At 43.2% G+C, this 122462-nt stretch overlaps 5 protein-coding genes, 3 non-coding genes and 1 pseudogene across 8 annotated transcripts; 7 read left to right on the plus strand and 2 right to left on the minus strand.

Moving 5' to 3' along the window:
• The first annotated feature begins 3726 nt into the window (after positions 1 to 3726).
• On the plus strand, positions 3727 to 3833 carry LOC112442476 (U6 spliceosomal RNA). Its single transcript, XR_003030565.1, has one exon. It is a non-coding gene; the product is annotated as a U6 spliceosomal RNA (small nuclear RNA).
• Positions 3834 to 9275: 5442 nt separating this feature from the next.
• LOC100141128 (zinc finger and SCAN domain-containing protein 4) lies at positions 9276 to 11504 on the plus strand. The gene is made up of 3 exons (XM_024979494.1): positions 9276 to 9671; positions 10558 to 10714; positions 10807 to 11504. The coding sequence occupies exons 1-3, from the start codon at positions 9276 to 9278 to the stop codon at positions 11502 to 11504; spliced, it is 1251 nt and encodes a 416-aa protein (XP_024835262.1).
• A 5205-nt stretch (positions 11505 to 16709) lies between these two features.
• On the plus strand, positions 16710 to 38362 carry ZNF134 (zinc finger protein 134). The gene is made up of 3 exons (XM_015458468.3): positions 16710 to 17194; positions 17664 to 17790; positions 36419 to 38362. The coding sequence occupies exons 1-3, from the start codon at positions 16796 to 16798 to the stop codon at positions 37657 to 37659; spliced, it is 1767 nt and encodes a 588-aa protein (XP_015313954.2). The 5' UTR covers positions 16710 to 16795; the 3' UTR covers positions 37660 to 38362.
• On the plus strand, positions 19876 to 22840 carry LOC132342743 (zinc finger protein 551-like; annotated as a pseudogene).
• Positions 38363 to 41485: 3123 nt separating the features above from the next.
• Positions 41486 to 41592, plus strand: LOC112442459 (U6 spliceosomal RNA). Its single transcript, XR_003030549.1, has one exon. It is a non-coding gene; the product is annotated as a U6 spliceosomal RNA (small nuclear RNA).
• Positions 41593 to 53635: 12043 nt separating this feature from the next.
• On the plus strand, positions 53636 to 84207 carry VN1R1 (vomeronasal 1 receptor 1). The gene has a single exon (XM_059877279.1). The coding sequence runs from the start codon at positions 66079 to 66081 to the stop codon at positions 67021 to 67023; it is 945 nt and encodes a 314-aa protein (XP_059733262.1). The 5' UTR covers positions 53636 to 66078; the 3' UTR covers positions 67024 to 84207.
• Positions 84208 to 88287: 4080 nt separating this feature from the next.
• On the plus strand, positions 88288 to 110182 carry LOC112442392 (protein LLP homolog; the record flags this gene model as incomplete). Its single annotated transcript, XM_059877280.1, has 1 exon — positions 88288 to 110182. A coding segment is annotated over one exon (360 nt), but the record flags the coding sequence as incomplete, so codon positions are not given.
• Positions 91338 to 91409, minus strand: TRNAW-CCA (transfer RNA tryptophan (anticodon CCA)). Its single transcript has one exon. It is a non-coding gene; the product is annotated as a tRNA-Trp (tRNA).
• Positions 109227 to 117002, minus strand: LOC132342742 (zinc finger protein OZF-like). The gene has a single exon (XM_059877275.1). The coding sequence runs from the start codon at positions 112995 to 112997 to the stop codon at positions 111300 to 111302; it is 1698 nt and encodes a 565-aa protein (XP_059733258.1). The 5' UTR covers positions 112998 to 117002; the 3' UTR covers positions 109227 to 111299.
• Positions 117003 to 122462: the final 5460 nt, after the last annotated feature.

Raw genomic sequence — 122462 nt, forward strand, 5'->3', positions numbered from 1 at the left:
AAAATTAAAACCTAGTAGATTTAATATATAAAAGTACAGGCTTTTAAAACACGGATCATGGCACAGACCTATTAACAATAAAAAAAATGGGAATGATTCAATGTTTTAAGCAGATTTACAGCTTGCAACGTTGTTTAAGTCATAGATGGTGCTTTAGAGAACAAAAGAATAAAACTGTAGGAGAAAACAGTCAACATCTGGTAATTACTGAAATATTTTAAATGTTATGGAATCTACCAAACATCTGCAAAATTGCAAAGGATGGAGTAACTGTGTGAATCCATCACAACCATAGACAGAACCAATTCACAGAGAAACTCATTTTATGTATAATCCTACCCTGTCACCCTTGCAAACCTTCTCCTGTTAAAACTAATCCCAGAAGTCGTACCACTGCACCCCTAAATACTTCAGTGACTATCTCTGGAAGACAAAGACACTTTAAAAACATGTATATTTTTGGTTCCACTGGGTCTTTGTTACTGCGCAGGCTTTCTCTAGTTGTGGCCAGTTGGGGCTATTATTCGCTGCGGTGAGCAGGAAATGAGAGAAGCCACCGGAATGAGAAGCCACCAGAATGAGAAGCCCCACCCTGATCCCCGCACTGCAACTAGAGAAAGCACTGGGCAGCAACGGAAGTCCCAGCACAGCCAAAAATAAATAAATCAATCAGCTCAGTTCAGTCGCTCAGTCGTGTCTGACTCTTTGCGATCCCATGGACGGCAGCACACCATGCTTCCCTGTCCATCACCAACTCCCAGAGCTTGCTCAAACTCATGTCCATTGAGTCGGTGATGCCATCCACTCATCTCATCCTCTGTTGTCCCCTTCTCCTCCCACCTTCAATCTTTCCCAGCATCAGGGTCTTTTCAAATGAGTCAGCTCTGCATCAGGTGGCCAAAATATTGGATTTTCAGCTTCAGCATCAGTCCTTCCAATGAATATTCAGAACTGATTTCCTTTAGGATGGACTGGTTGGATCTCCTTGCAGTCCAAGGGACTCTCAAGAGTCTTCTCCAACATCCCAGTTCAAAAGCATCCATTCTTCGGTGCTCAGCTTTCTTTATGGTCCAACTCTCACATCCATACATGACTACTGGAAAAACCATAGCTTAGACTAGACAGACCTTTGTCGTCAAAGAGATGTCTCTGCTTTTTAATATGCTCTCTAGGTTGGTTACAGCTTTTCTTCCAAGGAGTAAGAGTCTTTTAATTTCATGGCTGCAGTCACTATCTGCAGTCGTTTTGGAGACCAAGAAAATGAAGTCTGTCACTAGTTCCGTTGTTTCCCTATCTAGAATTACTAGAAGTTGCCAAGCCTACCCAGAGTGGGTGTCAGCGATGGCTCTGATTCTCTTTCTCAATGATTATCTGAGGTTACTTACCCTTTAAAGAAAAAAAAGAAGAAGAAGAAAGTGTGTTCAGGCAGGCGGGAAGGAGGGTTGGGATGGGATGTGGGTGGCAGGTCCTTGCCCTCCCAGTTTGGGAAGTTCTGCTAAATCAAGGTGGAGCCGCACCAGGACTAGAGGACTGTAGAACAGGCTCCCTCTAGTGGCCACTTTAAGAATAGACTGAAGCCTGGCGAAAAGAAGAGGCCGGTCAGGAGCTGACCTCAGCAAGCCAAGAGACAGAGGATGGACTGATGACACAAATTTATATTTGAGGGTAAGACAAGGCAACTTAAGCATAAAATTCTCTGTGTGTTTGTTTGGGCCTCGCCTCTCCCCCTTTTGTGAGCATCTGTGTTATTCATTAACCAGATTTCCTCACAGGAGGGAATTCCTGATGAACCATAAAAAGATTTTTTTTTCTTTCTTCTGACACTAGCGACATAACCTTTTTTTGGTTTGGCCACGCGGCCTATGGGCTCTTAGATCCCTGACCAGAGATCGAACTCATGCCCTCTGCAGTGGAAGCGCAGTATCTTAACCACCAGATGGCCAAGGAAGTTGCACAATATATAAAATTTATTTGGTTGTGCTGAGTTTTAGTTGTGGGATGTGGGATCTAGTTCCCTGACCAGGAATTGAACCTAGACCCCCCTGCATTTGGAGCATAAAGTCGCAGTCACTGGCCCACCAGGGAAGTCCCCACAGTTATTTCTTAAACATCAGTCCACAACCTTTCTGGCAGCAGGGACAAGTTTTTTGTTTTTGTTTTTTTTTAATTTTTTTGGCCACGTTGCACAGCATATGGGATCTTAATTCTCCAGCCAGGGATTGAACCTGGGCCCCCTGCATTGGGAGCACAGAGTCGTAGCCACTGGAAAACCAGGGAAGTCCTCCAGGGACAAGTTTTGTGGAAAACTATTTTTTCCATGGAATGGGGTACAGGGGGTGGTTGCAGGATGATTCAAGTACATTATATTTATTGTGCACTTTATTTCTATTATTATTACATCAGCTCCACCTCAGATCACCAAGCATTAGATCCTGGAGCCTGGGGACTCCCGTCTTAAAGGATCAGCGTTGTTTCCCAACTCTGTAGGAGTCTTAGGAACTTGTTGCTTGCCTTGTACATGCGCTGACCTGGACCCTGTAGCATTGGTGAAGTTTATGTAAAATGTCTGTATGTCACTTTAATGTACGGTCATTTGTCTCAAAAATGTATATGACTGTGCCTTCTACTTCTAACAGGTGCAACAGTTCTCAGAGATTCTGAAAGCCTGTCTTCTGGGTTATAACCTTCAGTTTGACTTGAATAAAAGTTTCCACTGTCTTCTTGATTGTTAATTGAATTTTAGTTGACAGGATTGAGGGTCCTGGCAGTGGAAGGGTGAAAAGTGGTTTGATCCTGGATCCAACTGAAAGAAGAGAACAGATAATGACCAGGCTGCTGCACTGGGCCCTTTCTTGTCAAATACAATCCTCTTGTTTTGTTTTCCACACTCTTACTCTCCCTCGTCTTATATGGGGTGGTCACTCGCTCCACCTGAGTTGGGAAATGGAGGTGGGGAGTTCCAAAGAATCTCCTCCTGTTGCCTTTCTTTTCTTTCTTTTTTAAAGGCTATTTATTTGGCTGACCAGGTCATGGTCATGTCACATGAGATCTTCAGTCTTCATTGAGGTGTGTGGGATCTTTAGTTGCAGCATGAGAACTCTTGGTTGAAGCACGTGGGACCTGGGGGAGCCCTTTCTTCCTACTCAGTACACAACCCTGCCAACAGCCAATTTTTAAACCAGGAGCCTTAAAACATTAAAACTCCAACTTCACACTCAGTCCTCACATTCAGTCTCTTAAATGATGTACTTTGTCAATGTAAAATAATCAATGCTCTCTCTCTTCCCACTGAAATGATCTTAGTATCAGCCCCTGCAACTTTGGTGGACTAGGAACCTCTCCTGTTGGGTCCTGGGGCAACCCTCTGACTCACAAGCCCCAGACTAGCACTGGAGGAAAGAATATTAACCTTGTTCTCTGGCTCGCTCACGATCCACAAGCCCTGGAAAATTAGCAAGTGGTACCAAAGGGGTTTCCCTGGTGGCACAATGGGTAGCACACCTGCCAATGCTGGAGACACCAGTTTGCTCCCTGATCCGGGAAGATCCCACGTGCCACGGAGCAACTAAGCCCGCATGCTGCAGCTACTGAGGTCTGTGGGGCACAAGAAAAGCCACCACAGTGAGAAGCCAGGGCATCGCAATAAAGACCCAGCAGAGCCAAAAATAAATAGATGCATTTTTAAAAAAAGTTTCTATTACACCCACTTAGAACAAGACCTGATCAGTACTCACTGAGGCAACACAGGTACTAAAATTGGAATGATACAGAGATGGGTAGCATGGCCCCTGAGTAAGGACTACAGGCGTATTTATGAAATATTCTATATTAAAAAAAGAAAACTTGATCAGAACACGAGACTAAGCTTTGTACCTCCAATTAGTGTGTGTGTTGTTACACTTCACTGCAGAAATATTAGTTGGTTTAACTATAGAAAGCTGGAGCTGGGTGAAAATTCCAAAGATTGAATCAGCAGGCAAGTTTTATCCAATCATGTCTTTGAATGCATTACTGTCCCAGGCCCTATAAAAGGGAGGAGCTTTGGGAGGGCAGACCAGGTGAACCCAGTTCAGAGAGCAGGTCACACGGCAAAGAGTCCTCAGCTGTCAGCCCAGGATCACCCAGCTTGAGGTTCAGTCTTCTGGAGGAGGTGAGTTTCCTGGACAAAGGGAAAACTTTAAACTTTGTACTCTAGCCAAAGCTCAGTGCATTCGTATGTGGGGAAAATTCATAGGTACCAGCTTTTCCAAGCTTTCAGGTACAGGCACTCAGTCGTGTACAGCTCTTTGTGACCCCATGGACTGCAGCCAGACTCTCCTGACCGTGGGATTCTCCAGGCAAGAATACTGGAGTGGGTTGCCATTTCCTCCTCCAGGGGATCTTCCTCACCCTGGGGTGGAACCTGCATTGCCTGTAGTTCCTGCATTGGCCAGCAGATTCTTTACCACTGAGCCACATGGGAAGCCCACTTTTCCAAGTTTAGAGGATGTTTTTTTTGACAACTTCTCTGGCCTCAGAGGGTTTAATGTTATGAACTCTGTTTAAAGACCTAGCCTGATTGAAGCCACTTCTTTCTTTCTTTTTCTTCCCTTCCCCACTCTGGCACACTTTGGGGCATGCAGGATCTTACTTCCCGGAGCAGGGATTGATCCTGTGTCCCCTTCACTGCAAGGCAGATTCTTAACTGGACCACCAGAGAAGTCCCAAATTCCAAGGTCTTAACCTCAATGCCCCACAGTGTCCCTGTGGGATTGAGTGCATGTCTGCAAGTGGGACCAGATTGTCCGTATGTGCCTGGGGTTGTGCTGAAAGAACTTGTGGGCAGACCCAGATGGAGAAACCATGGGATCTACATAAAAATAATAAAAGGCCAATGTACTTGGATATGGAGAACCACCCAGAGCACCTAAGATGTGGGTCAGGGGAATGCATGCTCCAGCGAGGCCCTGTGCTGCTAGGAAGGATTTGATATTTTCCCGTGAGGGAAAAGAATGGTAAAACGGGGTGTCCTTAGAGGATTAGCATTATATAGGGCCATCTGCCAGTATGTGATAAATGCATTAAGAAAAGGAAAGAATGTATTAAATTTTCTCCTATGGGGTCCTTCTGGATTTATCTTTGCTTTTTTATTGATGAGATCAAGGCAGTTGATCTGATCAGACTGCTTGATGAGGTTGACACCAAATGTGAAATATCATCAACTAACAGAAACCAGGGCTTCCCAGGTGGCATTAGTGGCAAAGAATCTGCCTGCCAATGCAGGAGATGTAAGAGATTTGATCCCTGGGTGGGGAAGATGCCCTGGAGGAGGAAATGGAAACCCATTCCAGTATTCTCACCTGGAAAATCCCATGGACAGAGGAGCCTATCGGGCTACAATCTATGGGGTCAAAAAAAGTTGGACACAAAACGACTTAGCACGCAGGTATGCAACAGAAAACAATTTGTTTTCTGTGCGCCTATCATACTCAGAGAAGGCAATGGCACCCCACTCCAGTACTCTTGCCTGGAAAATCCCATGGACGGAGAAGCCTGGTAGGCTGCAGTCCATGGGGTCGCTGAGGGTCGGACATGATTGAACGACTTCACTTTCACTTTTCACTTTCATGCACTGGAGAAGGAAATGGCAGCCCACTCCAGTGTTCTTGCCTGGAGAATCCCAGGGACGGGGGAGCCTGGTGGGCTGCCATCCATGGGGTCACACAGAGTCGGACATGACTGAAGCGACTTAGCTATCATACTCCCACCAAGCCCTTTTGTTTTATGGTATAAAATTGGAAAAAAATATATATATGTATATATATATGAATCCTTGAATTACTGACCATATAGAAAATTGAAAAGGACGCAAAAATAGGCAAATTATATACAAGATGGACTTAATCATTTTTTAATGAGGTATAATTGATATATGACATTATATTAGTTTCAAATGGGGAATTCCCTGGAAGTTCAGTGGTTAGGACTCCACGCTTTTACTTCCAAGGGCCCAGCAGTGCAAAAAAAATACAAGCAAAACATCAAACAAATAAACTTTCAGATGTACAATATAATGATTTGATATTTATAATATTGTGAAATAATCATTAAAATCAGTTCAGTTCAGTTGCTCAGCTGTGTCCTACTCTGTAACCCATAGACTATAGGATGCCAGACTTCCCTGTCCATGACCAATTCCAAGAGTTTGCTCAGATTCATGTCCGTCAAGTCAGTGATGCCATCCAACCATCTCATCCTCTGTCATCCCCTTATCCTCCTGCCTTCAACCTTTCCCAGCATCAGGGTCTTTTCAATAAGTCAGTTCACATTAAGTGGCCAAAGTATTGAAGCTTCAGCTTCAGCATCAGTCCTTCCAATGAATATTCAGAACTGATTTCCTTTAGGATTGATTGGTTGGATCTCCTTGCAGTCCAAGGGACTCTCCAAGAGTCTTTTCCAACACCACAGTTCAAAAGCATCAATTATTTGGTGGTCAGCTTTCTTTATGGTCCAACTCTCAAATCCATGTGTGACTACTGGAAAAACCATAGCCTTGACTAGATGGACCTTTGTTGGCAAAGTAATGTCTCTGCTTTTTAATATGCTGTCTAGGTTGGTCATAGCTTTTCTTCCAAGGGGCAAGCATCTTTTAATTTCATGACTTTTTAAATAAAAAGCTTATTTTCATGGCTAATTAAAATCACTAAAATAAGTCATTAATATCATTACCATATATAGTTGTGAAAATTTTTCTTATGATGAGAACATTTAAGATTTACTCTTAAAAATTAAAAATTACAAATATTTACTTTCTTAGCAACTTTCAAATATGTAATTCTGTATTATTAACTATAGTGCCGTCTGTACTTGCTTCCACACACAAGTGGGAAAGGGCAGGGATTAGAAACACAGATAGACCATAATAAAGCTGTAACTTTGATAAACACAGTGAAGCAGAGACAAATGCTGTTCACGAGGAAGAGTAATTTCGGAGGGAAAAACAAAACAGGAAATGTGATGAGGGAGATTTTCCTAAGTGCTGTATCATTGAACTGTGTCGCAGTGATGTAGCTGGGGTAGCCAGACAGATGTCTGTGCCTGATGTAGTTTTCAGCATAGAGAAATAAAGTGTATGGATTCCATCCTATTGCTTCTATTTGGTTCACTTTTCTCTATTTTTTCCTAGTATTTTACCTTCCTACAGTAATTAAAAGAACATACTTTATACAGATCATTGCCTTTTTTAACTGGTGGCTTCCCTGGTGGCTCAGATGGTTAAGAATCTGCATACAATGCAGGAGACCAGTTTCAATCCCCTGGGAAGATCCCCTGGACAAGGAGATGGCTACCCACTCTAGTGTTCTTGCCTGGAGAATTCCATGGACAGAGGAGCCTGACTGGTTACAGTCCATGGAGTTGCAAAGAGTCAGATGGGACTGAGCAACTGACACTGTAATTACATTGAGCCGGTCTTATGTCTTCCATAAGTCAAGTGACTGAATATATGTCACTCTGTATTGGGACACTATTCTGTTATGTTGCTCTATTTTCTATTTTTGTGGCACTATGACACCATCTTTATTATAATTTCAATAGCATTTTATTATCTGTGTAAATCCTCCAAGCTTATTTTTTAATATTTATTTTTATTTGTTTATTATGTGTTTGGCTGCACTGGGTCTTATTTGCAGCATGTGGGATCTAAGTTTCCTGACCAGGGATTGAACCCAGGCCCCCTACATTGGGAGCTCCGAGTCTTGGCCACTGGACCACCAGGAAGTCTCCCTCCAAATTTATTCTTCAGAAATACCCTGTCTATTATTTGGCCTTTTGCTACATGTCATTTAGAATTGCTCTGTCAATTTTCTCTCTCTCTCACACACACACATCTTCTGGATTTTCCTTGAAAATGCATTGACTATACAATCCATCCAGAGAGAACTTCCATTTCCAATAATATTGAGCCTTTTGATTAATTCATAAACATGGCTTTTCTCTTCATACCTTTATTATCTTGTAGTTATCTACAGATAACTTGCATACCTTACATTAGATTTGTTCATAGGTATTTAATGTTGGAAATTATGATAAAGTTATTACTTTAATTTTGTTTCTCTTATAAAAATTGCTTTTGGAATATTGACCTTGTAAAAGGCACCTTGTTAAATTCATCTAGTCTAATATTTGTAGATATTTAGGGTTTTTTCCCAAACAAAATCCTGCTGTCTATAAATAATAGTTGATACATTTTCTTTTTTACATTTTTAAAATGTTAACTGTTTTTGGCCATGCCATGCGGCATATGCAATCTTAGCTCTCTGACCAGGGATGGAGTCCACGTCCCTGCAGTGGAAGCACAGAGTCCTAACTACTGGACCACCAGGGAAGTCCTTGATACATTTTCAGGTCTTATTTAAGTGGCTGGGTACCAGCCATATGTTGTATAGAGTTGACAATGGACTTCCATCTCTCAATCCCAAGAATAAAACTTTTAAGAACAATTTTTGTTGTACTTTTAAGAGTAATTTTTGTTGTATTTATTTTGTAATTATTTTATCACAATGAAAGTTTCCTTCTATTCCTAGCTTAGCAAGTGTCTTTCTTAGGATTGAGTACTGACTTTTATTAAACATATTCAATGTATCTGCTTATGTGGTAGTATGTTCTTTCAGTTCTATTAATGTGGCAAATTATGTGGCTTTTTGAAATTTAACCCAAAATGCATGCAGAACATAGACTTCACCCACACATAATATGCTTTCTTTACACATGACTTGGTTTCGTTTGCAGACATTTAGCTGAGGGTTTTCACATCTATACTCGTACGAGTTGCTAGACAGCAGTCACCCTTACTTTAATGAGTTTGTAAAGTTTCATGATCAGGAAGGGTTGTTAATTAAAATAGGAATGTCTCCTCTTTCCCTATGCTCTGTGAGAATTTGTGTATTATTAGAGTTATTACTTTCTTAAGTTTCTCAAAATTTACCTATGAAGTTATCTGAGCCTGAAATGTATGCTCTCTCTTTCTTTTTTCATTATACTGGTGATGTATATAATTAGATACAAATCTCCTGTTTCTATTGTGTGATCTTTAAGCATCCAACAGTATCAACGTATGCAGCATTCATGCAACATTTGATTGTTACCTAAATAGTGAGATAAGAAAATAAGAAATAAGAAAACTTATAAAATATTATTTATACATGTCCTGATGTTGTTTTAAAGCAGATCTCCAGAAACAAAAGATGTCATGAACTAAATCCTGGCAGCTGAATCTATAAGAAACATTGCCAAGAATGGATTTAGGTTTCAGAGCATCATTTCAGCATGAACCATCCAATGAGGACCCAAAGTCAGCAAATACAGGCTTTATCCCCAGTCGAGGACCCACTCTGCAAACAGCAGAGGATATCTCTCAGTTGCAAAACACTCAGCCCGGCTTATTGCAAAATGGTAATAACTCACGTGCAAGGCAGGAACTGCAAAGACTCTATAAGTCATTTCACTTATGGCTGCAGCCAGAAAAACACAGCAAGCATGAAATTATTTTTCAACTTGCCCTGGAACAATTTATGATCAATAAGCACTGCAGTGAAAAGTCTACTTTGAAAGAGAAATGGAAAGCAAGTGGTGGAGACCTGGAGAAATTCACAGAAGACCTGCATGATGACTGCATAAAGCTACCTGATTTGGTATGTAGAGTGTTCTGACCTCTGGGATGAGGGGCAGAAAGGAGTAAGGAATAAATAATACATTCAGTTGTTGATGCCTGGAAGAAGAGAAAGAAGGGTTACTGTAGACCAATTATTAGTCAGATCACTCTTCCTCAGACAAATACTTACTATTCCAAGTAAGCAAGAATCAACATTTTATATGTTTATTCAGTGAGGCATATGGGAGCCAACATATTAATTAGAGTAATTGATTTTCATAGGTGAAGTGCTAAGAGGACCCCACTGAGAAAATGTCAATTGGGCAGAAACCTCAGGATGAGAAATGCCTTGACAAGAGCTGGTTCTTCCTTCAGAAAGCCTTGTTATGGTTCACTCAGTTGTGTCCGACTCTTTGTGACCCCATGGGCTGCAGCACGCCAGGCTTCCCTCCCTCCACTATCCCCTGGAGTTTGCTCAAATCCATGTCCACTGAGTCGGTGATGCCATGCAACCATCTTATCCTCCGTCACCCCCTTTTCCGTTTGCCCTCAATCTTCTCCAGCATCAAGGTCTTTCCTAATGAGTTAGCTCTTTGCATCAAGTGGCCAAAGTACTGGAGTTTCAGCTTCAGCTTTAATCTTTCCAATGAATATTCAGGGTTGATTTCCTTTAGGATTGACTACTTTGATCTCCTTTCTCCTTGAAGTCCAAGGGACTCGCAGTATTCATCTTTTTTCATCATGGAACACACACTAAAAAAGAAATTACCATGAAATTTGATACAGGCAGAAATAAGGGCAGGACAAAGAGGTATGGGAGCCCACAGTACAAAGATATTGGGAAAGCCTGACTGAGGTGGGTTTTCCAAAACCGGTTTTATCACATAGTAGATAAATAATCATGCCTTTTTTTTTTTTTTTAATAGGTCCATGTCCACATGCAGGGGCAGGAAGCCCTCTTTTCAGAAAATATGTCCTTAAAAGAAATCATCTTTCATCTAACCAATCAGTTGTCAACAGGAGGGGTGAACATGGGAACTCCGTCCTGGACCATGCAAGATACATCCCTGGAAACAGGACAAAGTGAGTGGGCAGAGCCCAGGTCCCAGAGGGGTGGCCCATGTGGGCTCTTTCTTGGGTGCAACTTCACTGAGTCACTTTTTCGCCTCCTACAGGAAATGAAGGTAAAGAAAATGATGGCAACATTTCTGTGAAAAGTGACAGTATTACTAGTCCAAGCAATCAGATACCTTCCCTAATCATTGTCCAAGAAGAGAATCACCTGAGGCTGGAAGAAGGAGGTGTTTCTCTGGAGAATCCACGGAACTCCAGAAGAGGAGCAGGCCCAGGCCCCTCCAGGCCTCAGGATGGATCCCTGAAAGGACCCTCCTCTCAAGATGTCCTCATGGAAGTGGAACGAGACCAGGTCACCCCTGGGCCTGTTTCTACCCTCCAGAGCTCTGAGGGGACTTCTGCACGTGGGAAACACCAGGAAAGATCCCTCAGAGCCCCAGAAGTATACAGATGTGAGAGATGTCCCAAGACCTTCAGGTATTCCTCTCGGTTCAGAGTTCACCAGAAAAGACACGATAATGAGAGAACATATATTTGTGCCGAGTGTGGCAAAGGCTTCTTTCAGGCCTCAGACCTCCATGTGCATCAGAGGATTCATACAGGAGAGAAGCCCTTTGTGTGCAGCACATGTGAAATGGCCTTCACCCACAAAACCAACCTTCGGGCTCACGAGAGAACCCACACGGGAGAGAAGCCCTATGAGTGTTCCCTCTGCCAGAGACGCTTCCGCCAGTCCTCCACCTACCACCGCCATCTTAGGTTTCACCAGAAAACTACCCTCAAAAGTGCTCCACACTAAATTAAGCTTCCTCGGCTACAGCCCCAATGTAATGCACACAAATATGCATGTGAATATGTGTATTTCCATAGTATTTCTCCATTTGGAATATACTTTATAATTTTCTCATGTTATTCCCATTGTCTCACACCACCCGAATGTAAGTTTAAGAAAGACAAGTATTTTCTCAGTTTTTTTTCACTAACTTATCTCAGGTGCTTTGAAATAGCTGACACATTTCCAACAACTAGTAAATATCTGCTGGGTACATGAATTTATCTTTAAGATTGGTGTTATTTTTAAAATTTAGCCCCACACGAGAAGACAGTGAGTTCCCATGCCAGAACACGCGACCACCAGCTCAGAGTGGTCCACTGAGGCTTCTGCTGCCTGCTACCCTGTTCTCTGTCCACACCCTTCATCTTGTGGGCTTCAGCTTTTCAGCAACTGTGAACCTGGGGAGATCTGGGTCCCGCTCAGGACATCAGATCTTATTGCCCTCCCAGGCCTCGACCTTCCCCTGAAGCTCAATAAAATGGCTTTGTTACCAACCAGGGTTCTTGGCTTCCTTTCTTAATCAACAGAAACTGATCAGAGGCCAGAAAAGAAATTCAGGTAAGGCTTTTTTGAGGTCCCTGCTGCAGCAGAGGGGAGCGAAAACAAATTATAGGTTCCCTTGTTTGCTTGCTCCCCAAGGTGGGGCTCAGCACCCTACTTTTGCTCCTGACCCTCTGCTTTTGCTCCAGGCTCTTCAAAAATGGCAGTTGGGGACTTCTCTGGTGGTTCCGTGGTGGAAAGTGAGCCTGCCAATGCAGGAGACACAGGTCGGATTCCTGATACAGGAGGATCCCACACGCTGCAGGGCAACAAAGTCCCTGTGCCACAACTATTCGCCTGTATTATAAGCCCTGGAGCTGCAAGTACTGGACTGGCGTGCTGGGACTACTGAAGCCTGAGTGCCCTCGAGGCTACGCTCCACAGCGGGAGAGGCAATCACAGTTAGAAATCCGTGCACCACAGCTAGCGTGGCCCCCAGTCACTGCAACTGTGGAAAAAGCCCATGGAGCAATGAAGATTCAGCACAGTCAAATCAGTAAAAAATCCAAATGCAAAAGAATGAAATTGGACCCCCAACCTAACCCCAGATACAAAAATTAACTTGAAATGGATCAAAGACCTAAATGTAAGAGCTTAACTCTAAAGCTCTTAAAAGAAAATAAATAAATGTTCATGACCTTGGATTAGGTCATGGTATTTTAGATAAGACGCCAAAAGCAAAAACAATAGAAAAAATAAACTGGACTTCATAAAAAAAATTTTTTTTAAGTGGCAATTGGGTTTTTTGGACTGGAGAGAATCCCAGCCTGTGCAACCTTGAGTGACTTACCCCAGGTGACACGAAATGTGGTCCATAGCTCTGGACATTTCTCTGCTCCAAACAGTCTCATCCCTTGAGTGGCTGGTACCTGGCAGGGAGAATCCCTCCCAGTTCCCTGGAGCAATTTCTGGGAACTTGGGAAGGGGCTGTCCCTGGCCCGGATCAATCTACCATGGGCACAGAGGTCTTATCTGGGGTGCCATAAATTGTTACCAAAATAGCAAGTCCATGTGCCTGACACAGAGTGAGGCCCATCAGTACTAAACAGAGTCTGAAACAGAGAAAGGTTTATTACAGATTCATACAGAGATGGGTGGCTCATGCCCTAAAAACCCCAAAGTTACTAAAAGCTTTCAGTTGGCTGTTGAAGACTTCTCAGTGTCAGATCCTTTGTTCTTGAGGTCCGGTCATGGTCAGGTAACGATGTTCCTGTAAGTCTCTACCAAATGGATGTTATTATCTGTCCTGGCAAAGTCCCAAGGCACAACTTTCACCCTCCAATGCCCCAGTCCTAGCTAAGAGGAGGCAGATCTCACTTGGCAGCTCCTTCAGGACCAGGTTTCCATATCCTGCCCAGCTGTCATCCCTGAAGAAGCCAGGCATCCAACCCAACTGGCCCTCTGTCTCCTCAGGCTGCCCAAAGTGGAAGACCAGGTCTTACAGACAGCAACTCACACAGACAGCAACTCACACAGACAGCCACTGCTATTAGGTTACAGAGAAAGGGATGGGGGAGAGGTTCACCGCTGCTTCAAGGGCTGGGCCTCGGCTAGTGGAGGGCCTTAGTAAGGGCTCTGGTGCTCTCAGGATGTAGATCTCAGTCTGTTCCCTGGGCTCTCCAGCTCACCCACTGGCCCAATGTGGGTGAGCTGGAGGGCCTCCAGGAGAAGGTCTGAATCTGCTTCTTACCTCACTCTCGACTTAATGACCACCACATCATGGACCTTTGACTGAATCATTTCCCCAGTGGTCCTTCATTGACAGTTACCTGTGGGCAGGGCCCACTGAGGTGCTGACCAATAGCTGAGCAGGACAACTACCAGGCTGCTCATTGACAGTTGGTTGCTTGTGGGCAGGGCCCACTGAGGCACTGGGCAATGGCTGAGCAAGACCTGTTGCCTAGTAGCAGGGTGCAGAGTAATGAAGCACAACAACAGCTACTGCTAAGGGCTGTACCCTTCCTGCTCTGTGAGGCTTACCCTATCTGTGCAGGCAAGCAGTTATTTTTAGTCCCAAACAGAAGTAGCTGCGCTTGATGGAGGCTGAAGTGATTTCTTTCTCAACATTCTGGTGATCTACAGACAAGATTCCCAGAAATCAGCCTTTGGCCTCTTTTAAAAGGAGTTAAGTTCTTCCTCCTAAAGGAGATCAGTCCTGGGTGTTCATTGGAAGGACTGATGCTGAAGCTGAAACTCCAATACTTTGGCCACCTCATGCGAAGAGTTGACTCATTGGAAAATACCCCGATGCTAAGAGGGATTGGGGGCAGGAGGAGAAGGGGACGACAGAGGATGAGATGGCTGGATGGCATCACTGACTCGATGGACGTGAGTCTGAGTGAACTCCGGGAGTTGGTGATGGACAGGGAGGCCTGGCGTGCTGCGATTCATGGGGTCGCAAAGAGTCGGACACGACGAGCGACTGCACTGAACTGAACTGAAGCTCTTCCTCTGCTCCCGGAAGTTGGCAGCACCACTTCCCGTTGTCCCTATTGTCATCGCTCAGTGGTGCCTGACTCTTGGCAACCCCACGGACTGCAGCACGCCAGGTTTCCCTGTCCTTCACTGTCTCCCCGAGTTTCTCAAACTCATGCCCATTGTCCCTAGTGGGGCCGGTGTACACTTGTTCCCTGTGACTGACGCAGCGCGCCCCTTGCCAAAGCCTATAGAGCAGTGGGAACTCTGGGTAATCCGGAGTGTCTGGACCATAGGCTTGGGGCAGAACATCCGGCATCACACAGGTGGCGGTCATTGTCTGTTGCTGGGTCTGTACACTCCATCACAGCTTCAAGAATGTGGTGTCTGGCCCCAGGAAGGCTCGAATGCAAATGTCACCCCCACCCCAACTTCACAGCGACATATCTGAAGGTCAACGATGGTGAATAACAAATGTGCTTGGATCCTGTACTTCTCCTCCTCCCCTTAGGGATCCCACTCAATGCACACCTGGGATGGCAGTCACTGTGTTGAGCGACCCTCTTCATGTAATTCAGGGTTCTCCATGTCCTCACCCTACCTTACCCCCATCTGTGTCCTAAGAATAAGAAACGCCTCATCAGGGCACTTCTTTCTGGCCACAGAGACGTTCTTGATCATCATATTAGAGTCTGCACTGGGAAAAGGCTTTACAAGTCTAGCAAATGTAAGAAAGCTTTTACAGCAAGTGCTCAGGTGTTCAGCTCTAGGCAGTACACACTGGGAAAGACCTTATTTGTAGGGTAGTGAATAGGGTAAATCTGATAGCCAAACTCCCACCTCAGTGACCACTCGGAAGTTCACACTGGAGAAAGGCTTTACGGCTGTGTGGAATGTGGCAAAATCTTTATGTAAATACAAAACTACAATAGAGCTTGAAAATCAGTAGATACTCACTGAACATTTAATTTTTTGTTAAACGTTTACTTTATTAAAGAATCGAATAAACATGACCCCAGTTTCCTATCCATTTTAAGTTTTTACTGTTTAAAGGCTACTTTAAAGGTCTTAAAACTGTACTTCAAAGTATTAATGTTTTAAAGAAAGGAAAAATAATCAAATTTCTAAGACAAAATCCTGAGTGGCAAAAATTTCCACATAGCCACTGCTCAGATAACTGTCTGTTCTCATCCTGTTCAGTTTTCTTTGAGATCTTAACTTTTGTTTTTAATCCTCTGCAGATATGTTGCCAGAGCTATCCAGCCACTATTTCTGAAAAAACTACATTAACAGCTTTCAGTGACTTGCATTTCACAACCTTTTCTGGAATCATCTCCACTCCCCACGCAGATGCAATCTTTGCAGTGACAGTAAGAATGATAATTGTTTTGACCCAAGGACGAAAGAGCAGATAAAACCAAGGAGGGTCTTGGAATGCAGGAATGGAAAAACCAGACCCGTATCGTCCACCCTCCCCCATGTTGTAACTGTTAACAGAACAGTATAACCTGTCTCCCCTCCTACCCCATAAAGAGAAGGTATTTGCCCTACTCTTCCCCCACATATACACGCCTCACCCAATCAGCAAATGACCTGCAAGACCCCTATCCCACTCCTTGTACCCTGGACATAAAAGTGGACTAAGAACCCCTGTTCAACGTCAGTTTTCCCTTGAGCTGGCCTGCTGTTGTAACAGTCTCACATTCTAATAAACGTTATTTCCCGCTCATTCTGTCTCCTGTTTGGAAATTCTTTTCCAACCCGCACCCAGACCATGACAGTAATCACTTCTCATCAAAGAGATCAGATTCTGATGACCCCAATTTTTTTTCTTTTTGGTTGTTCTTTCCACACTTTTATTTATTTAAGTTTGAATAGATTTAAATCCTTGAGGCGTATAGTATCACACAGATTCTATGTCCACTGGTGTTAACAAGAAGGTTGCTTAGGAATTTGGAACAAATCATACCACTGTCTCTGTGAACACGAGATATTTTCCCCCAGATTACTCTGGTTTTGTTGTTTTCCATCAGGTGTTGCGTTGTTGTTCTTTGCTCTGTACACATGAGCACATCTTTTGCCTAGATACTTAGAATTCATTTCAAGCACACATTTTTAAGAAGCCGGAGACTTGGCTTATTTATATTCAGCAAAAACGGCCTTGGATCACAGCCTTCCAGATATATGTGTCCTTTCAGAAGTCTTTTTCCCAGCAGAACTCCACAGCTTCAAGACTATTTAAAGAGAAAGGCTGATGTCCCAAACCTTTATCTCGGGGTTCCGGAATCTTCTTTGCACTTATGGCCCTCACCTTGAGAGTTTACCTGGAGGTCCTGGTAAACTGCGCTCCTAGGTCAGGCATAAAGCCGGAAGAACTACATTACCCAGAGCATTCTGCCCCGCTCGCCTTCGGCGTTAAGCCAATCAGAACTCAGGAGAAGTGCACTTCCTATGTGAGCATCGCGTTGGGGCGGGACTTCCGGCATTTTCCAGGTGGCGGTCGTTTTGTAGGCTCTTGGGTGCGATCGCCCAGTCTCAGGTTCCGGAGCGGCGAGTGCAGATCGAGACAGTTCGAGGGCAGACTCCTGCCACCCGAGGCCCAGGAGAGGAACCGCTCTTCCCGCGTCCGCCCGCCTCTCCTGCCCCCGCTCCGCCCACAGAGTCCGATGGCGGCGGCGGCGCTGAGAGGCCCGCCTCAGGTAAACGCTGGTACTCAGGGCCCGCACCGCCCTCATCCCACCAGCCACTAAAGCCCCGAGTGTTCACGTGCCGGCAGCTCAGGCGCCGGGGGCCAGAACGGTGAGGTGGCTGTGGGGGGGATCTTGTGACTGACTGATGGCTCCTGGGAGAGGGTGACAGGTGGAGGGACCCCACCTGTTAGTGGGAAGTTTGGAGTTAAAATACTTTCATTTCTGGAAGCTGAAAGTCCCTGCATGCCAGACCCAGAGCTTAGGGATCATCTGTCTGCCCACCTGCCTGTTGCTGTGGGTGGACAAAGTAATCAAAGGGACCGTGAGAAGAATGTGCACATCAGAGCCACCAGGCCTGGTATCTCCTCTGAGATGGGGAAATAGGGAGGTGGGTGAGCAGGGTTTGATTGGTGGGTGGATGAACTTGCGGTCCTGTGAAAGAAGCTGATCATGGAACGAATTGTCCCCATCATGGCAGGCCTGTGTGACCTTTGAAGATGTGGCCATTTACTTCTCCCAGGATGAGTGGAGGCTCCTTAATGAGACACAGAGGTTCCTGTATTGTGATGTGATGCTGGAGAACTTTGCACTTACAACGTCCCTGGGTAAGGCCTTCATATTCCTCCCAGTGTCCTCAACTGACCTCTGTCTTTTTCCATCTTTCCCTCTCTCCAGGAGACAGCTCTGTCCATTCCACAGCTGGACCATGGTCTCTGCTTCCTTCCCCCCTTCCTGGCATATGTGCTGTGGGTGTCAGTGCTGAGCTGTGTGCACTGCCCCAAGCACGTGCTCCGGAAGCAGCCCCAACATCTGCTACCCCGAGGCATGCAGGGAAGTGTCTGGGAGTCAGTCTGGCAGTCAGCCTAATAGAGCTCACATTTCCTGCCTTCTCCTTGACTGGATGACTGTCCATATCTATGACACCCTGTGACCCAGATTCTTCTCTTTTCCTCTTTTTTTTTTTTTTAATTAAGATATAACTGACATAGGGCATATTAGTTTCAGGTATATGACATAAAGATTTGATGTTTGTGTATACTGCAGAATGCTCTCAACAGCAAGTCTGGTTAACATCCATCACCATACAGATTTGCATTTTTTTCCCCCCTTATGATGAGAACTTTTAATTTTAAGACTTCCTTGTGACTGTCTATATCAGGAATTCTAGACCTTGTCATGGTCGCTATCTATATGGAGGTTTTTCTTGAAAGACCCTGTTTTGAGATTTTGTTGTAATATTCTTTCCTCTCCTGTGGTCTTTTGTTTCTTGAGTTGCTCTGGACCAGTGCTGACATTTCCTGTCTTTCCCTAAGGCCTTGTTTCATTCAGGTCTCGTGTAGTTACGGAAATGGGGAATGTTGGGGGAGCCCTGATTGCTTTACAGTGTGAACAGGGCAAGATGATCTCAAAGAAGGCCTGGCCCTAGTGAGTGTCAAAGGAGGTGAGGGCATGAAAATGAGATTGTGTTTAAATCATACTAGGAACCTACTGTGTGTCCACCAGTGTTTTGTTGCGAGTGACACTGGACACAGATCATCTCAACACTTTCTTCTGCATCTTGACACTTTCTTGATTTGTCATTTCAGTTTCTGACTGGCCCTGCCTTTCTGATCTGCATGCATCACTTTTGTCTCCACTGCACCCTCTGTAGTTCTCCCACAGTGACTTACACTTAATAGACATATTTCAGAGATATTGTGGATTCGTTTCCAGATCACTGCAATAAAGTGAATCACACATTATTTTTTGTTTCCCAGTGCATATAGAAGTTATACCATCCCTTAGTATATTGTGTGCAATAAAATAATGTCTAAAAAACAATACACCTACCTTAATTAAAAAGTACTTTTTTGCCAAAAAATCCTAACCATTGTTTGAGCCTTCAGTGACTCATAGTTGTCACATCAAAGATCATTGATTCACAGAGCACCATAACAACTATAATAATATTGAAATAGTTTGAAAGACTGTGAGAATTACCAGAATGTGACACAGAGACACGAAGTGAGCAAATGCTATAGGAAAATTGGCACCCATAGACTTGCTGAACTTAGCATTGCTACAGATCTCCAATTGGTAAAAAAAAGTATCTACAAAAGGCAATAGAGCAAAGTGCAGTGATAATGAGGTATGTCTGTAAAATGAGGTGTGTGCATATTCTTAAATAGTCCTTGAACCCAGTTGCTCAGTTCCAGTTGTATTTCCATGGGCCTGGACACTGCCATCCTTCTTCATAGAATGGACATGTTCTCAGCTGACAATATCTTGCTGAAGGTTGTTGGCAGAGGAGTGATTCATTGATCCTGCCTCTCCTCCTCATGTGGCATTCATATTTATGCCCTTTGTTCTGGAAAGTCTCCCTTCTGTGATCTTTAGAGGCATGTCCCTGCAGAGCAGCCCTCCCTTCAAATCAGTACCTCATCCTGAAAACACTTACATGGCTTCATTCTCTGGCTTGAATGTATGTGTGTGACATGCCTTTTTGTGGGACTTCCATTTCCCACTGAAGCTCGCATGCACATTATTAGTGTTACTCTGCTTTCAGGTTGTTGGTGTGAAATGGAGGAGGATGAGGTGATGCCTTCTGAGCAGAGCCTTTCTGTAGGAGAGTCACAGGTCAGGACTTCTCAGTCCATCCACCCGGAAGATTAATCTCTGTGAGAAATGTATCCCAGTCTTGAAAGGTATTTTGCAGCTGACTGAGTTTCAGGCAGCATATCCTGGGCAGACACCATACTTTGGTGGGTGGTCCAAAGGCTTCTGGTTGAACCCAAACCTTCCCCAGTACCAAGAGCATGGCAGTGGAGAGAAAGTCTTTAAAATGGACATGAACAGGGCCTCGATTGTGACGAGCTGCATATTCTATGTGTTAGGGAAGCCTGTCCCTAGTGAGGAGAGTGGAAAGGACTTCCTAGCTACCTTGGGCCTTCCTCAGCACGAGGCCACTCTCAATGGTGAGAAGCCACCCAGCAGCATTGAGTGTGAGGAGGCCTTGAACAATGGAGAAAGTCATCTGAAGTGGATTGAATACAAGAAAGTTTTTGGCAACACTCATACACTTCACCACCAGAGAGTTTGCACTGGAGAGGGTCTTGATGAGTGTGACAAATGCAGATACAGATCTGTTCAGCACCGTCAAATTCACATTGGAGAGAGGCCTAATGAGTGTAGTAAATGTGGAAAAATCTTTAGCCGTAAAACCCACCTCATTTGACACTGGAGAGTTCACACTGGAGCAAAGCCTTATGAGTGCAGTGACTGTGGGAGATCATTTGGCCAGAAATCTGATCTCATTCAACACCAAAGAGTTCATACTGGAGAAAGGCCTTATGAGTGCAGTGAATGTGGGAATATCCAGAAATCCATCCTCATTAAACACCAGAGAGTTCACACTAATGAAAGGCCTTATAAATGCAGTGAATGTGGGAAGATGTTTAACCAAAGTTCTGGCCTCCTTCGACACAAAAGAGCTCACACTGGAGCAAGGCCTTATGAGTGTGGTGAATGTGGGAAATCATTTATCTGTAAAACCCATCTCATTTGACACTGGAGAGTTCACACTGGTTAGACCTTACGAATGACTTGAATGTGGAAAATCTATTAGTGAGAAATCTCTCCTTGTTCCACACCAAAGAGTTCACACTGGAGAAAAGCCTTATGAGTGCAGTGGGTGTGGGAAATTCTTTAGTCAGAAATCTGTCCTCATTCAACACCAAAGGGTTCACATTGGAGAAAAGCCTTATGAATGCAGTGAATGTGGAAAATCCTTTAGCCGCAAAACCCATCTCATTTGACACCAAACTGCACACTGAAGCAAGGCCTTATAAGTGCAGTGAATGTAAGAAATCTTTTACTCAGTACTCTAGTCTCCTTCGACACAGGAGAGCTCATGTGCCGTGAATGTAGAAAATCCTTTAGCTGCAAATCTAATGTCAGTCAACACCAAAGAATTCACACTGGGGAAAGGCCTTGTATACACATTGAATGTATGCTTTCTCCTTCCTTAGTATAGATGTGGTGGAGGTAAGTGTCTGAGGAACCATCCACCTAAGTTAAATCTCGTCTTGGGATGCCCACAGACTGGAGATTGATTCACTGGAAATTTCATGGTTGTGTGGGAAGCACGTGTGACCTGCCAGGTTCACTGCCAGTTTCTTGGCCAGAAACCATCTCACCTGTAGCATCTGGCGTGTCCTGATGGTTGGCATCAGTCACCACCCTGGTGTGTTCAGAGCAACTGGCCTCTGTACTCTCCCGTGTGTTGGAGGAGGTGATGACTCTCGTCAGCCCTTAAGGAGTCTTCTTTCCCTTTCTTCTGACAAGGCAGGGCCTGGCCCTGAGCGTGTGTTGGCTCAGACTGCTGTCTGGGTCCTGGCAGAGAACTAGCTTTTCTAGGACACGGTTGGCCTCAGGTACTGCTTGTGATGGGGTTTTCCGGCTTTCCAGTCACTGACCCAGAAATTGCCTATTGCATGTTACTCTGATCGGTATGATAATAAAGGCCTTATTGTTTCAGCACCTTAGTCTTGGAAATGCTCTTCACTGTGTGGAATAGTTTGAAAGCACAATAGCACTGTCAACCTGACGGATAAATTACTTTTGTAGTGGAGATCCAAACTTCAGGTGCCTGAGATGGCTGAATATGGCATTCTTGTTTTGTAGTAGTTTGCATTGCTGCCAAGGCCTCCTAGGAAAGACTACTTTGTATTATAATTTTCTGCCTGGATGCCAGAGGTCTGTGGATTCTATTACTGGAGACAACATGAATTTGTTTTTCCTTACTTAAAAGGGATAATGCACAATGTCGAGCTCTGCTGAGGGGAATCTTAATCCCAGTTCTCCTACAAAGGAGCCACGTACCCTGATACCAAGAATTCTGTAGGCTAGTGTCCATGGTTGGAAGACTGCAGGGGCAGGGGAGACCACAGTTGGTATGGAAACATTGGTTACTAGAGAGGGGAGGAGACTGCAGCAAGCTGTGTGGAAGAAGGTACCTCTTCTAAAGATACAGCCACAAATGTTCCAGTGAGTGACTACAGGATGAGTATGTCCAGAAGTCTCAGGACCTCAGGTACGTTTATGTTGTGAAGTCATTGGCAGACGAAATAAGGGGTTGGGGGGATTCTGCTAGGCTTTCTGAGCTGTTCACCTCAAGGCCATTGCTATACAGGCAACAGAAGCAGTGTGGAGACGTACTGTGTCCAGAATGTGGTTTTGTGATCCAGTCAGCAGTCCTCTTGACTCAGTAGGCGATGGCCTTCATTGTTTGCCAGTATTTCCTGCCACTGAGAAGAGATGACACCTCAAGTCTTGAGAATCGAGATAGTGGAGTCATTTTCTGAAGAATCGGGCATTCAGATTTTTATTTGGATTTTTATTATGGAACCAGTTTTTAAACCTCTGTGAAGGTATGGAATAACTTGTACATATTCAGAGTGTACAGTTTGAGAAGTTTTTACCTGTATGCACTTGTGAAACCACTATTATGATAATGAGTATACCTGTCACCTGCATGTTTTCCTCATGCTGTTTTATAGTCTCCTGACTCGCCCTGGCTGTACAGACAACCATTTATGTACATTCCTTTACAATAGATTGTATTTTTAGAATTTTATGATTGATCACGAAATGTTTACATCTTTTTCTGATTTCATCGATCCTATATAGTTACTTTGTGATTCATTAATCATTCATTAAATGTTCATTTAATGAATTAATTGTTCATTAAATATAAATTAATTGTTCATTAATTCATTAAATGTTCCTTATAGGAACATTCTTATTTTTCAGTACTTTTCTCTTCCACGTATAATTGACTGTTCATTCATCTATTTTATTGATATTTGAGTTATTTCTAGTGTTTTCTTGTTGTACAGTCACTCAGTCATGTCCAAATCTTTGCGACCCCATGGACTGCAATGCCAGGCTTCCCTGCCCTTCACCATCTCCTGGAGCTTGCTCAAACTTACGTCCATTGAGTCAGTGATGGCATCCGACCATCTCATCGTCTGTCGTCCCCTTCTCCTCCTGCCTTCTATCTTTCCCAGCATCAGGGTCTTTTCCAATGAGTAGGCTTTTCACATCAGGTGGCCAAAATATTGGCACTTCAGCTTCAGGAACAGTCTTTGCAATGCATAGTCAGGGTTGATTTCCTTTAGGATTGACTGCTTTGATTTTGCAGTCCCAGGGACTCTCAAGAGACTTCTCCAACACCACAGTTCAAAAGCATCCATTCTTCAGCTCTCAGCCTTCTTTGTGATCCAACTCACATCCATACCTGACTCCTGGAAAAACCACAGCTCTGACTATAAGGGCCTTTGTTGGCAAAGTGATGCCTCTGCTTTTTAACATGCTGTCTGGGTTTGTCAGAGCTTTTCTTCCAGGGAGCAAGCGTCTTTTCATTTCATGGCGGCAGTCCCTGCCCGCAGTGATTTTGGAGCCCAAGAAAGTAAAGTCTTTCACTGTTTCCATTGTTTCCCCATCTGCTTGCCATGAAGGAATGGGACTGGATACCATGATCTTAGTTTTTTGAATGTTGAGTTTTAAGCCAGCTTTTTCACTCTCCTCTTTCACTTTCATCAAGAGGCTCTTCAGTTCCTCTTTAGTCCAAGGCGCCTGCTCATGTGCCCGCAGCCCAAGAAGTGGGGTCCAGGACGTGAGGTGGTTGTGTGTGGACTAACGGACTGCAAGGCGTGGGACGGACTGATGGGCTGCGTCTGATGGACTGTGATGGCTAGTGGGAAAGGGACCCACAGGCGAAGAGGCTTGGAGGTTGGACTGTGGTGGGAGAATTCGAAAAAACTGGGATCTGTCTTGTACCTGCCTAGAGCAGAAAGTGTGAGGTGGAGTCTCGCCTAGACTGTCAAGCTGAGAGTTTTGTGGGCTCAGACAGTAAAGAATCCGCCTGCAATGTGGGAGACCTGGGTTCAATTCCTGGGTGGGAAAGATTCATCAGATAAGGGAATGGCAACCCACTCTAGTATTCTTGCCTGGAGAATTCCATGGAGGGGGAGCCTGGCAGGCTACAGTCTGTGGGGTCACAAAGAGTTGTACAGGACTGAGCAGTTAACAATTTCACTTTCACTTCTGAGAACCCATTGAGCCATGGAGAGTTGTGAAGAGAAGAAAGACACAGTCTGACTTAGGATTTTGAAAGTTTTCCAAGAGCTACTCAGAGAACAGACTGAAATGGGAGTGATGCCGGCAGTGAGGTGCAGGGAAGGTGAGTCCTTGTCCAGCAAAGCTGCAAAGAGGCAGCTCTGCTGACTGAAGCACACAGTTTAGTCTTTTAACCCGAGGTTATCTGGTCTCCAGGGTTGGTGAGAGGTATAGGGGAGGTTTGAATCCCTTGGAATGCACCTCTATGGCTTGCTTCTACTCACAGATCCCCATGGCTGAAGAATCACTTAATGGAACCTACACAGAGAAGTGGAGGGTATCCCAGGCCCTCACTGGTTTGGATCTCATTCATAGAACCTGAGATTGTGGTGTCCTAGGACTCTTCGCCTGCCATTTTCCAAGCCCTTGGGTCTGGGACCTGGGAGAAATCATCTAGACTCATTCTGAGTTCAGGCCAAAGGATTTTCTGGAGGAATTGCTCTTTCTGCCACCAATGGGAAAAGGTGTACAAGACTATCTCGGGAACACCTACCAGCACGTGCAAGTGCTTGGTTGGGTGGCCACAGCTGTGAACAGGGCACAGATCTTTCTTTTAGGAACAGAGAGCAGGGGGAGAGGAGTCAGTCTTGTAATGTGGTTGCCTGTGAAGTTGGGCATCTGCTGTGGAAGTAACACAGATTTGGAACAGAGGAGGGAGATAACCTTACTTCCAGGCTTCATCGGGTTACAGAGTGGAAAACAGACTTTGGGGGGAGGAAGGCTGACCAGGGAGGAGGCTACTGCAGAAGTCTTGATGCATGGTCATGGGCCAGAGTAGTGGCTGTGGAGGTGGAATAAGTGGTTGGATTCTGGATTCATTATTTGAGATAGGCTGCCCAGATTTTATGATTTTGAGGGTGAGAGAGAGAAAGCTAAGAGTCAGGGTTGATGGTAAAGCTTTGGTCTTGCGACTGAAAGCCTGGAAGCTTCACTAACTTTGAGATACAGATGTTCAGTAGTAAGAGTGATTTTCCTTGGAGATATCAGGAGTTTTTGTTTTTGGCTGGGTTTCCATTCTGAGTTTTTTTTTTTCAGAGAACAAATGAGTGGTGGCCTCAGGTAGGCAGCTGGACAGAAAAGTCTGGGAATCTGGGGTGCAGTTCAGCATGCGTGTGTGAACTCAATTGCTTCTGACTCTTTGCAACCCCATGAACCGTAGCCCTCCAGGCTCCTCTGTCCATGGAATTTTCCAGGCAGGTGTACTGGGGCAGTTGCTATTTTCTACTCCAGGGTCTCTTCAACAAAGGACTGAACCTGTGTCTCGTTCTTGGCAGGTGGATTCTTTACCACTGAACCACCTGGTAAGCCTGGTAGAGAGTTCAGTTCAGTTCAGTCGCTCAGTCGTGTCCAAGTCTTTGCGACCCCATGAATCGCAGCACGCCAGGCCTCCCTGTCCATCACCAACTCCCGGAGTTCACTCAAACTCATGTCCATCGAGTCGGTGATGCCATCCAGCCATCTCATCCTCTGTTGTCCCCTTTTCCTCCTGCCCTCAATCCCTCCCAGCATCAGAGTCGTTTCCAATGAGTCAACTCTTCACATGAGGTGGCCAAAGTACTGGAGTTTCAGCTTTAGCATCATTCCTTCCAAAGAAATCCCAGGGCTGAGCTCCTTCAGAATGGACTGGTTGGATCTCCTTGAGGTCCAAGGGACTCTCAAGAGTCTTCTCCAACACCGCAGTTCAAAAGCATCAATTCTTTGGCACTGAGCCTTCTTCACAGTCCGACTCTCACATCCATACATGACTACTGGAAAAACCATAGGCTTGACTAGACGGACCTTTGTTGGCAAAGTAATGTCTCTGCTTTCGAATATGCTATCTAGGTAGAGAGTGATAGGTATCTAAAATTCACATATGATTCAGTATGACTAATGTTAAAGCAAGAATTAGGGACAGGTAAGAGGTTTTCAAATGGTTTTGGGATCCATGAGAGGTCATGGGTAGAACTGGATACTGTTTGGTTTTGCCCTATTCTCTGGGGTGAGTCCAGGGAGATGACTGTGGTGTGGGACAAGGAGTTGGCAGTGGCTGCAGGGATGCAGCTGTGGGGGTCTGGAGATGTGAGAGAGGTACATGTGGAGGTAGGAAGCATGAATTGATGGCTCCTGGGCCCTAGGATATATAAGGGTTGGGTGTTGTGAGGCATGATATGGAAGATCCCACGGGAATTGCCTGGCAGGAAGGGATGTTTAGTTGCTCAGTCACGTCTGACTCTTTGCAACCCCATGGTCTGTAGCCTGCCAGGCTCCTCTGTCCATGGGATTTTCCAGGCAAGAATATTGGAGAGGGTTACCATTTCCCTCTCTAGGCAGTGTTCCTGACCCAGGGATCAAACCTGGGTCTCCTGCATTGTAGGGGGATTCTTTGCCAGCTGAGCCACCAGGGAAGCCCTGGCAGGAAGGGATTGAGTCCTGCAGTTCTGTGTCTGAGCATCTCTGATGGCATCTCTTTGCCTTCCTGTGTGTAGTTGTTGAGGGCGGGGCACAGTGATGAGTGGAACCATGAGTGGAGGGCAGTACCGGTGGCTTCAGGTTCTGGTGTCTCATCTGAGGTGGAGAGCCCAAGAGAAACCTGGGTGTGCAGTAGATGTGTGTGGGATGGATTGTGGATCCTCAGGAGAGAGGACCGGCAGTTTCATCTGTCCCCATCGTGACAGGGCAATGTGACTCTGGAGGACGTGACTGTGTATTTTCCTGGGAGGAATGGAGCCTCCTTAATGAGGCTCAGAGGCGCCAGTACCGTGACGTGATGCTGCAGGTCTTTGCACTTATATCCTCACTGGGTAAGGCCTGCACAATCACCCTCTGTGACCTGGGCTAGACTTTGCCTTTCTGCTTTTCCTTAGGGGCTGCTCTGCCCTTCCTGCATGCAAACCATGGGGATTACTCTTTTTCCCTAGTTCCTTGGGTAGATACTCAGCCAGGGCTGAGTTGTTTGCTCTACCCTTTTCTCTCCTTGGAGCGTCAATACCTGCTGTCCTGAAGCCTAGTAGGAAGCTGAATGGATCCCATCTTGTTTGTCCTTTCCGTGGTTGGATCACTTTGCAGACCCATGATTGCTTGGTTTGGCTCCCTTCTTCTCACAGTTCTTTCATACTTGCCTGTGCTGAGAATTGCCATCACTGAGGTGGGCACTACTTAGGTGCACTGCTAAGTCGCTTCAGTCATGCCCGACTCTGTGCGACCCCATAGACGGCAGCCCACGAGGCTCCCCCGTCCCTGAGGTTCTCCAGGCAAGAACACTGGAGTGGGTTGCCATTGGCTTCTCCGATGCAGGAAAGTGAAAAGTGAAAGCAAAGTCGCTGAGTCTTGTCCAACTCTTAGCGACCCCATGGACTGCGGCCCACCAAGCTCCTCCATCCATGGGATTTTCCAGGCAAGAGGACTGGAGTGGGGTGCCATTGCCTTCTCCGACTTAGGTGCACAATGAGCTATTTTCCTGATACCCTCGTCTGAGGTTCTTTAGTAACATTTAGCTTTCTTTTCTATGATCGGTCATGTGATAAGTTTCTCTGGACGGGTACTGGCCACTTATCTGTCTTGCCTTTCCCTCAGGACTTTAGTTTTCTAGGTTCCATGTAGTTGCTCAGCATGGGTTGCAGGGGAGACCTGGATGTCTCACAGAATGGATATCAGTCCTACCATGGCAAGATGGAATACAGAGGCCTGGGCTGGGCGGGGTGAGAACATGACATCAGAGTTCACATCTTACCAGGAACCTGTTTAGACTAGTGTTTTGGAACCATTGCTGGGTACCTCACCTCGTTTACATCTTTTCCCTCATTCTTTATACTTGGCCAACTTGTCATTTTAACTCTGACTTTTAGTTCCTGGCTTCACCCAACTTTTCTGCCTCCATCTGTTACCCCTTCCTCTTTACTGCTGGCTTTGTAGATAGACAGACATCTATCTTCTCTGAGGATGCTGTAGTGACTGATACTCTATGAGGATCTGTCTGGTGGCAAAGGTGAGATGACTTCTGCCATAAAACCTGGCAGTGACTTAATTATGGCAAGGGTCCTGAGCAGGTAAAATATAAAACACAGCTCCTGAAGATTCTTCACATACCTGGAACCCATGGCAGATGTATCCTCATAGAGGCTCTCTAGTGCTATCACACTGAGCAGAGAACACATTCCTTGAAGGTCAAAGGCCATTACCTCATGTAGATTTTGTCATGCAGAAAGCTTTTTTTTCCCCACATAAGCAGAATTCCCAAAACTTAAGGTCTGAATTGAGATTTTGGTGTTCAGTCAGAGCATATTGTTAACTGAAGGCTTTCTCATGTTGGCTGTACTCTTGAGGCCTTCATCTAATGTGAAGTTTACGGTGCTGAATGAGGTTGTAGTTTTGGCTAAATGATTTTCCACATTCAACTGCATTGATAAGGTTTTTCTATAGTGTGAATTCTCCAATATAGAGTGAATCTAAATCTTTTTCTAAAGGATTTCCCACATTCCATGCACTCATAAGGCCTTGCTCCTGTGTGAACTCTTTGGTGTTGAATGAGGCTGGAGCTTTGGTTAAAAGATTTCTCACATTCGGAGAAGTGGAAGAAAGTCACATAATTTTTTGGTCTCCCAGCTAAAATAAAAGTTATGTTTATACTGTAGCCTATTGTGTGCAATAGCACTATAATAATTAAAAAAAAAAAGGACTGCTTTATTTAAAGTATTGGCATACTTTTTATTTAAAAGATACTTTATTTTTTATAAAAATGCTAACCATCATCTGAGCCTTCAGTGATAAGTCTCTCTTATCCCTAACACAGCTGAAACTCACAAAAACCACTTAAGGCTTCCATCTGTGTTTTTGAAAAAAGGAAATATGAATGGAGTGTGACTGGACTCAGTGACATTTGGCTGGATCATTGAAAAAGCAAGAGTTCCAGAAAAACATCTATTTCTGCTTTATTGACTATGCCAAAGCCTTTTGACTGTGTGGATCACAATAAACTGTGGAAAATTCTGAAAGAGATGGGAATACCAGACCACCTGACCTGCCTCTTGAGAAACCTGAATGCAGGTCAGGAAGCAACAGTTAGAACTGGACATGAAACAACAGACCGGTTCCAAGTTGGGAAAGGAGTATGTCAAGGCTGTATATTGTCACCCTGCTTATTTAACTTATAAGCAGAGTACATCGTGAGAAACGCTGGGCGGGAAGAAGTACACGCTGGAATCAAGATTGCTGGGAGAAATATCAATAACCTCAGATATGCAGATGACACCACCCTTATGGCAGAAAGTGAAGAGGAACTAAAAAGCCTCTTGATGAAAGTGAAAGAGGAGGGTGAAAAAGTTGGCTTAAAGCTCAACATTCAGAAAACGAAGATCATGGCATCTGGTCCCATCACTTCATGGGAAATAGATGGGGAAACAATGGAAACAGTGTCAGACTTTATTTTTGGGAGCTCCAAAATCACTGCAGATGGTGATTGCAGCCATGAAATTCAAAGACGCTTACTCCTTGGAAGGAAAGTTATGACCAACCTAGATTGCATATTGAAAAGCAGAGACATTACTTTGTCAACAAAGGTCCATCTAGTCAAGGCTATGGTTTTTCCAGTGGTCATGTATGGATGTGAGAGTTGGACTGTGAAGAGAGCTGAGCGCCGAAGAATGGATGCTTTTGAACTGTGGCGTTGGAGAAGACTCTTGAGAGTCCCTTGGACTGCAAGGAGATCCAACCAGTCCATCCTAAAGGAGATCAGTCCTGGGTGTTCATTGGCAGGACTGATGCTAAAGCTGAAACTCCAATAATTTGGCCACCTCATGCGACGAGATGACTGATTGGAAAAGACCCTGATGCTGGGAGGGATTGGGGGCAGGAGGAGATGGGGAAGACAGAGGATGAGATGGTTGGATGGCATCACTAACTCGATGGACATGAGTTTGAGTGAACTCGGGGAGTTGGTGGTGATGGACAGGGAGGCCTGGCCTGCTGTGATTCATGGGGTCGCAAAGAGTCGGACATGACTGAGGGACTGAACTGAACTGAATTTAGAGCTTTGGGGAAAATCTGAGAAGACATTTCTAAACGTTTCTTCCATCCCTACAGATGGTAGGTATCCCTACATGGTAGCTGTGTGCGGGCTTCTAAAGAGTGAAGCCCCTCCCCATCCTCGGAGCCAAGGCCGCAAGGGCGTCTTCGAATTGCTGCAACGGTTGTCTCAGCGGAAACTACATTAACCAGATGCCTCTGCGCCACAGAGCGGCACTGCTAAACGGTGTTTCTGTACGTGCGAGGTCGTCTGGGAGGGACTTCCGGCGTCTTTCTCGCGGCGGACATCTTATCGGTCCTAGGTCGACCTGTCTGAGTAGAGCCTCGGCATCTGTGGTCCAGTTTAGAAGTGACAGAAAGCGAGAAGGCGCGGGAGGAGACACTGTTCTCGCTGCAAAGAGGCTCGGCGGTGGCAACTCTCGCGAGGCTTCCGCCACCACGCCGACCGACAGCGGTGCGCGGTCCGACGTGAGATCCCTCCGGACTCTGTGGTCCTGACTGACGGCGAAGGCAGCAGTGGACCCGTGTAGGTGGGTGCTGCGTTCCCCGGATCTTGGCGCGTGGCGACCCCCACCTCAGAATCGTGGGACCCTGAATGAGTGGTGTTTATCGAGGTCTTTGTGATCTAGGGTCCGGGGCGTTTGTGGGTGGAGCCACCATTTCTGACGGCTTTTGTGTTGGGGCGTGGAAGAGTGTTACCCGCCCAGCAGGAGCAACGCCTTGGGACTGCGACTGAGCCGGGAGCCTTCGGGGAGCGTGGGTGTTCACATCCTCGGGGAGCAGAGGGGGTGAGTGGTAGTCGTTCCTGGAATGGAGGTGAGGCGAGTACAAGTACAACGTCCTCAGCCCTGCAGGGATATGATCTGATCAGAAGTTTTTAAAAGGATGCCAAAGCTTAGGGGAAGACAAACTAGGGTGGGATGGAGGTGACGAGGATGGAGGCAGGCACACCGGTAAGGAGACTGTAAACTCCAGGAATGTGTGGACGCTGTTCCAGAACAGTGGCAGGAAGGGTTGGGAGTGGCTAAGTCGTTACATTCTGGAGAGATTTTAAAGATAGAACTAAGATTTTTCTGCTGCGTCAAATATGACTAAGTGAAAAAAGAGTGTGAAAGACTACCCAAGTTTTGTTTTGTTTTTCTCCTGAATATCTGAAAGAATCAAAGTGGGTAGATTGGAACAGGGAGTACCATTCGTGGGGGCAGATAAGAACATGGCAGGGACACGGACATGATAAATCCATAGTGTCTCACAGTGGAGGCGTCACAGGGGCATCTGGTAGTGCTGGTCCAGAGTTATGCAGAGCAAGCTAGGCTGGAGACCTCTGAGGAATGAGGTCTCAGGTCAAAGCCTGGCTATGAGATTTAGCGGGAGAATGTTAAGGATGTTACTTTATGTGGTCCCTGAGGCGAGAGATTAGAGTACAGGGAAGAAGAGGGGGGCATCCCTGAGGTTTCCTCCAGAAAGGAGAAGTCTTGGAACGGGTTCTGGCTGGTGTAAGCAGAAGGAGAGGGCCATAGGGTGTTAGGACCTGACCTGAGTTGGAGAGCAAGGTGTGAGGTGCTATAAATTTGCCACCCTGTGGACTCAGCATGCCCCTCCGTGGCACAGAGGAGAAGTCAGCCAGGCTAGTGGATCAGCCTCACCCTATTTCAGGGCACTGGTACATCAGTTCCCCAGCTCCTCAGGTGAGAAGAGGTGAAGAGCCAACAGCATGCTCACCGATACATACCTGGCAGATTGGTTTGGTGAGAGGACCTAGTGTATACTTGGCAAGTATACGTAAGTAGACAGTTATAAATTAAAGGTTTTAAAAACTCAGAACCTATTACTTCATTTGCACTGAAAATATGCAAACTGTTAAGCATATGCAGTAAAAGTTAATTCCAAGGTTGATGTCTACTAAATTGGTGTGTACTAACACATCTGAGGGAGAAGGCAATGGCACCCCACTCCAGTTCTGTTGCCTGGAAAATCCCATGGACGGAGGAGCCTGGTAGGCTGCAGTCCATGGGGTCACTAAGAGTCGGAGACGACTGAGCGACTTCACTTTCACTTTCCGATTTCATGCATTGGAGAAGGAAATGGCAACCCACTCCAGTGTTCTTGCCTGGAGAATCCCATGGACGGAGAAGCCTGGTAGGCTGCAGTCCATGGGGTCGCACAGAGTCGGACATGACTGAAGCGACTTAGCAGCAGCAGCAACAACACATCTGATACAAACAGCCCTATTAGGTGGATATCGTCATTATCCCTTGCTTTATACATGAGAATACAGAGAGCTTGGGTTATGGTCACATAGCTGGTAGGAGGCAGCACTAAGGTCTGAGTATATAAAGTTAGACAACTTGAAATCATTCTCACCAAAGGGCAGAGCAGGGATGAGGCAAACAGTTAAGTCTGTGAGACCCCAGTGGAGTAACCTAGCATTCCCAGATCCTTCTTCCTACCAGGCTGCTGTAGTGACAGAAATGATTATTATCGTTGCATAAATGAGTGCAAAGTGTGCCAGTCCTGTCAGCCTAGCCCACCCCTCCGTGTTCTTGGTGACCTATATGGCAAATAGTGGGGTCTTGGGAAGTCTAACCTACCCTTCTGCCTGCCATTGGGTTTGCAGACCCTTGTAGCCCCAGAGGTCTTGTGCTCTGAAAACTGGTCTGGAATTATGTCAAAGGGTTTCCATTTCCAGCAAGCAATGTGGTGAACTGTGGAGCAGTATCCCAGGCATGGGAATCAGCCTGTGCAGATACATCACTTAAGACTGAACAGGTTGTGTTCAGGGAACTTAAGGTCTCCATTATGTTTGGTGATCAGAAAACAGGGGACAGGATTCAGCTCTGGACTGGGAACCTTTGGAGCTGGGCTTCTTTTTTGAAAGTGGTGGGAGCTATGAAAAGTTTGGAGCAGAGAAGAGAGTGATCCGATTTTGTTCTTAACAGGATATCTCTGGCTGTACAGTGAAGAAAAGACTATGGGGGTATAGGAAAGGGGACTGTTGATGATGGCTGGGCCAGAGTGGTGACTACAGAGATGAGAGACAAGTGCTTGGATTCTGGTGGGTTTTGTTTTGTTTTTTAAAGTAGAACCAACCAGATTTTCTGATGTGGAAGGTGTGAGAAAGAAGGGGAAGAGTCACAGATGACTCCACAATTTTTTTTGCCTGAGAAGATGTAAGGGGGAAAAAAAGCCTCAATTGAATTTGTGAAGTTGCTGGTGAGAGTAACTTTCAGAGGTAGTATCAGGGGTTAGGTTTTAATCATGTTGAATCTGTGATGTTCCAAAGACATCTGAATTGAGGTATCAAGTGGACAGCTGGACCCATGGGTATGGAGTTCAGAGGTGGGATTCAAGTTGGAGACATTCACAAGATGACAGCCAGTAACTGACTAGGGTAGAGTCGTGTATCAGGTTTAGAGAGAGAACCTTTATGTCATGAGGGTCTGGAAAGGAGGTGGGGACAGTGGAGTGGAAGGAAGAGTTACCTTCAAGGCAAGAAAAGGGAGACTAGTGTCCATGGTGAGTAAGGAAAATGGGATGTGGCAGTTGAGGGAGTTTTCTAGGGAGAAAGTGGACATGAGATGAATGCTGGGGTAAAGCAGTAAAGGAGATGAGGTGAAAGTGAGACCAAAGTCAGTGCTTCTTCCCCTGTCCCTGTGCTTCTCAGGTTTTTGTGACCTTTGTGGGCACTGGCAAGTTTCAGTCAAGCTGATGGGTTAGTTCAGGGCTAAATTGGGTCAGCTGACAGAGCCACTGTACTTGGGTGGAAGGCCAGCGGGTGTGGGCTTTGAAGGAGGACTTAGTGTAAGTGTGAACCCTGTGATTGATGAGGGTATAGTATCCCAAACATGCTGTAGCAAGGTGGGAAAGGGCTGGCTTTATCTGATAATCTGCACATGGCTCTGGACTGCTGAAGGTGAATTTAGGAAGGAAGAATTTAAAGCTGTGTTTGGATATACCTATGGCAGTCGGGGCCAGAGGTGATCCTGGATGCAGTGACCAAGCATTCTCTGGATGCTGTGTGCAGGTTTACACAAGGGAGGTACTTGTGTTGTAAGCCTTCTTAGGTAACATGGAAGTGTGGTCTAAAGAGTGACATGCCCTTTGAGGTGCAATCTGAAGTCACGGCCTGGGGGCTTTGGTACTGAGGGCTCTAGAAGGAATGCGAGGCTCAGATTTGTGTATGAGGGGCATCATCCCTGGATTCCATGGGAACTAGCTGGCAGTGAAGGGTTGGTCCCTTCTTGCTAGGCCCAGACTATACAGTGCCTGTCCGCTTACTTGCTCTAGGCTGGACAGGGTGGTTGATGGGAAATGAGAGAGGAGGTGTCAGTTACCCAGGGCCTGCTGTCTTGCTTTGAGTTGGGGAGCCTGGGAGGAAAGTGAATGGCAGGTAGGCCAGGAACCCTGGGAGAGGCTGCCCTTTTACTCAGTTGTCCACTTCATGCAGGAGCACTTGACCTTGAGGATCTGTGTATTTTTCCTGGGAGCAATGGGGCTTCTTGATAAGGCTCTGAGACACTCACATCATGGTGCAGTGCCTTCTGCGCTTTGCTCTTACGGTTTTCCTGGGTAAGGCCTTGCATCACCCAGTTTTACATGTTCTCCCCTTCCCCTTTTCCCCCTAGAGGTTGTGATTTCCTTCCTGTAACTGGACCAGGGGCGCTCCCTCACATAGATCGTCTGGGTGCCAGGGCTCGACTGTGTGTGCTGCCTTCTCCATTCCCTGTGCTAACCTGCGCCCTCTGGCACTGAGACTGTGGACTTCTAACCACTTGACCACCAGGGAATTCCCTATTTCTTCCCAGCTTCTGTTGCCCAAAATTGCCGGGAAGGTTGAGAGTCCCGTGGTCAACCTAGTGGATACTACCCCACCCGGCCTCTCCCTGGGCGGTGGCTCTGTTTTCATTTAGGGCACCTCTGTGCTTCCCTGGTGGCCCAGCTAGTAAAGAACCCACCTGCGATATGGGAGTCCTAGGTTCGATCCCTGGGTGGGGAAGATCCCTTGAGAAGGGAACAGCTATCCATTTCACTACTCCGGCTTAGAGAATTCCACGGATTGTATAGTCCATGGGGTTGCAAAGAGTTGGACGCGACTGAGCGACTTTCACGTTCACGTGCTCCAGATTATGTTCACTTCCTTTGATTGTCATTCCTTTGGGCACACCTCTGTCATGAAATATAGTCAGTCACTGCTTGTGGGGCCCACTGGGTTGTTGCTTTAAGACATTCATTTTGTAATATTTAGTTTTCTTTTTCTCACCCATGGGTGGACTCCCCTGGCCAGTGCTTTCCTTCTCACTTGCCTTGTCTTTCCTCTGTGACTAGTGTGTTCTAGATCCTCTGTAGAACTGAGAGGTTGTGACTCAGCTCTGAGAGGTAATAACTCAAGTCACAACAGAAGGAGCTTGGACAGGTCCTGGTGGGTGGGAGCCTGGAAGGAGTGTAACTTCAAGGATGGGTTCACATAGCACTAGAAACCTGTCCTGTGCCCACTACTCTTTGGTGCCCAGGCTACAGGCCATACCTTATTTCTCTTTTCCTCCCCATTCTGGACACTTTACTTGTCATTTCTATTCTGATCTGTGGCCCAGGGCTGCCCACCCCACTCACCAGTGTTCTCTACTGCTTCCTCTGTGGTACTTTCTCTTTTGGACAGTGTTCATGTGTCTTGAGACACAAGCATATCCTTAGAATAGTTTTTGAATACCAATTACTTATTTTAGGTCAGATTTTCTGGGCTTAGACACATATTTCTGGACAGTGGTCCCCTCTCAGTCGTGCCAAGACCCTTCTGAAAGTCATTTGCTTGTTGTGAGTTGGAGATCTTGCCTGCCTCGTCTCCCTGAGCCACACCCCATCCCTACGTCTTTGCTGTTGTGAAGCCTTCCCTATCCTGTGACCCATAGAGAGTCCATTACTGCACAGCAGCTTTCTTTAACCTGACCCTAAATCTATTGTCCTGGCAACAACTCTATGGACTCAGTCATGGCTATGCTGGGGACACATTTGTGATGAGGGTGTCCACTCCCACTGAAGTCAACATGCTGTTCAGTGACAATTTTCTGCTTTCAGGTTGTTGGCACGGAGTGGACAAGGAAGAGGCAGCTTCTGAGCAGAGTGTTACTGTAGCAGTGTCACACGTTCATGCTTCCAGGGCAGATTCATTGACTCAGATGGCTCATCCTTGTAACCTATGTGGCCCAATCTTGAAAGATGTTTTGCACCTGGACGAACACAGAGAAACACGCCATGGACTGAAACCTTACACATGTGGGGCGTGTGGGAGGCAATTCTGGTTCAGTGCGAACTTTGACCAGCCTCAGAAGCTGTACGATGTAGAGAAACTCCTAAGAGGTGACAAAGGCAAGACATCATTTGTTACTAACTATAGAGCTTGTGAAGAACCTCTGCTGTCAGAGAAGCCCTTTGCATATAAGGAGGAGCAGAAGAAATTCCAGGCCAGTTTGGGTAGTCACCAGCAAAAGGCTACCCCCAGCAACAGGAAGACACGGAGTCCTGAGAGTGGGCTGGCTTTGCACATTGGACAGATGCATTACAAGTGCATTGAATGTGGGAAAGCTTTCAGCCGCAAGGACACGCTCGTTCAGCACCAGAGAATCCACACTGGAGAAAAGCCTTACGAGTGCAGTGAATGTGGGAAAGCTTTCAGCCGCAAAGCCACACTTGTCCAGCACCAGAGAATCCATACAGGAGAAAAGCCTTACGAGTGCAGTGAATGTGGAAAAGCCTTTAGCCGCAAAGACAACCTTACTCAGCACAAAAGAGTTCACACCGGAGAGATGCCTTATAAGTGTGGTGAGTGTGGCAAATACTTTAGCCATCACTCCAACCTAATTGTACACCAGAGAGTTCACAATGGAGCAAGGCCTTACAAGTGCAATGATTGTGGGAAAGTCTTCAGACACAAATCCACACTTGTTCAGCATGAGAGTATCCATACTGGAGAAAATCCTTATGTTTGCAGTGACTGTGGAAAATCCTTTGGCCACAAATATACCCTCATTAAACACCAGAGAATTCATACTGAGGCAAGGCCTTTTGAGTGCATTGAATGTGGGAAATTCTTTAGTCGAAGCTCTGACTTTATTGCACACCAGAGAGTTCACACAGGTGAAAGGCCTTTTGTGTGCAGCAAATGCGGGAAAGATTTCATCAGAACCTCCCACCTTGTTCGGCACCAAAAAGTTCACACTGGAGAGAGGCCATATGAATGCAATGAGTGTGGGAAATCATATAGCTTAAGCTCCCACCTCATTAGGCACCAGAAAGTTCATGCTGCAGGAAGGCTTTAGGAGTGCTTTTAACACAGCAGGACTCACGGGAAGAGCTCTGTGACTTCCTGTAGAGAGGGAGACGTCAAATCATGTGTTGAACCGTGTATGTCTAGACACTGCCAGTTGAGAGAGAGTTTATGAACGCCATGTACAGGGGAAGCTTTCAGAAGCTATGTTGCACTTTCAGACCTGCTCGGGTCCCTTGCTGAATTTTTTAGGATCGATGCCTGTGGCTGAAAACATCTCAACTCTACCAGCTTAGTTACTCTAATATCCTCAGGGGAGGCAGAACTTTGTAGTCTCTCTCTAGTCCCTGGAGGGAATTGTAAGAAACCTGAGTTCCAGAATTCCCTGGTGGTCCAATGGTTAGAACTCTATGCTCCTTCTGAGGGCCTGGGTTCAATCACTTGTTGAGGAAATAAAATCCCACAAGCTGTGTGGCCATAAATAAGTAAATGGAAACCTGAGTTAAATGGGGGTCCTTGTTTGCTCCCCTCTGACTGGCAAAGGTGTGGGCATGACCCATCTTGAGCCAAGAGGATCTGAGCTGTGTTCTGGTAACAGAGAAGGTTTACTTTCTTCATGGACATTGTTGGTTTCACTCTCATGTGATTCTTGTAACATTTTTCCAGCTCCAAGTCACCCAACCTGGATAATTATTTGCCTCATGTTGCTCTGGTTTGTGTGATAATAAATACCTTATTATTTAAACCACGTTTAACCATGGAGGTTCTTTTTATTGGAGTGGTTTGGAAACTATTAGGCTCTGCCAAACTGAGGAGGTAAACAGTGTTTGTAGGGGCTTTCAACTTTGGGTGCCTCAAGTGGAACAGCAGGTTGGCAAAGAACACTTCGCATTGCTGACAAAAGCTTAACAGGTGAAAATTCAGGGCTTTGTGGGCCTGATTTTATCTGGATTTCAGAGTTATTAGAAGGTCCAGACGTTAACTTGAGGAGGGTGCTGTTGTTGGAACAGTCTGCAGTGTATTTTGGAGTAGCGTGGCTTGCGTGCTTTGCTTCCACCATCTCACCTAATGGCTCCACACGCTCTGCCTACACCCAACTCTCCTGCAGAATCAAGGGTTCTGACCCCTCTGCCCTGGTGGCCAAGATTACTTCTCACACCCACTACTCTGCCTTGGGCCCCAGCTGGCATCTCCCTGCTTCTGCAGGCCCCTATGCCCAAGTCTCCAGTGCCTCAAATCCTGGCCCTGCTGCAAAGTCACTCCATCATCCTGTGTCATAGAGGAAACACTGAAATAAGTGTAGCTATATTAAGTCTAGAGTGAGAGAAGGTAGTCCAGTTGAACCTAGAATTTGTGGACATCCTCAGGTGGTGATATATGGGGGTGTTTGTGAGAGACAGGTGTGTGTAGTACCAATGTATACCTAATTCAGGGTGAATTCTAGGGAAGACATTTTCTTTTCTGGGCATTTTGAATGATTCCCTAGGAACAAGAGGCCCATACTTGGGCAAATGCTGAAGTTTTCTCATCAGAAAAAAAGCTCTGACGTGACAGTTTGTGACAGTTTCATTCTCTAGCTTTCCTTTTTTTCCGCACCTGGCAAAGACCCTTGTTTATTTGTTTCCTGTTTTCTGGCCAGTTTTCTTTATCTTTGTTTCCAACTGTTCAGTGAGTCTTAGGAAAATCAGAAGTAGCTCCTGGGACACTTGGCTTTCCAGAAGGGAAACAGGAGTAGAGCAGTGTGATTTGTCCATTTAGAGACACAGCTCAGGGTACATGAGGCCAGTGTGACTAGGATTCAGGTGGCATAGTAAGGAGAGGAGGGAGCTAGAGATGAGGGGTACAGAGAAAGGGGAGGAGCAAAGAACTGAGCAAAGACGACGCTGATTCCCTGGTGGCCAGTGGTTAGGATTCCGGGCTTTCACTGCAGTCCCTGGTGGAACTGACATCTCGCATGCTGCAGGGCACAGCCAGAAAGTAGAAAAGTGCTGTGTAATATGAAAAGCAGATGAGATAATATGGAAGGAAAAAAATCAGTGAATTTAAAGACATAGAAATTATGCACAATAAATCACATAGTGAAAAAATAACAGCAATAGTGACTTGTAGGAAAACGCCACATGATCTAGCATACATGTGTTTGGAAGGCCAGAAGCAAGAGCATAACAAGAAAGAAAGAAGGAAGGAAGGAAAGGAGAAGAGCTGAGACATTTCCCTATTTGTTTAAAAAGCAGACAGCAACCATCAGAAGATAGGAAGGTCAAGGAATCCTCTAGATCAGAAGAAACATGGCCTTACTAACATCTTAATTTCAGACCTCTAGCTTCCACAGTTACGAGAGCATAAAATAGTGTTTAAGCCACTCAGTTTGTGGGGCCTAATCTAGCTGCCACCTTTTGCCTTATTAACATTTAGAGAACTTTAAGGGCCACAAAGAATTTTCACAAAAATAAACAATATTCTAGGCCATAAAAATATCAATAAATATAAAATTAAAACCATTAAGATAGATACTCTAAGCACAGGAGAATTAAACTAGAATTCATGAAAGAACACTGCTAGAAAAACTCCCTGGTTTAACATATTTGGAAGTTAAAACAATTTTTTTCTTTTTTTTTGGCTATGCCATGTACCATGCAAGATTTTAGTTCCCTGACCAGGGATTGAACCTATGCCCTCTTGCATTGGGAATGCAGGATCTTAACTACTGGACCATCAGGGAAGACCCTGAGAAATTAGATAATATTTTGAACCAAGTGGAGTGAAACCTAATATATCAAGATTTGTTATTGCTGAGATTAGAAGAAAAGGTATAGATTTAAGTATTTTGAAAGTAAGGGAAGAACTAAAATATTTAATATCCAAGTTAAGACACTATTAGAAATAAACATAATTAAAACCAAAGTAGGCAAGAGGAAAGAATAAAGAACAGAAATTAATAAAATAATTAAAATATAGAAAAACAGTGAACTCCGAAGCTGTCTTCTGACTGGATCAATATAATTGATGGATCTCTAGGTAGATTGATCAGGGAAAAAAAATTACCAATATAAGGAATGAAAGATGGGATAGCACTAGATGGAGTAAAAACATTCAAAGAATTATAAAGATTTCCCATGCTGCATGGTGTGGCCAAAAAAGAATTAAATGTGATTTTTGGCTGCCCCGCGTGAAATCTTAGTTCCTTGACCAGGGATTGAACCCATGTCCCTTGCACTGGAAGTGCAGTCTTAACCAATGGACTACCAGGGAAGTCCAGGTTATATGTGATATTTCCATTTTTATTTAAAATGAAACAAAACCTTGATTTATATAGCAGCTGCGCCACTCCAGTCATCTCACAGCAGTGGGTTTCCTCTCTCTCAGGGTTGGCCCAATAAAAAGTTGGGCAAAACAAACTATGTTTGGGTTGAAAAAGAAATCAAAACAAAAATTAGTTAATTTTGCAGGGGCGGGGCAGACTTGCCACGCAGCACGCAGGATCTTAATTCCCTGACCAGGGATGAACAGGGGCCTACCTCAGGCCAGTGTTGGTAACGCAGAAAAGTGAGTCCACAGGATACAGGAAAGAAGGGTAGAGCCTCTGATGCCCTTTGACACGTCCCCTCCTGGCCCCTTGTGCCCTGGGCCCTGACCTCAAATCTGCTATAGGAGCTGCGTCCTTCAGCCTGAGTTCTAGCAAGGAAGACAGTTCCCAGGCAGGGCTCCAGGGAGTATACGATATTAGCAACTCTTTCCAACAACTCTACAAAAACTAGAAACTGACCAAAAAATTTCTTGAAATACTCAACAACTCAGGTTCACTGAGGAAGAATGAGTACTCTGAAGTGGCCTCTATTACAGACACTAAATTGGCAGTTTAAAATTTTCCCATTAAAGTACTCGCTTCGGCAGCACATATACTAAAATTGGAACGATACAGAGAAGATTAGCATGGCCCCTGCGCAAGGATGACACGCAAATTCGTGAAGCGTTCCATATTTAAAAAAAAAATAAATAAATAAAATTTTCCCATTATGATTTTGTGCCAAGATGACTTCACTAGTGAATTCTTCTAGACATTTAAGGAAGAAGTAATTCCAATTCTACTCAAATCATTTTTTTTTTTTTAAAGGATGGAACTCGTCTCAACTAGTTTTAGGAGATATAACTTGATACCAAAATTAGAACTGAAGACCAACACCTACATGAACATGGACACAGAATATCCTAAACAAAATTTTAGGAAATTAAAAACCCTGTCATAATTTGAAATAGAGATGAAGATGCCCCTTTTTAGAGGGTGTGGGGGATGTCGCGCTAGCGACATTGGATCTTCCCCAACCAGGGATCGAACCGGGCCCCCTGCATTGGGAGCGTGGAGTCTCCTTTAACCTTTACCACTGGACCGCCAGAGAAGTCCCCTCAATATATAATATAATCTTACAAGTGAAGATGTGAGATGGGAATGTAGTTAATGTAAGGCCCAGCGACACAGGGAGAATCCATTCCAGCGGGAAACTTAGTTTCCAGGCAGAAGCGGATTCCGGGAGCCGCAGGCCCCACCCCACCCCACCTCAAGCCGGGATTCGCTACGTTCCGTGGTGGGAGGGCTCACATCCTCCGCGAGACCTTGTCATCTCGCGAGACAAGCTGTCACGGAGCGCGTCGTTTCCTATATCAGCGGTGCGTGCAGGCGGTAGTTGTCATACTGTCCTGTTCTCTTTCTCATTCCTGGGAATTTAACACGCTAAGTGCGTTGTAAATACGTGTACAAGGACTTTTGCACAAGAAAGTTCACCGGAAAGCCTTTGTATCCGTGAATTCTGGATGTAGTCACGGATATGCGGAGATGGATTGGGGCCTGACGCTTCCTTTGCATATTTAGGATTTTTACAGGACATGATGTCCAGCAGGATCTGACAGGCATTTAATGCGTCAGGGAAATCTGTCAAGAATTTATTTCTCCTGGAAACTCCAAGCATATTGGCAATGCAGGGGTGGGAGGGGAGAGGTCTGTATTAATCCCTAGTCTTGCTTGCTCACTCCAATAAACCTTTGCCAAGGTTTGGGAATTAAAGTGGACAGGATGCCGCACTGAGTGTTGCAGAAGACGTGGACATTCAGGGGTCTTGCCGTTACTTACTGATGGTGTGATAATTAGTAAAACCACTCTGAAAGATACATTCCCACCTCAGATTTTTCTAAAAAGAAGCTCGTGTACAAGATGACATGTACAGCAATATTCACAGTAGCAAAGCACCTGGGTATAATTGTTAAAAACCCAGCCTGCACAGTAAGTAAAGCAAAGAAGAAAGATAAGTTTATTGCTGAGTTTCAGTCTGCAAGTCAGGAAACTCACAGATATCGGAGTAACGAGTTCTGAGTTGCTTACAGACTAAGGGATTCTTGCAGGATAAATGCGGGAGTTAAAACTTCAGCTGATTGATTGCCTAGTCATCTCTTATATTTGGACGAGGGTAGCTGAGAAAGGGAAACAGGGAGATCCAGAGATGGTGTGACCAGACTTGGGAGGTTGAAGATTGGCCGACATTCTCCGCTGATTTCTGAGAACCGGAAAGTCCTGCAGCTGTGTTACGTTAAGTTTCGTTTTCGTTAATGCCCCTGTGTTGGCCAATTTACATTTTGTCCCTGATGTCCGTGACTCAAGTTTTGGTGCGACACAGTCCAGGAAAGAGGATGGGTAATAGGCTTCTTCTCACAGCGGATGTTATGCTTAGTCCGATAGTTCTCCCTTCTGTAGCTAAATGTATAACAGAGGGCGGCCCAGTCAGCCCTTTAGCTGGGGCAGTTGCTGTGCAGCGTTATTGCCGCACCCTATGCCAGGCAACTGTTACTAGGAGACTGTTAGCGGTCCTGCTCAGCCATTAGTTGATGTCTCCATGGAGCCGCCCACAAGCAACCAACTGTCGATGAGCCACCATCAGTGAGCCATTTTCAGCCAACTGCCAGCGGAATGGTGGGCCTCTGGTGGAGTAAGGTAAGAAGTGGGCGCTGGCCTTCTACCCCGGGCCCTCCAGCTCAACTGGGCTTGAGCCATCCGGAGAGCTGAGGGGCCCAGGTCACCTCTGAGACCTAACAGCAATGGCTGTCTGCCTGAGTTGCAGTCTGTGGGACCTGCCGCACCCCTCCCCCACCCCCCGCAAAGGGCGTCTTGGGAAGCCTGAGGGCCGGTTGAGGCCTGGGTGCCTGGCTCCCTCGGTGGTGACAGCTGGGCAGGATCTGGGTACCTTGTCATGAGGGAGCCACCAGCTGCGATCTGCCTCTTAGCCGGACTGGGACCTCGGAGGGTGAAACTTGTGCCTTGGGACCTTGCCCTTTCTTGTCAAAATAGAGAATAACGTTCGTTTGGTAGAGATTTACAGGAAAATTGTTTCCTGGCCATGACCTAACCTCAGAAACAAAGGAGCTGAGGCCAAGAAGTTTGTAACAACTAACCACACCCCTCCCTCACCTTTCCTAGAAGAGGGCTTTGCTGAGAGCTTTTGGGGTTTTAAGGTATGAGCCACATATCTCCTTGCATGGCTCTGCAGTAAACTTTCCTCTGTTCCATGGTCCAAAGTTTTGATATTATTTGGCCTCACTGTGTGGGAGGCACACAGACTTGCATTTCAGCAATTTCAGATGCAGTGAGGAAATCAGAGAAGCGTCACAATTTATGCTACAGAATTTCCCCTTCCAAGATTTGGACCTGTTCTGCATGGCAAACAGCGGGTTCTGTGTGACTGAGCACCGGTTTTCCAGGTGGAAACCCGCTCACTAATGCATGTTGGGTGATTTACCAACACGCTGGCTTTTGCCTCAACTGTGCACAGAACTTTTTATCCACACTGTCCTTTCAAACCAGTGCAGGAAATAATCACCCCAGCCCTCACCTTCTTTAGATAAAATTAATGAAACATGCTTGGTTTTTCTGTTATCTGTTTGCAAACAAAATTTCATCATGTGGATTTCAGTCACCAATGCTATTCAACTTATAAAGTTTAAAGATATGTGACTTCTTTTACATTGAGGCATAATTCACATAATATTATTTTTGTTTCAGGTGTACACGATTCTATATTTGAATATATTGCACAGTGATCACAGTGTGACTAGTTAACATCTATCACTGTACATAGTTACAATTTTTTTCTTGTGATGAAAATTTTAAGACCTACTTAATAACTTTCATATATACAATACAGTATTATAAGTTATATTCTCTCTTTGGTTTATGTCACTTAGCATAATGCCCTCAAGGTTCACGTTGAAAATGGCCAGATTTTCATCTTTTTATGACTAATATTCCATTTATATGTATTATATACACTTCCTTTTCTTTAATACTCATCCAGATGGACCTTTTGGTTGCTTTCTTGACTGTTGTAAATAATGCCACAGTGAGCATGGAGGTGCATATCTTTTTGAGTTAAATGTTTTGTTTCCTTCAGATAAATACGCAGAAGTGGAATTGCTGCATCAAAATTTTGTTTTTGTGGTAGATGTTTAGCTCAAATGGGTCCCCTATCAAATGAGTAGCTGGTGAGTCCATGTGATAATCTATGGATAAAGGGTCTCAGGATTGTATGCACCCACCGTCTTACCTCCAGCCCTTGTCGAATGGGGGCAGGACCAAAATTTATAAGAGACATAATTAAAGGGCCTCATGTACTTGAAGGTGAGACACACCTCCCTTTAAATGTAGGAGAAGACAATGGAAAAATTGCTAAGGTTGGTGTGAGGTGTAAGCCACCCGAAGGGCCTGGAGCAAAGTAGAGACTCTCAGAGGTGTGTTCGCTAGACTAGAATTTTAAAAGGGGCTGCTTGAGGAGACCACTGAGTCTGTCAGTTAAAACAGCTGTTTGGGGTCTATAGGAACATGAGAGTTTTATTGATGTCTTTCCCAAGAGCCCGCACTGTGTTATTGTGCGACGTGAAATGTACGTGCTGGTTACTATCAATAATGTCTGTAACTCCAAAAGATATAAGGAGTATTATGGCGAGGCTTAGTATATGTAGAGACGGGAGTGGGTTTTTGTTTTTCCACACTGTGCAGCGTGTGGGATCTTAGTTCCCTGACCAGGGACCAAACCTGCACCCACAGCAGAACTGCCAGGGAGTTCCTCATGAGTGATTTTTGATGTATGTATGCTTGGATGTGTGAGTCAGGAGATTCCCAGAGTCCTTTAGCTTGAAGGGGACAGTTTTTTCTGATAACGTGAAGGTGCGCCAGGGCATCCAGTGCTGAGATAACTGCCTGAAGTGTGGTCGGCTGTATTGACCTTTCTGTCCCATCCTTTACCAGGGGCATCCTGGCTAAGGGATGGAAAACAGTGACCGTGCACTGATGGTCAGCCATGCCACCGACGCAGCCTAGGAATTGTCTATCGCTTAGTAAATCCCAAGGGGCTCTCCAGGTAGCCTTGCGTCCAGAGCATGTCGTGACCTCTCCAGCACCAAGTTCTGGGAAGAGGCTGAGCACAGGGTAAAGCACTCCTCCTGCAGGGGTTGTAATAGTTTGCTAGGAGTCCCAGGCTTGTCTTCACCCTGTTTTATGGAGGCCTAGGTATCCATTCTGAGCAGGTGGGGTGCTATTTCCTTGACTAAAAGCATAATGGGTACTGCGGTATGGAGGGTCATGAACTCAGGGTTATGAGAGCCTCTATTTTCAAGATCACAATTTCTGTAACCAGTCATTCAGTCAGTTCAGTTCAGTCACTCAGGCATGTCTGACTCTTTGCAACCCCATGGACTGCAGCACACCAGACTTCCCTGTCCATCACCAACTACTGGAGCTTGCTCAAACCCACGTCCATTGAGTCGGTGATACCATCCAACCAGCTCATCCTCTGTTGTCCCTTCTCCTCCCATCTTCAATCTTTCCCAGCATCAGGGTCTTTTCCAATGAGTCCATTCTTTGCATCAGGTGGCCAACGTATTGGGAGTTTCAGCTTCAGCATCAGTCCTTCCAATGAATATTCAGGACTGATTTCCTTTAGGATGGACTGGTTGGATCTCCTTGCAGTCGAAGGGACTTTCAAGAGTTTTCTCCAACACCACAGTTCAAATGCATCAATCATTAGTCATCAACCAGTCATTAGTTGTTTCTTCTTCTTCTTTTTTTTTAATAGTGTAGAGCATGGAACCAAGAGGGGGCAGTTCCTTGCATTAGAAGCCTTTGAGCAACTTCTAGTCATCACGAGTTGTTCAGAAAGTTCCAGGATATGTGAGAAGAGGTTGCCAAAACTTTTACAGTGGAAGAGTTGCTGAGGGTGCTAATGAGGGGTGCCAGCTGATTTTCATTTGAAAGTAAAATTTGCAAATGAGGAGTAAGTTGCCACCAGAACCAAAAAAGTACTAAAAGCAATGTTATACCTCTGCTCCCAGAGAAAGGTGGATACAGAGAAGGTCTTGTCTAAGATTATGTGTGGTGACGGAGCTGTTGAGGTATTCTGTGGGTGTTTGTTTTTAAAGTTTACTTATTCATTTGGCTCTGCCAAGTCTTCATAGTGGCATGAGGGATCTTCAACCTTTGTTGCAGCATGCGAGATGTTTAGTTCAGATATCAAACATAGGGATTCAGTGTTTACATATATTACAAGATGGTCACCATCAGCTAGTCACCATCTGTCACATACAAGGGTGTTGCAGTATTATTGACTCCGTTCCGTATTTTGTGTATTACATCCCTGTGACTTACTTATGTTAAAACGGAAGTGTGTTCCTCTTAGTGCCCTTTACCTACTGTGCCCATCCCTGCCATTCTCCTTTGTGGTTACACTTATTGCTATGTGTTTTATTCTTTTTGAAGCTATTGTAAGTGGAATTGTTTTTATAATTTCTTTTTCAGATTTCCGATGTCTGGAAATATAATATTTGTGTATTGGTCTTATATCCTACAATTCCATTAATTCATTTATTGTTCTAATTATGTGTGTATATGTTCTTTGACCTTGTATACCTGTAAGATTATGTCATCTGCAAAGAGAGTTTTGCTTCTCCTATACAATTTGGTTGCCTCTTATTTCTTTTTCTTGCTTAAGTAGTTGCTCCAGTTAGATGTTTCAGTACAATGTGGAATAGAAGTGGTCAAAGTTTTAGGTTTCTTCTTGTAGTATTCTTGGTTAAGGGGAAAATCTTTTAGTCTTTCATCATTGAGTATGGTTATCTATGAGATTTTCATAATGCACTTTATGAGGTAATCCTAGCATGTTGAGTATTTTTATCATTATGAAAGGATGTTGAATTCATCAAAACTTTTCTGCATCAATTGCCTTGATTTGTTTTTTTTTCCCCTCCATTCTATCAACATGTGTTATGTTGATTGATTTCTGTAAGTTGAACCACACTGATGGATTTGGTTTATTAGCATTTTGTATTTTTATTCATAAAGGATATTGTTCTGAAGTATTCTTTTCTTGTGATGTCTTTGTTTTTGGTATAAGGTATTACTGGCCTTGTAGACTGAGTTATGAAGTGTCCTATCCATCTCTTTTCTTTTTCTTTGAACAATTTGAGAGAGATTAGTGTTATTTCCTCTTCAAATGTTTGTTAGAATTCACCAGAGAAGCCATTTGACCCTGGGATTTTCTTTGTAGTAGTTTTTGTATTACTATTTTAGTGTCTTTTTTTTTTTTTTTAGTGTCTTTGTTACAGATTTATTCAGATTTTCTACTTCTTGAGTTGGTTTTGATATTTTATGTGTTTCTAGAAATCTGTTCATTTAATCTCTTATCTGACTTGTTGGAGTGTACTTATTCATAGTGTTGCCTTCTGATCCTGATTATTTCTGCCAGATTAGTAATAACAACCCTCTTTCATCTGTGATTTTAGTAATTTGAGCCTGCACTCTTTTTTTCCTAATCAGTCTCAGTTCAGTCACTCAGTCGTGTCTGACTCTTTGCGAAACCATGGACTGCAGCACGCCAGGCCTCCCTGTCCATTACCAACTCCTCAAACTGAGTCGGTGATACCACCCAACCATCTCATCCTCTATCGTCCCCTTCTCTTCCTGCCTTCAGTCTTTCCCAGCATCAGGGTCTTTTCAAATTAATTAGTTCTCTGCATCAGGTGGCCAAAGTATTGGAGATTCAGCTTCAGCATTAGTCCTTCCAATGAATATTCAGGACTAATTTCCTTTAGGATGGACTGGTTGGATCTCCTTGCTGTTCAAGTGACTCTCAAGAGGCTTTTCCAACACCACAGTTCAAAAGCATCAATTCTTTGGCGCTCAGCTTTCTTTATGGTCCAACTCACATCCATACATGACCACTGGAAAAACCAAAGCTTTGACTAGATGGACCTTTGTTGGCAAAGTAATGTCTCTGCTTTTTAATATGCTGTCTAGGTTGGTCATAACTTTCCTTCCAAGGAGTAAGCATCTTTTGATTTGATGGCTGCAGTCACCATCTGCAGTGATTTTGGAGCCCAGAAAAATAAAGCAGCCACTGTTTTCATTGTTTCCCCATCTATTTGCCATGAAGTGATGGGACCAGATACCATTATCTTTCTAGTTAGAGGTTTATCAATTTTGTTATCTTTTCAAAGAAACAACTGAGATATTTATCTCTAGTGCTTTTGACTGATGTCCCTCAGGAAGCCACTGCAGCTCTGGGAACTAATGTGAGGTGGACAGAACAGAGACAGGTCCCTTAGCTGATCGCCCATGCCACCATCAGACATGCTAAAGCTCAAGACTATAAGTCTTTGAGAATAAGATCCATAAGGCCCACTAATACACAACCAAGCCCATGAGGTGGTAGGGGAGTTGGGGATGGTAGGCAGTAAGTTAACAGGCTGCAATATTTTCCATCATTTGGCAACTTCTTTGTTCATTTAATACTCCTTTGGTGATTGTAAGTTTTAAAATTAGATTTCAGATTCCTGAGAAAGCTGATTCTGAGAGTTTTCATAGGTGTAATCTTTGCTTAAGTGGCAGGATAGAGATTTCAAATTTCCTACTCCACCATTTTCACTAAGGTCACTTTTGTTGGTGAGTGTTTTTTTGCTAAGTGTAAAGATTTTTAAACCAGCATTATATGAAAGATATGGACTCCTTTCCTCGTGGTAAATCTGGAAAGAACTGGGTTGATAAAAATGAAAAAAACACTTAAAGCATAAGTTAGGGCACAAAAACTCATAGATATTATGTGCACTTTAATAAAAATTAGATTAATTGTTCACAAAATAATTCCTTGGACTAGTATCATAGTATGCTCTGTAAATTTTATTAGAAATGTAAATTCTTCTGTACTCAGTCAGAAACACTAGAGTTGGGAGCCCAGAATATGGGTTTCATAGACATTCACAAACTTTTTTTCCTGATACATATTCAATTTTGAAGACCACTGTGATTTAATAAAAAATTATAAGATAGCTGTGTAATAAGGAGATGACTTAAGCTCACAGTGTTGGTACGAAAGATTATAGGTTGTGTATTTCCAGGAAATGAAATGCAAGACGTTATGTAACTAATTTCAAAACACTTATATGAGATATCTGATCTATCACAAAAATGACACAGGCATTTTGGTTTTTACAGAGACATATGAAAAGCCTCAGAAAAACTTGCCTTAAATAACAAGCAGATAATAATTAGATAATTGCAAAGAAGATAGTTTTTGCTTTAATACTAGAAAAAAGAGGGCCTTCCCTGGCAATCTGGTGGTTAAGACTATGTGCTTCCACTGCTAGGGGCATGGGTTTGATCCCTAGTCTGGAAAATAAGATCCTACAAGCCACATAGCCAAAAAACAAAAACAAAGAGAGAGAGAAAATCTAGAAAAAAGAAGAAATGTAATGTGTTATGCTAAACATTTTACCATTAATTTGCATTACCTGATCATAAAAAAAAAGATTCTAAGTAACAAAATTTGATCTTACAAAAATTAGTGATTCACTTTTTCAGAACAATTAAGACAAAATATCAACTGAAATTAAAGATGGTAAAAATGTAACTCTTATGATAGATATATTAAATTGAATTAAAGGGAAAATGAAAGTTGCTCAGTCATGTCCAACTCTGAGACCCGCTATAGTCCATGGAATTCTTCAGGCCAGAATACTGGAGTGGGTAGCCTTTTCCTTCTCCAGGGGATCTTCCGAATATTTTACTAAAGTGATTTCTAATAATCAGAGCTGCTAATGTGGGCCATCTAATTAAACCTAAATTGTACTGTCATTATTTGTACAAGAAAGATTAGAATTCATGACTAGTTTTATAGTATGTGTCAGAACCAGTCATAATGTATATTTATTGTTTCACATTCCAACATGGTCCTCCTCACTGTATATCAACACCAGACATGGCCGATTTCATGAGATCTCTGAGGGCTACTGTGACTTGCAGTTAAAGGGTCTTTTCAGGTGATTTTTCTCTATCTGAAACTACTGGATACAAATATGCTTTAAAAAATTCATTTTGTAAAGATACAAAAAAAAATCATAAATTTTCAGGTTAACTATATGAAAAATAAGCACGTAATATCAGTCTTTATCACAAAATTTGCTAATTTGCTCCTTTGTACTTCCTCAAAACTTTCCCAAGAGTCTCCATTCATGACAAAGAAGCATCAGTAAATGAAGTAAGTTCAGTATAACTGAGTATATGATTTCAGTTTCTGGTAATACTAGAAATTCTAGGAAAGCAGAAATGTATTTGGTTTTATTCACCAGATTCCTAGCAGGATTCTTAGCATCTAACAATAACGTTTATTCATTAAATTTTTTCAAAACTAATTATGTATCCAACTGCAAAAATCAACATAGTTATAGCTGTTTAACCAGATTAGCAATAAATGAAATTTTGGCCCAGAAATCAGAGAAGAGTTGACAGATCTGGCTATCACTGGTCATAAGGAAAAAGGGACTGAATGTTGGAAAGCATGAAGCCAGGAACACAGAAATGCTCACCAGCCACTGGCTAGGTGACACAGTAAGGTTAATGGGAAGAGCTGAAATGCAAGAGAGAGAATAAAACAAGACAAAGAAGCTTACCAGGACCAGGAGGGTACGTGTGGCTCTGGCCTCGTTGGAAGGTCTGGGGGAAAGTCTGCTGCTGTGAATGTGCTAAGCTCATTGCTTGTGCCTGATCAGGACAATGACCATGGAGCCACCAGTCCATACAAAGAGGCCCAGACATGTAACATCAAAGGAAAAAACTAGGATGGCATGTTGTGTGACCATAAATCTTTCTGATCTGAGTGACAAACAATATCTGTAACTTTTTTTTTTTGCACTAATGTTTTTGCTGTTTCTTGGTCTGATGACTCTCTTTAGAATAAAGACCTTTACCAAGATATACAGGAGCCAGCAGAGTACACAGCAGAAATGAAGGTACTTCCGGGATCTCACTTTATGCTTCATCCACCTTGAGGTCCTGGAACACAGCTTAATGGCCTGGAAAACGTTGAGGAGGCAGGTGGTGCTAAGTGACACCCCTCTAGCCACTCTGTACATAAATGACAAGCTTACATCCAGCCACATCCAAGAAATATTTTAACCCCAAATCTGCCATGGTTTGTGAGATCCCTCTGGAGAAAAGGACCAAGTTGTTGGCTAAGAACAGCCAATGGAGAATCAGGTCTGTGAGTCTCAGCTTGTTTCCACTGAGTAAAGTGAAGTTATAAAAACAGAGCCAGGAAGAGTTTCTCAGGATCCCAGCTCCAGTCTGAGTGAGGAAGGTAATCCCCATTTTCAAACTGGAAGAGCCCATTACATCAGTACCTAGGAGATGCCGAGTATGAGTCCCAAAACGGTAGAAAAACAAGCAACAATGTGTTACTTTCATCTGCCCAGCCTAAACCTAACACATTTTTCTCTTCTCTTAGCAATACACTATGGCACCCACTCCAGTACTCTTGCCTGGAAAATCCCATGGATGGAGGGGCCTGGTGGGCTGCCGTCCATGGGGCCGCTAGGAGTCGGACACGACTGAGCGACTTCACTTTCACTTTTCACTTTCACTTTTCACTTTCATGCATTGGAGAAGGAAATGGCACCCCACTCCAGTGTTCTTGCCTGGAGAATCCCAGGGACGGGGGAGCCTGGTGGGCTGCCGTCTATGGGGTCGCACAGAGTCGGACATGACTGAAGTGACTTAGCAGCAGCAGCAGCAGCAATACACTTTTCTGACTTTAAACAGGCATTCATATGTGTTTATGGATTAAAAGCCTATTAATTAGAGTCCCATGTTGTAAACAAATATCCAACTAAAAAAGGATGTTTAAATAAATAATGCACCATTCACACAATAGAATACTGACATCTCTAAAACTGAATGAGGAGCCTCTCTATACATGTATGTGAAATTATTTCCAGAATATAGTTTTTAAGTAAAAGAAGAGATGGGGAAGAGAAGGCATAGTATGCTGCAACTTTCTTAGGCTTCCAAATGAATATGAACACTCACATGTATGTGTATTAAACTGCTTTCAAAATCCACGGAAGAACAAACCCCAAACCCATATTAAGTTGAATGACATAGCAATGCATAGGAAGAAGAAGCTGGAAGGGCAGAAATGAAAGCTAGATATATATGAATTGATCTTGTGTTACAGTTTTAAAAACTAAAATTTGTTTCACCTAAAATGGATTTAAAACATTCCTAAAATTCAAAGGCAAATCTATAATAAAACATATGTGGCTCATTATATTATGTAATAGGTATGTGTCCTATCTGTACAAGGTAAGACTTTAACTTAAAGAATGTTTGAGGGCTCTTCTCCGGTAGCCAAGTGGCTAAAGACTCCATGCCCCCAGTGCAGGAGGCCCAGGCTCAAGTCCTGGTCAGGGAACTAGATCCACATACTGCAACTAAGAGTTCACAGGCTGCAACGAAAGATCTTGTGTGCTGCAGCTAAGACCTGGTTCAGTCAAATAAATACTTAAAGAAAAGCTTGGGGGCCTTCGAACTGAAGGCTGAGGAACTTTCTATGACTGAATTCTTCCTTGAAGCAGCTTCACTTAGCCCACATCTGTGTCATGTCCAGTCTGAGATAGCCAAGGGAGTCCTAGAAAGGCTTCCCTCATACTCTAACGCGGGCTGCAGGGGTGGGGCTGGGTTGGGGTGGGGGTCCAGCGGGGACACCCTGACTATGCTAAAAAACCACAGCAAATACAGCAATAAAAACATGTCATTAAAAAAGTTGGTGGAGAATTCCGTGGTGGTCCAGCAGTTAGGACTCAGTGCTTTCACTGCTGGGACCCCAGTTCAAGCCCCGGTCAGAAAACTAAGAACCTGCAAGCTCTCGGTGCAGCAAAAAGAAGAAGAAGTTTGGTCTGTATATTTCACACTACAGAGTACTAACCACTGTAGGGTCACGGCTGGACTATATGTTTCAACTGAACTATATATCAAAGTAAAAATACCTTCAAAGATGTTAAAATTTCCTATGACCATATTAATAAAAACAGGTATATAAATATTTTGAAATTAGTATTTTATGATAGTTGGAAAATGTGGCTTCCTCTAAACTAAGAAATTTCCAACTATCTTAAAATACTAATTGCAAAATCTGCTTTATTGACCATGCCAAAGCCTTTGACGTGTGGATCACAACAAACTGTGGAAAATTCTGAAAGAGATGGGAATACCAGACCACCTGACCTGCCTCTTGAGAAATCTGTATGCAGGTCAGGAAGCAACAGTTAGAACTGGACATGGAACAACAGACTGGTTCCAAATAGGAAAAGGAGTACGTCAAGGCTGTATATTGTCACCCTGCTTATTTAACTTATATGCAGAGTACATCATGAGAAACGCTGGACTGGATGAAGCACAGGCTGGAATCAAGATTGCTGGGGAAAATATGAATAACCTCAGATATGCAGATGACACCACCCTTATGGCAGAAAGTGAAGAGGAACTAAGAGCCTCTTGATGAAAGTGAAAATGGAGAGTGAAAAAGTTGGCTTAAAGCTCAACATTCAGAAAACTAAGATCATGGCATCCAGTCCCATCACTTCATGGCAAAGAGATGGGGAAACAGTGGAAATAGTGGCAGACTTTATTTTGGGGAGGGAGGGGGGCTCCAAAATCACTGCAGATGGTGACTGCAGCCATGCAATTAAAAGACGCTTACTCCTTGGAAGGAAAGTTATGACCAACCTAGACAGCATATTAAAAAGCAGAGACGTTATTTTGCCAAAAAGGTCCATCTAGTCAAGGCTATGGTTTTTCCAGTGGTCATGTATGGATGTGAGAGTTGGACTATAAAGAAAGCTGAGTGCCAAAGAATGGATGCTTTTGAACTGTAGTGTTGGAGAAGACTCTTGAAAGTCCCTTGGGCTCCAAGGAGATCCAACCAGTCCGTCCTAGAGGAAATCAGTCCTGAATATTCATTGGATGGACTGATGTTGAAGCTGAAACTCCAATACTTTGGCCACCTGATGCGGAGAACTGACTCATTTGAAAAGACCCTGATGCTGGGAAAGATTGAAGGTGTGAGGAAAAGGGGATGACAGAGGATGAGATGGTTGGATGGCATCACCGACTCAATGGACATGAATTTGAGTAAACTCCGGGGGTTGGTGATGAACAGGGAGGCCTGGTGTGCTGCAGTCCATGGGGTTCGCAAAGCGTCAGACAAGACTGAACGACTGAACTCAACTGAAATGAAACTAAGAAAAAACAAAACTGCAAAGAGTTTAAGAGAAAATTTTATACTTTTACATTTGTTTGAAAGAATTATCATTAACTTGAGCTGTATTTTATCTGAAGCATAAATATATATTGTATACCATTCCATTTAACATATCTACAGACTTTGACCAACTCCAATTCCCATTATACAACTGTGTTCACAAAAACAGTTCCTTACTGAAAGAAAACATGTATCTTAAAAAAAAAGAAAGAAAAAAAGTAAAATAAAAGGTGCCTGGAACATTTTCTCAGACCATCAAGCAAGGAAATTTTCCCAAACATCTGGGATTACTTTAGCTTAAGTAAGTGGTTAAGTTTTCAGGAAGTTAAGGAAGAGAGTATTTATTCTATAAATTGATAAAGGGATATTGAAACAAAAGTAGGGACTAATTTTATATATTGACTTCAGGACAAAATGAACATCAGTAGAGGTACACTGTAGACTAAAAGAGTTAAAATATTGCAAATCATTTCATTTATGTAAAGGTAGTGCTAAGTCGTGTCTGACTCTTTTGCAATCCCATTGAACTGTAGCCTGCCAGGCTCCTCTGTCGATGGAATTCTCCAGGCAAGAATACTGGAGTGGGTTGCCATTTCCTTCTGCAGGTGAACTTCCCAACCCAGGAAATGAACCCCGGTCTCCCGCATTGCGGGCAGATGCTTTACTGACTAAGCTACGTGGGAACCTTCATTTATGTAAATATATGGTTTAATATCATTCAAACAAAAATCTTTCTAAATTTTCCCTGCAACTTAAAAATAGTTAAAAAAATTAATAAGATTTGAAACTTGCAATGAAAAGAATTTTTCCTTAACAAAGGCAAAGTCTTCCCTGGTGGTCCAGTGGTTGAGACTTCACCTTCCAATGCAGAGGCTATGAATCTGATCCATGGTCAGGAAGCTAAGGTCCACACGTGCCTGCCAAATTGCTTCCGTATGTCTGACTCTTTGCAGCCCTATGACTGCAGTATCTTTAATTAGTTGGGGAATTAAGTATTTCACTTTGTCACACAGTATTAGAAGAATAGAGGTTGAAATTAGAGGTAAATTTTTATCTCACACCTTAGAGAGCTTTCAAAACAGGACCTAAAGAAATAATAAATTACAGGACCTAAAATGATGAATAACCAATCTCATAGATAAAATACTGACTATAGTTTTATAATCTTTGATAGAGTACATCAATACTGTATATGCCACAGACAAAAGACTATTTCATTAAAATGTAATAATGAAGGCAGAAGGAACAGGCCATGCATTAAAATTAGTCTAACTAAAATATTTATTAAAATATTAATTAGAATAGAATATAGTAGGACATAAAAAAGTATCAGTAATCACCTCAGTGTTGACACTATACAGTTAAAAAAACGACCAAGAAATGCTGCTAATATGTATGAAGGGGCAGTCCTTAGAAAAAGTAAAACTTAAAAAAAAAAAAGAAAAAGTAAAACTTTTAACATACGGCTCACAAATCATCAGAAAAACACAAATGAATTTGAGGTGACATTCTATTATTTTCAACTATAACATACATTATTTTGGATCAAATTCCTCTGAAAGAAGTTTTACCTTTCACTTGCCATGACAAACCATAATAAATTAAGCATGTTTACAACTAACAGTTCTTTGTGTAAATTGACATAACTGACATGTGGCATCACACTAGTTTCAGGTGTACAGCGTGATTCATTCACATGTATAGGGAAATGATCACCACAGTGAGTCTAGTTAACATCCATCAACACACATAATCACAATTTTCTTGTGATAAGAACTTTTACGATCTACTGTTCAGTTCAGTTCAATCGCTCAGTCGTGTCCAACTCTTTGCGACCCCATGAATTGCAGCACGCCAGGCCTCCCTGTCCATCACCAACTCCCGGAGTTCACTCAGGCTTGCGTCCATCGAGTCAGTGATGCCATCCAGCCATCTCATCCTCTGTTGTCCCCTTCTCCTCCTGCCCCCAATCCCTCCCAGCATCAGAGTCTTTTCCAATGAGTCAACTCTTGGCATGAGGTGGCCAAAATATTGGAGTTTCAGCTTTAGCATCATTCCTTCCAAAGAAATCCCAGGGCTGATCTCCTTCAGAATGGACTGGTTGGATCTCCTTGCAGTCCAAGGGACTTTTTTTTTTTTTTTTTTTAATTTTTTAACTTTACAATATTGTATTGGTTTTGCCATATATCAAAATGAATCCTGCCACAGGTGTACATGTGTTCCCCATTCTGAACCCTCCTCCCTCCTCCCTCCCCATACCATCCCTCTGGGTCATCCCAGTGCACCAGCCCCAAGCATCCAGTATTGTGCACCGAACCTGGACTGGCGACTCGTTTTATATATGATATTATACATATTTCAATGCCATTCTCCCAAATCATCCCACCCTCTCTCTCTCCCACAGAGTCCAAAAGACTGTTCTATACATCAGTGTCTCTTTTGCTGTCTCGTATACAGGGTTATTGTTACCATCTTTATAAATTCCATATATATGCGTTAGTATACTGTATTGGTGTTTTTCTTTCTGGCTTACTTCACTCTGTATAATAGGCTCCAGTTTCATCCACCTCATTAGAACTGATTCAAATGTATTCTTTTTAATGGCTGAGTAATACTCCATTGTGTATATGTACCACAGCTTTCTCATCCATTCATCTGCTGATGGACATCTAAGTTGCTAGAGTCTTCTCCAGCACCACAGTTCAAAAGCATCAATTCTTCGGTGCTCAGCTTTCTTCACAGTCCAACTCTCACATCCATACATGACCACTGGAAAAACCATAGCATAGCCTTGGTCAACACTGAAATCAGACTGATTATATTCTTTTGCAGCCAAAGATGGAGAAGATCTATACAGTCAGCAAAAACAAGACTGGGAGCTGACTGTGGCTCAGATCATGAACTCCTTATTGCCAAATTGAGACTTAAATTGAAGAAAGTAGGGAAAACTACTAGACCATTAGGGTATGACCTAAATCAAATCCCTTATGATTATACAGTGGAAGTGAGAAATAGATTTAAGGGCCTAGATCTGATAGATAGAGTGCCTGATGAACTATGGACTGAGGATCTACTGTTAGCAACTTTCAAATATAGTATCATTATTAACTATTTGAGAAGGAAATGTCAACCCACTCCAGTATTCTTGCTGGGAGAACGCCACGGACAGTGGAGCCTGACAGACTACAGTCCATGGGGTTGCAGAGTTGGACGTGACTTAGCGACTGAAAAACTATAGTCATCATGCTGTATATTACATCCCCAGGACTTATTAATTTGACAACTGGTAATTCTTTATGCTAGCCTAAACTCTGAAAGATGTTGAAAACCTGAATACTCTGAGATTTACATATGTATATATGTATGGTCTCCTCACCCACTTTTACCTCTTTTACAAAACCCCTCCAATTTGGGGTGTATTTCATATAAGATTTATAGAAATAAGACTTTATGGTATAACTTTCCCCCCTCATATTTCAGTTAGTGAAATCTCGCTGAGGGAGAGATGACTTCAGAGCAGGCTCAAATTGGGAGGGGAGAGGTGGATAATGGTGGTAATATACTTCATTTTCTCAGCAAACAAACTTTCAACATACATGAATATAAAAATACTTTTGTTTCAAACTCAGAAGACATAAATATTTTAGCCCAAATAGGCATTGTTAGATTTCCTGAGATATTTTCCTTCTAAGAATGTGAAAGTTATCTGAAGACAAGTGTTACTTGCTTGATGGGAATTTGCTGTCAGGACTCTGCATTGCAGGGGTAGCATCTGTGCAGAAGTGGGAAGTGGATATTTTAGCCCGAGGGAAAAGATTTTGATTTCATGATGTCATCCCCCTGATGGGGAGTGATTATCACTTCACCTGTAATTGCAGTGACAGTACCTGCAAGGGGAGTGGACACTGTGGAAAGCATTTGTGACTTGTGTGTATTACTGGAAACTATTAATTTCCAACTAAAAATTTCCAGTGGGAGTTACAGAAGTAGCTGGGGAACACCTTAACTAGGAAAAATGAAAGTGGAAAACAATCTCAAGGGCAGCTAAGCAGAGGACACGGAGATCCAAGTAAGGTAATGGAGGTGAACACGTGACTCCAATGGATGTCGAACCATCAGGAGAGTTTTGACACAAAAATCGTTTGATTGTTTCCCAAAGTGCAGGAAGTTTTCTGAAGTTGAAAGCAGAAATAGTGTTAGTAGAGCAAAGGGAGTTTCCAGGTTGGTATAAGTCAATGGGAATACTGTGTTTCAGCAAATATTTATTGTATCTCTTCTGTGGATCAAGGACTTTTTTTTTTTTTTTTGCCATATATCAGTATCCAAAACTTCAAATTCTCCTCATGGAACTTAAACTGTAGTTGCTAGAAACATACAATCAACAGAGCACCTCAGTTACTAGCTTGCATTGTATTTCTATTTATGGAAAACAGAACAGGAGTAGGACAGTGGACTAGGGTGGGTTGAAATAGTAAAGAGTGTCCCCAGCAGAACTCACAGCCAAGATGACATCTGTGGGAAGAGCTGGAGTTTTGAGGGCTCTTACGTATTTGTCGTCTTGCTTTACTGTGTGAGGCAAGACCTCCAGTAGGACCTCCAGCACCATGTGGTATCAGTGCAGAGAGTGGCCGTCTTCTTTTGATTTCTGATCTCAAGGGAATAATTTTACAGTCAAGTTTGAGATAGATTTTCTAAGGAATTAGTTCATATTCTTTATGAGTGAAGATTCCTTTATCTTGGTTTTATAAATATTTTCTCTCCATGTGTACACATTTTCTTTTTAATGTTTTGAGACTAAATTGGGAACATTAAACCCTTGGACCAATGAATACTTTGGTTATGGTTCCTGAATGAACAGTAATTCACATATTCTGAGTACAATGAACAAATCATGAAATTTTATGTTGAAGCAAGTGCATTATATGTTTCACACACAATGTTCAAGTGTTTTCACTCTATCAGTCATAAGGGAAATGAAAATTAAAACCTTAATGACAGATCATTCCAAGTGCAGAGGAAAGCATAAAATAAACACTGATGACACCAAACATTGGCAGAATCCACAGTCGCTGATTTGGGAATGCAGAATGGCAAGGGCACTTGGGGAAGATTATCACTGACAACAATGGATAATACGTGAACAGCAGTACGTGAACCGTGAACTTCCATGTTCAAGCTCGATTAGAAAAGGCAGACGAACCTGAGACCAAATTGCCAACATCCGCTGGGTCATCGAAAATGCAAGAGTGCCATAATAACATCAATTTCTGCTTTATGGACTATGCCAAAGCCTTTGACTGTGTGGATCACAACAAACTTTGAAAAATTCTGAAAGAGATGGGAATACCAGACCACCTGACCTGCCTCCTGAGAAATCTGTATGCAGGTCAGGACGCAACAGTTAGAATGGGACATGGAACAACAGACTGGTTCCAAATCGGGAAAGGAATACGTCAAGGCTGTATATTGTCACCCTGCTTATTTCACTTATATGCAGAGTACATCATGGGAAATGCCAGGCTGGATGAAGCACAAGCTGGAATCAAGATTGCTGGGAGAAATATCAATAACCTCAGATATGCAGATGACAACATCCTTATGGCAGAAAGAGAAGAACTAAAGAGCCTCTCAATGAAAGGGAAAGAGGAGAGTGGAAAAAGTTGGCTTAAAACTCAACATTCAGAAAACTAAGATCATGGCATCTGGTACCATCATTTCATGGCAAATAGATGGGGAAGCAATGGAAACAGTGAGAGACTTTATTTTGGGGGCCTCCAAAATCACTGCAGATGGTGAGTGCAGCCATGAAATTAAAAGATGTTTGCTCCTTGGAAGAAAAGTTATGACCAGCCTAGACAGCATATTCAAAAGCAGAGACATTGCCAACAAAGGCGCATCTAGTCAGGGCTACGCTTTTTCCATAGTCACGTATGGATGTGAGAGTTGGACTATAAAGAAAGCTGAGCGCCGAAGAATGGATGCTTCTGAACTGTGGCATTGGAGAAGACTCTTGAGAGTCCCTTGGACTCCAAGGAGATCCAACCAGTCCATCCTAAAGGAAATCAGTCCTGAATGTTCATTGGAAGGACTGATGCTAAAGCTGAAACTGCAATATTTTGGCCAAATATTGGAGTTGATGTGAAGCTCTTCTGATGTGAAGAGCTGAATCATTGGAAAAGACCCTGATGCTGGGGAAGACTGAAGGCAGGAGGAGAAGGGGACGACAGGATGAGATGGTTAGATGGCATCACCGACTCAATGGATATGAGTTTGAGTAAACTCCCAAGAGTTGATGATGGACAGGGAGGACTGGTGTGCTGCAGTCCACGGGGTTGCAAAGAGTTAGACATGACTGAGTGACTGCACTGTACTGACTGGACAATAAGAAATTGTCCTAAAGGAGCAATGAGAAAAAAAATTAAATATTTAAGAATCCACAAATTCATGTGTCTGTGAATAAATGAATGAAACTTTATGAATGATTAGTAGAGGAAATGGGAGGTCAGTTAGGGTCAGGTAAAATATATAGACTGAGAGTTAGAAAGTACTCAGTTGTTTTTAAAACTAGTGATAGAAAATTGTCATTGATCAGGATATTTATATGTTTTCAAAATATCTCCTAATTAATTATTAAATATAATGGGGAAAGTATTATGTTTAAAGTCTAGAAGCCTGACAAAATTTAAGTGACAAAAATAATCAGTTTTGAAAAATACGAACATCTTTCTCCTATACAAAACTGTGAGAGACATTTTCCCTGCAAAATATCTAGAAACTTATTCAGATAAGTTGAAAACATTAGAGAAATAGAGGGGAAAGTTTCAAACTAGTGGGCCTGTCATGTAAAAAACGACAAGTCCAAGAAACTCAGTTGAAGGCTGAGGAACTGTTTTGTGAAAGGACTTTTATAAAGAAACATGGAAACTAAATGTAATGCATTAATTTCATTTGGTCCTACAGAAAGAAAAATATGAAGAGGAATATTGGAACAAATGATAATGTAATATGTATGTTGTTTAAATAATAGTATTGTGTCAATATTGAAATTCCTGATTTTATTACAGAACTCTGATTATGTATAAGAAGTTCTCTAAGTCTAAAGGAATTATGCACTGAAGTACTCATTGGTATATAGGAAAAATTTAAATTATATGCTAGTTGTTCAGAAGATATATATATGTATATATAAACATATACATATACGATGTGTGTTTGGTGAAAGAAAAAAGAAGTAAATGCAGCAAAAGATAATTATTAAATTTGGAAAAAGTGTTCACAAGTATATATTTTTAAAATTCTTGTGGCTTTCCTGTAAGTTGGAAATTGTGTCAAAATTTTTTAAATGGAAAAATTGTTTCATGTGTTTCACTGCTTAGTAAGAAATGAGATCTTTTATATAATCAACCTAAGTGAATTAAATACTTATGCAATTTCAACCTTTCTTGAAATTTTTAAAACAAACTAGAATTAGAAGGAAACTTCCTTAAACTTCTAAAAAGTATTAAGAACAAAACCCTACCACAGACATCAAAAATAAAGGTCCATTATTAAAATATTTCACCCAAGTTCAGGGATGAAAGAATTATCCCTGTATCACATAGAGGGTTCGCCAGTGGTTCAGCAGTAGGTAAAGAATCTAGCTGCAATGCAGGAGATGCAGATTCCATCCCTGGGTCGGGAATATCCCCTGGAGGAGGGCATGGCAAGCTGCTCCAGTATTCTTGCCTGGAGAATCCCATGGACAGAGAAGCCTGGCAGGCTACAGTCCATAGGGTTGCAGAGTTGGGCATGACTGAAGCGACTGAGTACATGCACATATGTACAGAGAGAGAACGGCAAAGGAAGAAGCTACCCTGTTTTTTCTCATCTTGCTCTGTCACTCATCTGTGTCCAACTCTTTGCGACCCCGTGGACTGCAGCACGCCAGGCCCCCCTGTCCTTCACCATCTCCCGGAGTTTACTCAAACTCATGTCCATTGAGTCGGTGATGCCATCCAACCATCTCATCCTCTGTCACCACCTTCTCCTCCTGCCTTCAATCTTTCCCAGCATCAGGGTCTTTTCCAGTGAGTTGGCTCTTCACATCAGGTGGCCAAAGTATTGGAGCTTCAATTTCAGCATCAGTCATTCCAATGAATATTTCGGGTTGACTTCCATTACTAAAGCATTTTCTAAAATAGCATCATCAGTCTGAGTCCTACTACAAACATCCGTTTCAGTTTTGTGACCCACGCCTATTCTTGTGTTTTACTATGCTCCTGTCCTTTTCTCTTTTGCATACAACCCATCAGCATATAATAATGTACAGCGTAATAACTTGAGTGCCTCACTTATGGTCTGTTTCCCTCAACCAGGATAAAAATTTCAAGGTGGCAAAATCATTGTAATGGTTTGTGTGCTGACCTATCCTCTGCACCCCAGGAATGGGTGTGACCCACATAAGCTATAGAATGAATGTTTCTTGAAGCACTCGGTGTCTCTGTAATATTCCTGTCTGTTAGAACCACTCTCTGTCTTCCCTTCATTTTGACTACCCTAGAGTCTCAGGCATAAAAACAACAATTGTATTTTGAAGACAAGACTAAAACAGGGACTACAAATTTCACACAGCCATGTGTACAACTTCTCCCACTTACGGGACCTTGATGTCCTCCATTTAACTTCCACTGGGATTATTGTTCATTTTGAACAAGTGGTTTCACTCCTCTGTTTCTGCCATTTCTGTTAGATGCCTCTCTCACCTTAATCGCTTTGCTTATGTGCACACTTCACAGATGGTTTTCACAGAGACTCACCATTCCCTTTGCAGACCTTGTCACCGCTATTACAGGTGGCATGATAATCACTTCCCAACAAGGAGATGAGGTCATAGAAACACAAAGCCTTATTTCAGAGTTGAGATGCCCCTTTTCACACCTGCACAGCTGCTGCCCAGGCACCTACTGTGCTGATGGGAAATACCAGTCAGGTAAGTAGCAATGTGTTTCAGGTAAGTGTCAGATTTTGAGACCAGCTTCATTAGAAAATTCAGTCGTCCATATGGAAAAAAAATTCTGTTTCAGGGGGTTGGAATATAAAAGTATACACACACCCGTAATGCATACACACTCAGGACAGATTTTTAAATGTTTTTATTTCATATTGAAGTATAGTTAATTTACAGTGTGTTAGTTTCAAGTGTACGGCAAAGTGATTCGGTTATACATATACATAGACTTTTCACATTCTTCCCCATTTCATTTATTACAGAACACTGAGTTCCCTGTGCTATACAGCAGGCAGGACAGGGTTTTTTCAGGATACCCTCAGCATAGTGCTACCCTCATTCACCTGTGTTGAGACCGCCTGACATCTCTCTTTCTCCTTTGTCTCTGACTCAACACAGTTTTCACTGTCAAGGTTTCATGCTACAGGCAAACGGCCAAAAATAAGATAGAGATGAGCTCCCAGCAGCTGAGCTGACATCTGGTGTCTGTGTTTTGTTTTGGGGTCGGGGGAGAGAGTATGTTGGGTTAAATGCAATCTGTCTTAATATGCCTTTAAAGTTCTGTTCTTGGATGAAAGTTAACTTTTATTTAGAGAAAAGTAAGGTTCATTTCATCTCCAGTGTCAGGGACAATGATTTAAAGAAACATATGGCTAACTATTGTGTTTGACAAGACGTTATAGGGACAGGTTGGGTGTTTTCTGCCCCACACCAGAAGCATTATGTATCTCCAAGATATTTCACTATTAGCAAGAAACGGCTTTAGATATCATAATCTTGGTATTTTAGATGGTTGTTACCATAGACTTTTTTAAAGTTGAAGTATAGTTGATTTACAATGCTAATCACTGCTGTACTGCAAATATATATATTTATTTATTTATTCTTTTCCATTATGATTTATCATAGGATACTGAATATAGTTCTTTTTGCTATACAGTAGGACCTTGTTTATCCATTCAAAAGCTTACATTTGCTAACCATAGACTTGTTCAGTGTCTAGACAGACTCAGTTGGGGAGGGGGGTGGTTGGAACATGTCTTAAAATTATGTACTATTAATACATGCCTTATTTCTTTGAAAATGTGTAGAATTTTGAGTTTTCATTTAAAATATTTGTATATTCTTTTGCCTTATGATGAAAGTCTTATTTGCCAATTATATTAATACACTTTGCATGTGTTTCTAATAATTAATGCCAAATAACTGGCAAAATGTGAGTATGGACAAATGTTTAATATACCTTATAGATACTTTTATTTTCATATATGCCTCTGTGTAACTTCTGATGTTTTTTACAAGTACATATAGAACATCATGTTGATGGACAACCAGGGAAAATTTTTTATTTGAATCTTGATATCTAATTTTGATTAATATTTTTCAACAATTATGTGACATATTTATATGTGTAAAACTACTTCATGAAGCCTAGTTTATCCTTCTATCCTGTGAAATCTTTGCCTCGATTCATATTCCTCTACTTTCTTAAAAAGAAAAAATTGGAAACATACACGTGTTTTATATCTTACATTTTTCTTCTCAGAGTGTATTGTGGCGGAAGATCTGTATCAGTGCGCAGATAACTCCCTCACACATCTCTGCAGCCTCAGAGTTTCCTGTTGTGCGTTTGGCCACTTCCACTCATCAGCAGATGACTTCATGATCGTAGTCTTCATTTCCATTGCCTTTGCACACATGAGCAAAAATTCTAAGTGCCCACTTAACGTGAGATTATATGAGATGCAGGCTTAATATTGAAAATTGAGGGACATGGTGATTATGACACACTTCTTTTCATCCTTTTCACTCTTCATTCCTCTAACTTCAGTAAAACCAGCGCCCTCTAGGCACTGATGTGATGTTTTCTGCCAGCTTGGAAATGGGGACTATATTCCTCATTCAGACAGGAATTGGCCTCATGGGAAACATCTCCCTCTTTTGTCTTTATAACTTCACTTTGCTCACTGGACATAATTTGAGGCCCATAGACCCAATCCTCATGCAACTGGTCATCGCCAATGCCACAGTTCTTTTCTCTAAAGGCATACCACAGACACTGGCAGCTTTCGGATGGAGGTATTTCCTGGATGACACTGGATGTAAACTTGTCTTCTATTTCCACAGAGTAGCCACGGGAGTTTCCTTTAGCACCACCTGCCTCTTCAATGGCTTCCAGGCCCTTAAGCTCAAGCCCAGTATCTGGAGGTGGATGGAACTCCAGATGAGAGCTCTAAGATTCATTGCCTTCTGCTGTTTCCTCTGCTGGATTGGGCATATCTTGATAAATTCTTGTATTCTTATCATAGTAAAGGGTCCACTGAATGAGAAGAACTTCAGTACGAGAAATAATTACGGGTACTGTTCTTGGTATATGACAGAGGGTTCTCTGGGCTCACTATACACAGTCATGTACTTTTTCCTTGATATTCTGAGTTTAGGTTTTATGGTCTGGGCCAGTAGCTCTATAGTTCTTTTCCTGGGCAGACACAAACGGCGAATCCAACGCATTTGCAGCCACCGAGTCTCCCCCAGACCTTCCTGTGAGGGCAGAGCCACACGCACTGTCCTGGTCCTGGTAAGCTCCTTTGTTACATTCTATACAGTCTACATCATTTTGACAATTTGGATGACTCTAGTTGCAAACCCAGGGCAGTGGATGGTGAACACCTCTGTCCTTTTGGCCACATGTTTTCCAGCATTCAGCCCCTTTGTGCTCATTATCAAGGACACGCGTATCTCTCAGTTCTGCTTTGCCTGTATGGCAAGGAAAACACTGTTTGCTAATGTGCTTGTTGTTCTATGAGTCTGTTCTCAGTGGCATTCAAATATTTATCTCAACATTTGTGAATATTTTGGGGACTTCTTAAGTGTTGGGTATTAATTAACCCTAAAAGGAAATATATTATCCGTTTCTAATGGCCAACATTAAGTATTTAAATAATTAAAACTTATTTTTATCAGCTGTTTTCACTCAAATAATTTCAAAATATTCTGACTTTAAATACTAATAGCTTATTTTTTTAAAAGGTCTTTATCTCTGGATAATTGAGTGTGCTCTATTTTTTAAAGTCTTACTCAATCTTTTGTAATTGGAAATCCCAGCAATTTTAATGAAGTCTAGATATAATGTACATACATGTGTAAATATCTACATTCAACTGCCAATAGCATTTATTACATACCAAAATTATGAGTCTTTAATCTTACTTAATTCCAAAATTATCAAATCTATTTTACTGTTGTTTTATAAAGTTAATATACACATGTTCAATGATTTCCTTTGTTTATTTTAAAGTTTGTGAGAAAACTATCATTTATTTTATAGTACTTTTTTAACATTTAAAAGCAATATGCTGTGCTCAGTCACTTCAGTCGTGTCCAACTCTTTGCAACCTATGGACTGTAGCCAGCCAGGCTCCTCTGTCCATGTGATTCTCCAGACAAGAATACTGGAGTGGGTTGCCATGCCCTCCTCCAGGGGATCTTCCCAACCAAGGAATAGAACCAATGTCTCTGGGGTCCCCTGCATTGTAGGCAGTTTCTTTACCCACTGAGCCACCTGGGAAGCCCATTAGCACACTAAGACCCCCTAGACCTTATTCCCATTAGCTCACAGTATCAGAGTGTGGAGAAGCAAACCTACAGATCTGTCTCCCGACTACCTTCATAAGGCATGTAACTGGTCTGTTACCAACTGCACAGGCCTCCTGAACGCATGGTTTTTCCAGCCCTGCAGAGCCCGTTTGATTGCTGATGTAAGCGATATATGCAGTAGGCAAGGGCACCAGTATAAAGACAAACACTCACTGGAGTATCAGAGCAGCATTTCACATGCTCTCCTCAAGCACAGGATATGGAGTAAGTGAAGAACAGAAGCAGGAGAAGTCATGTCCTAGAGCAGGCCTGGCGGGCACTGCCAGTGGGCTGTGCAGTAGTGTCTTTGTGTGTGTGTGTTAGTCACTCAGTTGTGTCCCACTCTTTTGCAACCCCATTGAACTGTAGCCCGCCAGGCTCCTCTGTCCATGGAATTCTCCAGGCAAGAATACTGGAGTGGATTGCCATTTCCTTCTCCAGAGTGTCTTATACAGGAATTGTTAATTTGCATGTCATAGGTCAAATTTATAAACAATGATGTTCAGTTACTTAGTCATGTCTGACTCTTTGCAACCCCATGGACTGCAGCATGCCAAGCCTCCCTGTCCTTCACTATCTCCCAGAGTCTGTCGAAACTCATGTCCATTGAGTCGGTGATGCCATCCAACAATCATCCTCTGTAGCCCCCTTTCCTTTTCCAGTCAGTTATAAACAGTAATCTCTATTAAATGTTAACCTGAAAAAAATGATACCGATTTTTGTTTTTATGTTAACCATTCTTCTATATTTTTTCATTCTTTTATTTTTAATACAACTTTCTTGAACCTTGTATTGATAACTCAGAAGAGAGTCCACCTCTTGTCAATTGGCTTGCAATAGGAATCTTTACTGTCTTAAATTAGGCTAATAGTTTTTTTAAATATAAGCTTTCTCACAAATCCCATTAACATCGACATACTTAATCCTCCTTTGTATCAGTTTATGCAGTTTTCAGAAAGTTTGAAGAATTCACGCATTCTTGACACTTGTGCAATTACTAATATTGTGTCCATAACACATTAAGTTTGGCCCATCATTTCTATTCATTTGGTCCATTCCGTTTCTAATAACATATCCCCATATTTGGTGACCAGGGTAATTGGGAGGGAGAAACAGGGGAAAGACTGGGAATTCCTAGAACACAGGCTTTGTTGGGGTTTCTGCAGGCAAGGCAAGGCAGGGCTGGGTGAAAAGCTTAAGCTTGGCTGGTTTGAATGATTTCCACAGGTTTTAGGGTAAATAGCCCTTTCCCTAGTCATCTAGTTCCTGGCCCTGGGTTGATTTAGGACAGGAGAAACATTCCCTTGTGTGTAAGTGGCAGGTGGCAGAGCCCTGAATCTACACTTGAATGGTGTGCTCCAGGGAGGCTATTTGCAATAGGAACACAACTCTAGCTCTGAGGTTGGCCCTGTGATTAGTCTCTGCCAAACTGACAGATACAGAATCTAAGAAAGTACCCATTAGAGAGTCAGTGAGTCACTCAGTCATGTCTGACTCTTTGTGACCCCATAGACTGTAGCCTAGCAGGCTCCTCTGTCCATGGGATTTTCCAGGCAATAGTACTGGAGTGGGTTGCCATTTCCTTCTCCAGGGGATCTTCCCAACCCAGGGCTCAAACCCTGGTCTCCCTCATTGTAGACAGACGCTTTACCATCTGAGCCACCAGGGAAGTCCAGAGAAGGACCCTAAGTCCAGATAAAAGGAGTTTTTACAGGTCGGCCCATAATTAGGTGTGCTGTTTTTTTATGGCATTAGCCAAGAAAACATCTGTAATTTGGGGGATCAGTGATATTATCTTGGTAGAGTTGTAAAGTACATTAAAATTGTGAGATCTACAATTAGTCTTGTTTTATGTCTCAGGGGAAGTTTGTGGGCCTAGCAGTGGTGTTGTGGGAGGGTGAAAGATGATGATTTAGTAAAGTTCATGTAAAGATTCTTGATATTTGCGTGTAACTAAGGGGAAGAAGGGAGAAGGCAATGGCGACCCACTCCAGTACTCTTGCCTGGAAACTCCCATGGACAGAGGAGCCTGGTAGGCTGCAGTCCATGGGGTCGCAAACAGTCAGACCCAACTGGGCGACTTCACTTTCACTTTTCACTTTCATGCATTGGAGAAGGAACTGGCAACGCACTCCAGTGTTCTTGCCTGGAGAATCCCAGGGACGGGGGAGCCTGGTGGGCTACCGTCCACGGGGTCGCACACAGTCAGACACGACTGAAGTGACTTAGCAGTAGCAGCAGCAAGGGGAAGTGGTCATGGTCAGAGATACAGGGCAAGAAATTGTGGTGTAAATGGAGGGGCTGGCAGGAGAAGGCACTGGGAGCTGAGGATTCCTCTGCCCAAGAAGTAAAGGGGTTGGTTGATCTGAGTCAGGTGCCCCCTGGAGAAATCATTAATCTCCACTAATATTTAGAATGGCACTGGGACTTCCCTGGCTGACTAGTGGTTAGGCCACTGTGCTTCCACTGCAGGGGACCGGTTTCCAATTCTAGACCTAGATCCCACATGACACAACTAAGATTCAGTGCAGTTAAAAGTTCTCTCCAAGATTTTCACAGAGGTAGTCATATAGACAAAACATGTAATAGAACAAAAACTAAGCACTGTGCCAGCGCTCTTTTAACATTTTGACTGTAATCATGTCTCCGCTTTTATGTTGAGAATCCTGAGTTTAAGGCCTCTTCTTTTACTCCATTAACCATAGGCTTTGCTCTTATCTTTAATGTATTTCATCCTTGCCTGCCCACAATACCACTTAGCTAATTTCCGGATATCAGAATGGGCCAACCATCCCTGCAGATGCCGCCAAGATGGAAACATTTCCCAGAATGACGGGTTCAGTAGGTCACAGACCTACTGTTAGGGGATGAGCTAACAACCAGAAGAGTCGCTCCGAGAGCGTGCAACGTGTCGGGGTGGGACTTCCGGCATCTGGCACATAGCGGTTATTACGACTGTTTTTGATACCATTCGCTGGATCGGAGGTTCGAGGTCCCCACTGCACAGTGGTGGGTCTGACATTCAGTGTGGGCGCTGCCGTAGTGTCTCCACCGTGTCCTGCTCAGGGCTACCTCTCATCTCCCGCGTAGCCCTGGCACTGCTCCGCCCACACCTTCCCATGGCCACGCTGAAGGCCCAGGCCCAGGTGAATGTCGGTTCTCCAGACTCTCAACCTTAACCCTACTTAAAAACGAAGGGTCTCCAGCTCTGGCTATAGCAGTGCATGCTCCTATTTCCAGAACAGCGGGGCAGTTATAGACATAGGGTCCCCAGTTCTGACAGGGAATGATGAAATGTGGAAGAGTGTTACAGGCAGACGGACACACATATTCAAAGCCTTGGAGGCACACCCCAGTCAAGACCATTCTGGAAACCTGGGTTCCCTCTCGTGTCCGCAGGAAGCAGTGTGAAAGGATGCACACTTTGGCAGTCCAAGCAGCTGGGTCTTCAGTCGGGGGCTCCTGGGAATCATGGACGTTGGAAGAGAGCAGGGACTCTGAGCCGTGGTTTTCAAAGTATTTGAGATGTTGCTCAGGGCGAGCAGACTGGGTGGGACAAGGCATGATGAAAGTGGAGGGGGGAAAACCCGTGAGGAGGCACAGGAGGACAGTTCTGGCGGTGGACAGTTCTAGAAGTGGCGGTAGCCTGGAGATTAATGCAGGTTCTTGATGGATCTTAATGATCGAAGTAAATAACCACTCAGATTTTTTGCCCAAACATCTAGGAGAATGGAGATGGGGAATTTGGTGGGAGAAACAGGATTCAGGGCAGATTATCAGTTGGATTTTGGATACGGGGATTTTGAGATGCCCCAAAGGGGAGGTGGCACATAAGCAACTGGATTCCAGGTCTGGAGTTTGAGGAGGGACCCTGAGGCCTGGACCAGAATCAAGCCTTGTGCTCAGATCACGAGAGCAGGTTTTACTGTCAGATGAATCCTGAAGAGGGATGTGCTGAAGGGCAGAACTAAATTGAGCGTGTAGTGGGGAGGAGTACTCTGTTTGGTACAAGAAGAATCTGCCAGAGGGGAAAGCGGGAGGAAGTAAAGAGCCATGGCTGGAATGGAAATATTGGTGGAAAATGTAGATGCTCCTTTTTAAAGTCTCAGCAGACTCACATACACTCCCTGTAAACAGGGGAAAGGCCAGCCAGGCTCGTGCAGCAGCCTGGACCCAATCATGAACAGAGGGGTCTCAGCTTTCTCAGGAAATTTCAAATTTATAAATGGATGGACTTAAGGCTACCCAGGCACTTAATAATTGATTGAAATTGGTTCCAAAATCCATAGAGGATACCAGTCTTGCTTTCTGGAACTTTCTGGGATTTTTTTAATATTTTTGATCCATGGTTGCTTGACTCTGCAGATGCAAAACTGGTAGATATGCAAAGGACCAAGCATTTTTATTAAATATCACATTTTCTTAAATGCTTAAAAGGCAGGTAAGAAGCAACCAAATTTTAAAAAACTCATCACTTTATTTACACCAATATCGTTTCCTGAAGTGTTGATCCTGTGGGCAGAATTAGCTCAGCTTTACTACTTTTGCTATTCAAATCCTGAAAGATGATGCTGTGAAAGTGCTGCACTCAATAGGCCAGCAAATTTGGAAAACTCAGCAGTGGCCACAGGACTGGAAAAGGTCAGTTTTCATTCCAATCCCAAAGAAAGGCAATGCCAAAGAATGCTCAAACTACTGCACAATTGCACTCATCTCACACGCTAGTAAAGTAATGCTCAAAATTCTCCAGGCAAGCTTCAGCAATATGTGAACCGTGAACTTCCTGATGTTCAAGCTGGTTTTAGAAAAGGCAGAGGAACCAGAGACCAAATTGCCAACATCCACTGGATCATGGAAAAAGCAAGAGAGTTCCAGAAAAACATCTATTTCTGCTTTATTGACTATGCCAAAGCCTTTGACTGTGTGGAACACAATAAACTGTGGAAAATTCTGAAAGAGATGGGAATACCAGAACACCTGACCTGCCTCTTGAGAAATCTGTATGCAGGTCAGGAAGCAACAATTAGAACTGGACATGGAACAACAGACTGGTTCCAAATAGGAAAGGGAGTACGTCAAGGCTGTATATTGTCATCCTGCTTATTTAATTTATATGCAGAGTACATCATGAGAAACGCTGGACTGGAAGAAACACAAGCTGGAATCAAGATTGCCGGGGGAAATATCAATAACCTCAGATATTCAGATGACCCCACCGTTATGGCAGAAAGTGAAGAGGAACTAAAAAGCCTCTTGATGAAAGTGAAAGTGGAGAGTGAAAAAGTTGGCTTACAGCTCAACATTCAGAAAATGAAGATCATGGCATCTGGTCCCATCACTTCATGGGAAATAGATGGGGAAACAGTGGAAACAGTGTCAGACTTTATCTTTTGGGACTCCAAAATCACTGCAGATGGTGACTACAGCCATGAAATTAAAAGACGCTTACTCCTTGGAAGGAAAGTTATATCCAACCTAGATAGCATATTAAAAAGCAGAGACATTACTTTGCCAAGAAAGGTCTGGCTAGTCAAGGCTATTGTTTTTCCAGTGGTCATGTATGGGTGTGATAAACAGTGAAGAAGGCTGAGCGCCAAAGAATTCATGCTTTTGAAGTGTGGTGTTGGAGAAGACTCTTGAGAGTCCCTTGGACTGCAAGGAGATCCAACCAGTCCATTCTGAAGGAGATCAGCCCTGGGATTTCTTTGGAAGGACTGATGCTAAAGCTGAAACTCCAGTGCTTTGGCCACCTCACGCGAAGAGTTGACTCATTGGAAAAGACTCTGATGCTGGGAGGGATTGGGGGCAGGAGGAGAAGGGGACGACAGAGGATGAGATGGCTGGATGGCATCACTGACTCGATGGATGTGAGTCTGAGTGAACTCTGGGAGTTGGTGATGAACAGGGAGGCCTGGTGTGCTGCGATTCATGGGGTTGCAAAGAGTCGGACACGACTGAGCGACTGAACTGAACCAACTGAACTTACTATTTTTTAAAAACATCCATAAATTTGCTGCTTTAGCCATCTCTAAGTACATTCTTTAAAAGTATAGAGTACATTTATGTTGTTCACAGGATTCACCCATGTTGTGGCAGGTATCAAAATTTCCTTCCTTTTTAAAGTTGAATAATATTCCAGTGTATGTATACAACACCTGTTTATCCATTCAGTGGTTGATGGACATTTGGGTTGTTTTGACCTGTGGCTATGGTGAATAACGCTGCCATGAACATGGCTGTACTAATGTATCTTCATGTCCTTGCTTTAAAATGTTTGGAGTATATGCTTAAAAGTGAAATTGCTGAGTTATATGTTAAATCTATGTTTAATTTTTTAAGATTTTGTCATACCATTTTCCATAGCAGCTCCACCATTTTACATTTCCACCAGCAATACCACAAGGGTTCCAAATCTTCCACAGCCTAGCCAACTTCTACTTAGAAACTTCTAAATATACAATTCAGTTTTGTTAACTAAAGTCATTAAGCTGTGAATTACATCCACAAGTCTTAATCATCTTTCAACTAGAAGTCTGTAACTTCTGATATCCTTCACTCATTTTATCTACCTATCTTCTCTTCTGGCAATCACTAATCTGTTGTCTGCATCTGAGTTTGGTGGTGGTGTTGATTTTTTTATTTTATTTTTTTTACGATTCTTGAACACCATGGTTAGAACTGCTTGGATTCACTCATACAGGGATATTTTTCAGTAAATAGAACACTAAATGATCTTTAGTTGAATGAATCCACAACTGGGAAACTTCAGAAAGGACCTAAGCATCCACAGATTTCAGCATATGCATGGGATCCTGGAGCCAATCCTCTGTGGAAACTGAGGATTGACCACTGGATTTGTCTTTCTCTCTCTGACTTATTTCACTTTAGCACACTGCCCTCAAAATCCAGTCACATTGTTGTAAATGGGAAATTTTCCTTCTATTTTTATGGTTGAATAAAACTGAATAGTATTCCATATATATGACACGATTGTCATCCAGTCATCTATCAATGGACATGTAGGTTGTTTCTAAGTCTTGGAGATTATAAATAATGCAGCAGTAAACATGGGGTACATCTTTTTGAGATGATGATGATTTCAATCCCTTTGGATAAATACACAGTGATGGAACTGCTGATTATATGATAGTACTGTTTTTAGTTTTATAAGGATTCTTCATGCTCCTTTCCACAGGGGCTGCAACAATATACAGTCCCACCACCAGTGCACAAGGGGTCCCGTTTTTCCACATCTTCACCAATATGTATTTCTTGTCTTTTTCATAACAGATATAATAACAGGTGTGAGGTGGTATCTCATTGTGATATTGACTTGCATTTCCACGACCATTATTGATACTGAGCATCTTTTCATGCAGAAGATTCCCATTTTTGTATCTATTCCAAAAAGCTGTGTATTCCAATTTAACAGATAACAGTTTATACAAACCAAAACAAAACAAAAACCCAGCAACAATGTACTCCATCATGCATTTTCAAACACACTCATATATGTATGTTTATATAAAACTGAAACAAATGAGAACAACAATATAATGGAGAGAAAACAATTAGTATTTTTTAAAATTATAAGCTATTTAAACTACCCATGAAGCCATAAAGTGTCACCTGAAAGTGGACTTGAATTAGTTTTAAATAAATATTGGAAACTCTAGTGCAAATACATTAAAAATGAAAAGGAACAAGGATAGCTGATATGCTAACAAAGGAGAGAGAAAGGATCATACAAAATGCTTCATTAAAACTACAAAAAGCAGACTGGAAGATTAAATAGGAAGAACAAGGGCAATGAAAAGAAAATGGTAACAAATATGTTAGATGTTTATCCAATTATATCAATATATTAAACATTGATAGGCTCAATGCACCAATTAAAAGAAAGATTATCAGACTGGATCAAAAAACAGGACTCAGTTATACGCTGTCTCCAAGAAACCCACTTTAAATGCCACAAACAGGCGTACAGATTAATAGTAGGGACTTCCCTGGTGGTCCAGTGGTTAAGACAGCCCGCCCCCATTGCAGGGAACATGTGTTTGACCCCACATCAAATTCCTGCATACTGAGTCCCACAGTCCCACATACTGAACAGTCAAAAATAATAACTGTATTAGTATCAAAACAGAGTTCATGTAAGCAAAGTTACCAAGAATAGATGGTTTGAATGAGTCTACCTCTATTAAAGAAACTGACTCAATGATGAATACACTTCCAAATCTTCTGGGAATGCCATTTGCCCGGATTGCTTCACTAGTCAAATCTGACAAACATTAAAAAAGAGATTATTCAATTCTCTAATTGTTTTCAGAAAACAAAAACCCGGAAATAGTTCCACACCAATTTCATGAGAAAATACCAAAACAAAGACATTACAAGAAAACTATTGATCAATACCTCTCAAGAACATAGTTGCAACAATCCCAACATAGTTACCAGTAAACTGTTTCAAAAACTGTTGGAAAAGAATTATACGCTGTGACCACCTGAAAAGGATCCAAGGAATGCAATGCTGATTTAACATTTAAAAACTAATTAATATAATCCATGTCATCAGCAGGTTAAAAACCAACTCTTGGGGACTTCCCTGGTGGCCCAGTAGCTAAGACTCCATACTCCCAGGCAGGGGCCTTGGGTGCAATCTCTGGTCCAGGAACTAAATCCAACAAGCCTCAACTAAGTTTGAAGCTGCAACTAAAGATCCCACATACCACAACTAAGACCCAGTGCAGTGAAATAAATGAAAAAACAAACAAACAAAAACTCATCATCTCACCTATTCTGACAAAATACAACAGTCATTCATGATAAAAATCTCATAATAACCTAAAAACAGAAAAATATATTCAAACTGATGATCTAAATAACATCCTCTACCTGCTATCACAATTACAAGAGAAAAACTAGAAACTCTCCCTCTACAATGAAGAAGGCAAGGATGTTCCCTTTTACAACTCCCTTTCAATTTTATACTGGAAGTCAAAACAAAGGCAATGAGAGAAGGTTATACTGATCAGGAAGGAATAAATGTCTCTTCATTCTCAGATGACATGACTAGTTACATAAAAAAACAAAAAAGTAGATTAAAAAAAAAAAATCCTGGACCAAAGAAGCAATTTATAGCAAGGTGTCAGGATACAAGGTTAATATACAAAAACCAATCATGTCAATACCATCAATGAACAAATGAATTTGAAATTAAAAACCATGTACATAGCACCCCGTCAAAGGGGGGGGGGGAGAGAAATACTAAGTTATAAATCTACCAAGATATGCACGACAAGATATACATGAGGGGAAACAATAAAACTCTGATAAAGAAATCAGAAATTCCTTGGTGGTTCGTGGTTACCACTCCATGCTTTCACTGAAGTAGTTGGCCTGGGTTGGATACCAGGTCAGGGAACTAAAATCCCTCAAGCTGAGCAGTGTGGACAAAAAACAAACACTAATAAAGAAATCAAAGAACTAAATAAATAGATATTTTATGTTCATAAATAGGAAGACCCACTATCAAGATGTCAGTTCTGCCCAACTTCATCTATAAATTCAATGCAATCAAAATCAAAATCCCAGCAAGTTATTTTGTGGATTTAAATAAATTGATCCCAAAGTTTATACAGAGACACAAAAGTCCCAGAATAAACAGCACACTACTGAAGAACAAGGCTGGCAGACTGATCCCACTCAACTTCAAGACTTAGTATCTAAAGTAATCAAGCCAATATGGGATTGTTTACAGGATAGAGAAATTGATTAATGAACTGTATTGAGAGCCCAGAAATAAACCCAAAATACACTCAACTGACCTTTGACAGATGAGCAAGCACAATATAATGGAGAAAAAGGAAGTTTTTGTAATACGTGGTACTAGGACAACTAAACACATGTCAAAAAATCAACCTCGACACAAACCTTATACCCTTCACAACAAAATTAACTCAAAATGGACATAAATGTTAAAAAAAAACACACTTAAAATTTACTAAGGAAACAAAAACCCAAATACTAAATGAGAAAACTCCCTTAACAGACACTACGTTAAAAGAAGATATACAGATGAAAAATAACTAAATATACAAAGAAGCAAGGAAATGCAAATTCAACTGAAAAAATACACACTGTTACATACTGGTAAGAATGGCCAAAATCCAAACATTCACAACACCAAATGCTGGGAAAGGTGCGGAGCAATAGGAATTTTACTCACTGCTGACTGCAGTGCTTGACAGGTGCCACCGTGGATACAGAGACATTGGAATCTTGGGAAAGGGCCTTGGGGTTGTAAGACTACTGAAACTGGAATGGTTCCCCGCAAGACTTTGGGGCTTCAGGTGTCATGGCACTGAGGAGTAGGGATGCACTCTGCCTAACCGTAGTGACTGCGGCACATGACCAAGGAATTTAAGAAAGTAGTGCCCATAGTCCACACGTGAGGAGGACACAGCTGCCCTTGGGGAAAAGGAGAAAGGCAGAGCCTAGCTAAGAGGATAGGGTTGGGTGTGAGGGTCTTACCCAGCATGCATACAAGTGTAAAGTTCTCTAGCATGACATCAAGGTACAGGTGTTTCTGAGCCTTTTCAAGAAGACATCATTCCTCCTGGGAGAAGTACACAGCCACATCCTCAGAGGTCACACTGCCCTGGTAGAACAGGGACGAATAAAACCATGAACAGTCTCACTCCTAAGAACCCACCATCTAACCTGCCACACATCTGCACTACTGCCCAATCAGGTGGAGCCACCTTAGACCTGGGAAGAAAACCTTTTCTTCTCCCACAACAGTAAAATAGATGTTTATCAGTTTTCATAATCAATAGACAAAAATAAAAGACAATGACAAGCCTAACCTGATTAACCCAACAATATAAAATAATTACATACAATTGGGGGGGTGGGTAGTTCAAGCAGAGTAACAGCAGGGAGATCCAACCAGTCAATCCTAAAGGAAATCAGTCCTGAATGTTCATTGGAAGGACTGATGCTGAAGCTGAAACTCCAAAACTTTGGCCACCTGATGCGAAAAACTGACTCACTGGAAAAGACCCGGATGCTGGGAAAGATTGAAGGTGGGAGAAGGGGCTGACAGAGGATGAGATGGTTGGATGACATCACCGACTCAATGGACATGAGTTTGAGTAAACTCCAGCAGTTGGTGATGAACAGGGAGGCCTGGTGTGCTGAGGTCCATGGGATTGCAAAGAGCTGGACACAACTGAGCAACTGCACTGAACTGAAGCAGAGTGATGTGGTTACGTGGAAGTGCATACATGCACATGTTTTCATCTGCTCAGCCAGCCTATGTCTTTTGGGAAAGCTTCTGTTTTCTGATGTGAACCTCTCATTGCTTCCAAGATACACAGGCAGTCATTTCAAGCCTAAATCCTGCTCTTCCCTGCTCTTTATTCCCACTGAAAAGGAAGGATACCTGCACTTAACCTAAACCAGCTAGTCCTCACCTTACAGAACATCCACATACTGGTATGGGATCCAAGACCATGGGTGGAAGGAAATGGGAACCCCCTTCTGAGAACCTGACTTGCGCTCAGGTCCCTGAGTATGGGGTTCTCCTGGGTCCCAAAAACAAAGGGTTGGGAGAATGTCAGGTGAAGAGCCCCAAGACCCTCCTCAAAAACAGAGAATGTGTGCATGAGGGTGAGAATAAGTGAGGGATTGGAACGACCTCCACTCGCCCAAAGTGCTTCTTCAGCCTCGAATGTGTAAGAAAAGGCAGGCTGCGGAGGGCAGCGACCATGGCAGTGTGTCAGAGCCTCACGCACTTTCCCGCACGCTGGATAAGGCCTGCCCGCCCGCCCCTATCCTCTGAGCCAGGCTCCTCTCCTTTTCCCTGAGGACAGCTCAGTTCTTCTCACAACTGGACCTCTGCCAGGTACCAGAAGCCAGGGAACCTCGGGCGGACTGGCAAGCCACTCCTCTGTGCCTCTGTTCCCAGTTCTGTCTATCTATTACGAGTAGTGACAGGAACAGTCACGTCTTCCCTCTGCCTCAGTGACCTCATCATCCCCTGAAGTCCGTGCTTCCACTGAACAAGCTCTGGAGTACTTTTTAAATTTACTTTTAATGGGAGGATAATTGCTTCAACATCCTGCTGGCTTCTGCCATGGAGTGTTCTTAAAAGCCTAATTCAGGTGACGTCCATCCTGTGCTCAAACCCTCCACCTCCCAGCGCCATAAGAAGGAAGGTACAACCTCTCACCCACCCCTCCAGGTGCGGCCTGGCCTCAAGCTTTCTTCCTGGCAGAAATAAGCTGGACTCCGGTTCCCTGAATGGTTCAGCTTCAGTTGCATCTCCAAGCCTCACTCACATGGAAAAAGAGAAACGACCCCTGAAGGTCTCACCGGGCCAAGGGTCTGGGGGTAGAGTGACGTGCACAGGCGCCTCTCACCCCTGGCATTCTTAACTCTGTGGAAACAGGCCGGGGAGACCCCGGAGCACGCCCCGCTTACCTGAGGCGACGGGTCCCTCAGCGCGGGCGCCGCCATCGTAACTTCTGGGCGGAGTGAGGCGGTGACGGTCGAGCTACCAGGTCTCACTCTGCACGGAAACTCCCCGCAGGCGGCGGTATCCCTGACCCCCAGAGAGAAAGACCCTCCTCTTGTCCCGCAAGCCCGCACCCAACACCACAAGCCAGACCTTCCGACCAGCTCCACAAACCTCACCGTAACCAAAACGGCCGCTACTTAGAAACCGGAATTCCCTCTCCAGAGGGTTTGCAATCAGGGAAAAACCCCTGACTCAATTTTCAGTGGGTGAACATCTCTGCCCTTGATCAGAAATCCTTCTGGAAAATGAAGTGCAAAAGTCTCAAGGAAGGATGCCCCACACAAGAAGCAACTGCGAAAAAGCTAAGCAGCACCCCCAGGAGCACTGGGAAACGACCTTAGTGCTGGGGAGGGACTCTAGCCTTCTCAGGGGGGCGGGGACCCACGGGGACAAGGCGTATTCAGAACACTTAAGAATCTAAGAATCTGTGTTTTCCAGTGGTCATGTATGGATGTGAGAGTTGGACTGTGAAGAAGGCTGAGCGCCAAAGAATTGATACTTTAAAAAAAAAAAAAAAAAAGAATTGATACTTTTGAACTGTGGTGTTGGAGAAGACTCTTGAGAGTCCCTTGGACTGCAAGGAGATCCGACCAGTCCATTCTGAAGGAGATCAGCCCTGGGATTTCTTTGGAAGGAATGATGCTGAAGCTGAAACTCCAGTACTTTGGCCACCTCATGCGAGAGTTGACTCATTGGAAGACTCTGATGCTGGGAGGGATTGGGGGCAGGAGGAGAAGGGGATGACAGAGGATGAGATGGCTGGATCGCATCACCGACTCGATGGACATTAGTTTGAGTGAACTCCGGGAGTTGGTGATGGACAGGGAGGCCTGGCGTGCTGCAGTTCATGGGGTCGCAAAGATTCAGATACGACTGAGCGACTGAACTGACTGAAGAATCTAACGTTACTTATTGAAGACTTTGGACATGATCTCAGACGCCTTGAAGCCAACCTACGTGTAAATCCACTGGTGGCAGGAAACAAATAACATTATCCCACTTCTTCTGAAATGGAGAGTTAAAGTCATTTTGTCAGTTTTCGTCAGGGACCAAAATAAGTCAGAACCCTCACTGGGAATGTGGAGATTTTGCACAGGCCTGAAGCAATTGCACAAGAGGGAAACGTTCCCCTAGAAAAGGCTCTTCCTGTGGTTACCAAACCTCTTTGCACTGCAAGAGACACAGGTTGCATCCCTAGTCTGGGACGAAACTAAGCCCTTGCACCACAACTACTGATCCAGCAGCGCTCTAGAGCCAGAGGGATGCAACTACTGAGCCTATCTGCAGCAATTCCTGAAGCCCACGTGCCTAGAGCCTGTGCTCCACAAGAGAAGCCTCCAAAAGGAGAAGCACAAGCACTTCAACTAGAGAGTCTGCTCTCTGTGCCACAACTAAAAAAAGCCCATGATAGAGTGCTGCGATGAACATTGGGGTACACGTGTCTCTTTCCCTTCTGGTTTCCTCAGTGTGTATGCCCAGCAGCGGGATTGCTGGATCATAAGGCAGTTCTATTTCCAGTTTTTTAAGGAATCTCCACACTGTTCTCCATAGTGGCTGTAGTAGGTTTGCATTCCCACCAACAGTGTAAGAGAGTTCCCTTTTCTCCACACCCTCTCCAGCATTTATTGCTTGTAGACTTTTGGATTGCAGCCATTCTGACTGGCGTGAAATGGTACCTCATAGTGGTTTTGATCTGCATTTCTCTGATAATGAGTGATGTTGAGCATCTTTTCATGTGTTTGTTAGCCCTCTGTATGTCTTCTTTGGAGAAATGTCTATTTAGTTCTTTGGCCCATTTTTTGATTGGGTCATTTATTTTTCTGGAGTTGAGCTGTAGGAGTTGCTTGTATATTTTTGAGATTAGTTGTTTGTCCATTGCTTCATTTGCTATTATTTTCTCCCATTCTGAAGGCTGTCTTTTCACCTTGCTAATAGTTTCCTTTGTTGTGCAGAAACCAGAAGGGAAAGAGACACGTGTACCCCAATGTTCATCGCAGCACTGTTTATAATAGCCAGGACATGGAAGCAACCTAGATGCCCATCAGCAGATGAATGGATAAGAAAGCTGTGGTGCATATACACAATGGAGTATTACTCAGCCATTAAAAAGAATACATTTGAATCAGTTCTAATGAGATGGATGAAACTGGAACCTATTATACAGAGTGAAGTAAGCCAGAAAGAAAAACACCAATACAGTATACTAACGCATATATATGGAATTTAGAAAGATGGTAACAATAACCCTGTGTACGAGATTGCAAAAGAAACACCGATGTATAGATCAGTCTTATGGGCTCTGTGGGAGAGGGAAAGGGTGGGGAGATTGGGAGAATAGCATTGAAACATGTATAATATCATGTATGAAACGAGTCACCAGTCCAGGTTCAATGCACAGTACTGGATGCTTGGGGCTGGTGCACTGGGACGACCCAGAGGGAGGGTAGGGGAGGGAGGAGGGAGGAGGATTCAGGATGGGGAACGCGGGTATACCTGTGGCGGATTCATTTCGATATTAGGCAAAACTAATACAATATTGTAAAGTTTAAAAATAAAATAAAATTTGAAACCTGTTTAAAAAAAAAAAAAAGCCCATGAGCAGCAAAAAAGACCAACTACAGCCAAAAAAATTTTTTTTAATGAAAAATGTATTCTAAGAAGTTATTTAATGACATATCTAGAATTATACATCACACAAATACAAAAAAAATGTTGTACACTTTAAATACATGCAATTTATTGTAAGTCAACTCCACATCCATGACACCATTTTAAAATCAAATATACAAAACTTTTCTTTTTATAATCATTCTGCTATGGTTTATGAACTACATTCTTAAAATTATCTGTGGCTACTATATCTGTAATGGTAAATAAAGAAGACAATGGTGGGCTATTGACAATGTTTCCCAATTCCAGTGACATTATGTTGGCAACTTGACTTTGGCTATGGTGGGAATATTTACACCACAGATATTGGCAGGCACTACAAAGCAGAGACTAATCTACTATGTAACAAAGTCTGGACTTAAGACTGAGGTAGCATATGTTAATAATTCAGATTTATCCTAAACGTGTATAATGTATATGGCCATTGCACTATGCAAAGTATAAAATTGAGAAAAAATATAGAACATATTCTTTCAGTATTCCAGATTACAATTACATTGAGAAAAGAAGTCACTGACTTTGGTCACCATTGGTGAATGGGTGAAATCTCACATATGTCTTTGATGTTTGGCTGATCTCCTACTTGTCAAGAGAAAAAATACCCAAATCTAACAAAATAAAGGAAGACAAAATATACAAATAGAAATTCATCCAAACAAGATGCATAAGTTAAGAAAAAAAGAAATAGACACATGAAAAAGAAACAAAACTCAAATCAAGAATCCTGCTGCTGCTGCTGCTGCTAAGTCGCTTCAGTCGTGTCTGACTCTGTGCGACCCAAAGATGGCAGCCCACCAGGCTCCCCCATCCTTGGGATTCTCCAGGCCAGAACACTGGGGTGGGTTGCCATTTCCTTCTCCAATGCATGAAAGTGAAAAGTGAAAGTGAAGTTGCTCAGTCGTGTCCGACTCTTCATGACCCCATGGACTGCAGCCCACCAGGCTCCTCCATCCATGGGATTTTCCAGGCAAGAGTACTGGAATGGGGTGCCATCGCCTTCTCTGAAAGAGGGTTCAGGATGGGGAACACATGTATACTAATTAAATAATTTTCTATTAAAGAAAAAAAAAAACTAAAAAAAAAAAGAGAGAGAAAGAGAAATGCAATTTAAATGATTTCACAGTGGGTTTTACAGTCTTCATTGGAGGTGTCTGCATGCATTCAGTCTTAGTTTTTAAGCTAGGCTGCTGAAGTGTAGGTCCCAAAGAGAGGTGGGTAAATTCTTGTTAATTAACAATCATTAGCTGGTGACTTAACATTTTTCAGGAAGTGGTGGTAGAAAGCAGTGAGACAAGGAGTAAAGGGGTTAGGAAAAGCCTTGTGCACCAGGCCATGTGAGGGCCACAATTAGTCTGTCAGAGTCCCTCACAATTCCCAGAACAGTGAGTGGGTCAACTGCATAACAGGGCAACACGGACACCTGATGTGAGGATATGAAAAGATAAACAGGATATCTGAAACCAATCACTGCATATGGCGGTGAAAGCAGTGCCAAGGCTGGGTTGACACCCATGACCCAGTCCGGAGGGCCTGCCCTAGTGCTGCTGTCCCAGTGAAGAACTTCCCAAACAGGAGTGTTTATAGGAAGATGTGCACTGGGGGGCCCTGGTGGAAATAAAGATGTCAGGTGTGGGGAGTTCATGTGAGTAGTTTACAGCAAATGGAGGCCCTGCTCTGAGGGGCAGAAGAGATGCCAGTTGACATGTGCAGTGTAGAGGAACTGCTCTCATGAAAGGTCTGGCAGTAGTGAGCTCTTGTGGAAGTTCCTCTGCCTAAGCTGGACACCCCTTCTTTCACAAATGGCAAATAATAATAGAATCACAGCATTAGTTTTGTTGGGTAGATAAATGTCATTTAGGTGAAAGGCATCAATGTTGGATGCCAGAGAAAAAGATACTCCTGTCCATCAGTATGGGGCTGGGGTATGAGCAGGACTCATGGGGCAGGAGGATTAAGGAGGGAAGAAATATGAGGATAATCAAGGTGTTCTTTAGTCCCCAAACCTGAGGGTGGGGCTGGGCGGGGGGTAAGGAGTGAAGTGACCAGACTCTTCAAACCCTGAACCAGGCAACCTGACGCTGAATCCCAGATCCCCGTTCATTGCTGGGAGATCACACGCAAACGATGCATCCTCTCTTTGTCTCAGTTTCCACAAAAGAGAGGATCCATTTGATGCACAGTAACTAAATCAGTTTTTCCCACTGTTACCACCTCAAACTCCTCCATCACTGCTGTCCACATTTGCTATATTCACAAGGCCCTTTCTCCCATGTGAACTCTCTGGTATTTACTCAAGTGGCACCTTTGGATAAGCCTTATCACAATCCTAGCTCTCTTACTGGAGAAGGCAATGGCACCCACTCCAGTACTCTTGCCTGGAAAATCCCATGGACGGAGGAGCCTGGTAGGCTGCAGTCCATGGGGTCGCAAACAGTCGGACCCGACTGAGCGACTTCACTTTCACTTTTCACTTTCATGCACTGGAAAAGGAACTGGCAACCCACTCCAGTGTTCTTACCTGGAGAATCCCAGGGACAGGAGAGCCTGGTGGGCTGCCATCTATGGGGTCGCACAGAGTCGGAAACGACTGAAGCGACTTAGCAGCAGCGGCTCTCATAAAGTTTTTCTGCAATGTGAATTTTCCTATGGATATGGAGCTGTATTTGAGTAAATGATTCCCCAAATTCACTGCACTCAAAGAGATCTTTCTCCAATATGAACTCTCTGATGACGACGAAGGCTTGACTTATCAATAAAAGATTTCCCACATTCACTGCACTCATAAGGTCTTTTCTCCACTGTGAACTCTGCAATGATAATGAAGGCTGGAAATACCAGAAAATAATTTCCCACACTGACAGCACTCATAAGGCCTTTCTCCACTGTGAACTCTCTCATGATGACGGAGCCCAGTCCTAGCAGCAAAAGATTTGCCACATTCACTGCACTTGTAAGGCCTTTCTCCAGTGTGAACTCTCCGATGATAACGAAGGCTGGAGCTACCAGTAAAAGATTTCCAACATTTATTGCACTCATAAGACTTTTCTCCAGTGTGAACTCTCTGATGATGTCGAAGACTGGAGCTACTAGTAAAAGGTTTCTCACATTTATTGCACTCATAAGGCTTTTCTCCAGTGTGAACATTCTTATGGTCACTGAGTTGCTCATTTCGACTAAAGAATTTCCCACATTCGCTGCATTCAAAAGGTCTTTCTCCACTGTGTACTCTCTGATGATTACAAAGCATAGATCTAGTAGTAAAACATTTCCCACATTCATTGCACTCATATGGCTTTTCTCCAGTGTGAAGTCTCAGATGATAAGAGAGGGATGACCTATTAGTAAGAGATTTCCCACATTCACTGCACTCATAAGGCCTTTCTCCAGTGTGAACTCTTTGATGTGCAAGACAACTGGATTTATGGGCAAAAGATTTTCCACATTGGCTGCATTGATAAGGTTTTTCTCCAGTGTGAACTCTCTGATGTTCAATTAAGTTGAACTTTTGGGTGAAAGATTTATTACATTGCTTGCATTCATAAGCATTTTCACCACTGTGGATTTTCCTATGGGCAGTGAGGTTCTTCCTTCGGCTAAAGGATTTCCCACATTCATTGCAGTCATAAAGCCTTGCTACACAGCGAACTCTCTGATGGGCAAGGAAACGGAATCTGTGGCTAAAAAATTTTCCACATTGGCTGCATTCATAAGGCCCTTCCTCAGTGTGAACTTTCTGGTGAATAAGGTTAAGTTTTTGGGTGCTGGCTTTCCTATGTTTGCTGAACTCACAAAACCCTTCACTAGTGAGGACTCCCTCATCCTCACAAGCATGTCTATGTGGCTGGAGACTATCTTGCCTTCTTTCCAGCTCTGATGACTTTTCCACTGTGAAAAACAGCTTCACACTCCTTATTGTTGCTTTGTTTCTCCCTGGTACTAGTGTCCTGTTGCTGAAGTTCCATGCTGGCCACAAAGTTGTTCGCTATCTCCACTTTGGGAGAGAGATTTTCTCTTCCATGCACCATGCAGCTCTTCAAAAATGTGGGGCTCCCCATACCAAACTGGAAGGATTTCTGTTCAGTGTGCTGCATCTGGTGCTGTTGAATATTTGCAGTGAAAAAGAATTGTTTCCCACATGTCCCACATGTGTATGCTTTCTGTCCACTTTTATTAATATTTCTTTGCTCTTCAGTCAAATGTGAAATGTCTCTCAAAACTGGGGTACATGTCTTACAGGACTGGACATTCTCAGAAGATGAACCTACCCTGGGAGTGCTAATTTGTGACATTCCTTCTGCAGATTCGCTCTGTTCAGAAGGTATATCTCCATCCTGGGTTCCACACCAAAAACCTGAAAACACAGAAGTGATGGTGAAGTTCTTGTTCACTTTATTGGAGGGAATGGCACACAATTGTACATGACACATGAAAGAAGCAGTCCATAGAATTGTGTTCAGGATATGGAGTCGGAGTCAAACTGAGGAACCAATGAGTCAACCTCACGTCAATCCCCCCTAAAGCAGGTAACCTCCCTCTCATTCCCAGTTAAAAAAAAAAAAAAGACTGCTGCCACATCCTGCCTGCTGTCTGTGGACCATGGTAGGTGTATCTCTTCAGGACCTTGCTTTGGGTAAGATCCCCTGTCCATTAAACCACTGTTGTCTCTGGGCTCTTTGGTCTTGAAGCTGGGCAACTGTAAGGTTTTTCAATCTGTGTGTGCACTCAGTTGCTTCAGTCGTGTCTGACTCTTTGCAACCCTATGAACTGTAGCCTGCCAGGCTCCTCTGCCCATGGAATTTTCCAGGAAAGAATACCTGAGAGAGTTGCTACTCCCTTCTCCAGGAGATCTTCCCAACCCAGGGATCAAACCCGGGTCTTCTCCATTGGTAGGCAGATTCTTTACAGTCTGAGCCACCAGGGAAGCCCTATTCTTCAATATACACTGCAATTTCAAATGAATGAAATATGAAAATGGTGACTGTTAATAAAGGTGTACCTCAATATACAAACTTGTGAAAAAGAAAGTGAAAAGTCTCAGGAACAAAAACAAAGTTTGGGGCATTCCTGATGGCCCAGTGGTTAAGAATCCACCTTGCAGGAATTCAGGCAGCTTGAGCATCGTGCGTTATTTGAATTCCTGGGTTTTCGCAGGTAAAATATGTCTAAAAGTTTATGGAGTAAGTGAAAAGGAAGATGCGTGCTGAAAAGAGAAAAAAGAATGCCCCAAAGGAGCTCAGCAGACTTAAAAGTATTCTTAAAATAGATGGTGATGTTTTAATGAAAGACGTTCAAGAGATAGCAACTATGGTGGAACCCAAACATTGTCAAGAGAAAAGGCAGTGTGTGGTGAAGGATGAAACAGATGACATGAAAATGGAGACTGATATTAAGAGAAACAAAAAGACTCTTCTAGACCAGCATGGGCAGTACCCCATATGGATGAACCAGAGGCAAAGGAAAAGGCTGAAAGCAAAGCGAGAGAGAAAGAAGGGAAAAAGCAAAGTAAAAGCCATGAAGGCAGCAAAGGGTTTGACCTGGTAGACTCTAAAAACTTGAAAAATGCAACATGAGACAAATCTTTGATTAGAATGTATACATGGGTTTCAGCTTCCACCAAATGAAAAGTTTATTTCCATTTTTTAACTTGGCCTTTTTCTTCAAGCCCAACATAACTCCTCAAATTTGGTAACTTGAATAAAATATTTTATTTGAAAACAAAACAAAACAAAAAAAAAGAATCCACCTTGCAATACATGGAACACTCATTTGATCCCTGGTCTGAGAAGATGCCACATGCCCACACTCTACAGACTGCAACCCACAAGTACTGAAGCCCTTGAGCCCTACAGCCTGTGCTTGGCAACAAGAGAGCCACCATGAGAAGCCCTCACACTGCAACGAAGAGTGGACCCTGCTCTTCTCCTAGAGAAAGACCATGTGCAACAACAAGGACCAGCCAAAAAATTAATAAAGAAATCTTAAAAAGAAAAACACAAAGCTTGCACCATGGTGTATTTTTTGTTTTTAAATTTTTATTGGAGTATAGTTGATTTATAAGTTATACATATATACACTTTTTATATTTTCATACAGGTTATTACAGAATACTGAATAAAGTTCCCTGTGCTACACAATGAGTTCTTATTAGCTAGCTATTTTATATTTAATACTGTGTATATGTTAATCCCAATCTCCCAATTTCTCCCCTGCTTCCCACCCTGGTAACCATAAACATGTTTTCTACATCATGACTATTTCTGCTTTGTAAATAAGTTCATCTGTACCAAGGCCTCACATATAATTGGTATCATATACTTGTCTTTCTCTGACTTACTTCACTCAATATGACAACGCATAATGCTGCCAAGGGCATTATTTCATTATTCTCAATGGCTGAGTAGTATTCCATTGTATGTACACCACGTGTTCTTTATCTACTCTTCTGTCGATGGACAGTTAGGTTGCTCCCATGTCCTGGCTATTGTAAACAGCTCTGTAATGAACAATGGGAATGGGGTGCAAGTATCTTTTCGAATTATGGTTTTCTCTGTAATACACGCTGAGGATTGGGGTTAGTGGGTCATAGGGTGGTTGTAAACGTAGTTCTTTAAAGACCCCCATGCTGTTCCTCATTATGGTTATACCAATGTACATTGCCACCAACAGAGCAGGAGGGTTCCTGCAGCATGGTATGTTTTACTTTCTGCACAGGGCTGCACCCCTCAACTAGACATACATATTCAGATACAAGTTTTTTTTTTTTCTCATAAAAGTAGAGTCATACTTGGTATACAGATATGTATGTGTATGCGTGTGCGTAAGACATCTATGTACTTCATTTATCAAGCTGCCTTCTTCCTTTAGGGCCTGCTTATTGTCCCTTGTCTGTATGCTCCACACGGTCTGGCTCTGGGCCACCACTGGCACCTCGGTCCCTGCAGGGTCCCTCCTCCAGGGCAAAGAAACTGCCTGCAGGTCCCCAGGGAACTCTCTGTGCAAGTCAGGCCCCTTTCTGTACTTCTCCAAGCTGTCTCTGCCTCAGGACAGAGATCAAGTGCCTAAAGGTGAGGAGAGGTGGGAGAGGGGCATGGTTCAAGGCCATGGTGTCCCCAGGAATCCAGGAAGATGAGATCAGGGCCACCTGATTAGGTGGCTTCCTGTCCTGGGGGACCTTCCAGAGGATGCTAGAGTGCAGAGGGCACAGCCCTGAGGCTGGCTCCCCATACTGGGACTCTGGAAGCGGGGAAGTCCCAGGGAGAACTGAGCCCCTCGAAAGTGGGCAAAGCTCCTTTTCTTTCTTGCTCTTCTTGGTGCAGCCTCTGGACCCGATTGGAGGGGTGTATGCAATGCTGTGACCTGGAGGTGCACACTTGGGCGGGAGCCAGGGCCACAGTGGTGAAAATGCAGGGCTCAGCTTAGGGCAAACACTCTGAATTTTGTGTCTAGGATCCAGTCACTATTCCACAGCCTGAGTGAGGGTGGGGGATACCGCCTATGGGATGAGGGAGGGTTCTCAGTCTAGGGGTCCTTCCTAAATAGCCCTCCTGGGACACCACCAACTCCAGATGTCTCTGGGAGTCTGTGGTGGCCCCATTCCAGACTCTGTACCCCACCTGGCTCACCTCCTTTCTCATCATCCGCTCTGAGAGGGGAGGGGGGCCAGGGAGGAAAAGTCCTCATCAAGCTCCATGTGGAAGAGGGGAGCAGGAAGAGTTTCAGTGGACTAACCCTTGTAGGGTTCCCCCTACAATCCTTGGGCTCTGGTCTACCTGAAAAGCCCAGACAGGAACCAAGAGGCCCACAGTGACCCCAAACCCCTGTCCAGGTCTTCTCCAATTCAGGGGTGTCTGAAAAAGCAACCCAAGAAGTGGGGAAACCCAAGAAGGCGAAGAGCTGTTGGAAACCAACAGTCAACAGTTACAGAAGCGAACAGATGAAAATCACTTGGGGGACTTCCCTGGTGGTCCAGTGGTTAAGACTCCACACTTCCACTGCAGAGGGCATAGGTTCAATCCCTGGTGAGGGGACTAAGATCCCACATCAGGGCCAAAATATAGAGGGGAAAGAAAGAAAATCACTTGTAAGAGAGTAGAGGTGAGGTGAGGTGAAGTCGCTCAGTCGTGTTCGACTCTTTGCGACCCTATGGACTCTGGCCTACCAGGCTCCTCTGTCCACGGGCTTCTCCAGGCAAGAATACTGGAGTGGGTTACCATTTCCTTCTCCAGGGGATCTTCCCGACCCAGGGATCGAACCTGGGTCTCCCGCATTGGAGGCAGACGCTTTAACCTCTGAGCCACCAGGGAAGAGAGTAGAGGGGGTCACAACCCCTTACAGTGTGACTGGTGGGATCGCTGCACTTCCCTGGAAGAATCAGCTCACAGGAGGACAGGCTGTGTGCTGCCTGGGTAGGTGTGTGTATTGTAGGGGGTGGGGTGTCTTTCCTAAGCCTTTTTCTTGTTGACCTTGTTGAATTCAGGACACAGTACCGGAAAAATTGGCCCCTTGGCATACCGGATAACACAAGCTCAAAGAGGTGAAAAAGACCAGTGAATTAGGGAAGTTCACTCTGACTTACCCCTATTCCTTCCTCCCATCACCCCCACATCTTGCTTCCCTGAAAGTAGACAAATCTCCCAGGTGAAAGGTCCTTCTCTGTACCAGTGGGTACATTCTAACCACTAGAGACAGAGAATTCACACTGGAGAAAACTGTATTAACATACCTTGTTACTTTTTCACCAATTTACTGCTGCTGCTGCTAAGTCGCTTCAGTCGTGTCCAACTCTGTGCGACCCCAGAGACGGCCGCCCACCAGGCTCCCCTGTCCCTGGGATTCTCCCGGCCAGAACACTGGAGTGGGTTGCCATTTCCTTCTCCAATGCATGAAAGTGAAAAGGGAAAGCGAAGTCGCTCAGTCATGTCCGACTCTTAGCGACCCCATGGACTGCAGCCTACCAGGCTCCTCCGCCCATGGGATTTTCCAGGCAAGACTACTGGAGTGGGTTGCCATTGTCTTCTCTGCACCAATTTACTACCTATAGCCAAAACCCCTAGTTTTTGTCATTTTTAAAACAGTTAATTTTTTTGGTCTAAATGTATAAAACAAACCTTGACACTCTTGTCAGTTCTTCAGGTTTTCATTCTCATGTGAAGGCGCTGATGTACATGTAAAAATTCAGTAACATTTATATGCCTTTCTCCTGTTTAATTTTAATTTAACTTTTAGTTTAATTTTCAGACCTAACCATGTTCTGATGCAACTTCACAATCATTTCTGCCCATTTTCTTTTGTGTAAAACACATTTATACCATTCAACTCAAGCAAAAGGGAAGCTGGGTATTCAGAAAAAGAGAAAACTGGATTGGAGAGCACTTACCCAGTTTCTACTACAATCCCTCACTTTGATCACCACTCATTTATTATTTCACCTACACATTCAGTACTTTCAGCCCTCTTTACTGGGACAACTGTAAACCACCTCCACTTATTAGGTCTCAAGTTAAATGGTAGCCCCTCTGTTCTTAATCTACGCTGAGACAAGTATGTAAACAAAATGATGTTATTTCTTGCCATCCCTTCCTATAGATAGTTACGGAATGGGACACAATGGAACTATGCCTACAGCAGAAAAGAAAATCACAAACAATAATTTCTATATACAGCAACCATGTCAACAAACTTGTCATTCAAAAATGGATGCAACAAAATGATTGGAAGTGAGAAAATTAATACAAAATTAACACATATAAAGGGAAGCTAAGGTTCTACTTAAAGACAGTGGAAAAGGGACTATAATTCCAGTTAAAGAATCACTGATGATAGAAAGGAATGATGATTTGAGAAATACATCTGAATCTTGACACACATGTCATTAACTGTGTAAAGTATGAACAATATTTGCTTAGAGATTTAGAATGAGAGAATTCTTATGCAGAGCTGGAAGAACACATATTCCTATGGAACAAATGAATCAATACTTGATACTCCTTGTAATGTCTAGAAATATTTATAACTGTGCTATAATGTGTTAATTTTTTTAGTTTAATAAACAAACTGAACTTGAAACAACTAATAAAATTTAAAATTGTTTTAATGAGAAGATAAATAACAAGGGGTAGGAAAAGAAATCCACAAAAATAACAAGATATATTTAAATCCAAATATATCAACTATTACAGTAACTGGTTTGAAATAAACATTCAAAGTAGTGGGTAAATACTTTTTGATAGCTGTAAACTTCCTTGGAAAAGGACTTAATTTTCATCAAGTGATGTTCAAGAGCATGTTTTGAATTTCTATTCGAAGAACAACTAATGTTGCATAGGCTACTCAAACACCTACAGCTACAGATGCTACAAATACACATGACCACCCAACAAGTCTTCCTATAAAGTCTCATCTAATCTTGGCAGGCTGAAGGAAAACAAGGCCATGAAAAATTCAACTACCCACATACCTATCACGGGGTCAGAAGCAGGCCTGCCAATTCTGTGTCTCAAAATTTAGATATAATAAACTGAGGTAAGACGGGTAGGATCCAACTGTTATTCCATTTATATATACATTTGAAAACAGTCATTACAAAAGTAGAATATGCTCTTGTATCAGTAACGTTAATGTTGAGAATGAATTAAAACTGGCAGGAGGAAACCATTTTCAGAGGTATACACAAGTATCACAAAGTTAAAATGTACATTGTAAATTACGTGCAGTTTATTGCAAGAACTCCACATTCATTAAATGATTTTTTTAAACAAATACGTAAAACCTATCTCATATGTTAACAAGGCAGATTTATTTAAACCCTTTATAATGTATGGGGCCATTGTATTACGCATAGTTAAAAAAAAAATGAAGAAAACACTCTTTTAGTACTCTAAATTACAATTCCATGCAGAAGTCATTCACATTATTGGTGAATGAATGAAATGTCACAAAAGTCTTTGTTTCCCCAATCCCATATTTGTTAAGGAAAGAGAAAATGGCCAAATCATACAAAATAAAGTACACAAAAGAACAGAAATTTAACCAAGCAAGAGATACAGGTGAAAAATAGACACATGGGGGTGGGGGAAGCTCAACATTAATAATTCTGAAGGAAATTAGATTTAAATTCTAATTCTAAGTGAGGTTTTACAGTCTTCATTGGAGGGTTTGGCCTGCATTCAGTCTTAGTTTTTAAGATAGGTAGGTCAAGTGTGGGTTCCAAGATGGGGGAGGGCAAGTTCTTGCTAATTAACAATCACCATTTTAGTGAGTTACATTTTTCTGGAGGGGTGGGAAGAGCAGTGAGGTGATGGGTAAAGGGGTTAGGAAGAGGAGCCTTGGAGACCAGGCCTTGTGAGGGCCACAGAAGACATTCTTAGTCATTCAGTGTCCCTCACACTGTCCAGAATGGTGAGCAGGTAAACCACGTGATGGGGAAACAAGGTCAATGATCCTTTCCAAGCTGCCTGGTTTAGTGCTGCTGTTCCTAAGAATTTACCAACCAGGAGGATGTTTGCAGGAAGGAGATACACACTGGGAGAGGTAGAGCTTGGAGCCCTGGTAAAGATGCACGTGTCGGGCGTGGACAGTCCCTGCTCCTAGGGACAGAGAAGCTAGTGGACGTATGCAGTATAGAAGAACCACACATATGAATGGTCTGGCAATAGTGGGCTGTTATGGAAGTCCCTTTACCTCTCTAAGCTAGACACCTCAAACGGCAGTAATGTTGAATGCCACAGAAAGGAAACTACTGTTCATCAGAATGGGACTGGGGTATGAGCAGAGATATTCTGGTGGGGCTGGAGCAGGGCAGAAGTATGAGGATGGATAAGGTATTCTTTTAGTCCTCAAAATCGACAGGGTAGGTGGAAGAGGACTGAGGTGAACAGACTGCCCATGTCCTGAACAAGGCAGCCTGGCACTGAATCCATATCCATGTCCATTGCTGGGAAATCACAAATAGATGACACATAATTTCTATGCTCAGTTTCCTCCCTAGAAAGGGGCCATTTGCTGCATAGTGACTGCACAAGAACTTCCCACGCTGTTACCACCTCAAACTCTGCCCATGTCAGTACCATATATATTTGATATACTCACAAGGCCCCATATAGCATGAAACTTTCAGATGTTGAAACAAGTGGAATTTGTCGGTGAAAGATTTATCACATTCCTCCACTCAAAGGCTTTTCTCCAGTGAGGATTTTCCCGTGGATATGCAGAAAATGTCTCTGGCTAAAGGATTACCCAGATTTACTTCATGCAAAAGTCCTTTCAATAGTGTGATCTCTCTGATGACGACGAAGGCCTGACCTATCATTAAAGGATTTTCCACATTCACTGCACTCAGAAGGCTTTTCTCCATCGTGAACTCTCTGATGATGATGAAGGCTTGACCTAGCAGGAAAAGATTTCCCACATTTACTACAGTCATATGGATTTTCTCCACTGTGAACATTCCTATGGGCACTGAGTTGTTCGTTTCGGCTAAAGAATTTCCCACATTCACTGCACTCCAAAGGTCTTTTTCCACTGTGTATTCTCTGATGATTACAAAGGATCCACTTACTGGTAAAAGATTTCCCACATTCAGTGCACTCAAAAGACCTCTCTCCAGTGTGAACTTTCAGGTGAGAATAGAGGGCAGACCTAGTAATAAAAGATTTCCCACATTCATTGCATTTATAAGGCCTTTCCCCACTATGAACTCTCTGATGTACAGACAAACTAGATTTGCTGACAAGAAACTTTCCACATTGGTTGCACTGATAAGGCTTTTCTCCAGTGTGAACTCTCTGATGTTCAATTAATTTGCCCTTTCGGGTAAAAGATTTATCACATTCCTTGCACGCAAAAGGCTTTTCTCCAGTGTGGATTTTTCTACGGGCAACGAGGTATTTCCTTCGGCTAAAGGATTTCCCACATTCAGTACAATCATAAAACGTTCCTCCAGTTAAATCTCTGATATGCAGGGAAACCGGACTTGAGGGTAAAATATTTTCCACAATGGCTGCATTCAAAAGGCCCTTCCCCAGTGTGAACTTTCTGGTGCTGAGTAACACCATTTCTTTGGGTGCCGGCATTCCTAACTTTGTTGGACTCACGAGACTCTTCAGTAGTGAGAATTCTCTCATCCTGAACAAGTATGTCTGTGTGGTTGCAAGCCATCTTGCCTTCTCCCCAGTTCTGATCGCTTTTGTCACTGTGAAAAATAGCTTCACACTCCTTACTGTTGTTCAGTTTCTTCCTGGTATTACTGGCCTGTGGCTTAACCATGTTAAACCTTACCACGTTGGCCTTGAAGTCATTCACAATCTCCATGTTGGTAGAGAGATTCCATGCTGCATGGATTGTCCAGCTTTTCAAAAATGAGGATCTCACCATATCATACTGAAAGGGTTTCTCTAATGTATTGCTTCTGGTGCTGTTGAATGTTTGCAGGAAAATAGAATTCTTTCCCACATGCCCTACATGAGTAGGCTTTCTGCGTCCTATTTGTTCCTTCCTCTTCAGCCAAATGCAAAATGCCTCTCAAGACTGGGACAGATATCTTACAGGGCTGGGCCTTTTCAGGGGACAAAATGGCCCTTGGGGTCCTAATCTGTGAGACTCCTTCTGCAGATTCGCTCTGTTCAGAAGGTGTCTTTTCATTCTGGACTCCACGCCAAGAACCTGAAAACAAACAAGTGATGGTGAAGTTCTGGTTAACTTTCTTGAAGGGAATGAAGGGAAGTCTTGTAGTCTGTCCGATTCTTTGCAACCCCACGGACTGTAACCTATCAGGCTACTCTGACCATGGGATTTTCCAGGCAAGATTGCTGGAGTGGGTTGCCATTTCCTTCTCCAGGGGATCTTCCTGACCCAGGGATCAAACCCAGGTCTCCTGCATTGCAGGCAGACGCTTTACCATCTGAGCCATCAGGGAAGCCCTGAAGGGAATGACACCATCAAACTTGTACATCTGCCACATGAAAGAAGCAGTCCACACAATCATGTTCAGGACATGAAATTGGAGTCAAATTGAGAAAGCAGCTGTTCTCATCAAGCACAGGACGTAAGGACTAGATGTGACCCAAGGTGAAAGGCGTGCTCTACAATTCACTCCTCTGTTAATGGCTTTTTCCAAGACCATATCTGCCACTGGCTGGGGACACTGTGCAGAAGTATACTGAACATGAGTGCCCCAGAAAACCTGGCTGCAACAAGTGGCTGGTGTTCAAGAAACAGTAAAGCATACATGCATGTTTAAGGACATAAAAAATTTTGTCAATAAGTACCACAAGGAAAACAAGTGTGAAGCCCACATGAGATAAGTGGTTTATAGAGGAGAGAGACAATGAAACCCAGGCTAGAGTCAGACTAAAAATGGGAAGTAGCATAAACGACAAGTTGGCAGAATGTCAGGAATAGAGAAAGACAAGAGAAGTCATTTGTAGCCACTACAACACTAGTCAAAGGATGGAAGTCATATCTTCCTGGTATGACTTGAACACAGACCTGATATCAAGCCCTTTCCCACTTGCCATTCATCTTGGTCAGAGAATCTCCAAGCTCTTTTGCTGAGACTAGAGTCATGTTCATCCTGTGAAGCCCAAAGGACTCTCATTCCCAGTTGAATAACAACATGGGTTACAAATGATACACGTCCTAACTGCAATCTAGTTAACTACAACCACTATGCTGTACATTACATCCTCAGGATTTATACACTTTAAAAGTAGAAGTCTGTAACTTCCAACACCCTTCAGACATCTCACCTACCCTAACTTCCTCATTCTGGCAACCGCTAATCCTTTGTCTATATCAGAGTTTGGTGTTATTGTTTTAAAGATTCATTGTATATATATAATCGCATACTACAGATAAACACAGAAGAACATGGATTACAAAAGACTGGGTCCCCTCGTACATGGCTGTTTTTCAATAAATTTACACGGCATTACACTATCTGTAGTTAGATGAATCTACAAGTGTGAAAATTTCAGAATCAGTGGTGTGACTACAGAATTTCAGCATTCGCAGATATCAGTGTAAGCATGTATGCTGGGACCAAAGCTCTGAGGAAACAGGAAGAACTGATTTGTCTTTCTCTGACCTATTTCACTCAGCATTATGCCCTCAAGGCCCTTCTATGTGGTTGCAAATGGCAAGACTGCCTTCGTTTCCATCTCTTGGATAGGGTAAAATAATGCCACAACAAACGTGGAGCACAGGTATCTTTTTGATAGGATGATTTCACTCCCTCTGGATAAATACACAGAGTTGGAATTGCTGGATCATACTGTAGTTCCTTAGTTAATATTGTAGGGATTCTCCATGCTCTATTCTACAGTGTCTGCAACAGCGTACATTTACCCCAAGTGTGCACAAGATGCCCCCTTAGGTCACATCTTCCTCAGCATTATTTCTTGTCTTTTCCTAACAGACATTATAACAGGTGTGAGGTGGTATCTCAATGCCATTTTAATTTTGCATTTTCCAGGCCATTAGTGACATTGAGCTTTTTTTATGTACAAGGTTTTCATTTGCATGTCTTATTTGGAGAAATGTCTTCTCAGCTCTAACAGATACTAGCTTGTTTGAACTGGTCCATAGCAGTGAAAGCCCAGAATCCTATCCACTAGGCAACCACAGAACTTCAGTAAGGATATTTAAAAATTATGAGGTAGGAATTCCCTGGTGTTTCAGGGCCAGGACCCTGCACTTTCACTGCCAGGGACCCAGGTTCAATGCCTGGTCAGGGACTAAGATCCCGCAAAACTGACAGAGCGGGGGGGAAATTATGTATATATACATATATATAATATATATGTATATATACATAAACTACTCACGAAGCCATATAGCATTATATGGGAGGAGTCTTAAATCATTTCTAAACATATAATCAAATTTTATCATAACTAAATTAAAAAAAAAAAGAAGAAGCAAATAGGGCTGATAAGCTAATAAAGGTGAGAAAATAAAATCATACAAAATGCTCAATTAACACCACAGAAAGAAAGAGTGGTAGAGTAACAAATGAACAAAGAACAAGGGCAGGGCTTCCCCAGTGGCTCAGGGGTAAAGATTCCGCCTGCCAATGCAGAAGACTTGGGTTCAATCCTTGGTCTGGGAAGCTGCCACATGGGGTGAGGCAACTAAGCCTGTGAGTCACAACTAGTGAGCCTGTGCTCTAGAGCCCAGGAGCTGCACCTGCTGAAGCACAAATGTTCTAAAGCCTGTGCTCCTCGACAAGAGACGCCACCACAGTGAGAAGCCCAAGCACCTCAACTAGAGTAACTCCACTTGCCGCAACTAGAGTGACGTATGTACATCAGTAAAGACCCAGCAAAATAAACAAATAGCCAACCAGATTTCACCTAAGTAAGGCTATCATGAATAAAGAAAATGACACAGTGACAAAGGAGTCAACTTCTGCAAAGCATCAATTGACAGGATATATGGACTTCTATAGACTACCAGTCTACTCCATCTAAGAGCAGAATAGTCTTAAGTGAAAGAAAGTGAAGTCGCTCAGTCGTGTCCGACTCTTTGCGACCCCATGGACGGTAGCCTACAAGGCTCCTCCCTCCATGGGATTCTCCAGGCAAGAGTACTGGAGAGGGTTGCCATTTCCTTCTCCAGGGGATCTTCCTGACCCAGGGATCGAACCCAGGTCTCCTGAATTCCAGGCAGATGCTTTAACCTCTGAGCCACCAGGGAAGCTCAATCTGACATGAAACATTCACAAGACAGAGCACATCACAGGCCAGAAAACACACCCTAGTAAATTTCAAACAACAGAAATCATACAATGTCTGTTCTCAGAGCATAGTGAAATTACACTAGAACCAATAACAAAAAGATAGTTGGAAAATCACACAGTACTGAGAAATTAATCAAAATAAAACATGGGTCAAAGAAGAAACATCAAGGTTAATTTTTAAGTATTTTGAAATAAACACACTTCTTGAAATATGTGTATGCAGTGAAGGCAGTGTTTTAGGGCAATATATAGCATCGAATGCATGTATTAGAAAAGAAAAAAGGTCTAATAGCAATCATCTTAGGAAACTAGAAAAGGAGAAAATTAAATCCAAAGGAAGAAGAAAAGAAATAACTTTAAAAATCGACAAAGAAAAACCAACAAAGTCAAAGCTGGTTCCTTAAAATGGACATTAAAGGATAATAATGAAATAAACGGGAATCTCCAAGATCATAAATGTGATAACCTAAATGAAATGGTCAGTTTCTTGAAAAATACAGTCTACCAAAACCCACAGAAGTACGTATATTCTAAATATGTATACATCCGTTAAAGTAGCTGAATCAATAAGGAATAACCTTCCAAAACAGAATTCCACTGGCCCAGATTGGTTAACTGATGAAATACGACAAACACTTCAGGAAGATACACAATTCTCTACAATGGCTTTCAGAAGACAGAAACAAAAGGACTGCTCCTAACTAATTCTGTGAGGTCAACATTAACACCAAACCAAAGACACGAAGAATAAAGTATACACCAATATCTCTCACGAACACAGATGCAAAAATACAAAGTATCACTGAATTGACTCAAAAACTACATAAAAAGAATTATACATCATGACCAAGTGGGGTTAAGGAATGGTATGTAAGACGTATTTCATACATTATTACGCTAACTACAGCACACTAATAACATAAAGACAGATATATACTCCAGTGAAACACAACAGAGACTTGAGATCCTATATATCAACCCTCATAACGTGTGATCCAATAATTACTGACAAGACCAACACAATTCAATGAGGACAGTTTTTTCAACAAATAGGTTGTTAGGTACTTCCCTGATGGCTCAGACAGTAAAGAGTCTGCCTACAATGAGGGAGACCCGGGTTCAATCCCTGGGTCGGGAAGATCTCCTGGAGAAGGAAATGGCAACCCACTCCAGTATTCTTGCCTGGAAAATCCCATGGACAGAGAAGCCTGGTAGGCTACAGTCCTTGGGGTCGCAAAGAGTAGGACACGACTGAGCGACTTCACTTTCACTTTCTTTTCAACAAATAGAGTTGTTAAAACTGGATACCCACGTGTACAAGAATGAAGTTAGTGTCTTACTTAATACCATATGGGCTTCCCTGGTAGCTCAGTTGGTAAAGAATCTGCCCGTAATGTAGGAGATCCCAGTTCGACTCCTGGGTCGGGAGGATCCCCTGGAGAAGGGATAGACTACCCACTCCAGTATTCTTGGGCTTCCCTGGTGGCTCAGTCGGTAAGAACTGGGTTCGATACCTGGGCTGGGAAGATCCCCTAGAGAAGGGAATGGCTGGCTACCCACTCCAGTCTGGTCTGGAGAATTCCATGGACAGAGGAGCCTGGCAGGTGACAGTTCATGAGGTCGCTAAAATTACAAAATTCTGAGGTGGGACAAAAAAAGGGAAAAGTTTCAAAATGTTGGATTCAGCCATGATTCCTTGCCTATGACAATAAAGGCAAAATCAACAAAAGAAAAAGTAGTCAAGCTGGGCTTCAAAGCAGTGAATAATTTCCATTTTATATGTTAACTTGTATCACGTGCCTGTGTGCCAAGTCGCTTCAGTCATGTCTGACTCCATGTGACCCTATGGACTGTAGCCTGCCAAGCTCCTCTGTCCATGAAATTCTCCAGGAAAGAATACCAGATTGGGTTGCTATGCCCTCCTCCAGGGGATCTTTCTGACTCAGGTTTATGTCTCCTGTGGCTCCTGCATTGCAGGCGGATTATTTACTATTGTGTGTGTGTTTGTGTGTGTTAGTTGCTCAGTCGTGTCCAACTTTTTGCGATCCCATGGACTGTAGCCCACCAGGCTCCTTTGTCCACGGGATTCTCCAGGCAAGAATACTAGAGTGGGTTGACATTTCCTTCTCCACTTTACCACTGAGCCACCAGGACAGCCCAACTTATATTACATAATGTGTCAACTGTACCTCAAGAAAGCTGGAACAAAAACAAAAAAACTGAAAAACTTGTACATTAACAGACACTATAAACATCACAGAAAAAATCGGGAGAAAACATTTCAAAAACATGTATACCAAAAAGAATGCATGTTGTAGAACACATGTTGTAGAACAGCAGTCTGCTGCTGCTAAGTCGCTTCAGTCGTGTCCAACTCTATGCGACGCCATAGACGGCAGCCCACCAGGCTCCAGTCCCTGGGATTCTCCAGGCAAGAACACTGGAGTGGGTTGCCATTTCCTTCTCCAATGCATGAAAGTGAAAAGTGAAAGTGAAGTCGCTCAGTCATGTCTTACTCTTAGCGACCCCATGGACTGCAGCCTATCAGGCTCCTCCGCCCATGGGATTTTCCAGGCAAGAGTACTGGAGTGGGGTGCCATTGCCTTCTCCAAGAATAGTAGTCTACAACAACCAAAATTTAAAAAAAAAAAAAAAAAAAAAAAACCCTGATTAAGAAAAGGAAAAAGGAGTTGAATAGATATTTTTCTAAAGATAAACAAATGGCCAGTAAACACACTGTTAGGGGAAAAAAATAAAAAAAGTTACACAAAATAGCAAATGCCAGTGCAGATATAGAGAAATCAGAACCTTGAGAAAGTTTTGCATAAACATCTCAAGGTCTGTTTCAGTACTGACCACGTCAGTGACCACAGTGTGTTGTTTAGTCAGCAACAAAAACATGTCAGGTACAGGAATGGAGCAAAACATGCACACCACGCATTTAAACAGATATTCAAACAAGGAGAGGGGAAGCAAGGAGGGATGGATCAGTTGGACAGCAAAACTACTAAGCCTAACAGTCTCCCAAGGAAACAGAAATAAAGGCAAACTAAACAAATGGGACCTAATCAAACTTACAAGCATTTATCTGCACAACAAAGGACACCCAAAACAAAATGAAGAGCACATACTAACTGGAAGCAAATACCTGGGAATGATGCAATTGATAAGGGCTTCATTTCCAAGGTATATAAACAGCAACACAACTCAGTGACAAAAAACAACCAACGCACTGGGAAAAAGGGCAGAAGACCGAAACAGGCTTTTGTCCAAAGAACACACACAGATGGCCAATACAGACATGAAATGACGCTCGATCATTGCTAATTCTCAGTGAAATGCAAATCAAAACTACAACTAGGTACCACCGAAAAACTGTCAGAATGGCTAAAATTAAAAAGTCTACAATTAACAAATGTTGATGATGGTGTGGAGAAAAGGGAAGTCTCTTACACTGTTTGTAGGAATGTAAATTAATGCAGCCATTATGGAAAAATGTATGGAGGTTCCTCAAAAAACACACTAGTTGTCATATAATCCAGCAATTCCACTTCTGGTAATACACCCAGAACAAACTATAATTTGAAAAGATACATTCACCCAAATGTTCATAGCAGCCCTATTCACATTAGCCAAGACATGGAAATAACCTAAATATCCTAAGACACGGAAATAACCTGAGGTAAGACATGGAAATAACTTAAGATAAATGGATAAAAATGTGGTACATACACACAATGTAGTATTACTGAGCCATAAAAACAGAAATAATGGCATTTGCAGCATCATGCATGGACCTAGACATTATCATTCTAAAAGTGAAATGAGTAAGAAGTAAAAAAAAAATACCATATGGTATCATTTGTATGTGGACTCTAAAATATGACAAAGGAACACATCTAGGAAACAGACTTACAGACAACAGACTTGTGATTTCCAAGCAGGAGGCAGGTGGGTGAGGGAAGTATTGGGAGTTCGAGATTAGCAGATGCAAAGTAGTACATACAGGATGGATAGAGCACAAGGTCCTACTCTATAACACAGGAACTGTAATCAATATCTTGTGATATACCATAAGGGAAAGGAAAAAGAATACATATATATGTATGTATGTATGTGTAACTGAGCCACTTCCCTGTACAGGAGAATTTAACACAAATTAAAGATTGTATCGAACACAATATTGCAATAAACTTAAAAATAACAAAGACCACTGACCTTGAATCCTTAGCAGCAACTTTGGAGCCAGCAGTGTTGGGATGTACTCTGCCTCTGCCATAATAATCTCAACACATAACCAACAATTTAGCAAGAAAGTAGCGGGGACTCCCTGGTGGTCCAGCAGTCCGAATCCGTCTTGCATACAGGGCACATGGGTTGAATTCCGGGTCTGGGGACTAGCTCCCACAGTGAAGGGCAAGTAAGCCCGAGAGCTCTGGAGTCCGAACACGCCGAAATTAGAAGACTGCATGCCTCAAGGAAAGAACCTCCTTGCAACAACAAATATACCACCTGCCACAACTAAGACCCAAGGAAGAAGAAGCCAAGAAATAAAGAAATAAATTGAAAACAGAGTCCACTGTCCAGTTGTCACAAGGACAGAGCTGTCCCTGGGAAAAAGGAGAAAGGCAGAGCCTAGCGCAGAGGAGGGAGATGAGTGTGCAGGCCTTACCCAGCATGCACACAAGTGCAAAGTTCTCCAGCATGACATCAAGGTACAGGTGTATCTGAACCTCATCAAGAAGACACCATTCCTCCCTGGAGAAGTACACGGCCACATCCACAAAGGTCACCCTACCCTGGTATAACATGGACAAATAAAACCATCAACAGTCTCATTCTTGAAAACCCACCATTCATCTTCCCACACATCTCCCCCACTGCCCAGTCAGATGGAGCATCCAAAGACCTGGGTGCAAGAACCTTCCCTTTGACCTGAACCTTCAGAAAACACAGGCAGTCATTTGAAGCTGACATCCTGCTCTTTGCTGTTGTTCACCCACACCAGAAAACGATGAGACCTGCATTGACCTAAACCAGCTCAGACTCACCTCAAAGCCCTTCCATGTACTGGTACCAATTGGAGAAGAAACTTCCACACCGTCTCCAGAGAACCAGTCTGCTCTCATGATCCCGAGAATATAGTTCTCCAAAGTCCCCAAACCCAAGAGTGGCAGAATAGCAGGTGAAGAGCCCCTTAAATGCACCTCAAATGCAGAGAATGTGTGTGTGTGTGTGTGGCGGGGTGGAGGGGGGTGTGTTTAGAGTAAGTGAGGGACTGGGAAAAGCTCCATTTACCAAAAGTGCTTCTGCAGCCCTAGCAATCTGTGAAACTGGCCCGCCAAGGAGGAAAGTGACCCTGGAGGTGATCCAGCGGCTCAGGCGTTCCCTGGCCCTCTGGCCGTACCAGAGCCAGGTGGCTGGCTAACGCCTCCTCCGTGACATTGTCCCCAATGATTCCCCGTTTCACAGCTGTGCCCAAGGAAAACCCACGACTTCGCTCCGCCTCAAAGTCCTTATCTCTCCCTACACTCCGTTCTTCAGGTCAACGGGTTTCAGAGAATATTTAAAAGCCTGACCCAGACCGTGTCCTTCCGGTACTCAAAACTCTCCACCACGGCCAGGGCCCTAAGAAAAAACGTCCCAACTCTCATCTACCACTTCAGGTGCAGCATGGCCTCAATCCTCGTCCCCCACAGAAACAGGATGGACTCCAGGTTCCCCAGTGTTCCCACTTCGGTTGCATTTCCAAGTCTCACTCACACCTCATAACACTGGTCATCAGAAATAGGGACACCGCTCCTGAAGGCCTCACTGCCTCTCACTCGGGGAGCTCATATTCGGGTGGGGAATCGGCCAGGGAAGAAGCCGGAGCACGCGGCCTTTACCTCAGCTGGTTCCCTCAGCGCAGCAGGAGACATTTCAAGGACTCATTTGGATTCCGCCGGGTTATTCCCCGAAGCCGGCGGCGTGCCAGACCCTAAGACCCGCTACTGTCCAGTGAGCACAGAGCCTCCGCTTCCTTCTTGGCCCTTCACCTTGCTCCCAACACCAGACACCAGGACTTCTGACCGGCCACAGACTCTACAGCAATCAAAACGTCCGCCGGGAATACACCCCAAGTCCCACTAGCGGATGTTCGATCTCCAGGGAACGCCCCGCTTCTGCACGTTCATTGGATGACCGTAGCCTTAGCGCAAGGTCTTCTGGGTAATGTAGGGCCAAGGAAGCGAAACCGCTAGGGGAGGATCGCCGAAATCCTACCTGTTGTGGGGAGGTGTTTCATCCTTCTTAGGTGGGCGGAGGATCCAATGAGGGAGGAAGGGCTTAAGAGAATTTGTCTTGAATGCTTCTGATCACTGAGGTGTTTCCACAGGGTCTCAGGTTACTTCCCCAGTGGCTCAGTGGTTAAAAAATGCAGAAGTTGTAGGAGACTCAGGTTCGATCCCTGGGTCCGGAAGACACCCTGGAGAAGGGAATGGCTCCCCACTCCAGTATTCTTGTCTGGAGAATCCCATAGACAGAGGAGCCTGGAGGGCTACAGTCCACAGGGTCACAGAGAGTCGGACAGGACTGAAGCGACTTAGCATACATACACCAGACTCCTTAAAGCCAACTCAAGCCGACATCCAGCAGAAACTGGAAGCAAATAAACATTATCCTGTTTCTGTTGTAAGCCATGCAGCCTTAAGTGTTACTTTACGGAATTCCCTGGTGGTTCAATGTTTAGCAGTTGGTGTGTTCTCAGCCATGGGTCTGGGTTCAACCGCTGGTCCAAACGAAGATCCACCAAGAGCCTTTGTGCCGCCGGGGGAGAACGTCATTTTGTTAGCTTTGGTCAGGACACTAAAAATGTCCGACAGGTCCCCTCAGGGAGCAAGCAAGGGAAACTGTTGCTCGTTTTTCTCACTGATCTGAAGAAAACAAGAAACACTGATGTATAATCAGGCCACCCAAACGAGCTCTCTGAACATCCCTCGGCCCAGTTAGTCTTATTCAACTAGTCCCCCCTCACGTGAAGGACCTTCCCGCTCAATGCTAAGCCCTAATCAGTAATGACCACCCTCTTGATATGGCCCGTTTGTGATTGTTCTAATCTTTGGATAATAACTTGACGTTGACAGTGTGACAAAGAGGCTGTGAACGGCATACTCCTCTGCTGGTTTCTCGAACTCATGAACCAGTTGCGTCACAATCCTCTCTAAACCCGGTAATCTCCTCTGGGGTAAAACACTGCTATCACATCCTGCTTGCTGTGTCTGGACCACAGGGCTGTCTCTCCTGGACCTTGCTTTGGCTGAGTTAAGACCCCCAAATCATTCAACCATTGATGTCTCCAGGCCCTTCTTTGGTCTTTAGGATGCGCAATTATATTATCTTGCCCCTAGGACTAGACCACCTGGTCTCTCAGAGCTGATCAGCATTGCCAGCCTCCGCACTCCCACCCTGCTGTGGCACCACTGGGCAGGGAGGAGGCGGGGCCAGGGTGGTCTCTCTGCAGGTATGCTGGGGTGGGGACTGCCCCAGGTGCAGCAACATGCTGGGTCATGGAATTTGCGGAGCGAGAGCACTTCTCTATGGCTGGGGGTCTAGTGAGCCTGCTCATCGGACACCAGCAGTTGCTGAAGCAGACCTCACTCTGCATGGCTTCCCGGCCAGGAGGGAACACACTCACTCCTACTAAACAGAGTCCAGGTTCCTCCAACCTATCCCACTGTGTCTCCAAAAGTCAAGGAGGCTTGCCGCCACCACTGGAGCACCAGGGGAGGCGTGAGGGTGTTAGATGGAGGAGACAGAAAGGTCACAGAGAGGAATGGGGTTGGAGGAGTGTGAGGTGGTAAGGTAGTAGGATGCAAATGTCAGTCATGCACGAAACGGACCACTTCTAGTGAGGAACAGGCACAGCGAGCGAGTGTCTGCTACTTGTGATCCCCCAGCAATGGAAGAGAATCTGGGAATCCATGCCAGGTTACCCGGTTCATGCCATAGGAAATCTGATCACTGCACTCCTTGTCCTATCCAATCCACTCTGGAACTCAAAGAACATCTTGGGCATCCTGACACCCTCTGTCTCCCTCCCCAAAAGAGCCCTAGTCATACCACAACCCCATGCTGATGGACATCCCTTTCTTTTCACTGGGAACAAATATTGATGGCTGTCATGTGAATGACCCCATTCATCTACCTGAACTGCCCTGTGCTCAGAATTTATTGTTCTTCCAATTTGTGGAGAGAGGGGTCTGCACCTTAGGTTAAGGAGTTCCCACAAGGACACCCAGATGCCAGCCTCTGATGAGGGCGTCCTCTACACTGCACAGGTGTACTGCTTCTCTTCTGCACTTCCCTGCGTGGACTCCGTCAGCTGTGGCACAGCCATGAACTACCCACACCGCTGTCTGCATCTCCACCAGGGACTCCAGCTCCACGGCACCCAGTTTGCATTTCATAGCAGACACCTTCCCTTTTCTGAAGTTGTGCAAAGGGACAGCAGCAACAAACATGCTCGCCCCACACTGTCTTCAGTGTCCCTGGAGACACGACACTGCCCACAACCATATGCCGTGATTTGTTCTCAAGGTCCGGCCCATCTTTCTCATGAACCTAATTCAAGATGTGCCTGTGTCCACTCTCCTGGTGACTATCCCGAGTGTTTTGAGTGACCCTGAAGGACTAGGAGTCACCACTGTGGCTCTCTCCCTATCTCCAAAACTCTTCTTCCTAATGCCCTCACCCATCACCCCACTGCTCCTCCTACCCAGTAGAAAAACATAACTCTACAAATGATTAATTAGGAATATAACCAGCAGGAAAGTGCCAACATCTTCTGGGGACCCATCCTTGACAAACTTTAGTCCAAATGCTAAGGGCTGAAGAATGATACCTCCCATAATGCCTGTAAAACCCAACCCCAAGTTCTTGTGAAACAAAGCTGCTCACAGGTGTGAATCTTCACCTGTATAACACTTGTGACCCAGTCCTTCAACTAAACACCATCAGTGCATCATCAAAATTGCAGCGATGTGGGAGAGCTTGTTCTTTGCAAGCCTGTCTGCACTCACCTTATCTATCACACGGGATCCACAAGAACTGTGTGAGTGTGTGTGGCCCACACACCACAATGTGGGGCATCTGTATCACATGGCTAGCCCCCAAATCTCCTTGGAGTGCTTGTTAATTCTGTGCCCACACCTGCTGTGCGGGGTCAGCGTGTCCCACTGTATTTCCCCACCAAGGTCTCCCTTCTGTCCCGCATCCTTTGTGCTATGGCACATGAGTTAGCAGATCCAGGCTGCATCGAGGGGTGCGAGCATTCCAACTCAGTCACACTGTACCCCAGGTTGTGCTGATATACACTGATGTTTAAAATTCTGCTGCTGCTACTTACTGGAGTTACGAAAAGGCTTCTTTTATTTTAGAAATGCATTCTAACAAGTTATGAATTGAAAGACATGATACCTGCGATTATAAAGCTTAAACACGACTAAGTAAATCATGATCAGTTCAGTTCAGTTCAGTTCAGTCGCTCAGTCGCGTCCAACTCTTCGCGACCCCCTGAACTGCAGTACACCAGGCCTCCCTGTCCATCACCAACTCCCGGAGTTCACTCAAACTCACATCCATCGAGTCAGTGGTGCCATGTAGCCATCTCATCGTCTGCTGTCCCCTAGTCCTCCTGCCCCCAATCCCTCCCAGCATCAGGGTCTTTTCCAATGAGTCAACTCTTCACATGAGGTGGCCAAAGTACTGGAGTTTCAGCTTTAGCATCATTCCTTCCAAAGGACACCCAAGACTGATCTCCTTCAGAATGGACTGGTTGGATCTCCTTGCAGTCCAAGGGACTCTCAAGAGTCTTCTCCAGCACCACAGTTCAAAAGCATCAATTCTTCGGCGCTCAGCTTTCTTCACAGTCCAACTCTCACATCCATACATGACCACTGGAAAAACCATAGCCTTGACTAGATGGACCTTTGTTGACAAAGTAATGTCTCTGCTTTTGAATATGCTATCTAGGTTGGTCATAACTTTCCTTCCAAGGAGTAAGCGTCTTTTAATTTCATGGCTGCAGTCACCATCTGCAGTGATTTTGGAGCCCCAAAAAATAAAGTCTGATACTGTTCATGGGGTCGCAAAGAGTCGGACACGACTGAGCAACTGAACTGATTGACTCACTGATTACTAAAATAGAATATACTCTTGAACCAGTGATTACAATGTTGAAGATAAATTTTAAATGGCAGAAGGAAACTGGTTTGAAGGATGTACACAAGTATGTCTAAATGTACATTCTAAATATGTAAAACTTAAATCAAATATACATTCAATAAACTATTTAAAAAACAATTTAGCAAAAACTGTCCATAATCATTTTACTATGGTTTACTAGCTACATTCCTAAAATATTTTGTGGCTACTGGGACTGTAAAGGGGAAAAACCATACAATGGTGAGCTACTGGCAGTGCTTCCCAACTTCATTTCAGTGACATTATGTTCACAATTTGACACTGGTAATGGTATGAACATTTACACCAGGGAAATCAGCAAACACTACAAAACAGGGCTTGATTTAATTACAGTGTAATTAAATGTCTGAACTTAAGAATAGGTAACATATGTTAATAAAGCAGACTTATCAAAAACATATGATGTATGTGGCAATTACACTACAAATAGTATAAACATTGAGAATACAAACTCCCAATACTCTGAACAAGAATTCCATGCAGGAAAAAAGTCACTCATATAATTGGTGAAATATAACAGATAACTTTGTTGTTTCTTTGCTTTCCTTCTTGTCAAATAAGAGAAAATAGCCAAATCTCAGAAGACAAAGATAGGCAAAAATATGAATTGAAATTTTACCGAACTGAACACACAGGTGAAAAACACACAAATGAAAAACAAAAACTGAACATCAAGAATCCTGAGTAGGGAATTTGCCAGCAGTCTAGTGGTGAGGATTCCACACGTCCACATCATGCGGCACAGTTTAGATTTCTGGACAGGGGGATTCCATAGGCACGTGGCACAGTCAAGAAAAAAAAATCCTGAGAAAAATGCAATTAAATAATGATGATTTTTTTATGCAGAGGTTTTAGTCTTAAAGGAAGAATCACTCAACCTGGCGTGGAATCCCAGATCCGTATCCATCCTAAGGAGATCACTAACAGATGATCCAGCATCTCTGTGCCTCAGTTTCCTCTCTAAAAAGGGTCCATTTCCTCCAGAGGTTCTTCCCACTGTTACTACCTCAAACTTCTTCAACATCACTGCCAGAAATATTTGCAATATTCATAAAGCTGTTTCTCCAGTGTGACCTCGCTGTTATTTAACCATGTAGCACCTTCAGATGAAAGATTTAACATATTCCTGGCACTTACGAGACTTTTCTCTAGTATGAACTTTCCAATGGATGAAGAAGCACTGTTTTGCTTAACAGTTTTCCCACATTCACTGCACTCATAGGCCTTTTCCAGTGTGAACCCTGTGATGATCATAGAGATGTGTTTGAGTAGTAAAAGATCGGCCACATTCAGTGCACTTATAAGGTCTTTCTCCAGTGTGAACTCTATGATGACGAAGAAGGCTCGAGCTATTAGAAAAATACTTCCCACATTCACTGCACTTATAAGGCCTTTCTCCAGTGTGAACTCTCTGATGATCACGAAGGGTCCACCGAGCAGTAAAATTTTTCCCACATTCACTGCACTCATAAGGTTTTTCTCCATTGTGAACTCTCTGATGATACCGGAGGCTACTTGAACCAACAAAAGATATTCCACATTCACTGCACTCATAAGGGTTTTCTCCATTGTGAACTCTCTGATGACAAAGAAGGCTTGAGGTACTAGTAAAACATTTCCCACATTCACTGCACTTAAAAGGCCTTTCTCCAATGTGAACTTTCCAATGAGTACAAAGTTTTGACCTACTTGTAAAAGATTTCCCACATTTATTGCACTCATAAGGCTTTTCTCCAGTGTGAACATTCATATGGGTACTAAGATGTACCTTTTGGCTAAAAAACTTGCCACATGCACTGCACTTAAAAGGTCTTTCTCCACTGTGAATTCTCTGATGATTAGAAAGGGTTGACTGAGTTGTGAATGATTTTGCACACTCACTGCACTCATAAGGCCTTTCTCCAGTGTGAACTCTCTGATGATAACGAAGGCCGGACCTACTGGTAAAAGATTTCCAACATTTATTGCACTCATAAGACCTTTCTTCAGCATGAACTCTCTGATGATGACGAAGACTGGAGCTACTAGTGAAAGATTTCTCACATTTATTGCACCCAAAAGGCTTTTCTCCAGAGTGAATGTTCTTATGGTCTCTGAGATGCTCATTCCGGCTGAACAATTTACCACATTCACTGCACTCACAAGGCTTTTCTCCAGTGTGAACTCTCTGATGATGACAAAGGCTTGACCTAGCAGGAAAAGATTTCCCACATTCACTGCACTTAAAAGGCTTTTCTCCAGTGTGAAGTCTCAGGTGATAAGAGAGGGTCGACCTATTAGCAAGAGATTTCCCGCATTCAGGGCACTCATAAGGCCGTTCTCCAGTGTGAACTCTCTGATGTGCAAGGCAACTGGATTTATAGGCAAAAAATTTTCCACATTGGCTGCATTTATAAGACTTTTCTCCAGTGTGAACTTGCACATGCTGAATGAGGTTACTTCTTTGGGTGCCAGCTTTCTCACATTTGTTTACCTCACAAACTGCCTCACTAATGAGGACTCTCTCATGCGCTACAAGAATGTCTGTGTGGCTGGAAACTATCTTACCTTCTCCCAAACTGTGATGACTTTCTCCACTGTGAAAAACAACCTCACACTCGGTACTGTTGTTCAGTTTCTTCCCAGTATTAGTGGCCTGTGACTGAACTCCCATGCTGGCCATGAAGTCATTCCCAATCTCCATGTAGGTAGAGAAATTCCCTGCTGGGTGCACTGTGCAGGTCTTCAAAAATGAGGGTCTCTCAGTATTACATAGGAAACGATTCTCTCTAACGTGCTGCTTCTGGTGCTGTTGAATGTTTGCAGTAAAATAGAATTCTTTCCCACATGCCCCACATGTGTATACTTTCTGCTCCCCATTTGTTCCTTGTTCTTCAGCCAAGTGCAAAATGTCTCTCAAGACTGGGATGCACATCTTACAAGGTTGGGTCTTCTCAGGTGACAAACATGTCCTGGGAATGCAAAACTGTGACACTCTTGCAGATTTGCTCTGTTCAGATGGTGTCTCTTCATCCTGGACTCCATGCCAAGAACCTGAAACAAACAAGTGATGGTAAAGATCCGGTTGACTTTATTGGAGTGAATGACACCATCACAATTTTACATTTGGTACATGAAAGAAGAAGTCCACGGAATCGTGTTCAGGATATGAAGTTGGAGTCATATTGAGGAAGCAGCTGATCTCACCAAGCATACGACACGTGACTGGATGTGACCCAAGGTGAAAGGCATGCTGTATAATTCACTCCTCTGTCAATGGCTTTTACCAGGACCACATCCTCTGGTGACCTGTGCAGAAGTATACCATACATCCTGTATATCTGAACATCTGGGTGGAACAGGTAGCTGGTGTTCAAGAAATAGTAAAGCAAACACAAATGTTGCAAATGGCAAAACGGCCTTCTTTTTTAGGGCTGAATAATATTCCATATATTCCAGATATTTGTTATCCATTCATCCATCAATGAACACTCAGCTTGTTTCTATCACTTGGATAGTGTTAAAAATGCAACAATAAACATGGGGTACAGATACCTTTTTGATACAGTGATTTCACTCCCTGTGGATAAATACAGAGTTGGAATTGCTGGATCATACTGTAGTTCCTTATTTAATGTTGTAAGGATTCTCCATGATCTACTCCATAGTGATGACAACAATGTACACACCTCCCAAGAGTGCCCAAGGGGTTTCTTTTCACCACATCTTAACCAACATTATTTCTTGTCTTTTTCATAACAGACATTAGAACAGGTGTGACATGGTATCTCACTGTCATTTTGATTGGCATTTTCTGATCATTTGTGATACTGAACTTTTTTTTTATATACAAGGTTCCTATTTGCATGACTCATTCAGAAAAATATCTTTTCAGATCTAACAGATAATACCTTGTTCAAACTGGTCCATGGCAATGAAAGCCTAGAGTCCTATTGAACTAAGCAACCATGGAACTTCAGTTATGATTTTTTTTTAATTATTAAGGAACTCCTTGGTGGGTCAGCAGTTATGACATCACACTTTTACTGCCAGGGACCCAGGTCTGATCCCTAGTCAGGGAACTAAGACATTACAAGATGGAAATATATATTATATATATATATCAAACTATCCATAAAGTCATATAATGTTATATAGAAGTGGTCTTCAATCAATTCTGAAAACATAACACAAACTTTAGCACAACTAAATAAAAAAATGAAGAGAAGCAAATGGTGGCAAGTTAAGAAAGGAAAGAAAACAATATCATACAAAATGCTCTATTAATACAAAAAAAAAAAAAAAGAATGGTAGACTAACACAGGAACAAAGAACAAGGATAATTTTATAAAATGATAACAAATACATTAGATATTTATCAAACTATATCAATATACTAAACATCGACAGTCTCAGTGTACCAACTAAGAGAAAGATCATCAGGGTGGATCCATAAACAGGATTCAGCGATATGTTGTCTCTGAGAAACATACTACAGGACTTCCCTGGTGGTCCAGCAGTTAACTATTCAAAGTGCAACACAGGAGACACTGGTTCAATCCATGGTCAGGAACCCACATGCCACAGCAACTAAGCCTGTAGGCCACAATTAACAACTCTGCACACTCCAGAGCCTGTGCACCATAATGAAGACCCAGTATGGACTAAAAACATATTTAAACAAATAAAATTTTAAAACAACAAAACCCACTTTAAATAAAAACATGCATGTAACATTAGAGAGCTATTAACAGAATTCAAAATAAAAATGTTAGTAACTATATTCACATCTAACGGGAGGCTCCCCAGGTGGCTCAGTGGTAAAGAGCCACCATAGGACAAACAGGTTCAGTCCCGGGTCCAGGAAGACCGCACGCCCACAGGGCAACCAAGTCCATGTGCCCCAACTACCTGACTGTGCTCTCGAGCCCAGGAGCCGCAACTACCAAAGACCAAATGCTTGAGAGCCTGTGCTAAAAAAAAAAAAGCCACCAAACCAGAAGTCTGTGTACCATAACTGGCGAGTAGCCCCCAGTCGCTGCAACTAGAGAAAAGCCTGAACAGCAATGAAGACCCAGCACAGTTAACTGGGTATCTGGACACCTACAGACTACAAGTCTAGTCCATCTAACAGCAGAGTAGTCTTAAGCTGACATGGAAAATTTATAAAACAGAGCACATGCTGGGCCAGAAAAACACACCTTAACAAATTTGAAACAACAAAAATCAGACAATGTCTGTTCTCAGATCACGGTGGAATCACACTAGAACCAGTAACAGAAAGATAGCTGAAAAAATCGCAGAACAATGAAAAGTCAAACAACCCAAATAAAACATGGAGCAAACAAGAAATCTCAAGGTAAATTTTTAAGTGTCTCGAAACAAACACAACACTTCTCAAAATATGTGTATGCAGTGAAAGCAATGGTTATACAGCAATTTATAGTACTGAATGCATATATTAAAAAAAAAAATCCAAAGGCAATCACCTTAGAAAACTAGAAAAAAGAGAAAATTAAATCCAAAGGAGGAAGAAAAGATATCATTTAATAAATCAACAAAGAAAAATAACAAAGACAAACAAAGTAAACTGGTTCCTTAAAATGACCAATAAAATAAAAAATATTCTCATTAGGGTAATCACAAAAACAAGACAGGACATAAATTACTAATATTAAAAATAAAAAAGGACTTCCCCAGTTCCAATGGTAAAGTCTCTGTATTTCCATTGGAGGGGGCAGTTTGATCCCTGGTTTGGAAACAAACATCTCACATGCCTGGAGGTACAGCCAAAAGAAAAAAAAGAGAGACAAAGAGAAAGAATTAAAGAGGAAAAACCACCACATGGAATGGACATTAAATGGTATAATGAAATATACAGGCATCTCCAAGACAATAAATGTGATAACCTAAATGAAATGGACCAGTTTTTTGAAAAATACAGTCTACCAAAACCCACACAACAATACACAATCTAAATAGGTATACATCTGTTAAAGTAACTGAATCAATAAGGAGTAATCTTCCAAAACAGAATGCAACTTGCCCAGATTGGTTAACTGGTGAAATATGACAAACATTTTAGGAAGATATACAATTCTCTACAATTCCTTTCAGAAGACAGAAACAGAAGGACTGCTTCCTAACTAATTCCGTGAGGCCAACATTACTCTAATACCAAACCAAAAACATGCAGAAAAAATATACACCAATATCTCTCATGAACATAAAGGCAAAATCACAAAGCATCAGTAAACTGATTCAAAAATTATACAAACAGAATTACATATCATGACCATGTGGGATTCATGAAAGGCACCTAGCATTTATTTCACACCATATTAAAAGTTATAGGAACCAAAACAGCATGCTAATAGCATAAAGACAGATATCTACTCCAGTGAAATAGACTTCAGATTATAAAGATCAACCCTCATAATATATGATCCAATAATTACTGACCATTACTATTCAATAGATTCATCAACAAATAGTGTTGTAAAAACTGAATAGCCACATGTACAAGAATGAAGTTAGAGTCCTACCTAATACCACATACAAAAAGGCATTCAAAATGTATCAAAGGTCAAAATGTAAGAGCTGAAGTTACACAATTCTTAGGGGGAAAAACAGGGAAAACTTTGAAAATCTTGGATTCAGCCATGAATTCTGACAAGTGAAAGAACCACTCCACAGGACTGTGTTCTGGAAATGAGTTGCGGTACAACTGAGAAGCATCTGATCTCACCAAGCGCAGGACAGGACTGGAGGTGGCTGGAGGTGAAAGGCGGCTTCTACAGTTCACTCCTCTGTCAATGGTTTTGTGTTTTTTTGTTGTTGTTGTTGTTGTTGTTTTTTTATAGCTCTGAGCGCCAGACTTTGCAACTCCGCAGCTCGGCGTGCCTCTGTCCGGAGCTGCAGAGCGAGCGGAAAAGAAAGCGTTACGTCACCCCGCAGGACTGGAGGAGTCTGTGAGTGACAGCAGGCCTTGGGCGGAAGTGCAGGCTGTTTCTGTTGTTGTTTTTTTAACCAGGAACACACTTCCTGGACCTGTGATAGGGTAAGGAAGTGTACTTCCAGAACTCAGAAACTCTGACTGCATTTTGTGTGTGTGTGTGTGAGGAGAACTTTTACGATCTACTCCTTTGGCAATTTCTTTTTTCTTTTCTTTATTTATTTATGGCTTCTCTTGTTCGTCATTGCAATCTCAGGCTTTCTCTAGGTTCAGCAAACAGGGGCTACTCTCTAGTTGAAATGTGTGGGCTTCTTACTGCAGTGTCTTCTCTTGTTGCAGAGCACAGGCTCTAAGGCAGGAATGCTTCAGCAGTCGCAACAGGCAGACTCCGCAGTTGCAGTGCATGAACTTAGCTGCTCCACAGCATATGGGATCTGCTTGCACCAGGGAGCGAACCCCTGTTCCTGCGTTGGCAGGCAGATTCTTAACTAGACCACCAGGAATGCTCTCAGGAAACTTCTAAATATAAAACAGAGTCTTGTTAACTAGAGTCACTAGGCTGTGCACTACATCCTCAGGATTTACCTTATAAACTAGAAGTGTTTAACTTCTGACATCCTTCACTCATTTCATCTACACTCCTTACCTTGATCTGGCAATCACTAATCCTTTGTCTGTATCTGATTGGTGGTGGTGGTGTTGATTTAAAGATTCAACATGTAAGCATAATCATTCAGTACAGGTAAACCTGGAACACGGGTTCTAAAATACTTGGGTCCACTTATACATGAATACTTTTCAATTAAAAACCACAGGGTCATACGTGTATATATATGTATTGTATCTGTGTATTATATAGAAATATATATATTTTCAAACTACCCATGAAACCATATAGCATAAGGAAGCACTCATATCATTTATAAGTACATAATGCAAATTTTAGCACAATTAAATTAAAAAATGGAAGCAAATAGAGCTGATGAGCTAACAAAGGAGAGAAAATAAAATCACACAACTGCTTGATTAACACCACAAAAAAAGAGAGTGGTAGATTAACAAAGGAACAGAGAATAAGGGTAGGGTTTTTTCCCTGGTGGCTCAGTGGTAAAGAATCTGCCCATCAATGCAGGAGACATGGGTTCAATCCTTGATCCCAGAAGATCCCACATGCCACAGAGCAACTAAGTCCGTGCACCACAACTACTGAGCCTGTGCTTCAGAGCCCCGAAGCAGCAACTACTGAAGTCAGTGCACCATAGAACCAAGCTTCACAAGGGAAGCCACGGCAATGAGAAGCCTGCACAACTAGAGAGCAGTCTGCTCTCTCTGCAAGCAGAGAGTCCAGGCAGCAGCCAAGACCCAGCACAGCCAGAAAATGAGAACGAAAAAACAGAACAAGTGCTGTCAGGAAGCACTGAACACGAGGCTTCCTGTGTGCTGCTTTGGATCTGTCAGGAATTCTGTTCCTTATTAATTCCTGAGGAATTAACAGGAGAGGCAAGCCTCTCCTGGGGGCTGAGGAATCCAGGCATTTCCTTCATTAGTGTTTCTATACAGTGCTAAGTAGGGGCTTCCCTGGTGGCTCAGACGGTAAAGCGTCTGCCTGCAATGCGGGAGACCCGGGTTTGATTCCTGGGTCGGGAAGATCCCCTGGAGAAGGAAATGGCAATCCACTCCAGCACTCTTGCCTGGAAAATCCCATGGACGAAGGAGCCTGGTCGCAAAGAGTCAGACACGACTGAGCTACTAGCTACTATGGTGATAAGTACCCTCTTTCTTCTTGTGAACCAAACAGTAAAAGTGATTGTTTACAACTCTCTCTCTAATATGGATTGCCTATGTTTGGTAAGTCTGGAATTTTAATCTTTATCTTTGCTGAGAATAACTATCTTGTAAGACAGTATATATGCCCACACCATGTTAAAACACCTTTGCTCCATCAGAGCTCTGGTCCCCGTGTCTTTCTTTCTTTCTCCCTCTCTTTTTCAGGATGACCCCCTGAAGCACAGAGGCTCTCTGAGTTCACTTTCCTGCCCGGGCTTCTAAGACCCTCTTGAGAAGGTGCTCTGCACCTGCCTGTAACTGGGAATAAATCAAATTTCATTTACAAAATATACATGATAATGCCTCTCTGAATGTACAATTACTGCAAAAGAAAATCTTTAAAACTTTTTCTAAAAATCTGCCCTCTTCCCCTAATTTGGGAACTTTAGCTGAACAAATTATCAGTATCAGGTCTGGAACTGTAACTTTGGTGATTATCTTGATAATTATATTTGTTGTTTACCGTCTCCTTTCTATAAAGTTGGTTAATACTAACAAAACTCATTTGGTCAAGACCTGTTTTACAAATAAAATAGGGGGAACTGTCAGGAAGCATTTAACACGAGGCTTCCTGTGTGCTGTTTCGGATCTGTCAGGAATTCTCTGTTCCTTATAATTCCTGAATAATCGGGAATTAAGAGGAGAGGCAAGCCTCTCCCGGGGGCTGAGGAATCCAGGCATTTCCTTCATTAGTGTTTCTATATGGTGATAAGTACCCTCTTCCTTCTTCTGAACCATACAGTAAAAGTGATTGTTTACAACTCTCTCTCTCTCTTTAATATGGATCGCCTATTTTTGTAAGTCTGGAATTTAATCTTTATCTTTGCTGAGAATAACTACCTTGTAAAATAGTATATATATCCACACCATGTTAATTAAAACACCTTTGCTCCATCAGAACTCTGGTCCCTGTGTCTTTCTCTCCCTCTCTCCCTCTCCCTCTCTCTCTTTTTTCAGGCTAATCCCCTGGAGCGCAGAGGCTCTCTGAGTTCACTTTACTGTCCGGGCTTCTAAGACCCTCTTGAGAAGGCGCTCTGCACCTTCACCCCATCGAGAGGGTGCCTGAGGCCTTCGTGAACAGAGCAAGCCCCGTGCAGGGGCTTTATTGGCTTTCTGCGTAAACCAAGGAATACCAGCCTCTTTCTCTCCTTTACCGATAGGTCGACTCTGGACCACCAGGTTCCAGTCCATTAAAGGACCTCAACAAAGGGCAATTTTAGAAAATGGCAAGAAATATATTAGATATTAATCCAAGTATACTATCAATACAGTATTAAATATTAATCCAAGTATACACCAATATACTAAACATGGATAATCTCAGTATATCAATTAAAAGAGAGATTTCAGAATGGATCCAGAAGCAGAACTTAACCGTATGTTGTCTTCAAGAAACCCACTTTAGGACTTACCTGATGGCCCAGTGGTTAAGAATCTGTCTTACAATACAGGGGACACTGGTTCAATCCATGATCAGGGAACTAATCCCACATGCTTTGGAGCAACTTAGTCAAAGCTATGGTTTTTCCAGTAGTCATGTATGGATGTGAGAGTTGGACCACTAAAGAAGGTTGAACATCAAAGAACTGATGCTTTTGAACTGTGGTGTTGGAGAAGACTCTTGAGAGTCCCTTGGACCGCAAGGAGATCCAACCAGTCAATCCTAAATATTCATTAGAAGGACTGATGCTGAAGCTCCAATACTTTGGCCACCTGATGCAAAGAATCGACTAATTAGAAAAGACCCTGATGCTGAGAAAGATTGAAGGCAGGAGGATAAGGGGACGAGAGGATGAGATGGTTGGATGGCATCACCGACTCAGTGGATGTGACAGATGGTGAAGGACAAGGAAGCCTAGCGTGCTGCAGTCCATGGGGTCGCAAAGACTTGAACACGACCGAGTGACTGAACAACAACACTGGAGGAATGAAAAGGAAAACCACTGAGGTAGGAGAGCTGAAAAACTACCTGTTGTGACAGAGGTGCTCAATCCTTAAGGCAGGCAGAGGATCCAGGGCAGGAGGAAGGGCTTAAGAACATTTGTCTTTAATGATACCAATCACTGAAGTGTTTGCAAATGGTCTCAGACACCTAAAAGTCAACCCAAGTTGACATCCAGTGGAAATTGGAAGCAAATGAATATTATCCTAATGCTTCTGAAAGGCATGCAGCCTGAAGTGTTAAAGCCATTTTGGGGAATTCCTTGGTGGTTCAGTAATTAGGACTTGGTGTTTCCCACCATGTGTCTGGGTTAAAGAGCTGGTCCAAAAAAATAACATCTAGTAAATGCCTTTGTGCAGCCAGGGGAAAAAGTCATTTTGTAACCTTTGGCCAGGGACACTAAAAACGTCAGACAGGGCCCCTCAAAGAGCCAGCACGGGAACCTGTTATTCGTTTTCTTCCTAGTCTGAGGGTGGGGTGGGGGGGAAGCCAGGACCCTGAATACAGAAGAGATACTGAGCAGGCCTGAGCGGGTAGACAAGGGGCAGAGCACGACTTGTGGTTCCCCCAGAAAAGGCTTTCTTGCCTGTGGTTTGTGACTGTGCCCAACTTGGTGAAAAATACCCATGTATAATCAGGCCATCCAAATAAGCTGTTCTTTAGCTCTCTGAACATCCCCTGGCCCAAGTCTTAATCAACTATATCCTACACACAGGACTGGCCTTCCCTCTTAATCCTAAGGTCTTCTTGTTCTGCACCAGCTGTTCTTCCTAACCACTTCACTCATCACCCCACTGCTCCTCCTACCCAGCAGAAAAATGTAAATCACCAAATGATTATTAGTTATCAAGATAACCAGAAGGAAAGTGCCAACATCTTCTGGGGACCCATCCTTGACAAACTTTAGTCCAAATGCTAAGGGCTGAAGAATGACACCTCCCATAATGCCTGTAAAACCCAACGCCAAGTTCTCGTGAAACAAAGCTGTTCACAGGTGTGAATCTTCACCTGTATAACACTTGTGACCCAGTCCCTCAAATGAACACGATCAGTGCACCATCAAACTTGTGGTGACGTCAGAACTTGTTCTTTGCAAGCCTGTCTGCACTCACCTTATTACACGGGATCCACAACAACTGTGAGAGTGTGTGAGGCCCACACACCACAACGTGGGCCATCTGTATCACATGCCCGGCCCCAAATCTCCCTGGAGTGTTTGTGAATTCTGTACCCACATCTGCTGTGCAGGGTCAGCATGTCCCACTGTATTTCTCCAACAAGGTCTCACTTCTGTCATACGTCCTTCGTTCTATGCTACATGAGTTTGTAGATCAAGGCTGCGTCAAAGGGTGTGAGCATTCAAACTCTGTCACACTGTGTCCCAGGCTGTGCTGATATACACTGATATTTAGAATCCTTTCTTGTGTTAGTTACTGGAGTTATGAAAAAGCTTCATTTTAGAAATGCACTCCAAGAAGTTACGTATTGAAAAACATGATTCCTGAGATTATAAAAATTAAGAACGACTAGGTAAATCCTGATACACAAACACAAAAAGTGATCATGTGTATAAATATGATAAATGGTATAAGATACAGGAAGAGTCCATCAGTCATTCCATTTATATATATATATATTTGAAAATAGCCATTACTGAAGTAGACTATACTCTTGCA

The sequence above is a fragment of the Bos taurus genome, chromosome 18 (assembly GCF_002263795.3).
Source record: "Bos taurus isolate L1 Dominette 01449 registration number 42190680 breed Hereford chromosome 18, ARS-UCD2.0, whole genome shotgun sequence".
Taxonomy (NCBI): Eukaryota; Metazoa; Chordata; class Mammalia; order Artiodactyla; family Bovidae; genus Bos; species Bos taurus.

Coding starts and splice junctions, on each gene's coding strand:
- LOC100141128 (XM_024979494.1), top strand. CDS start 9,276: ATGGATTTAGGTTTCAGAGCATCATTTCAGCATGAACCATCCAATGAG. Junction 9,672..10,557: donor GCATAAAGCTACCTGATTTG/GTATGTAGAGTG, acceptor TTTTTTTAATAG/GTCCATGTCCACATGCAGGG. Junction 10,715..10,806: donor ATCCCTGGAAACAGGACAAA/GTGAGTGGGCAG, acceptor CGCCTCCTACAG/GAAATGAAGGTAAAGAAAAT.
- ZNF134 (XM_015458468.3), top strand. CDS start 16,796: ATGGCCCTCACCTTGAGAGTTTACCTGGAGGTCCTGGTAAACTGCGCT. Junction 17,195..17,663: donor CGCTGAGAGGCCCGCCTCAG/GTAAACGCTGGT, acceptor CCATCATGGCAG/GCCTGTGTGACCTTTGAAGA. Junction 17,791..36,418: donor TGCACTTACAACGTCCCTGG/GTAAGGCCTTCA, acceptor TTCTGCTTTCAG/GTTGTTGGCACGGAGTGGAC.
- VN1R1 (XM_059877279.1), top strand. CDS start 66,079: ATGTTTTCTGCCAGCTTGGAAATGGGGACTATATTCCTCATTCAGACA.
- LOC132342742 (XM_059877275.1), bottom strand. CDS start 112,997: ATGTGCATCCCAGTCTTGAGAGACATTTTGCACTTGGCTGAAGAACAA.